Genomic DNA, 144,179 nt, shown 5'->3' with positions numbered 1-144,179 from the left:
GAAAATTAGGATGTAGTGTGTGTGTGTGTGTGTGTGTGTGTGTGTGTGTTTTGGGGTGGATGATGTTGGCCCAAAACTGAATTCTAGGTAAATGCATTTCAGAAATTTTCAGAAACACAAACTACTATCTTTTAATAGGTGGCTCTCTAAATGGATTTTTAGAGAATGTCTTACACTTTGTAGCTTTTCCCACTTGTCTCTCTTTGCTATTCTCATCAAAACTATTGAGCAGTAAAGAAAAAGAAAGAAAAAATACCGAGGGCCCTTGAGGGAACTAAGGGAGATTATTTTGCACCTTACACACAGCCTGGGCGGTGGAGAGAGTCAAGGGATGAATAGGATGATTCCTTCAGAGAGGAAGAGAATAGGATGATGCCTTCAGAGAGGCAAGGCTTTCAGAAAATGATAGTAAAACAAATGGAACGCCTGCAATCTGCAACAGAGAAGGAAGAAGAATTGGGGAAATTGGTCCCAGAAGGTGAGCAGAGGGAAGGCCTACAGCACTTCCTGACAACAACTGAAGATTCTGGGATGATTTCTGGAATGCCAGCAATCATCAAATATATGAATTTTATCTATTATAGAAACATTGTGTATGTTTGTGAATGTGTGTTGTGTCTGTCAGTGTCTCAATATATGTTTGATCTTCTTAAAAACACTTATTGTGGGTATTGTTACTCCTTGTAGGTATAAGGAGACTGAGGCACAGAAATATTAAATGCTTGTAACATATTTTGTAAATAACCGAGCCAGGCTTGAAATCTAGAGCTTATTTCTGAATACCTTCCCATGTAGATAGTTGAAGGGATTGGGCTGCCTGGGCCTAGTTTTGGTATGTGGAGTGTTTCTGAGAAGCTTCCAGAATGTCCCATATTTTTCAGTCTGCTGGGTTTTCCATCCCCCCCCCCCCCAACTGGCATACAAGTATCTTATGCTACAACGTACTTAAAATCAGATACTTCAAGTATGAACTTTTTCTGAAGTCATTCGAATTTGTGGATTTCTCCCTGAGCTAGTATTTCACATGCTTCCAAAGTCTACGTCTGTGCAGCGTGAAGTGAGAACACTGCTCCAGCTATCCATGGGTTCCTCCAAATTACCTGCTCAGCCCCACTTAGAGTTGGATGTGTGAGCTAGCAGTGCATGAAGAAGTTCATTAGAAAACGGAATTGGATTTGATTAATTTTTTTCTAAACACTGATTGACTAAGACAGTCCATTTTGCTAACATTTACCTTGCAGTGAAGTTTAATTATGGATGATTTTGCCATAAGGCAAACCAGACTGACATAAAACAGAGAGTGAAAATTTACAGCGCTGTATAAATATCTTATTTCTAATTTTCTGCTAATTGCTTTTCTATTTTATTTATGGTTGTAGGGAAACATTTTTATAAATACACACAATTGTATTCCTGAAATGAGAAATTCAGAAAATTAATAAAGAAATACAAGAAATGCAGAATCAGTATCCAATATGACAACTTTTATATGTATTCATTAATTTTACTCTATTGGCTTGGCATTAATGGTCAAGTCAGTCAAAAAATTGATAAACCAGTATCCCATCGGGTGTAGCTGTTTCAGAGTTTTGATTTTGCTCTTGCATGTCATTAGCTGTGTGGATGGTACAAAGCTTCTCCAACTGCAGGACACGAGCCTAATATATTTTGTCGTTAGAACTTGTTTTTTGTCCCCCCAAATGCTTCCATATTGGTTTGCTTCTTACAGTGATTAAGGTATTATAGATATGCTTATGCTTTGGAATTAATCAGGCTCATTAAAGATTTTTTGCTATTAGTTAGAGAATAGTTTTTTAGTGTGAAAAAGAGCTCAAAAGTATTTTTTTTAAAAAGGTGATCGGATGGGGAAAGGAGATGCCGAGGAAGATATTTATAATCAGGGGCAAAAGTCCAAATTTTAATTGTGTATCCAAGTTCATACTTGGTAATTGCTGTTCATGTTGCTTTTTGACACACACGACTTTGGATAGGTGTGCCAGTCAGACAAGCATCAAATGGGAAGTGCAAGCACATTAATCTCAGGTCCAAAAACAATTCTGTTTTACTGACCTACCTTGGGTAATGCAGGTTGTAAAATAATGAGTAAGAATATATTAAATTGTAAATCTGCAGTTCTCAAGTTTAACTCAAATCTTGTCCTTACTTGATCACCAAGACCCCCAATAAAAATGATTTCCTGGTTTGTAGCAGCACAATAAGGCATTTGAGGAGAGTCAATAGGTTCAGTTCATCATTATAATTAGCATCTGGGCTTATAGCTGCAGCAATAAAAATTCTAGTTTAACAGAAGAAGGAACTAACTTGCTCAAAGGAGTAGGTGCATGCCTTTCACTTTTCTTTGGAAGATGAGTTTTTGTGCTAGCATCTTACTAGTACTTCAAGTGGAAACTGATGTTTTCAAACTTTCTTCAACTTTGTTTTATTGTACGCAAATATCAGTTTGCTCTAGAATCAATTTAAATAAATAATTGAGATCAAAATAAAGAGGAAAAAAATTGCCTGAGAACTTTCTCCTGCCTTTGTTTCATCTGAAATAACTGTTGTACACATTTGGGTCTATATCTTCCCAGACATAGACACAGGAGTATAGAATATTTCCAGATTTAAACATATATGCCTGATACAAAAAATTCAATATGTACATTTCAGAAACAAATTCAGGAAGTTTCATCTTTTAGATTTTGATTCAATTTTCTGGTTTCCTTCTCATTCTTTCCTAATCTCTCATCATTTAAGCCTCCATCCAACAAAGATACAACTAAGCTAATGCTTATTAACTAGCTAATGGCAAACGAAACATCTTTTTCTTTTGGAGAATCAGACATGCTTCAATTTCCTCTTAACTTTCCTGAGTTCAAATCAATATATTTAAATATAGACATTGGATATTTACAATAAGTCTAGAAATACATTAGAGGCTGGGAGCGATAACAAAGTATGATAATGGATCACTCTCTTTAATAGTGATGCTACTGTGCTAAGAAATACAAAACAAACAGGTTTGAGAAGACAGAAGGAGCAAACACTGGGAGTTAAAGGTGCCTCTGAGAAGATGTCACCGCTGGAAGGAGGCTGCCAGCCTGAGAAATAGAAACTGTAGGAAGGAGAGGGAAACCATTCTAGGCAGAGAAAGCAGCACGAGCTAACCCATGGCATCGATAATAAGTCTGGCATGATGTGCCTTCCTAAGCTGGAGGATGTCTAGAGGAAAAAGGCAGTTCTGAAGTTTTGATGAGAGAGGTTATAAACACAAAGTAAATCCTTCTTAGTTTACAACATTTTGACCCAAACCTATGTTTTGCCCATCTGCATGATATCTCGATTGATTGATTAAATATTTACTTAGTTGAGAGAGAGAGAGAAGGGAGAGGGGCAGAGGAAGGGGAGGAGAGAGTCTCAAGCAGATGCCACACTGAGCGTGGAGCCCGGTGTGGGGCTCAATCTCACAACCCTGAGAACATGACCTGAGCCAAAATCAGGAGTTGGATGCTTGCCTGATTCAGCCACCCCAGTGTCCCTGACTTGATTCATTCAAAGCCTTTGAGGGGCACCTGAGTGGCTCAATGGTTGAGCATCTGCCTTTGGCTCAGTGTGTGATTCCGGGTCCTGAGATCAAGTCCCACATCAGGCTCCCTGCTTCTCCCTCTGCCTGTGTCTCTGCCTCTCTCTCTGTGTCTCTCATGAATAAATAAATAAAATCTTAACAAAAATTTAAAAAAGAAAGCCTTAGAAAATATCTTTTTCTCTATCATCTCTTTAGCTCTCTGCAATTTCTCAAGTACCTGCTGATAGCCCACAGGTCTTGCAAATCAAATATGTCCCACCGTGCACTCATGTTCCCTCTTTTGAAGGCCCCACATTATAACCAGGGCGTCTATTAATAAGCACAACTTAAGTTTAACTTGTAATAAGGGAGAGTATGGACCTGTCAGAGTCTTAGCATTTCTCAGAAGTTTAGCAGTTTCTCAGATCTTTGCAGAATTATGACATCTAGGCTTATGTGGTTTGAGGCCGGCCTTTAAAGACGGGAACTGATTGGCATTGCATGAAGTCTTGATAAGCAAACATTTGTTGGAAAGTGGGCTGTTTGCTCAGGTGTACAAGCTCTTATCTTTAATAAATTTATCTGTAGGAACTTCCTAAAACAATTGGTGGAATTAATTTTTTGCTTTACAGTCTTATCTTTTTCTGGAAAAGTTTTCCTGGAACAAAGAACAATGTCATGTTGACATCGGTGGTCTTACAGACGTGTCTAAATCATGTGGACACAGATGGTCTCAGTTCTCACCTCCCTAAACCAGGTCCCACTAAGGTGTTTCCTGCTTGCTTCGCTGGTGACGCCCACCATTCCCCTTCTCTTGCAGGGAGAAGGATGTGCTATTATTTCCACCTCCCCGTCCTCTAGATGCGGGCTCTCACCCTCAACTCCCATACTTTGAAATTGCTTCCCAAATACTCTTCCAGTATCTCTTTCATCTACACTCTTTCTTTCACACAAAGGTTAGAGTTTCATTTCTGAAATAAGTAACTTCTTACATTTCTGAAATAGGGAACTTCTCTCCTATAGATTTTAAAATAGTTTCGCCATGTCCATGTATACACATCAGGTTGGTTTAATATACGGATACAATATACAATACGTATAGATGCGATTCCAGCAGACAATTTTCATTTGTCGATTATGCTTCAGTAAACCTGGGGGAAAAAATTTCTACTTAAGAATAAGACCTGAACTTAATCACACTGACTTCCAGACCCATCCTGAGCTGATTGCAACCTCTTAATTCACTTCATACTATTTTGTGTGTGTGTGTGTGTGTGTGTGTGTGTGAGATGATTTCCTTAACACAGCATAGAGCTTTCAGGGTTTGCTCCACTTTATATGTTCTTATCCCCTTTCTCTGCCCAGAAGCCAACATTTTGGTCCCCTTTTCCCCCCATATGATATTGTTCTCTCTTTGTTCACTTCCTCTTTCTCTCAGCCTTCCTTCTTGTCTCCTCATTCATCAGTTGTGTTGATTAGTGTCCTGGGATTATGTCCTTGGCTCACCACAGTTTGTACTTTCTGTCTTCTTATCAGATGATATCAGCTGTTTTATTGCATCTGTATCATTGTATTTGATGGCTCTCCAATTCATGTCTCTCTTCCTTAACTCTGCTCTGAGTTTCTAGATGAGGATTTACGCGTGTGTTGCACATGTCCGCTGGGATTCCTGCAGGTATCTCAGAATCAGCATGCTCAAACCAAACCTTTTATCCTCCTTATCACAGTATCACTACCCAGGGAACAAATCTGGGTGGTGTTTCTCTCACCTATCATGTCCCATCACCCACCTTGCCTAGCCAATTTTACTTAGAATTTCTTAGCCCTTTCCCATCAGCTGCATCCCTCCATGTTTACCCTACGTTAAGCCTTCCATTGCTTGCTTGAGATTATGTGACAACTTCTTACTTGCCCTCTCTGACATTATACCATTTCCAAATAAAACTGCATTGAGCCACCTGTTTCTAAGATGCAAAATTGCTATTTCTCAAAACCCTTCGATGGTTCCTAAGAGCCTACAGAACAGAGCCAAAGCTTCTGAACATGCAATATTTTTTTAAAAAAGATTTTATTTATTTATTCATGAGAGGCAGAGAGAGAGAGGCAGAGAGGGAAAAGCAGGCTCCCTACAGGGAGCCCAACATGGGACTCGATCCCGGGTCTCCAGGATCACGCCCTGGGCTGAAGGTGGCGCTAAACCGCTGAGCCACTGGAGCTGCCCAATATAAAATATTCTATAAAACTTTAACCCCCAGGATCCCTGGGTGGCTCAGTGGCTTTAGTGCCTGCCTTCCACCTAGGGTGTGATCCTGGAGTCCTGGGATCAAGTCCCACATCAGGCTCCCTGCATGGAGTCTGTTTTGCTTCTCCCTCTGTGTCTCTCATGAATAAATAAAAAAAATAAAAAAAAAAAACTTTAACCCTCTGAATCTGTCCTATCTTATCTGTCTCATGTTTGCTTTTCACCAATTATGACTTTTTAAATTTTTTGCCTTTGGGGTTGTATTTATGATGTCTCCTTTGCCTGGAATGTATGTATTCCTCACTTTCGAATGATTCTGTTATTCTTCAAGACTCCACGGAGTGTCTTTCTTAGAGAGACTTCTTTTGTGATAAGGTAGCCTAGTTTCTGTATTCTCATAGCACCAGTGTCATATTATTGAACACACTGTAATGAAATTATTGTGTGTTACAGGCTGCCTCTGGGGGATTTTTTTTAGAACTTTGGCCATGTCCTGGTTTTGTCTCTTTCAGTTAATCTTCACGAACATACAACAAAATAGGTTCCTTAATTATTATTATCACTTTACATATGAGAATTTGAAGTTTACAGAAATTTAGTAATTTTCCCAAGTTATGTTGCTAGCGAGTGACGGAGCCTGGACTTGAACCCAGATTTCCTTGACTTTAAACTACTGTGCTATACTGAGATGATGTTATAGTGAGATCAGTGTTAGTGCACTGTAAATGCTCAATACATGTTATTTATTATCACTGACAAGGAACATTTTAATTATTTATTTTGTATTTATAGTACATAACCTATTATAGGGGCTCAGTAAATGTTTGTTTCCTTGAAATAATAGATGACTTTCGTCTTATCCTGAGTTGAATAAATAATTTCTTAGACTGTACTCCAAAAGCACTCTTTTTAATGTCTACTGCACTAATTTGAATTGCAGTAATGTGAATTGTTTAAATATTTGCTCCTCATTTGATCACAAACTTGATGTCAGAGTATGTCCTTCAGATTATTTGTCCATATACATTCTGTGTGCTTTTTTTTTTTTTTTTTTTTTTAATTTAGTGCAGGGCTTGAGCTCATGATGATGAAATCAGGACCTGAGCTCAGACACCCAGGCACCCTTCTATGTGCTCTTTGTACAAAAAAATCCCAGTAGAATTAGATATCAAAGTATAATTTACATACTTAAGTATGTAAGATCCTAAGTGTGTGGTAAGTGATGATAAACACAGACACTCACACCATTTAGTTACAGAACACTTTCATTAACTCACAGAGTTGCTTTATGCCCCTTTCTGGTCAATTTAATATACGCTGTTCACTGTTGAACACTATTTGATTTCTTTAATCATGAATTGATTCCTGTGAGTAGAAACTTCTTATCAGTAGAACTTCATGTAAATAGAATCAAACAGTATATATATTTTTTGATATTTTTTTGTGTTCTGCTTCTTTTGCTCACCTCAATGATTTTGAGGTTAATCCCTCTTTGTGTACGTTCTGAACCTTTTCATTGCCAAATACCATCCCATTTTATAAATATAACACAAATTGTTTATCCATTCTTCTCTTGATGGAATGTTTTGGTTATTTCCGGTGTTGGGCTATTAGAAGTTGGGCTGCTATGAACATTCCAATACAATATTTCTTATGCATATGTGTATTTATTTCTCTTGGGTAAATGTGTAGAATTGAACAGTTGTGTCACTGAGTAGGTATATGTTTGACTTTATGAGAAACTGCCAGCCCAGTTTCCAATTTGATTGTATATTTTATCCTTTCACTACCAACACTGAGAATTCCAGGACTCCTTATGTGTGCCAGCATTTTATCCTTTTTTTTTTTTTTTTTTAAGAAGTAGAGAGAGAAACTTAAGCAGGCTTCATGCTCAGTGCTGAGCTGGACGCTGGGCTTGATCTCATGACATGACCCTGAGATAATGAATGACCTGAGTCAAAATCAAGAGTTTGCTGCTTAACCGACTGAATCATCCAAGTACTCTTTTACTCTTCCTCTTTTTAATTTTATTCACTCTGTTTCAGGTATCTCATTATAGCTTTAATTTGAATTTCCTGATAATTAATGATGGTAAACATACTTTCATTAGCTTATGGTACATGTGGTATATTTAGCTTCATTTAAGTGTCTGCCAAAGTATTTTGTTCACTGTTTATTGAGTTGTTTCTATTATTATTATTATTATTATTATTAATTTAGTGTAATTGTTTTTTATATATTTTGGGTATATCTTTGGTCAATATATATATTGCAAATGTTTTCTCCCAAGATGTGCCTTTCTTTGTCTTTTTAACTTGTCTTCAGAGGAATAGCTTTTTAAAAAAATTTTGATAAAGTCCAATCTATGTACTTTTTTCTATTATGATTATTGTTTTCTGAAAGCTTTGGAAGAAATCTTTGCTTACCTCAAGTTCACAATATTTTCCTACTTTTGCTTCTAAGTGCTTTATACTTTTAGCTATTATGTTTAGATCTATGATCTATATTAAATTCCTATTTGTATATAGATTGAGATAAGTATCAAAGATTATTTTTTTCTATATGAATATCTAGTCTCAGTAGCATTGGATTAAAAGACTTCCCTTTACCCACTGAACTACTTTGGCCTCTGTATTGAAGAATTCAATTTATTATATAAGATTGGTTCTATTTTGGACACTCTATTGTCTTCCATCGACATATTTGTTTAATTTATGCTAATATTACACTGCTTTGATTTCTGTAGCTATACAGTAAATCTTGAAGCAAGTAATGATATTACCCCAATTGGTTCTTTTTCAAGTTTTTTTGACTTTTAGTTTCCTCGCATGTCTATAGAAATTTAGAATCAGCTTGGAGCTTTAGAGAGCATTCTGGAATTTTGATTAATATTGCATAAGGGACGGGATGCCTGGGTGGCTCAGTGGTTGAGCATTGGCCTTTGGCTCAGGTCGTGATCCCAGAGTCCTGGGATCGAGTCCCACATCAGGTTGTCCTTTTGGGAGCCTGCTTCTCCCTCTGCCTATGTCTCTACCTCTCTCTGTGTCTCTCATGAATAAATAAATAAAATCTTTAAAAAATTGCACTGAATCTAAGATGAATTTGGAGAAAACTGATCTATTTTTTTCTGTTTTTTTTTTTTAACTTTTATTTTTATTCCAGTTAGTTAACATATGATGTAATACTAATTTCAGGTGTACAATTTGGTGATTCACTTACATACAACATCTGGTGCTCATCACAACAAGTGCCCTCTTTAATCGCCATCACCTATTTCACCCATCACCCCCCCCCCACCTCCCCTTTGGTAATATTGGTTTGTTCTCTATAGTTAAGAGTATGTTTCTTGGTTTGCCTCCCTCTCTCTCTTTTTTTTTTAATTTTATTTATTTATTTATTTATTTATTTATTTATTTATTTATTTATTTTTTATGATAGTCACAGAGAGAGAGAGAGAGAGAATGAGAGAGAGAGGCAGAGACATAGGCAGAGGGAGAAGCAGGCTCCATGCACCGGGAGCCCGACGTGGGACTCGATCCCGGGTCTCCAGGATCGCGCCCTGGGCCAAAGGCAGGCGCCAAACCGCTGTGCCACCCAGGGATCCCTGCCTCCCTCTCTTTTATTCCCCTTTGCTCCTCTGTTTTGTTTTTTAAATTCCACATGAGTGAAATCATATGGTATTTGTCTTTCTCTGACTGACTTACTTCACTAAGTATTATACTCTTTAGGTTCCTCCATGTCATTGCAAATGGCAAAATTGCATTCTTTTTATGGCTCAGTAATATTCCATTATATGTACTTTTTCTTTATTCATCCATTTTTATCTATCCATTAATAGCCAAATTAGGGACTATTTCCATAATTTGACTATTGTAGATAATGCTGTTATAAACAGAGTGAATGTATCCCTCTGAATTAGTATTTTTGTATTCTTTGGGTAAATTCCTAGGAATGCAGTTGCTGAATTATAGGGTATTGCTGTTTTTAACTTTTTGAGGAAATTCCATACTGTCTTCCAGAGTGACCGCATCAGTTTGCATTCTCACTGACCATACAAGAGGGTTCCCCTTTCTCCACATTCTCACCAACACTTTTTTTGTTGTTGTTTTATTGATTTTAGCGATTCTGACAGATGTAAGGTATTATCTCATTGTAGTTTTGATTTCCCTGATGATGAGTGATGTTGAGCATCCTTTCATGTGCTTTTTGGCCATCTGTGTGTCTTCTTTGGAAAACATCTATCTATTCATGTCTTCTGCCCAGTTTTTAATTGGATCATTTGGTTTTAGGGTATTGAGTTTTATAAGTTTTTAAATATATTTTGGGTACTACCCCTTTATCAGATATGTCATCCAGAACCTGTCTGGCTCAGTAGGTAGAGCATGTGATTCTTGATCTTGCAGTCATGAGTTCAAGCCCCATGTTGGGCACAGAGATTAATTAAAAGAAAAAAAAAAAGACACCATGGGATCTCCAGTTAAATGATGTAATTTAAAATTTCATTTTCTAGATTCTTTTTACACACACACACACACACACACACATATGCATAGAAGTAATTTTCTGTGTTGACCATGTACCATATGGCTTTGGTAAATTCACTAATGAGTTCTAGTAAATTAATTTCTTACCAATTCCTTAGAGTTATCTGCACAACCTTGTCCTCTGCAAATATAGTTTTACTTTTTTCTTTCTAATCCATGTGACTATCCCTACTTTTCCTGCTTTTTTGCATTAGCTAACACCTCTGTTACAATAAAGGTGATGGGAGTAAACATTATTCCTAATCTTATGGGGAAAATATGTCTTTTACCATTAAGTATGATGTTTGCGGCAGGGTTTCATAGACTCCCTTTATTAAATTGACAAAGTTTCCTTTAACTCTTTGTTTATTGACAGTTTTTATATCATAAATGGGAGTTAAATTTATAAAATGCTTTTTTGTACTTGTCGAGATGATTATATGATTTTTGACCTTTATTCTGTTAATGTGGTGAATTGCATTGATTAATCTTTTAATATTACATCAACATTTTATTCCTGAGGTTCTTTCATCCCAGATATATTTGTTATATTTTGCTGGATTTAAATTATTTAATGCTGTTTTTCAGTGTCCTCATCTATTAATTGAATCATCTTTGTAATTTATAGTTTTGTTTTTGCTTACTGATTTTTTTCCTGATTATGGATTTATTCTGCTTTGTTGCATGTTACAGAATTTCTATTGGATCCAGATATTGTGAATGCTGGATTTTGTTTCCTTCCTTAAAGTGTATTGAATTTTATGTCACACCCTTAACATATTTGAGATAAGATTTATTCTATTGAGGCTTTTCCAAGCTTTGTTACTGCAAGTTTAAAGTAGCTTTTGCTGAACTAGCCCTACTCTTCCACAATTGTCTTTCTGGGGTCTCTTCTGAATGAATGTCCTGGGTGTTTAAGAAGGACTCTCCACACAGTTGGTCAGAACTCAGATGTCTCTCATCCTTATGCCATTCCTAGTGGTTTTTATGGTTACATAACTCTAGGTAGTTGTTTCCTCCCCAGCCTTTTTTTTTTTTTTTTTTTTTTTGCCTAGTGTCATGTAATCTCACTGCATAGGTTTGTGATTTAGTATTGAACCAAAGATCTGAGGGGACTCTTACATTGATTTCTGGAGACTTTTCTCTGAAACGGATCTCTCCTTGCCTCTCAAATTCTGGGTGCTTTCACCTCTCTCATCTCTGATCTCTGTCTGCTAAACTCAATGGGAACACTGCTCTACTTCATTTTGGCCTAGAACATTTTGGTTCTAAAAATGCATTCAATAAACAATCTTGGTCAAGTATGGGGTTTCTCTCATCTGTTTACCTTCTCTCATGGGCCAAAGTCCTGTGATTCCCATTGTTTAACACCTGAAAAAAATATATTTTCACACCCCCTTTATCAGTTTTCTAGCTGTTATAGCAGGAAAGATAATCCAGAATCTGTTAACTTCATTATGGCTGAGATAGGGGGTCTCATTAAAATTAGATTAAATCATAAAAAGTGGATGCCAGTGGTATGAATTTATGGACTAAATAGAAATTTGTGGTGTCAGGGAATCAAAGCATTATTTATTAAATCATGTTTTAAGTATATATTGATTACTTCTTCATTCTTATTATAGGGACTTATTCAATAGTTATTTTTTCTCTGCTGTCATTTAATAAACACTTCAACTTCGACAATGTCTTTCTTTTGCTCTATTAAGCAAGTTATTATTTAGCAACAAAGCTGCTGAAGAATACTGCTCATTGATGAGTGGGTGGCTTTCTGCAGTTTTTGTTTGTGCTAAAGCTACTCCTCATTAATCATGAAATAAAAAACATAGCTTGTGCATTAAAAATACTACCAGAGAGAGTAGATTTGGGGGGTATTGATGGACAGGATGCATCTTGCTAAACTCATCCAGCCCACTGAGCTGTGATGAGCATCTCCCTTCATCTGGATGAGTGAACACATGGTGTGTCTCATTTAAAAACCAAAACAGTTTTCAGAAATGTATGGTAGCATGAAGCCATAGTTTTAATAATGTCCTTTTGATGATAAGCATATCTATAAAAAATGGCTTGAGTTGACTAAGGGAGGACCTTTGGGGAAGATTTTAAAATGCTGATGTTGCAATGATATTGGCTCTGGTCAGTAGCAGACGACAGCCAGGAAATCAAATATGTGGCAGAGAAAATGAACAAACTGTGATACCTACTCTGGACCTTGACCATTATCAAATATTTTATGATTGAGGCCAAAAATCTTTTTGACTTCAGGGAGAAATACAGAACAATCAAAGTTTTGAAAATATAATATATTAGGGTAGGTTTCATGGCCTGAGGTTGCTCGGAAATTAGAAGCCTTAGAGTGGAAGGTGTTGGTCTTACTCTATCAGCTTTGGAGGTTAAATGGTAGACATTATGGAAAGCCAGTTATGTGCTTTCAAAGCCTTCTGCATACCAGAAAAGAGAAATGGGATATTAGAATCCCTATCACAGGTAAATCTTTGCTTTTCAGATGTGCCTGTGACCCCTTTCAGGTCTCCATTTTAACAGACTCTTGAGGAGATAGATTATTCTGAACCATTTGAACTAAAGTGAGAGTGGAATAATACTTGAAACCTTTTGCCATATTCAGTGGTTTGGTGATAAACTGGTTCTCTGAGGTGGGGTGAAGCTCTTATTTGTAGTGCTTATTGAGTTCAGTGGTGTAAATATTCCCACCATGGCCAAGTTGAAATGACCAGATTTTAACAACTGACTTGCAAGATAGCTGGATATTCACAATTGGCATAGGCCCATATGGGCAGCTCTAGCACACCAATGGCTATATGATATTCTACAGTGCAGAAGAGGAGTTGTGATGAACTTAATTTAGAATTCTGGCCCCATTTTTTTTTTTTTTTTTTTTTTTTTGTGAAGTATGACTGAGAGAATAACCTTTCTGGCTGTATCAATAATTTGTGATTTATTAATACCACAGAGTGTTGCTGTGAAAATTGAATGAGATAATGATTGAGTGCTTAACACAATTCTTGAAACATAGTAAGCCTTCAATAATTGGTAGCTATTATTGACTGGAGGTAATTTTGAGATAATCTAGTGCAGTGACATGACAATCACTGTTGTTTTAATCTGAGGATTGAGAAAACAGATTTAAAAACTACTATGAATTTTCTTGACTTTTTGAAAATATTTTTTTAAAGATTTTATTTATTCATGACAGACACAGAGACACAGGCAGAGAAAGAAGCAGGTTCCATGCAGAGAGCCTGACGTGGGACTCGATTCCAGAACTCCAGGATCACGCCCTGGGCTAAAAGCAGTGCTAAAACATTGAGCCACCCGGGCTTCCCTGAAAAATATTTTTGTTTTAATTATACCAGGTTCTGTCTACATTTGAAAACTGGTTTCTATTATCGCTTATTTATTCTAACTACAGATAGTTAGATTTTTAGATATGTTTTAATAAATTAATGACCTCACAAGGAACCACCATACTGATAATTGTGCAGTGGAAAGTTGGTAAGAAGGATCAGTTGTCAGAGAGGTGGGTAAACCCTCTGGGGTTTACTCTGGAGCCCCTTGTGCTTTCACAAATGTAGTTTTCCAGTCCAAACATCCAAGCACTTTTGTAGACTTGATAATAGAATTGCAAGTAAGGCCAAATTTTATGTAAATTTGGTGGGACTGATTTTACTTTTCTAAGATTATGTTTTCATGAAGAATAAGTGCTTTTATTTTTATTTTTTTCAGAATCCTATTCTTTTGAGGAGAATATATATTTTGACCTCTGAAGAAAATACTGATGAAAGTGGCTTATGTAGTAGTTTCTTAGGATGGAAATGTCTTTTTGTCAGAATCCTTGTGGAGTTTTGAAGTTCACTCAATTATTATCATTAAATATTTTGTTCATATCAGGTTCAACCAAAAGAATCTCTAAAATTTTAACTCTAAATAACTAATATTTTGTTCTTTTAATAATGCAAATACCATGAAGATTTTATTAAAAATATTTCAAGAGATATCATAAGAATATTTCTAATGCTCTTTTTTTTTGGTAGAAATAACAAGATCACCTTTTTTAATGTTATTGTGCCAAGCCTATCAAAATACATATACTACATTTTTATTCATACTTAACAAATGACTCTGATTGTATTTGAATTCAGATCTGTTGGTGGTAACAAGACAGCAGCTACAATAATTCAAAATAATACAGACAGCATCCATAGATTTCTTTAGCCTTCCACTTTTGTGTAATCTTAAAGCTTCCCTTCCCAATTACGCTGTTGGAAAATCACTGAAAAATGCAAATGGATAAGAGGTTGTCAAGCAGTTGTGTGAACTGGCAGGAATAATAATGTTGGCAGTTCTGTAATCACTGAGCATACAGAAGCTGACAGGACAAATACTTTCTTTCCACCAATTGACTAAATGCGTATTATTGCTGCATGCTTTAGAAAGCACAGGTGAAAACACACCGTTCTCTGAGTTGGCCTTTTAAGCATTTTCAGACTCATCATGGCTTACTGACTTAAGAAAAGAAAGAATACTCTTTGATATTGAATTAGTTATTCCATAATTAGCTGTGTGAAATGCAATATAAGGACAGAGTTCTTTTTCAGCTAAGGAACAAACAATGGCCAAAATATCTTACTGAAAATGGCCTTTTCAGAGTCAGTCTATCCTTATCTATTGATTGCACATCCTCCAAGGAACTGCCAGGACTGCTGCTCTCCCTGGAAATTCCTCCTTGCCGAGTGAGCCATGTGCAGGACCTGGAGGGCTCCATAATTGGCTCATTTATCAGATAGCCTGGGCCACTGGTGCAATGATTCTCAGGTATGATGGGAAAAAGGCAAGAAAGATCACTGAGGACCAAAAGAGATGATTCTGTTGTTTGATCACTTCTCAGGCTCTCATTTTATCTGCCTCTGATTACTTTTTAAAATATTTGTATTAGTTTCCTAGGGTTTCAATAACAAAGGACTATGAGCTGTGTAGTTTAAAAGAACAGAAATGTCTTCTTTCACAGTTCTGGAGTCCAGAAGTCAAAGTGTTTCTCCCTCTGAAGCCTCTAGGGGAGAATCCTTCCTTGCCTCTTCCAGCTTTGGTTAGCTCCAGGTGTTTTTTGGCTTGTGGCAACATAACTCCCAATTTCGGCTAATGCCTTCACATGGCATCTTCTATCTATATCTGTGTCTTCACAAGGTGTTCTTCTGTATGTATATGTCCAATTTTCCCTCTTATAAAGATACCTATCATATTGGATTAGGGCTCATTCTAATGATCATTATCTTAAATTTTATTATATCTGCAAAGACCATAGTTCCAAGTAAAGTTACTGTCACAGGTACCAGGAGTTTAGAACTTTAACATATCTTTTTAGGGGTCATAATTCAATCCATTATAGGACTCAAGGAGACAAATTACTTCTTCTGACACTACCCAAGAAGGTTAAGTCAATTTTAGCAATAGGCTATGAGTGTCGCAAGTGTTTGTGACAAAAAATAAATTAACGGGGTGTGATTCAATTATTCATTCATGTAGCCTTATATTATTGTGGACCTACTATGTGCCAAATATGCACTGGACTTACCTAGGCAGTGATAAATGAGACAATACGGTACCTGCCTTCATAGAGCTTGCAGTTTTGTGGGAAATTATATAAATACTTGAATAATCATGGTAGAGTTAAATTTAATGAAGGAAGAGCTTGGGGTGTAATGAGAGTGTATGGTGAGAGGTTTGATATAGTGTGGGGAATCAGAGAAGGCCTACCTGAAAGGCAAGATAATTATGGCACTGAAGGTAATAATAATATAATGATGCTAGCATCTACTGAGGGCTCAGTATATCCCAGGCCCCATTGTAATTGTAATTGTAAACTCTATTTTCACAGCTACTCCACTTCACAGATAAGAAAGCTGAGGCAAAGAGAGGTTAGGTAAATAATTAAAGGCTGTACGAGATGTAGGATTTTTGCTGAGGGCTGATTAGGAATGAATGAGGTAAAGAGGTAGAAACAGAGCTTTGCATGGAAATAGGAAGGATGCCTGAAGGCTCTGAGGCAGGATGATCTCCTCTATGGCTACAATGAGTTCAGCAAGGAGGGGAGAAAAGCAGTTGAGTATTATAGAACGGATGAAGATCTTTGTCTTCATTTTAAAAGCATTGTGAAGCTATTGATAGGTTTATATAGGACAATGTCTTAAAAAAAACAACAACAGTATTTTAAAAGGGAAAAAAGAGTTGAGTTGTAATGTGAAGGATTGGATGGAGACCAGAGTCTCTAGGAAGACTCTTATTGTTAAAATGTTTGTAGCCCGAAGGATTGGATGGAGACCAGAGTCTCTAGGAAGACTCTTATTGTTAAAATGTTTGTAGCCCAACGCAACCTACAGATTTAATGCAATCCCTTTCAAAATATGAATAGAATTTTTCACAGAACCAGAACAAATAATACTAAAATTTGTGTGAATAACCAAAGACCCAAAGAGCCAAAGCTGTCTTGAAAAAGATGAACAAAGCTGTAGTAATCAAAACTGTATGGTATTGGGACAAAAATAGACACACAGATCAATGGAACAAAATACAGAGCCCAGAAATAACCCCACAAATATGGTCAGTTAATCTTTGACAAAGCAGAAAGAATATCCAATGGGAAAATGATAGTCTCTTTAACAAATGGTGTTGGGAAAACTGGGCAACCAGATGCAAAAGAATGAAACTTGACCCTGTTCTTACACCAGACACAGAAATAAATTAAAAATGCATTAAGGACCTAAATGTGAGAGCTAAAACCCAAAAAGTCCTAGAAGAGAACATAGGCAGTAGTTTCTCAGACATTAGCTGTAGCCACATTTATCTAGATATGTCTCCTAAGGCAAGGCAAACAGAAGAAAAAAATAAACTATTTGGACTACATCAAAATAAAAATCTTCTGCAAAGCAAAGGAAACCACCAAAAAAAAAAAAAAAAAAAAAAAAAAACCTAAAAGGCAACCTACTGAATGGGAGAAGATATTTGTAAATGACATATCCCATAAAGAGTTAGTATCCAAAATAAATAAGGAACTTATAAAACCTAATATAAATAATATAAATTTTTTAAAAGATTTATTTATTCATTTTAAAGAGAGAAAGCACAAGCAGGAGTGGAAGGAGGAAGGGAAGAGGAAGAGAGAAAGAATCCCAAGCAGACTCCCCACTGAATGTGGAGCCCGATGCGGGGCTTGATCCCATGACCCTAAGATCATGACCTGAGCTGAAACCAAGAGTGGGATATTGAACTGGCTCTGCCACCCAGGCACCCCAGATAAAGAGTAGGTTTTATAGGAAAGATTGTGGCTTTGGTTTGGACACATTGAATTTAAGAGTCTATGTGTAGCCAAAAGGCTACACCAAATTAGCAATGGGAAATATAGTTCTGCAGTTGAGAAAGAATGTCAGGATGGATCTATAATTTCTGAGGCCATTATAAGAGTGATAACATTTGAAACTATGGGAGTGATTTTCACCAGATGGAGAGAGAAGACTTTGAGGAAGATAAAGGTTTTGTATTGGGTTCCCAAAATCTTTAGTATTTGAAGAATAAGTAGGGAAAGGGAAGCAAGTTTTGAAGAGAGGCTGAGAGGTAGGAGAAGGTAAATCAGAATAGGTGACATGATGTGACCGAAGCCCAGGGAAGAGAGAATTTCAAGGTGTAAATATATTTACAGAATATAATCCACAAACAAACAATATTCCCAAATAAGGTGGCAAATGAAAAGTGTTGAGTAGACTTAGTCGCATCAAAGTCATTGATGGCCTTATCAAAAATAATTTTTGTGGTGTGGAGAGGGCAATGAGTATATTGGAATGCACAGACTGGTGAAATAAAGAAGCTGAGAAGAAAGGATTTTGTACCATCTTAAAGAAGTTTGGTTGGGGGAGAAGATAGGCCAGTGGCTACAGGCGATGTAGACCTTGGGGTGTGTATGTTTTAAGTAGGGGATTCCAGCTTAGATCAAGCATAAATGCTCATAATAAAGGATTAGGTGGAGAGAGAGAGAGAGAGAGAGAGGAGTTATTTAGGGCACATGATAAAGAGGGGAAATTGATAGCCTAAGATTCCAGGAAGTTTGAAAGTGGTGAGATTTGTAACAGGCAGAGAGGAAAGGAGGGTCCAGAAGCTGATTTAGCTGCAGGAAGCTGAGGGAGTTTATATTTCATGGTTTCCAATTGTTTTGAGAGATAGGAGGTGAAGTGATTTCCCGCATGAGAGGAAGAGGGGCTTGGCAGTTTGAGGAGATGGAAATAGTCATTGCAGAGAGTGGGAAGACTGCTGTAGAAATCAAAGTGAGAAAGTCTACTGATTCAGAGATCTTCCTCATTTTGTTTTTTGGATGTGTTCCAAATGTCTGGGACAGAACCTAATACATAGTAAACAGTGTATTTGTTGAAAAAATGTTTTATGAATTTGAGGCTGTGAGTTGACTGTTGCCTAAAGGCTGAAGCACCAAGCCAGCATTCCCTCTTTGTCTATATTTGACTTTGAGGTCCCTTACACAAGTTTACACAAGTTGAAGATCGTTCTCGGCCTACTCGGAAGGAACTACTGGCTCTGAAATGATGTGAAGAAATGTGGCTTCTTCTGTTCTATAATTTATAGACACGAGAAAGCATTTATACATCTGCACCCTAGTTCCTTTAGAAAGTCAGTGCTTTTCTGCAAACGCTTCCTTCTTTCAGACACTTAGTTTTTCCTTTGAGAACCATTTGTCATGGACACTTCCACACTATGGAAGCTTTTGTCAAAGGATTATTATTTCTTTTGAAAAATGTGTCCACGGTAGAAAAAGATTTGTCCTGAAATGGGTAGCGATATTTCATGTTTGGAATTATCACTGCCAACAGAAGTATAGGGGTCAAGCACAGGCTGCCCCAGATGGGCCACTTTGGCATGGATGTTATTTTGATTTAAAAGTCATCACAACCTAGCAGATGCAGGGAAAGCTCTTTTCTCAACTGCCTAAATTTACACTGGAGAGAAGAGCTTTTACCAGGAAGAGAGCTTTTAACAAACTCATCTTTACCTAAGAAACTTGCCTACAGAATAGGGCAACCTGTGTTTTTCAGAACATCTCCTGTCACCTTCCTGCTAATGGCCTTCCATTGTATCCTCTGTCCTGACTCCTCTCCTTAGCTCCTAGAAGCTTTACGTTGCCTCATTGTCTTTGGAACTTTCTGTCAGTGTGGATTCCCCTTACGTATGCTATTAAATTTGATTTTTCTCTTGCTAATCTGTCTCATATCAACTTGATTCTAAATCCATATAGAAGGATCAAAGGGCAGAGGAAGATCCTCCTCCCCCACAGAAGGGATAATGGCATGTCCCTTACCTGCTTTCCCTGTGTCAGCTCAGTGTCTATGATGTGCCAATTGGCTTGAGTCGGTTTTGATAACTTTTACCACTTCTCATGGAAACTTCATAAGTAATTTGATAATATTCATTTTTATCAAGGCAGTTGACTAAGTTAAGTGGTTTCACTTCCAGTTCTGTAATAAATCTCTTGTATCACCACACAGCCTGGTGATATTATTTAGGCTTCTCTCTAAATGCTTATATTTTGTTTGGAGTTGGGGTTAGCACAATCTTTTGGTCATTTTCATTCTTGATAACTATTTGATATCTTTGGGTTCAAAGAAAATCTACTCAAATTACTCCAGGAGCATCTATGTGAATACATCTGATGTCTTGATTAATTCCTGCATTCTTCCATTCCTTTGTCCAGCCTCATTGTCTTCCTTCTTTCTAATAGTCATTGAGAGCCCTCCTTTGACAGTATGTTTGTAAACAAAGGCATTTTATTTTCTAGATTGCCTTATTAGAAAAGGCATTTTTAAATATTTCATATTTTAAAAGGTGATGCTGGTTCGTTCCACCACAGAACCAGAAAAATTTCAAAAGTGTGTGACATACCATCAAAAATAAAATACTCTGAGTATGGCTGTCAAACAGATTCAATTATGAGAATCATGTCAGTAGGCTCATAATAGCTTTTATTTGGTAGTTTAGAAAAATGCTGTTCATCATCTAGAATTACCAGCTTTTAGAAATTTCAATGCAGTTTGTTTTCCAAGAGGAGTGACTTGTACATGAAATGCATTCCAGAATAGAGCCTAATACCCCTTGAATGGCTTGCATATAAGTGACTCATTATGGGCTAAGTGACAATTACTTCATTTTCATCATTGATCAATTCATTTCATCTTTGGTTAGGCAAATGAACCACCTGAGGTGCACCTGTTTGAATGCATGTCTTAGGTCTGCATGTAAAGTAACTACAGGAAAAACACAAACCCGTTTCTACATCCTACAGGGACATGAGCAGAGTGCACTGTACATGGTAAATGCTTGATAAACAGTTACTGAATATGTGGAAATTTGCTCAAATTCTCATCATTACTCATTTTAGGGGAAGTGCATGTCTCTTTTTTTTTTCTCAGATTTACTTTCATGCTATCAAACTGTCTGTGGGCATTGCAACAACTATTGTTAAAACATTCTTCCACTGAGTGTCTATTGTATATTTAGAGTGTATGTAGCATCAGATCAGGTCTTTCCACTAACTGCAAGAGATGTGGATCTTTAACTACAGAGAAAACAATTTTAAAATTCCAATGGCCTTAGTGCTTAAGACTGTATTTGGCATCAAACAATACTGTATTTACCAATAGATACAACAGTGCAGAGGTTTTGGATTGCTTAAAGACATTACCTTTTAAAATATTTTATTTATTTATTTGTGAGAGAGATTGAGAAACAGCACAGGAGCAGGAGGAGGGGCAGAGGAACAAGCAGATTTCCCACTGAGCACGGAGCCCCGCAGGAGGCTGGATCCCAGGACCTGAGATATTGACCTAAGCCGAAGTCAGACACTTAACTTACTGAGCCACCCAGGTGCTCCTAAAGACATTACCTCTTAAAAGAGAACATCAAAAATAGTTATTGCAGCCACTCCATACAGGATGGGCCCCATCTAAAATTTGGTTCATTATCAAGATTGATGATGACACACACACACACACACACACACACACACACACACACTCACACACAGTGAAAATGTATGAAAAGATTTTTTAGTAATGTCCCATGCAGGTCCAAAATGACAAGAGAGAACAGAGAAAGGAGACTGGGCTGGGGTCTTCCTGGCAGTTAGGAGGTGGGGCTCGGCTGTGGCTTCCTGCATGGTTTGAACCTCCCTGCTGATGCCAAGGCAGGCAGCTGTGGGGCTTGCTTATCAGCTTCCCCAGATGGGGGTCAAGAGGGAAAAAAAAGAGGTGACACTAAAAAAAGATGTTTGCTGTCAGGCAACCAAAATAGAATCAGATTCTTTATTGCAGAAGCTGCATGGGGAAGATCAGAATTTTGTGGGGGCAGTGTATGTAAACTCATCTTTGTAATTTTTTTTTTTTTAATGATCTATTTCATGGCAGGTGAGGAATCTTTTTTTTTTTTTTTTTTTTTTTTTTAAGGCATCAAAGGTTGTGGTTGGTACTGGGCTATAACTTAACTTCTTTAAGCTTTCTTTCCACTATTCTCCTTCTTAACCAACCTTTTGCCACATGGAATTATGTGTCCACTCTCCAACCCTACATTTTTGCTCATGCTCTTCTCTTGTCCTGCAGTCCTCTTCCTACTTCATTTGGAGGTGTGAGTCTTACCTGTTCTTCAAGTCCAGTTTAAAGGCTTGATTGAATCCTCCCCCCCCCCCCACCCCGGTTCTGCCTCTGGGAAATAATTGCTGCTGCATCTAGTCTTGAAGAATATTTTGTTTCTTCTTATAGCACTTTTCATTGTCTAATTAGTCTCTGAAAGCACCTGGAGACCAGAATCTAAGAGACTGACTTATTTTTATATCTTCCACACTGTCTTTCTTGTAGAATGTCAGCGCCAAGAGGGTGGGAACTTTGTTTTGCATGCTGGTATTCCTTTACCCTTGGAACAGTGCCTGGCACAGGATATATACACACTATACAGTATTTAGTAAATGAAGATGACAAATATTTGTTGAATAAATGAAAGCTAAATTCATAAAAGCTATCTGATTCAAACTTGTATTAGATCCTTAAATTGTCCCTTTATGCGTTGCTTAAAAAAAGAGAAGTGTGTATTTTGTTGAGAGTGTAGGTTCAACTGGTTGACTTGGTAGTTGAATTCATTTAGAGGAAAAGTCAATATTGGACCAGGCATTTACAACTGGGCATCTCTGATGTGGTTCTGTAACATTTTCAGAAACTGAGACAGACTTTGATTGAAACAGGGAGTATTAATAAGCTGTAGATCATTGTGAAGGTACTTGGCAAGCATAGACATTTTGCTTTTGCCCTGTCCCTGGTTTTCAGAGATCTATGCTAAATCTGTCTTTTTTATCACAGCTGTAGGCAAAATTAGCAGATGCTGAGAGGCTGGCTCCAGCCGATGCACACTTCCCTTGGCTGTACTTGTGGCTTCAGCATTTACAGGAGACCAACTTAGGATAGTCTAGAAGATAAGAAGTCTTATGATTCTCGTGAACATATAACAACATCAGGCAGGTCAATGTGAGTGAGGGAAGTCTAAAAAGGAAAGGGAAATCAGGAGTGTATATACCTCCCAAACAGTTTTTGCCTCTGTGCTTAAGGCCTTACTTTTCCCCAGGGGAGGACAAACCAAACACTGTCTGCAGAAGGTGATAGCATCCGAACTCAGATGTGGACTCCCAAATTAAGGGTGTCAAAATCCAACATGAAAAATTCCTAGCTAAGTCAGATTTCAACTGACAGTTGGTTTTTTAAAAAAGCCCTTTTCCCTTTCTGCTTCTTTGTGTCTTCACATTCAAGAACTTCCTGCCCTTTATTCTTAAATTACAGATGTCATAGTGGAAAGGGCAAAGAGGAAAAGAGAATACTTGATTATAGAGGGGATGATTGATAGAAACAGGATCGGTAAGCTGGTTACTAAGGAGTCTGGGATATTTTCCCAGACTCTGCACCCGTCTGTGATTTATTCCGATGGAAGTGACATTGTATGGAATTCAGAACCCAGGCCTCACACAATCTTGCAGCTTCTGCCTTTGTCCTCATGGATGCTTCCCTGGAATTTGTATGTCAGAAGCGGATCTAGTTTACCAGAAGGTGAAAGGCTATGAGGCAAAGAACCAGCCAAGGCTCAGCATCAAGCACCAGACGTGGGAGAGAAGCCATCCTCGACTTTTTATTTTCTGCTGAGCCACCAGCTGAATGTGTGAGTGAGCCCATGTGAAACCAGCAAAGGAGCTACCCAGCCAGCTCACAGATTCATGAAAAATAATAAATTATGCTATTTTCAGCCACTGAGTTTTGGGGTGATGTGTTACATGGCTAAAGATAACTGATGCCACAGCCTGGTTTTGAATTTCACTTTTATTTAGTCTGACAAGTCTTAATTATTGCTTTCCAACCTCTTAGCTTTTTCAAAATAATGACATTTCATCATCTTTATCTGTTATGTATCACTGAAGTATTCCATTGTTCACTCATTCACTCAGTATTGTGTCACTTGAGTATCATATATATGTTAGGAACTAGTGAAATGAGACTTCAGAGGTAGGCTGATACAGGACCTGTGCTTTTCAAGTCAATATGGGCTGACAATTAAAAGTGAAATAGAATGGAATTGGTGTCACACATAGTAATGGTAAGCATGGTTTCAGGTATCTAAATATATGTGTATGAGTCATAATATAAGTGTTTCTGTTTCTGTAGGTCTTTATTTTTAAGTTTGAAAACCACTGAACCATATCATGGAGAGCATCATATGTTATCCTAAGAAATTGTTGTTGTTGTTGTTTTTCCTATGCTTTGAAGTGTCATTGCAGAATTTTAGGCATGGTTGGATTTTGTCTTTAGGCCTGCTGTGCTAATGGCTGTGTGATGGGTTTATTTGAAGGGGGAATGACATAGGTAGGGAGAGGAATTAGAAGTGTAGACTGAAGTAGAGATAAGCAGAGAGGCTCTTTTAAAAAATTTTTAAAAATAGACACATAATTTTATTTATTTTTTATTTAAATTCAATTTGCTAGCATATAGTGCATCATTAGTTTCAGATGTAGTTTCCAATAATTCATCAAGGCTTTATGAGTTAGGAGAGAAAGGAGTAGACTTAAATATTTGGGAATTTGAATCAGAAAAACTCTGGTGGAGGTGAAGGGAAGGAAAGAATCAAGGGAATGATTGATATTAGCATGTTCTGACAGATTTTATGCAGGAAGTAATGTTAAGAAAGGCATCAAGGATGACTCACAGATTTCTGTCTTGTATGCTTGGGGCATAGCACAGGTAGAGAAACAGGGATTCCTGGGTGGCTTAGTCCATTAAGTGTCTGACTCTTGGTTTTGGCTTAGGTCATAATCTCATGGGTTGTAAGATAGAGCTCTGTGTGGAGCTTTTCACTCAGTGGGGAGTCTGCTTGATAATATCTCCCTCTGCCCCTCTTCCCATGCATGTGTGCTCATGTTGTCTGTCTCTCTCAAATAAATGAATGAATGAATGAATGAATGAATGAATGAATCTTAAAAAAAAAGGAGGTAGAAACAGATGGGGCATTATTATATGTTGATTGAAACCAAGATGGTAGGGACACCTGGGTGGCTCAGTGGTTGAGCATCTGCCTTAGGCTCAGGGCATGATCCTGGGGTCCGGGGATCAATTTCTGCAGTGGGCTCCCCACGGGGACCCTGTTTCTCTCTCTACCTGTGTCTCTGCCTCTCACTGTGTGTCTCTCATAAATAAATAAATAAAATCTTAAAAAAAGAATAATAGTAATAAAAAAAGAAACCAAGATGGTAGGTATGTAAAGAGAACATAGAGAGAAATGCGCCCAAAGAAAGAACTCTTAAATGTTGGGGAAACCCTTAAGTGGTCAAAGTAATAGGATGACAGAATGATGGTAGAGGAGGAAGGCTAGAAACTACAGTGTGCCCAGTGAGCAAGGGAAAGGATATTTTCAAGGAGACTGAGTTTAATAGTCCAATGAAACAGAGAGATGTAGGAAAAAAAAAAAAGATGAAAAGTAGGCTTCAGATTTGACAATTAGGAGATCACTTATAAGCCAGTCAATGGGGTGGTGGGGCCAGTAGCCAAATGGCAGGGGGTTGAGCATTAGTAGAAAGAGGAAGGCTACTATATTAGGATATTTGAATGAGATTAAAAGGTGAGCTACTCTATGGCTGTGGGGTTCAAGGAGGTTTCTGGATTTTTGATTTGCTTGTGTGTGTGTCTGTGTGTGTGTGTGTGTGTGTGTGTGTGTGTAATAAGAGGGAGAGGGATCCCTGGGTGGCGCAGCGGTTTGGCGCCTGCCTTTGGCCCAGGGCGCGATCCTGGAGACCCGGGATCGAATCCCACGTCGGGCTCCCGGTGCATGGAGCCTGCTTCTCCCTCTGCCTGTGTCTCTGCGCCTCTCTCTCTCTCTGTGACTATCATAAATAAATAAAAATTAAAAAAAAAAAAATTAAAAAAAAATGTTGATATGAGCTAGGTCAAGAAATACAAAAAAAAAAAAAAAAAAAAAAGAGGGAGAGAGTGGGGAGAAGGAGCAGAGGGGGAGAAAGAATCTTCAGCAGGCTCTATCCCCAGCACTGAGCCTGGCATGGGGCTTGATCTCATAGCCCTGAGGTCATGACCTGAGATGAAATCAAGGGTCAGATGCTTAATTGACTGAGCTAATATGTGCTTCTGATTTGCTTGTTTAAAGCCCTGGAAGAAGGAGGTAGTAGAGGAGGAGGAGAACATGAAAATAGAGGGCAAGAGGGGATGAAGTGGAGTGATAGCTGTTACACCCTCCAAAGGCAATGGCCAAATCCTACCGCTTGTTACTTCCCCAACTTCCCTTGCACGAGTTCCTTCTATCCACTGCTTCTACTCAATCATTGTTCAGGCCTCCATGGTCTCTTGCCTAGATTAATGCCTCCTCACTGTTGACTGCACAGACCCCTAAGAATTAAAGAATTATAAGAGTTGTAGCAAATAGGGGAAAAAATAGTGTATGAATTGCCCTTATAGAACTCTGCCCACTGTCATACAGGCTGAGGGCATCATGATGGCAAAGACCATTTAATTTTCCCTGGGAGGCATGGGAAACTTTACAGTGAATGTGGCATTAGAACGGATTCTTGAAGGATGAGTGCCATGGCTATTGCTGTTGTTGCTTTCCAGGATCAGGACATTTTAAGTAGAGGGGTGGCATGTGCAAAAGGAATAGCAGAACCCATGGCTAAAAGGTGGGTGCGTGCTTTCTTGTACTTGGGCTGCCACAAGGAACATCACAGACAAAAATGACTGAGACATCAGGAATCTATTCCTCTCAGGTTCAGAGGCTGGATGTCCAAGACCAGGTTGCCAGCATTGTCAGGTTCTGGTACACTGTCTCCTCCTGGCTTCCAGATGGCTGCCCTCACACATAGGCTCATTTGGTGGTGAGAGAGAGAGAGCCTTCTTTTCCTGTTAGGGCACTGACTCCAGCATGGAGGTACCTCCTTCATGACATTATCCAAATCCAATTATCTCCCAAGAGTTCCATCTCTAAAAGCTATCACATTGAGGGATAGGGCTTCAACACATGAATCCTGGAGAGATACGATGTAGTCCACAGCACTCTGCTTCTGGGCTTCCAAAATCCATGTACTTCCATGTCATTCTTTCATGCAAAATCCATTCATTCCATCCCCAAATCCCCAGAAGTACTAACTTATTCCAGCATCAACTGTAAAGCCTGAGGTTCAAATTCTCATTTAAATACCATCTAAAGCAGGCATGAGCGGAGACCCAAGTCATGGCATGATTCACCCTGAGGCTAAATTTCCCTCCAGCTGTGAACTCATGTAAAAAGTGTTCGGAGACCTGTTTTCCAATGCAGATGTGTTTGTGTGTGCTACCACCAAGCAACTTCGTAGACATCAGCTGGATGTCCTATAGTTCAACTCAGTTCTGACACTACCTACACAGAGAGAGGTAGCATCAGATCCCACAGGTTAAGGGCTCAGTCCTGCAAGACAGCCACCCCCACCCTTGCCCTTCCGATACCCCTTGTAAGCCCAGATTGTTTTCTGTACTAATGGCCAACTAGCTGTAAATCAGAGGTTCCCATGATTCCCTCCATTGGTTTGATTAATTTGCTAGAACAGCTTATAGAATTCAGAAAAACTTTTTGCTTACTAGATTACCTGTTTATTATAAGAGAATGTGACTTCAGAACAGCCAGAGGGAAGAGATGCAGAGGGTAAAATATAGGGAGAGAGTATGGAACTTCTGTGATTTCTCAGGGCATGCTATCTTCCCAAATCTCCACACGTTCACCAACCTGGAAGCTCTCCAAATCCTGTCCTTTTGGGTTTTATGGCTTCATTACATAGGCATAATTGATTAAATCATTGGCCTTTGGTGACTGATTCAACCTCCAGCCTGTCTCCCTTTCCTGGAAATCAGGGGGTGGGATTGAGAGTTCTAACCCTCTATTCTTGGTTGGTTCCCCTGGCAACCAGCTCCTCTGCCTAGGCAAGGTCCAAAGGCTCCGTCATTAACATAATAAGAGACACCTTTATCGCTGTCATCACAGATATCTCTAAGGCTTTTAGGAGCTGGGTGCCAGAAACTGGGATGAGAGCCACATGTGCCTTTCTTATTATAAATCACAATATCATACTGTGAAACCAGATAAGTTTTGTGCTTCCAAAATACAGTGGTGGGACAGGTGTAGGATAAACATTTCCATTACAAAAGGGAGAAATCAGAGGGAAGAAGGGGATGACGGGTCCCAAAGGAGTCCAGTACCCAGCGAGGTAAATCCATCAGATCTCAAGCCTCAAGATTAATTCCGTTTGGTTCGATGCCTCACCTTCTGGATCCACTGCGGTAGCATATCTGCCCCGTGGCTCTGCTTGGGGGCGGTTGCCACTCTTAAAGCTCCAGGTAGTCTGGCCCCCATGGCTCTGGATGATCCCACTCCTGTAGCTTTGGTTAGAAGTTGTCTCTGTCTCTCTTACTTTTAGTCTAATCTGACAATATCTCTGCACATACAATCCTATCATCTCTTTATTGGGTGATAATCCAGCCTTTGGTGTTCTCTTCTGAACATACTTTCTCATTATTTGCAATAGGGGCAGGATGAGAGCTTTTCCAAATCCTCAAGTTTTAGCTCCTATTTGTTGAATAATTCCTTCTTTATTTCATCTCTTTCTTCCTGCATTTTCGTACAAGCAATCAGAAGGGACCAACCTTAAACACTTGTTTAGGACTCTCCTCAGCTAAATACCACTTTCATCACTTGCAAATTCTACCTTCCAAACAGCACTAGACCCCGAACAAAATTCAGCAAGGTCTTTGCCATTTTATGACTAGGATTGCTCTTCCTCTAGTTTCCCATAACATATTCCTCATTTTTGTCTGGCATCTCAGCAGATACGGCCCCTAATGTACGTACTTCTATAATATTTTGTTAACTATAATATGTGTCATATATTATATAAGAAAGAGAGTGTTACAGATTGAGGTTTATTATAAGGAATTGGCTCACGGTGCAATGGAAGCTAAGAAGTCCCAGGATCTGCAATCAGGAAGCTAGAAACCCAGGAGAGCCAATGGTGCAGTTTTAGTCTGGGTCCAAAGGCCTGAGAACCAGGAGAGCTGATGATGTAATTTCAAGTCTGAGTCCAAATCTGAGTACAAGAGAAGACCAATGTTCTGACTTGGGGAGATTCAGGCAGAGAGAGCAAATTCTCTCTTATTCTGCTTTATTGTTCCTTTCAGTCCTTCCGTGGATGGGATGCAGCCCACCCACATTGAGAAGATCAATCTGCTTTAGTTCGTCTATTGATTCAAATGTGAATCTAATCCAGAAAACTCTCAGAAACACACCCAAAATAATGTTGGACCAAATGTCTGGGCACTCCATAGCCCAATCAAGCTGACACATAAAATTAGCCATCACAGTATATACGGAGGTTTGTGGGGATTGAAGTCAGATGGGCAGGCCTGGAGCCATTTACTAAGAGCACACATGGTAAGCCTCCTCAGAATTGTTGTTCTCTTTTAGCTAATAAGGGAACATTTAAAGGTCTTTAGCAGCAAAGACACAAGATCACAACTGTGCTTTAGTTTGTTTTGTTTTGTTTTAATGAACATTAATGGTGGTGGTTGAAATTTCTTCAGAAATTTACCCTAAAGACCCAGAAGTCTGGTTAAGACAGAACAATAATGGGAGGTTCTCAAATCTACAGTCGCATCCCAATTTCAGCACTTATTTTTTGGTGTGAATTCGACAAGTTACCTAACCTCTTTCTAGGTCTCTGTTTTTGCATCAACAATATAGGAATTTCAGAGTCATTGTGTGGATTAAACGCTACGATGCCTAAAGTACCTAGAGAAAAAGTATTCTTTCCGCAAATGTTGTGGCCTACCCTCTGGTTGGACACAGTCAGCCTAAGATAGGCAGCCTAGATCAGGATATTTTTAGGTTTCCTCGATATAGAAACCACAGTATTAAAGAATCCTATTTCTGTATTTGAAATTTCTTACTACTATTCATAAAAAGAGTGTTGATTGATAGAAGCAAGTGGATTGATTTTATTATGAAAAATTTCAAACATGCACAAGAGAGAATAGTTAATGAACTTCTGTATACACATCATCCATTATTATCAAGATTTTGCACTTGTGCGTTATTGATGCCTTTCTCTAAAGTAGTTTAAAGACCTAGAGATTATGCACATCCTAGTGTGCATCCTGAAAAATATTAGGTAAATTGCTATATAACTAAAATGCATCATCCCACCTTATCACAGGTAGTAAATGTCCATGTGTTTCCAACCATAGTGATAGTTCTGTGTGCTTTTAGAACTATTCACATTTTAGGGGCTTCATTAATGAATGCATGAAAACTTGTGGATAAAGAATAGTTAGTTACTCCCAAATATATGTGTGATTTTGTTAGTCCAAAAAAAAAAAAAAAAAAAAAAGCACGGTCTAGTGAGTTTGGCTTAGTATTTGAAATATAAAATTTAGTGTGAGTCAATCATCTTTACACAAAGGTTCATGACGTTGATAACAGTTGAAATGTGGAAAATCAGTACTAATAGAAACATAGATGTTGTTTTCACAAGGGAAGGTTTCAGAGCATTATCAACAGGCTAGCTTTGCTTGTTTTATCTGCACAAACGTATGTTTTATCTGAATCAAAAATCCATTGACATTCAATTCAGTGATGTGTGTGCGTGTGTGTGAGAGAGAGAGAGAGAGAGAGAGACAGAGACAGAGACAGAGACGGAGAGTGGGTGGGAGGAAAGGAGAGGAAGACAGAGGGAGGATGTATATATTTTCTCTCTTTTTAAGTGAAGTTACTGGAGGGTGATGACTTTCTTCATGAATTAGATACACAATAACAAAGCCTTATTGTTGAAATTGTTTTTCTGTAAGTGTTACAAACTACTCAATTCAAAAATGTCTTTATCCTTGAAACTGACCTTATCCTAGTCATGGATTGTTGGCATTTAATATTCAAGCTTCCTAATTCTTTTCTGAAAGGCTGGTGCAAGAGAATTGCATGTGGAATATGTAATGATTTATTTCGTCTCACAGTCCCTCATAGCTGAGAACCAAAGAAAAAGGGAAGAAGACAAGCTGACTCTTTCATATTCATGGAAACAATTGCCTATGAATTAATTTAAAGCAATTAATAGGACAAAATTAAAAATAGTAGCTCAGTCCATTGAGCTTCTGACTCTTGGTTTCAGCTCAGGTCATGGTCTTGAGATTGTCAGGCTTCACGCCAGTGAGGAGTCTGCTTGGATTCCCTTTCTCCCTTTCCCTCTGCTCCTCCCCACCCCTCTCTAAGATAAATTAATAAATCTTTAAAAAAAATAGTAATAGAAGTATCTGATTTTTAAAAATGTTTTTGCTATTTGTACTATCCATCCATATTTGAAACATCTGTATTTTTTTTTTTTAAGTGCTTCAAGGTAAGATACTTTAGCCTTTCACTGTTGCTGTGAAATTAGATTCACAGAGTGCTGGAACCTCAGAGTTCACTCAGCCTCTGTGGTAAATTTCAGTGAATTCATCTCGAGAAAATAATATTCACAAACACAGAAGTTGTGAAATAAAAGGGTAATGACGAGACCGGGCTTGTGCCACATTCTTTCCCATGTGAGTCTAATAAAGGAAAGCAAAAAAAAAAAAAAAAAAAAAAATCAGCTCCATCAACACATTTAAATGTTTGAGTAATTTAGCCAGACAACTGGTTATCTTTAACAGGAAAGAAAAACAAGATTTAATTCAAATACTTTTTTATTTAGTTCAAGTAGCCAAATTCCATCTTGTTCTCCCCTCGGTGTTTGTGTTTATGGTTGAAGTACGTGGCATAAAAGTCCAGTGTGCTCTCTGGTATTGGTCATAGAAGCAAGATGACTGAGAAACTAAGGTCAGCTGTATTTTCTTATTTCCAAGTACAAATTTGGTGCCTGGGACGTACTTTTGGAACTTCTGGGGGTTATATGTAAACCAGTTAACTGCAGCAGCAATCCATGGGAAGTTACAGCTGCAGGAGCCAGGCCTGTCTTTAATATGGGTGCAACTGGGTGTTATTCTGTATGTTAGTAAATTGAACACCAATAAAAAATAAATTAAAAAAAAATAAAATAAAAAAATAAATAAAATGTAAAAAAATAATAATAATAATAATATGGGTGCAAGATTTTGGCTTCAAAAAGACAAGAAGCCACCTGACGTCACTATTAGGATGTTTAGTGGGTGCCTCAGACTTAACCAGTCCAAACAAAACCCATCTCCTTGGAATCTCCTAATGTCACAGCTTCTCCTACTTCAGTTGCTCGGGCTAACAAGCTTTGCTTTACTTAGAGTCAAGGGTGACTTTCTTGACTTTCTTCAAGATCAACAGAGAATCCTGTAGGCTCTACCTTGAGAATGTATTCAGAACCCAACCGCTTCATCGTCACCATCTGAGGCCCAGCCATGCAGTCTCTCACCTGCATTACCGTAGGAGGTACCTACCCCTCACCGGTGATCCGTTTTCACCCTGGTCTCTCCGCAGTCTTGTCTTATCACAGCAGCCTGGATGATGTGTTTCCATCTATAGATTTCCTACCTGAAACCCTCCCAAGCCTTCTCCCTCGGAGTAAAATCCCAAGTCTGTATTATGGCCTAAAAGGTTCTATTTGACCTGATTATGATCCTACCCCTCCTTAGTTATCTCCACACTGATCACCTTGCTATTCCTGCAACACACCACGCACTCATGCCCCAGGGCTTTGTGGATGTTAGTTTTGCTGCCTAGGACATTCTTCCCCCAAATATCCACAGAGCTAGCTCTTTCAGCTCCTTCAGATCTTTGCTCACATACCATCTTCTTAGCGACACCTTTCTTGGCCTCCTCATTTAAAGGCGTCATCACCACCACAGTTTCTTCTTTTGTTTCCTAGCTCCCTCCCTCTCTCTCTCTCTCTCTCTTTTTTTTTTTTTTTGCCTCTGTAGCATTTATTATCCTAAAGCATGACTTGTTTAACTTATTTACTTTTTATTGTCTGTCTCAACTAGAATATTATTAGCCCCAGTGGCAGAGGGTTTTTTTTTTTTTTTTAATTGCTATACCCTTTGTGTTTTGAAGAGTACCTGACACATGGTAAGTGATAAGTGTGTGTTGATTAAATGAACAAATGTACCCACGGAACTATTTGGTAATATTTCATGTTATGTGTTTCAAAAACATGGTGCCATACTGTGCTTACAGCTCTTACTTTTCATGTTCAGCACTACAGGTGAGGGCTCCTTCTATGTTAGTGCATTTCTCAATCTCATTTGTTGGAATTGTAGTATGTCTTAGATGGATATAGCTCAGATAGTAAGAGATCTTTAAATTATCGTAATTTTTAAAAATAAATACAATATAACCTTGATATTCTGTCCCTGATTCCTTGGCCATATTCCTTGACCATATTCCTTTAGGGCAGTGCAACAGATTCGCATTTTTTCGACTTTGCTAAGCTAGAGCTATGTTTCCTGGGTTTCTCTTTCCTACACGGATACTATATACTGCAGGTTCTCAGAGACATTTTTCTTGAGATTTGGAAAGTAGGAGTTAGCAGGAGCCACATGCTTTTTTTTTTTTTTTTTTTCTTTAATTTTTGGACAGTCAGTCCTGGCTCAGGTGATTTCGCAGCTCCCACAGCCTGCAGCCTAACTACTGGCTCCTGTGATTGCCTGTGGCATGAAGTGGGGCCACCTCTAGGCCTGCTCCAGCCTGATGTTCTACTGCAGCTTTTCTTACTCTGGGTTTAGCTCCATGATGCTAAGTACCTGTTTCTCCTGTAGGACATTCTAATCGTCCACGTGAGAGATTTGGTGGTGATGAGAGACTTGTGCAGATTCCCATTTTCCCTTGTGGCTTCAGGTTCACCCTCTGAGGTTCCGGTTCATTCTTCCTTCCCCAACATGACTTCTATCTTTCCTTCCTGAATGCCCACCCTGTGGATTTCAGGCTCCAGCACCAGACACAGAAACAGCTACACAAAGACTACACAATCAGGTCCCACAGGTGCATAAGGCCGAACCCCAAATAAATGTATTTATTTCCTACATAAATACCCATAAAATCTTCTAGAGGTTCTGCTTCTCTGATGAGTTGTTGACAGATGAGGGTGGAAATGGAAAAACAATTTTGCCAGGCAATAGGATTTGCACATTTTTTTCCACCTTAATAGATTAAAAGTTTGATCTGTCTTGTATGAAAGATTCGAAGCATTTTCCCCCAGGGGTCTGTAAATTGTGAATGGATTTCATTTGTTTTCACCTTAATGCTACTGAGCAGATAGTATAATGTGTGTGTGTGTGTGTGTGTGTGTGTGTGTGTGTGTGTGTGTTTCTGCTGGGAGGGAGCCTCTGGAGAGAACTGGGGAAGGGAAGTAAGAGTGCTCTGAGAACAAATGATGTCTAGTCCTCATCTGCACAGCTGGCCTCAGTTAACAGGACCACTGTGAATCAATTTACATTTTAAATACTCCTTTTGTAATGCCAGAAATCAAAAACATAATTTCCACAAAATAAAAGCTTAGATTGTTGGGGTTTTTTTGACTGTCACTGAAGGTTTGTTGTTCATGAACAAAAGCAATTTTCCTCAATGTGTGCATTCTTACCCTTGGCAGATGTTGGACAGATGTTTTTACTATAGACACATGGGGAATTTCAGGAGAAACACCCTCCTAATTACTCAAAGCAGCCCCAAACTGTGTTTCATAACTTAGTGATAGAATCAAAAAATGTCTCATGCCTTAAACTACTCTTATTAAGATAACAAAAGCTTTGTTTCTTTTATCACATCTGCATTCTCAGTGTAAGTTCCTTAGGCCTCTGTCTTGAGAGTGACCTGGTAAGATGTTTCAATCATCTCTTGCCTCTTTATTATTACTGATTGGAGTGGGTTCTGGAAGATACTGTCCTCATTTGATTCCCTACTTTTCCTCTAATATAAGGAGTTTCTATCAAGCAGTAGCTCCTAAAGAGATCAATAACAAGGGAACCTGGGCAGCTCAGTGGGTTAAGCATCTGCCTTCTGCTCAGGTTATGATCCCCGGGTCCCAGGATCAAGCCCCATGTGGAGTCCTGCATTGGGCTCTCTGCTCAGTGGGGAGTTGGCTTCTCCCTCTGCGCGTGCTCTCTCTCTGTCTCAAATAAATAAATAAAATCTTAAAAAGATGTCAGGACACCTGGGTAGCTCAGTGGTTGAACGTCTGCCTTTGGCCCCCAGAGTCCTGGGATCAAGACTACATTGGGCTCCCTGCATGGAGCCTGCTTCTCCCTCTTCCTGTGTCTCTACCCCCCCCCCCCCCCCGTGTCTCTCATGAATAAATAAGTAAAGTCTTAAAAAAAAAACCAAAAGATGTCAATAACAAGAACTTATTTTTACAAAGTGAAACAGTTTTCTCCTTTGGAAGAATGTGTATGTGGGGGTGAGGTGGGGGGGATTGTGCTTAACAGAAGCAGGATCTGCTTGCCTTTAGCACTGAGTGACCAAGCTTCCCAACAGAAACGTGACTATGACTGACCCATAGAGTGTCCCAGATGTAAGGTCCATCTACCCGTGTCTTTAACAGAATCAACATGGCTTTAAGTTCAGCTACTAAAAAGAGCAACTTCTTGTGTGATTTATATTTTGTTTTGCAAAAACTGGACAAGTTTAAATAACCAACAAAGCCTGGAGTTAATCATGATCTCTTTCCTGAAAGCTGAACGCTCTAGAGCACAGAATGCATCTCTGTCAGTCTCTGAGGAGCCCTGCTTCTTTTCTCACTGCTGGCAGCTGAGCAAGAGGTGAAGCTGCTCGGCAACGAGGTACTTCACTAATACAGTCCTGTTTGTGTTCCAAAGGTGTCGATGGTGACCTCTCAGGCCTCTCTCCAGGTAATCTTTGAACACACGGGAGCTTCCTCAGGTGAGGATTAGGGATGCATTCAAGCTCTGGAACGGCTTTATTGGTAATGTGTAAAATAAAAGTATGAACAGATTTGCTGAAGGCCTGCCCTGCTCTGATCCCTGATCATCAAGTTCTTAGAAAAAGTCTTTTCACATCTTAGAGGGATTGATTGATTGATTGATTGATTGATTTATGTCTTTGAAACAGCATTGAAGCTCACTAGAGTTGAGAAATACTCCTTTTCAGAGCACTTTTATTCTAGGGTTCTTCGCTTTGTCCTTCTCTTCACCTAAGTGTTCTGTGAGTAGAGGCACATTCAGCATGGTCATTCCTGGTTGGCTCTAGAACACTTTCTGCCTCTGTACCCAACCACCTTAGATTCAGGTTTTCTACTCTTGAGCTGAAAATAAGTCATGTCCCGGCTTTGATTTGATGTCATTGTTTTTCACCCTTCAAGCCTCACAGGGTCTCCATTCTGGAAGACTGAATCAGGTTTATGATGAGTTATAGTGTAAAGTATGGCATGTGCCTTTCCTATGTAGCTTTGGGGGTCCAGAATAGGCCTTGACACAGCAGGAACCTCAGATGCTAATCGGATGACAACCAGCTCATTCTCAGTGTCCTCCTCCCTCTACCAAATGGCACCTCCCACGCACACAGACATACCCACAAATGCAGAGTTCCACACCTGTCTTCCCCTGCCTAACTGCTCATCAGTGCCTGAGAGACACAGATCCAAGCAGGGGTCTCTGGATCTCCTTCCATGAGGAGTGGTCAAGAGCAGTGATCTCAGAGTCTGGCTGTGTAGGGTTCCAGACCTGGCTCTTCATTCACTAGTTGTAGAGTCTCAAACAACTATTTAATCTCTCCGTGTCTCTAGTTCCTCATCTGTAAAACAGGGCATAAGCTTGTATATTTACCTCATACTGTCAGCATTTATTGAATTTGATACATGCTCATTTTCTTGAGTAGTGCTTGGCCAATAATAAGTACTATGTAAATGTTGGCTATTATTTTCTGACATACTTGAAATACATCAGGTATTTCCAAGGTATTTCTTTTCTTTTAAAAGGACAATTCAGGTTTATTGATCTTTTTTTTTTTTTTTAAGTTGAAAGAATGTCGACTCTTAAAATCTTTCTTTCTGTTTTCCTTTCCCTGTTCCTTTTCCTTCAGTCTATTCTCTGTGCCCATGTAAGGGAGGTAAAGCACAACAGGGGTCCAGTTGCTGACTCTCAGCATGCAGGGTTCCTTGCGTAGCACTGTGGGATCTTTTACCATTCTAAAGATATGTCTCCTGATGCATCTTGATGTTTACAACATGATGTAGATGACTTGCTTCATCTAACCACAATAACGACACAGAAGGACTAACTACTTACTGTGGAGTAGAAGACCCTGTGATAGATGGTTATACCTACCACTATCTCTTTATAATCTCTTTAATCTTATCTTGTAGAAATATGGTCGTAAATACCACATGAAGCCATGAGGACTGAAAGTGGTTTCCTCTGGGAAAGAGAGATTGGAGGTGGGAATGGGTAGGGTGAGGGAATTCATTTGTCTTGTTGATGTACACTTCGTAGAAGGATTTGATTTTTAGCTATTTCTTCTGGGATTTATAATCATTATCAAAAACATGCTTATATTTTTATTTGATTATTTTGTAGTTTTCTATATTATCTCATGTTTGCTGTTTCTGGGAGGTGAGGATTGAGCACTCTTACAGCCCTCCTTCCATCATCCCAGTATATTTGGTTAGCTCACTACTGCATTCAGATATATACTAACTGTAAATATTATCCACGGCTGAGCCATACAGCTTATTTTACTTTCATTTTCTTTTGTTGTATGCTGTTGAGTATCCTGAGGTTAATAGCTATAATTTTTATGTACTTTTTTATGTATCAATCATTTATTTATTTATAGCTTCTTTCTATCATTAAACCTGACAGGCGATCTGCCAGATTTTATTTTGTTAGCAATATCTTTTCCTCCATCTTCCTACTCTAACCCAGTTGTTATCCCTGGGCTGTTCTTGCCGCCCCCAGGAGATGGGATGTGATTCCCTCTGTTTCCCTCCTTTGTTAGATTTCTTGTTTCTTAAATCTCATGCCTTCTTTTTTTGGTCAAGTGGAACACATCCTCCTGAGAAAGAGGACAGAGAAGATACATTTTTTTTGAGACTTTCTATGTGTGCATGTCTATTATCATTTAGCCTCACAACAACCTGAAGATAATTTTTATTATACTCATTTTATTGATAAGAAAGCTGAGGTTTAAAGAGGCTTATTTATCTATTTATTTATTTAAAAATATCTGCCCAAGTTTGTGAAGCTGTTATGAAATAGAACTGAAAGAGAAATTGGCATTATATATATATATGATATTATATATATATATATACACACACACACACATATATATGCATATATATAAATAATGTATGTGTGTATATAAAATACTAAATTGCTTAGAATTTAGAACAGAATAGAATTTATTAAATGATTTTGGTTTTACAGAAATGAATTTTAGGTAATTAATCTGAGACATAGTATAAATTTTTCTTTTCTGCATTTAATCTCTTTTTCTAGTTTTGCCTAGCAAATTAATTTACCACTCCTTTTTTAAAAAGTTTTTATTTTAATCACACAGTATGCCTCATGACAAGTGTATACCTTCATCCCCATCACCTATTTCAACCATCTGCCCCCCCACTTTCCCTCCAGGAACCATCAATTTGTTCTCTATAGTTAAGAGTCTGTCTCTTCGTTTGACTTCCTCCTTCCCTCCCTCTCTTTCTTTCTTTTTTCTTTTATTCACTTGTTTTGTTTCTTAATTTCCACATATGAGTGGCATTTGTCTTTCTCTGGCTTATTTTGCTTAGCTTTATACTTTCTATTTTTTTTTAAATGATTTTATTTATTTATTCATGAGAGAGAGAGAGAGAGAGAGAGGCAGAGACACACAGGCAGAGGGAGAAGCAGGCTCCATGGAGGGAGCCTGACACGGGACTTGATCCTAGGTCTCCAGGATCAGGCCCTGGGCTGAAGGCAGTGCTAAACACTGAGCCACCGGGGCTGCCCAGCTTTATACTTTCTAGATGTATCCATGTTGCTGCAAATGACAAGATTTCATTCTTTTTTTATGCCTGAATAATATTCCATTATATCTATATATCACATCTTCTTTATCCATTCATCTATTGATGGACACTTAGGCTGCTTGCATAATTTGGCTATGGTAAATAATGCTGCTATAAACATAAGGATGTACGTATCTCTTTGAATTAGTATTTTTGTATTCTTTTTACCACTCCTTTTAAATGATATCCATAGATAAAAATGTCATTTTCTGTAATTATGTCAGCCTGAATTTTATTTTATTATTATTTTTTAAATTTTTTAAATTTATTTATGATAGTCACAGAGAGAGAGAGAGAGAGAGAGAGAGAGAGGCAGAGACCGGGCCGAGGCACGCCCCGGGCCAAAGGCAGGTGCTAAACCGCTGCGCCACCCAGGGATCCCCAGCCTGAATTTTAAAAGATAATAATCAATGGAGACATTTTATGGATATAGAAAACTGAGTTTGACAATAATATACCATATAAATGTTGGTTTGGATACTTAAGATTTTCTTCATGGGCCTAATGCAGATAGTAATAGGACTATTAGTATTTATAAGAGCTGAGTAATTAGACAACATAGAGATACTGACTACAATTCTTATTGGAGAAACAGTTGTTCACTCCCAATTCTTTATAGATTTTTTTTTTTGACTATTGAACTTGAAGTTTATGCAATGACCTAAATGACCACTAGTTGACTCCTTTAATCTTAATGTGTTAAAAATCACTTCATATAAAAATAGGGGCCTACTAACAAAATGTTAGACTAGTATCTAATTTTGCATAACCACTGTAGACTAAATGTGTCCCTTCAAAATTCATATGTTGAAGCCTTAACTCCCAATATGATGATATTTGGAGTTGAGACCTTTGGGAGGTAATTAAGTTTAGATGAGGTCATGAGGGTGGAGTCTCCATGTTGGGATTAGTGTCTTTATAAGAAGAATAGAGACCAGAGTGCTCTCTTTTTGCCATTTGTGAACACTGAGAGAAGGTGGCCATATGCAAGGCAGGAAGAGAGTTCTCCTAGGAACTGAATTGGCTGGCACACAGATCTTGGACTTTCCAGTTTCCACAATGTGAGAAATATAGTTTTGTTGTTTAAACCCCACCCAGTCTAAGGTATTTTATTATAGCAGCCCAAGTATACTAATATAATACTCTTATTTATTAAAATAGGGATACTTTAAAAACTAGGGTGTAATAATATGACAAGCAATATTTTATATTTTAAAAGAATAATTTATATCCTAATTTAAGATACGTTATTTGGAGGGTTGTATAGTGTTTTCTCAAAATCAGAACTTGCTAGGTGGTGGGGTTAGTAGCTGACCATTGAGTAATGAGGAAACTGGGACCTGGGGAGGCCACCCTCTGCAGGAGTCTAGTCCACTTCTGGCTCTGGCTTGGACCAGGGGACCATAGATCACTTATGTGCATGGGATAAAGGCCAGGGAGCTGGCCTGCTAGATGACTAGCTTTGCAGGATCCCGAACATGTATATGCATGAGGCTGGGAACACAGACCTAGGCTGGGGCCTGCACTGTCTAGGGTAGACAGTAGCTAACTTAGTTGAGAGGTAGAAAGAGTGCACTATAGCCAAATATTGGAGAAAGGTACATCCTTTTGGAACTCAGCACAGGACAAACTGTCAAGTCTCCCTCTAGCACCTTCTACTGACAAGGCTTACTGTCTTGCTGGGTGACAGAGAAGAAATATTTACAGGGCCCAATTATGTTATAACAGAGCATGCAAAAAAGAGTGAATTTGCAGTTGAGCTGTAATACATTAATAACTAGTACCATGCCTTGATCAAAAACATACATACAAAGAAATCATTAAATTAGCATGACTTTTCCAATGGGTCTGGCACTATGTGCCCTAGAGAGATCAAGTACATTAATCCCTAAAAGGGTGATAAATATGACAGGCTCCATAGTTAGTGTCTCATATCAAAAAAAGAAATTTAAAATCCAGTCCTCAAAATAGCTTAAAGAATGGCTGGAGAAGCAAGAATATAACACAAGAAACAATTGGACACAAACAATATCCCATTGAGTGTTAGTGTTATATAATCCTTTTTTGCCGAGAAACTATAGAGGTGACAGATCTTTTTTCACTGTTTTCATGATCTTATGTTACCCTAATTCTCCATAGACGCACTCAGACTGCTTTCTCCTTAAGTATTATTAAATCCCATGATAAAGTATATTTTTCTACAAGCTTTAAAAACCATAAATACACATTACTTTAAAATCATAGAAAATCATTATAAAATATTCCACAGGTACACCAATTCTAAATTTCTCAAAGCCTAAAGATCATTACTTTGTAGATTAGCCAGATTTTTTTTTTGTTAAATAAATATTCTTATCTCATCACAATGATTTCTTATTTGTAGCCAACTTGCTACTTGTTTTTCTTGCTATTGCTTCTCTTAAGAAATGCATCTTGGTAATGACAAGAAGGTGTTGGAAATCCAATAGACATGGTTTGAATCTCAGTTCTGTCATTTATTAGCCTTTGTAGACTTGACCAACTTGCCTATCAGTTCCTTCACCTTTGAATGGGAAATAAATGAATAAATATGTATATGTAACCATATTGTCATAAAGACTACATCATTATGTAATTTACATATATACAAACATATTTATAGAATTTGGCATATTGGTGGCATACTTATAAACATTAGTTACCTTTTCAAGTTTTAGCAAGCGCAGGAAGAGAGAAAACAAAAGGTGATCAGTTTATTTTCTGCTTTGACAGTATCTGTGCTGATAAGAAGTGAATGGAGGAAATTTTGAAACTCATGGATAAATCTAGTTTGGCTATGATCAACAGCTTGATGCCCTGTATCTTCCACATATTGACAGAGACACAGAATTGGCCCTACCAATCTGAAAGTCTTAACAAACCAAGCTGTAAGTTTGCGGTGATGGCAAGTCCGTTTATTCATCTCTTTCCTTCTCCTAGGACTATGCCTGCTTTGGTGCCCTCAGGAAATGAGATAATGTTAGAGTTAGATATTCTGTGTAGACTGGGTTTCTGGATAGTAACATCCCAAGAGCACACAACATGCTTATATATGCTGGATTCATCTGACTTATTCATGGTGATCTGAGGCCAACTGGAATAGCTCATGCAGCTGAGATGGTATCCTGATAAATTCCCCATCACCAGATTCTCTACTTTCTGCTCTCTCCCACCTGAAGATAAATGAACCCATCAATATCTTGATTAAATGGAACTTAATATTCTGTCCAATTCACAATGCTAACTTCGTAAGTCACCTACTCTACCATTCTTTGCCCTGTACTCCCCTGACTATATCACATACGTTAAACCAGGGAATAAGTGTCAACAAATTCCTGGAAAAAAAGCAGAGCTCCTTGAAGAAAACAGAACTTAGTTGTCTAACTTTCATTTTCTTGACTAATTGGAATAATTTAGAAGCTATAGATAATAAGAAAAACATAGTTAAGAAGGAATCAAGATGCAAGATATATAAGGAGCTAGAAATGGAGCAAACATCTGTAGAGTACAACTTCAGATGTCAAGCACAGGTCAATTTTTTCATGAAAACTGGAAGAAGTTAGTGGAGGATCACAAAACCATTTTGAAAAATGATGGAAAAAAGTGACTGAAGACCCACTTTTGAAACAATGAAGAAGTTGGATTCTACAAACTATGGAACAGAATCTTCACCACAATCTTGGTAGAGATGCTGTAATGGATTACCAGATGGTGATTTGTGAGGTGTTAGAAAGGAAGCAAAGGGGATCCCTGGGTGGCTCAGTGGTTTAGTGCCTGCCTTTGGCCCAGGGCTTGATCCTGGAGTCCCGGGATCGAGTCCCGTGTCAGGCATCAGGCTCCTGGCATGGAGCCTGCTTCTCCCTCTGCCTGTGTCTCTGCCTCTCTCTCTCTCTCTCATGTATAAATAAATAAATGAATCTTTGAAAAAAAAAAAAAAGAAAGGAAGCAAAGCTCTCTGGACATCAGTATAAATTCCTGATGATCAAGTTATGTCGGATTAATCATGTTTCCCTTACTTACGAGAATTTTGAACTGGATAGGACAATAAAATGCATTAGAAATAGTATATGTTAATTTCAGAAAGACATTTATCAAAGTATCTCTTTATATGCTTTGGGCAATTCATTAATTTATTCCAGATACAGTTATCAAACCTATATTGAATTGCAGCTATTATACTAGAACTATAGAAGATAGAAGAATACAGCCTAGATGATGGTAAAGCTGATTGGATTGAAAGCTTTCTAAACTCTGTACTTCCAAAGTTTGTATTATGGGGCGAAGGAAGGCTAGCTGTAGTAGCCAGTAAGATTGTAAGAGTCCTGGCTGCCCTACATTTTTATGAAGATTGTTAACTACCCAGAGTTTCTTGAGTTTAAGTGACATGTTTGAAAACAGAATCAAGGCTGAGAGGTATCTTGAGAGGCAAAAGTAATAGGACAAAACAGACAAGGCGAAATTAATTGGAAATGACACAATCTCTTGCACTTAGTTTAAAAAATCAATCACACAGGTAAAAGAGGGCCTTCATTAAGACAGATGCTCATATGAAAATATCTTAGCCATTACATTTCCCTAGAAGGGTACTATGATTTATTAAGTGTGACCTCTCTACCAAAAAGTTAACAGAATTTGAGCTGTCAGAGGCTTGGAGTCAGAATAAGAGTCCAGAATCAGGACTCAACCTCATATTTGTCAAACTCCTTTTCATCATGTTGTACTCAGTCTTGGGTTCTGCATTTTAAAAGGGACATTATATATTTACCAGCATGCTAGGTTGAAGGCAAACAGTATACTGTATGTTTTGGCAATTTTGTCACAGACAATCAGTTGAAATAATTGAAGGATATTGGCAGAGAGAAAAGAAGTCTCCCAAAGGAGACATAATAATTATCTTCAAATGTTGAAAGGCTACGACGTGAAAGAGGTATTTAAGTGTTTGCGTGTTTTTGACCTTCAGAGCCCAAACCCAAAGGTACTAAGAAGTCTTTCTTGCTGTGTGGGGTATTGAGATTTTAAATAATGGAGAGAGGGAGTAGAAAGGGTTTACTTGAAGGAAAATCACTGTAATAAAGAGCAAAAGGGTAAAGACTGTTTTGCGAGTAAAGCCTTTAAGATCAGACACATCTGAATTCAGATCCTGGCCTTGAACTAACTGTGTGACCTTGGGAAAGTTGCCTAACCTCTCGAAGGTCAGTGTTAACTGTGAGTTTGGAACAATAACAGTATTTAATTCAGAAGGTTGGTATGAGAGTAATATGATGCGTGTGCACAGAGATGTGCTTGTAATGGGATCAACTACTATTAGCTTGTCTTCTTCTGTAATGCAATGGAAAGAAAGCTAGGATTAGTATTTGGAGGTTAAGTTAAGTCAGTTTTTGGCTTTCCAAAAGAGAAACCTGTGATCTCTTTGGAACTGATGGGCTTTCCTTCACTGTGGCGTTCAGACAGGGTTTGGAAGGAGTTTTACATTATTATGTAAAACATTATTCTAGAATGACCATTAGTTCCCAGCTTTTATAAGTATGAGGATCTATATTTATCATAAAATATTTTCCATAATTTTTCACTGGATAGTATTTTTATTTTTATTATTCATCTGTTGAAATAAGCACAACAAAAACTCATATAGAAAATATGAATGATTGCTACAACATACTAAGTTCTTACTGCATGCTAAGCATTTTATAATAATTCTATAATAAACTTTATTGCAATAAACTTTAAAATAAACTCTTTGAGGAAGATGAGCAATCTGAAGCATGTAGGACTTCAAAACATTGGACTAAGGCCACAAGATTTGTGGAGGACTGTATAATTTTAAAATATTAAAGACTACAATGCTCATACAAATAGTGAATGTGTATCAAACCATTATTTAACTTATCAGTTAGATATCAAAAAGATGGAAACTTTGGTTTAATAGAAGATATGATAAACTCATGGACATATATGGAGTCAGTGAAAAAAAGAAAGCTGGGGAAAAATTGCTAAGTTGTATTTAAAACTGGTTAGTTCCATGAAAGCAATGAAAACATAATCTCTGGATTATCTTCTCTCTTGGACAGAAGTGACTTTCATCATTATTGAATAGTCACTGTTAGTTTCTCCAGGGACTAGTCTATGATACCAAATTTGATGTGTAGGATATTTGCTAAAAATGCTTCTGGGATCAACTGCTATGGTAGAGAGGAGAAGGAAGATCGAACAGAGGAGAAGTTGGGTTGTGAGTCCATCTAAAGGAAGGCTTGGATGGTCTAGCTATTTCTTGAGCTGGGGAGCAGGAGCTGGACCCTTATATCCCTTTATATACCTGAGTTGACCAGTCATGGGAAATTGGTTATTCTTGTAAGGAGGCATGATCTTGGACAAGCTGGTTTTCTTCAGGTTGCTCCCTAAGAGAACTGACAACTAAGAGTTGTTTTCCTATAGTATTCCCAGCAGCTGAGGGTATAAGACCTTTATTTCTGAAGAGAGATCTGGACAATATATCATAGCATCCACCATAAATAGAAATTATTTGCATCTCATCAGTTTTCTACACATTGAAATCTAACTTTGAAGTGTTGTTAAACGTCTGAGCCCTAATTGGTAGTAAATAGTAAGTTCAACAAACACACTTACACTTTCCAGATCCTAGAGAGTTACAGTGAGCTTACTAGATCATCATTAGCATGAGAATCCAAGGATATACCTCCATCTTTTGCTTCATTTAAAAATTTTCTTAACAATTGCTGGGAATATATAACTTCAAAGAAAGCTCTTAGTTAAGACAACATCATGAAGTAGCTAAGAATTTAACATCTTCAAATGAACTCTCAATGAATAAAATACTAGCATAAATGAACTCAACGTGTGGTATTGCTTCAAACTATGGACATTTCTTGGAGAAATATGAATGTGTAACGCTCTTCCCAGGGATTTTCAATACACAGACTGCAAATGAAAGCATTAGCTAATTTTAAGGCAATTGCTACCTTACATATTCCGAAATGCCTTATTTCCCCAGAGGAAGAACACATCGTGGATATTTACTTTTTTAAATTCAAGTATAATTAACATACGGTGTTATATTAGTTTCCGGTATACAATGTAGTGATTCAACAGTTCTACACATTTCTCAGTGCTCATTGAGTTAAGTGTACTCTTAATCCCCTTCATCTATGTCACCTACCCCACCCCACCTTACCTCCCTTCTGGTAACCACCAGTTCTCTGTATTTAAGAGTCCATTTTGTTTGTTTGTTTATCTCTTATTTCTTTATTCATTTGTTTTGATTCTTAAATTATACATATAAAGGAAATCATGTGGTATTTGTCTTTCTCTGGCCAATTTATTTCACTTAGCATTATACTCTCTAGATCCATCCATGTTGTTGCAAACGTCAAGATTTCATTCTTTTTTATGGCCAAGTAGTATTGTATACATAAAATATAAATACCATTTCTTATTTATTTATTCATCTGGTTCATTCATACTTGGTTAAGTATCCATCCACATATCCATCCTTCCATACCTTGGCTATTATAAACAATGCTGCAATAAACATAGGGATGCATATATCGTTTTGTTTCCTTTGGGTAAATACCCTAATGGAATTACTGAATCATATGATAATTCTGCTTTGAACTTTTTGAGGAACCTCTGTAAATTTTTTTGTGCAGTGGCAGTACCAATTTGCATTCCCATGAACAGTATGTGAAGGCTTCTTTTTCTCACATCCTCACCAACAACTGTTGTTTCTTGTGTTTTATAGCTTAGCTATTCTGACAGGTGTGAAGTGATATCTCATTGTAGTTTTAGTTTGCATTTCTCTGATTTATGATGAGTGATGTCGACCACCTTTTTGTGTGTCTGTTGCTATTTGGATGTCTTTGGAAAAATGTCATTCAAGTCCTCTGCCCATTTTTTAATTGGGTAATTTGGGGGCTTTTGGTTCTTTGTTTTGTTTTGTTTTGTTGGTGTTGAGTTGTAGAAGTTCTTTATATAGTATAGATATTAACCCTTTATTGGATATATCATTTGCAAATATCTACTCCCACTCAGTAGGTTGTCTTTTTGTTTTATTGATATGGCTTTCTTTGCCATGCACAAGCTTTTTATTTTGGTGTAGTCCCACTAGTTTAATTTTGCTTTTGTTTCCCTTGCCAGAGGAGACATATCTAGAAAAATGTTTCTATGGCTGATGTCAAAGAAATTATTATCTATGTTTTCTTCTAGTAATTTTATGGTTTCAGATCTCATGTTTAGGTCTTTAATCCATTTTGTGTTTGTGTGTGTGTGTGTGTGTGTGTGTGTGTGTGTGTGTGTGTATAGTGTAAGAAAGCGGTCTGGTTTCATTCTTTTGTATGGAGCTGTCCAGTTTTCCCAACACCATTTGTTGAAGAGACTTTTCCCCATTGTATATTCTGGCAAAGCCTTATTCCTAAAAATACTTTTTTTTTTTTCCTTCCTCACTAGTGTTTGAGATTCTTTAAATGGGAACAAAACCTTGCATTTCATCGGTAATGTTAATGCTCAAATTTAAATGACCTTATAAGCAGAAACATTATGTAGAGGACATTATTATTACTGATCATGATTTTTAGAAATTCTCTCCTTGCAAACATACTTTGAAGTAAGATGTGATTTGATTGGTCAGTGAAATGTGAATGCAATTATTTCCAGGCAGAAGCATTTACTAGCTGGTGCATAGTTTCTCTGGTCTTTTCCCCCCTTACAGTAGTCATAGAAGCATGCATTGATGTAGAAGTGCTAACATTTTGAAGGGGCCTGGAATGTAGAGCCTCCACATGGAGGCTGGCCACCCTGGAGAATTGCCCAAATCCTGCAGTCATTAGTTTTATTATTGATCTTGTGAAGGTTAATGCCTTTTTGTCTCAGCCTTCTCTTTTCCTTCTTTCCTCCCTCCCTCCCTCCCTCCCTCCCTCCCTCCCTCCCTCCCTTCCTTCTTTCCTTTCTTTTTCCTTCCTTCCTTCCTTTTCGGTTTGTAAAAGTTTTATTATGATGGAGTTGTGTGGGTTTTTTTTTTTTATTTTATTTATTCATGATAGACAGAGAGAGAGAGAGAGAGAGAGAAAGAGAGGCAGAGACACAGGCAGAGGGAGAAGCAGGCTCCATGCAGGGAGCCCAACGTGGGACTCGATCCCAGGACCCCAGGATCAGGCCCTGGGCTGAAGTTGGCGCTAAACCACTGAGCCACCTGGGCTGCCCGGAGTTGTGTAGTTTTTTTTGTTTTTCCAATTTATCTGTGCTTAGGGTAATAATTTTTCATGAGTCTTCTGCTTGATTACTGTCATTACTTTTGAAACATTCTCAATTATTTGCTCTTTAAATATTACTTATGCTCTATTCACTGTTTCTCATTGTGTTATAAAAATTAGATATATAGGATCTTTTTTTATTGTGTCCATGTGATGTTTATGATTTTTTTTTGTATTTCCCTTTTTCTTTTTTTTTTTTTTTTTACTTTCTGTGCTTCAGCCTTTCTTGTCTTTCTTGACATAGATATCTTTTTTTAAATGTGTCAATCTGCTGTTAAACACATCTGTTGAGTTTTTATTTTAAATACTAAGTTTAGTTTTACAGTTTCCTTTTATAGATTTCAGATCTCTGGGTAAATTGCCCATCTCACCCTCTGTTATCCTGAACATATTAATTACCATAAATTTAAAGTCTTGGTTTTCTACTGCAATAGTCGGCATCAGCCATAGGACTAATTCTATTGTCTATCTTTTTTCTTGGACATGTTTCTTGGTATGCCAAGAAATTTTTTTTATGAACTACAGTCATTGTACATGAAAAATTCCAGTGGTTCCAGATGATATCTACCTCCAGAGACTATCTTCCTCATTTTCTGACATATAGTTAGACTGCTGGCAGACTGTCTCAATCTAGGTGACTTCAGGCTATATTTCAGTCACTGGAAGGCTTGAACTCTATTTCCTAGCATATAAAACAATCATCCCTCTCCCCAGAGTTTCCTTGCTGAGAGCCTGGGGTATTTACCAAAGCCTCTCCATTAGGGATATTCTTTACTTCAATTTTTGTCTCCCCAGCATGGAAGCCAGACTACCAAAATCTTTGCTTTATTTTTAATTTTTGGTTAATTTTGAATCTCTTATCCTAGATGAATCAACAAATGTGTTATGAATCAACAAATACCTGGAGGAAAAAATAGCCCACTTCTCTTTTTACCACTTTCAGAAAGAATGCTTCCTTATACCCTCAAATCCTGGTCACCATCACAAATCTGTATTTCTTTTTTTTAAATATTTTATTTATTTATTCATGAGAGAACAGAGAGAGAGAGAGGCAGAGACACAGGCAGAGGGAGAAGCAGGCTCCATGGAGGAAGCCCGATGTGGGACTCGATCCCGGGACTCTAGGATCATGCCCTGGACTGAAGGCGGGCACTTTAACTGCTGAGCCACCCAGGCGTCCCCAAATCTATATTTCTGTTTTCATTTCCTCAACACTATGGAATTGCTGAAGGTTCTGCTGGACTTTTAGCTCATTAGCATTTGCCTCATACTCTCATTCTACCAAGTTTAGAAGTGGCTCATGCCCCTAGATTGTCACAACATGCAGAATGGTGGGCCCATGTCAATGAACTTTCTATCTCTGAAGATTGTGGGCCAAATTCTGGCATTTCAGAAGCTCTACAGCATCTTTAAATGGGCTGTGTTTGTGGATAGATATGTGGGCATCGCATCTATTTTCTAATTCTTCTCAGTGGGGTGTTCATCGGCTATAAGTTCCTCCATCATAGCCAAAAGCCGAAGTCCCTGGTTACTTATGGGAGGTATTTTACCACAAATCAGAAACAAAAGAGAAAGTTGATGGCTACCCAAAAACTGCATAAAGGAAAGAAAGATTTATGATAGCAAACTCCAGTCAAATCTCCTATCTGTTGGTGATAGCTGTTATCTTTGATGCTACTACATTGTCCCATATTAGCTACTTAACTGATGAGTTGATCCTACCAACTAGTTAGATGTTTTTGATTTAGATACTCATCTGCCTAAATAAATGGCCCAAACACAAAAATCTCTTAAGCTCCCTTACAGCTTCATAATACATTAACTAATTTATGGTCATTTAAAAGACTTAGTAGTTTATTCATATGCCATATGCTAACAAATTAAAAGCCTTGTTAATCAACTAATGAAGCAGTAAAGTCAAAAGAAAAATCTTGTAAGATTTTTGGCTCTTGACTCTTAACACTTCATTCTTATAAGAGGAAGTTGTCTCTAAGTGACAATGCCATGAGGGTGTTTATTTTTTTTTCATGAAAGCAACTGTTTTCAAATAAGTGGGCAGAGAGGAGCTACATTTTAAAAAGACAAGATTGCTTCCTTTTTTGCAATTTTGTGATGCAATTATAATGCTTTTCCTCAAACATCTGTCACATAATCTAGATTCAGAATTGCTTCATGCATTCAACACTTTGGAAACATATTTCACTAAGTAATCTGTTACTCTTTAGTGACTTATGGCATAAAATCACCTAGCCGATGGGATGATTAATAAAGCTAAAAACATGGACATAGTATTTGTCAAAATGTGAAATCCCTTAAAAGTTTTATCACTGTTCCAGATCTAAACTCTCAGGAGTGCCTCAATTTTCCTTACCTAGCCTTTGCTGGCAGTTGTGTCTTACTGGAATACATGTATATTTTCTTGATACCATAACTTGTTGAATTTTCCTATATTTGTCATTTAATATTTATAGAAGTAGAAATATGCTACTGAAGCGACTCTTATAACAGGAGATAAAAACCAGCTGTTGGTGTCTTAAGCTTAATAAGATGTCTACCCTTCACCCTCTGTGAAAGTCAAAGTTGTACATTTGCTTTGTCAGGTAATAGAATAATACTATTTAACTGGATACCCCTTTCCCGCAGTCCCCTATCCCAAAAGATTTGCTCCTGCTTCAGCTTTTTCCAACGTAGAGAAAGTATTTCTTCTACCAATTTCTCTCACACTTACTGGGTATGTACATGACATTTCTAAAATTTTAAAATCTTTACCTTAATTTATTGACTGAACATGTAAAACTTTTAGGTAAAAAGTTCATTGTAACTGCTGCACACCTATTAAAATGGTCAATGTTCAGAACACTCAGAATACCAAATGCTGGCGAGGATGTGGAGCAGCAGAAGCTCTCATGCATTGTTGGCAGGAATGCAGAATGGTACGGCTACTTTGGAAGACATAGCTTCCTATACAACTAAATACACTGATATCAACACTTCCTTACGCTTACCCAAAAGAGTTTAAAAATTAAGTCCATATCTAAACCTGTTCACAGATGCTTATAGCAGCTTTATTCATAAGTACCAAAACTTGGAAGCAATTAATATCTTTCAGTAGGTGAATGGATTAATAAACCCTAGTACATCCAGAAAAATAGGATCCTAAAACGAAATGAGCTATCAAGCCACAGAAAGACATGGAGGAAACTTAAATGCATATTACTAAGTGAAAGAAGCCAACCTGAAAAGGCAACATAGTGTATGATTCCAACTATATGCCATTCTGGAAAAGGCAAAACCATGTAGACAGTAGAAAGATCAGTGATTGACAGAGTGCTGGGGAAATAGAAGGCAGTGAATAGGCACAGCACAGAGGATTTCAGGGTAGTGAAAATACTCTGGATGATATTATAATGATGGATATATATCATTATACACTTGTTCTATTCCATATAATGTGCAGAACCAAGAGTAAACCCTAAGGTAAACTGTAGGCTTTGGGTGATTATGTGTGTCAATGTAGGTTCCTCCTTATTTTGTCTTTTTTTTTTTTTTTTTTTTTTTAAGTACCATTCCAGTGAGAAATACTAACAATGGCAGAAACTATGCATAAGTGTGGCAGGGTGTATCTGGGAAATCTCTGTCCTTTCCTCTTGATTTTGTTGTAAACCTAAAACTGCTATTTTTTTTAAGATTTTATTTATTTATTCATGAGAGAACAGAGAGAGAGAGACAGAGACACAGGCAGAGGGAGAAGCAGGCTCCATGTGGGGAGCCTGATGTGGGACTCAATCCTGGGACTCCAGGATCACGTCCTGGGCTGAAGGCAGTGCTAAACCACTGAGCCACCTGTGTTACCCTAAAGCTGCTCTTTTATTTCTTATTTTGTATCTTTTTAAAATATTTTATTGATTTATTTGAGAGAGAGAGTGAGCAAGAGAGAGAGAGCATAAGCGGGGATGGAGGGGAGGGCAGGGGTCAAGGGAGAAATAAACTCCCCTGCTGAGCAGGGAACCCAATGTGGGACTGGATCCCAAGCCCCTGAGATCATGACCTGAGCCAAAGGCAGACGCTTTACTGACTGAGTCACCCAGGTGCCCCAAAACTGCTTTTAAAAAAAAAGTATTAAAGTGCATTGTACTAGGCTTCTATGTGGTATGCTGCTGTTTCCATCATTGTAATCTTGCCTTGAACCATTTTCAATTAATATTTTTAACACTCTAAATTTAGTTTTCATTTCTAGCAGCAGGGGAGATAAGATAGAATTTTTCAAAAATTTCTCCTATAAGACACCTAGAAATGTGAGAGAAAAAAGCGTAATGAATATCCTTATCAATACGTAGCTAAAATCATAGAAATGTAATGGGAAATCCCCAAAAACCTAAATGAAGAGGGAAGTGTAAACCAGAGTGATAAGCAGTGAAATGAAGTTGCGTGTATCTTTGCAGGTTTTATTAAGTATAGCAATGAGTAAGCTTTTTAAGCCCATGAGAGAGCTAGAAACAAGGCAAAGGGTCCACCCAAGACAGGGTTAGAAAACAGATTCCAGGCAGGGGCGCCTTGGGGGGCTCAGTGGGTTGAGCAACTGACTCTTATTTTCAGCTCAGGTCATGACCTCAAGGCTCTGATACTGAGCCCTACGTAGGCTCTGTGCTCATCAAGAGTGTCCTTCTAGATTAAATTAAATACAATTTAAATTAATAAATTTTTTTAAAAGATTTATTTATTTATTTATTTATTTATTTATTTATTTATTTATTTATGATAGACATAGAGAGAGAGAATGGCAGAGACACAGGCAGAGGGAGAAGCAGGCTCCATGTAGGGAGCCTGACGCAGGACTCGATCCCGGGACTCCAGGATTGCGCCCTGGGCCAAAGGCAAGCGCCAAACCGCTGAGCCACCCAGGGATCCCTAAATTACTAAATTAAATAAAGAGTCCCACGTCGGGCTCTGCATGGGAAGCCTGCTTCTCCCTCTCTGTGTCTCTGCCTCTCTCTTTGTGTCTCATGAACAAATAAATAAAATCTTTTTTTTTTAAATACATAAAACCATAGGTTCACAAAGTTCAACAGGTCTTGAACTGAATAAAAATAATAATAAATTAAAACCTAGTTACATACTGAACACAGCAGATCATGAACGACAGAGAAAAATTTTAACACAATAATTCAAATGGTTATTTATCTTGCTTTAAAATCAACAAATAATTGCCATCACTTCATGGTAAGAACCAAACAGGTGCGTGATTTTCTCAAACTGGATCAATCCTGTCTATCTGAACTTTTTTTTTTTTCTGCCATGCACAATAAGTACATCTTACTTAGTGTACAGACTTTTTTGTATGTCACATGCGTTCCAAACTCAGTCTTCTCATTGGTCTTCTTCCAGAGTAGCTTGTTCTCTGCCGTCATCACTTAAAGTCCTACCCGTGGTCTCGCCTCCACTTTGAGACCACCCTGATCATGCCAGCTGACATCTGTGCTATGCACTATGTCACAATCACATAGTGGCTAGCATTGTTTCTGTTTATGGGTGTGTATCTCCATCCTCAGTTCAAGTGTTATGTCTTAAAAGGATACATGTAATGGCAACGGTTTAAAGCTGTAGTTCTCTAACTCTTGGATCTAACAGATTCATAACATTTTGGGGGAAATAAAATATTCTCAGCTCTTCTTTTTGCTGAACATACATTAAAAGCCATCATCTACTATCTATGTCATTTCATAAGAGAGAGGACATTTTAAAAATCAAAATCTACTAAGTATATAATTTCATGTAAAAGTTAATGGATTTACCTTAAAATGAAGCTCACCTATATTGTTCTCATTTTTTTCTCTCTTTACTAAAAATAGCAAATAAAATCCTGATCAATGGCAGCCTCAGCTGCTTCTAGACCTGCATTTAGAAATCAGTGCTCTACTGTTAGGTTGTTTCTCCTTCATCATGCTGCCAGATTTATGGCAGAGAAAACATAAATAAATACTTGAATGATCAGATTAAGTAATAAGATCTGAATTTTCTCACATTTTCTTATTCTTATCATGGATCTCATTTCCCCTCTTCACCCTTCATCCCCTGTCAGGTCATTGAAGGTTTTTTTGAACACACAGTTTACCAATACAAACAAAATTTTGTATTTCAGAATTTTTAACTGAAAGCTTTCTGTGACTCTTTGTTGCAGAATCAGTTATTTGCAACTCTAACCCATGTAGTTAAAGGTGAATGTCAACATCTACTTCCAGCTTTCTTTTATTGTCTCTTATGTTGACCTTTATTTCTTATGTTTTTTTCTTTTTTTTGTTGCAACTCCAAATGTATTTACTATTTTTTAGCACTCTCTTTTCTCTAAGTTGGCCTGGTTTTTACTTTTGTGCTTTTCTCAGCTATATATAGATGCTTACATAACTTTAATCACTATTTCACCCATAGTTCTTATTTACAAAACATTTTTGATTGTGCACTTAGAATTCATTATTTTCATAATGTTAATTTTCTATTGTTAAAGCAATGCAATTATTTAGAGAACATTTTAATCAGATTTTTAAACAAAATAAAATCACTCACAAGACTTACTCCCAAATATAACCATTGTTAGCATTTTAATATATTCAACTATATTCTCTTACAGTTTTTTTTTTAACTAGGTCTTAATACCCTTGTCTCTCAATAGAAAAAAAGATTGTAAGTATGATAACTAACAAATGAATATCAGAAGTCCTATAGGGAAAAAAATACAAAGAGAGAATGCATTTGTCTGTATCTATCACTATTGGTCTGTTACCATGATTAGAAAATAAGATACATCAAATCATGCTATTTGAATTTTGAGGCTGAAAAAAAAAAAAAAATCTATTGCCTAAGGTCCTTGACAATCAAAAGGACCATTACCTTGATCTATTCAACTCTGCTTTTGAGCATAGCAAAAGAAATGCTTTGGGTTTAACAAGTATCCCAGCAGTGTCCCCATCGTGAATTCTGTTAATAAGTGCTATACCAGGATATCACCAATTATTGATTTCAGAGATTGCAGTACGCTTGACAAGACAATTTGCCTGCCTCTTCTTAGAACAAAATTTTTCTGCATCCCAGAGGCGTTCTATGGGGTCATGCAACCCACCTACCCAGTTCCCTTTAACACTCATGCACATCTATCTCAGCAGCCTCTACTGATGGGGCCAGTTGTCAGCACCAGAATTCTCAAAGCCAGGCCTTCCATAAAGTGGCTTTCTTGGTTTTGGTTTTGATTTTTCCCAGAAATCAGACTCAGAGAATGACTTACATCAGAATGGAAGCCAAATAGTCATGTAGACGAAGGGCAGGGGTCTTTCCTTAGTGTTACAATACTAGACTACACATAGAGACAAACAATGACAAAAGGCTATGTAGCCTAAAAAGAAATGTCTTTGTTTTTCTAGATCTGATGACTTCCTTATAGTAGGCCCACTCTGTTCTTCAAAGTACACCTCTTTTTTTTTTTTTTTGTCTTGCATTTCTATGCTTTGTATATGCTTTTTGTTGTTGTTGTTGAGCTATTTTCAGTTTGCTTTTATTCCTTGTAAGTTATGACTGAATGACAATCCCTAGATAAAGGGACAAGAGAGTTTATCTGGATAGTAGAAAGATGAATGGAGGTTTAAGAAAACATCTCAAGGAATTGACAGAGAGAGGAGTTGAGTAGGGGAGACCCAAAAAAGAAGCAGAACCCAATGGAAGGAAACCCTCTCTGCACAGAAAAGCTATCTCTGGACTGATAAATTCAATAAGGAAATACCTACAAGGGTTTTTTTTTTGTTTTTAAATTTTTTTAAGATTTTATTTTTAAAATTTTATTTATTTTATTAAAAAAGCAACTTGGCTAGCTAAATATGTGAGTCACAACTGGTACTGAGTATTGCAGAGAATATTGGAGAGAGAGTCAATGAGATAGAAGTTTGATTCTAACAAAGCCATACTATATGAAAGCAACAAATTCAAGCTATAAACATGAAAATCATAGTTGACTAACACATTTCAAAACTATGGCATATCCTTTGGTTGCTCTAGATAGATCACCTCTCCATAAAGAATGGAGAAAAGCAGTAGCGAAATATAAAATACAAAGTGAAAGCTTTATTAGGCGGGATTCACAAAACAAAACAAAAACTGAATACAAGAAAATGATTTAATAAAGGGAATGTTTTACCAAGGTGTGGGCAGAGTAGGAAAAGGTTGGATGGAGCAGGTCTCCAGGGTTAACAAGCATAGGGAACCATTTCTACCCCAAGTCTGGGCCAAGTCCAGGGAACACCTAAGGGAGTCCCGTGCAGGTGCTGTGCTAAGTCTGAACAACCCAGAAAGAATGAAGGCAGGGAAATAAATACTCCAGTGTCATTTTGCTCCTGTTGTCCAATTTCCTGCAGGTACTTCCATTGGCTGAACTGAACTGGAAGCCACAAGGTTCTCTAGACTCCATAAATATTAGCTTCACAGCACACACTATGAGGGCACACAAGGTGAAGGAGAGTGAAGGGTGGGCTTAGAGGGTAAACAAGAAAACGACCTCAGTGCAGAACTTAAGAAAAATTTACTGTAGATGAAGGGAGAAGCGACATCGTCCTAAAGCAAAAATGAAGTGCAGACATCTGAAAAACATTTACTATATGAACTAACAGAACATTTAAAAAATAGGTTTGGTATTTTCAGTAGGATATGAGAGGAAACAATCTCTATGAAACAGAAGCAGAAAGCTTATAAGAAAGAAAAAATTAAGATCCGAGTAGAGCTCAATAAAATAATGTGTTTTTAAAATTAGATATAGAAGCAGAAGAAATAACAAGAAAAATCAATATGTTAGAAAGTCAAACAAGTTTTAGTCAGTATAGAAAACCTTAAATATAGAAATTATGTATTGACATTATATTAATGAAATATAGCCAATAAAATTTAAATCCAAAGCCAAGCTTAAAAGTAAAATGAGAAATCCCTGGTGTCAGATAATAAGAGAAAATTTGAACAGTGAGTGATACTGAACATATCCTATGGAACATTTGGATTTAATATACATCTAAATGACTGGATTTTAACAACTTCACCAGCCATGGGCCTGCTGTCTCAGAGATAGAGCTGAGCTTCCTAAATAAAGAGAATACCCTACATGAGTTATCTTGTCCACTTCAAAGGGCCAGAGACACTGCCCACTGGCCTTGGGACATAGCAGAGGGCATCTAATGTCCATGGGTCACTGGAAGAATAGATGTAACCTGAAGGAAATAGAAAACATAAACTTGAGGATGTGATGTCTGAATTTGCATATTGACTCAGTGTACCAAGGGAAGCACAGAGTCAAGATATTTACCTAGAAACTGGAAGGACTCCCTCACAACTTAGGTCACTCAGTCCTCCAATAGGCAAATAAATTCCACTGACAGTGAGCTCATTTGTACAAATTTCAGCATACACAAAGGAAGTAAATTGCCAAAATCAGCTCCAAAACTAGGAAAATTCATACCTCATTAATCCTTTTAGACAAATCTAAAAGAGTTATTATAAAAGTTTTAAAATATTCAGAGATGAAAGTAATACAACCACTATTCAAGAGTGAACATAATAAGGGAAAAAGAAGAGTCAGATATGAAGAAAGAAATATAAATTATAGAATTAAACAATGTAGCTATTAACATTAAAAACTCGAATGTTTAAGCAGTTAAGTTGGCCCGTGCTAAAAAGAAGGCTGATAGACTGATACATGAATATGAAGAAATCACTGGGACTAAAGCCAAACCAGATAAAGGAATGGAAATGTGAAAGCTGAGATAGAAAGAATGGGATATTCCAATTTATTTCTACTGCAGTTCTAGGACAGATTCCATAAAATAAGGGCAAAACATTACCTGCAGAGATGATATTGGAGAATTTTCCAGAATTGAAGAAAGCATGCATATTCAGATTAAAAATACCTGCCAAACCCTAAGTAGAAGAATTTAAAAACAAATCCACATATAGAATAACATCTCATCCAACTACAGAACATCAAAAATGATGACAAAATAATGAAACCTTAAAGAATACAGATCACTGCCAAGTAATGATCATTCGACTGTCAGTAGACTTCTCAGGAACAATGATACATGCCACACCCGAATGGAGTAGTATCTCCTACTTGCTGAGGAAAAATCGTATTACCTCTCCCACTCAACCTGAACTATCATTTAAAAGTAAGGATAAAATAAACACATTTTCAGATATACGCTCAGTAAGAGACTTTATATGTACAGAAAATGCCATTTCAGAAGGACATATTTTACCAGCAAGGAAATTAAATCTACAAGGAAGGAGTACAGACATAGCATTTTGGGATCCCTGGGTGGCGCAGCGGTTTGGCGCCTGCCTTTGGCCCAGGGCGTGATCCTGGAGACCCGGGATCGAATCATTTTAAGGTCCTCATCTCCTCTTGGCAAAAATATGATGTATATTGATACAAGCTTTGTTATAACATATGTGCATGTGACAACTTATAGATACTCTTTAAAATGCTTCTCAACGGAGAGTGTGTTTTCCACCTCTGGGACATTTAGAAACCACTGGAGATATTCTTAGTCATCATAACTCAGGGAGGGGGTGTGCTACTGTCATCTAGTGGGTAGTTAGTCATGCTGCTAAGAAGTATCTTACAAGGCACAGAGCAGGACTGACTACCAAGAATTATCCAGCCCCAAAGGTCATTTGTGCCACAGTTGAAAAGTCCTAATCCGGGCAGCCTGGGTGGCTCAGTGGTTTAGCGCCGCCTTCAGCCCATGGTGTGACCCCGGGGGCCTGAGATCAAGTCCTGCATTGGGCTCCCTGCATGGAGCCTGCTTCTCCCTTTTCCTGTGTCTCTGCCTCTCTCTCTCTCTCATGAATAAGTAAATAAATAAATCTTAAAAAAAAAAAGTCCTGATCCAAATAAATAAAATAGAAAGTATAACTTTGAAGCCAGGAAAGGAAAAAGTTAAATAAGGATGTTATCAAAACCCCAAAGAACTCCAAAGAAATAAAGTACTTAACACAATGGAGGAAAAAAGATGATAGAAATGTCATCACCACCAATATAAGCGAAGTAAGCTTACTGAAAAATATTCTCAACTCGATTAAAAAGAAATAAAATCCAGCTATTTACAAACTCGCATTTAGAAGTTGATGGCAATAGGAAGTTTTAAAATAGAAGAATGGAAAATGATCCTAACAAGGAGAAAGATAAGAGCCCATAGTATTACCATTGGAGTAAATAGAATTCAGTTAAGAGCATCATTATGCATCATTACTTGATGATATAATAATTGTGATCCCATATGCACATAACAGTGTAAACCCAGTGTATAAAGGGTCTTTATCAAACAGTTTTTATAAGAACTGATAAATTCTGCAGATAAAATAAGAGGTGATTAAGAAGTACAAACTTCCAGTTATAAAATAAATAATTCATGGAAGTGAAAGTGCACCACAGGGAATACTGCTAATAATATTGTAATAACTTTGTATAGTGACAGATGGCAACTACACATATTATGGTGAGCAATTCTTTATGTGTATAATTGTCAAGTCACTATGGTGCATACCATCACTATGTCTCAACACTGTATTGAAACTAATATATTGTAAAAAAAAGAAAAGTAAAGCTGGGGGTAATTTGTATAATATGCTTAAAAAGCTTGATCATATATAACGAGAAAGCAATGAAAATTAAGCTGTCTTCTTTTGTGCTGGCACAACAGCAACATGAAACACTATACACAAAGATTCATGGCTCCGGGCTCGTAGGAAAGACCTGCTTTGCAAGTAATAAGATTTTCCATTTTTGATAGAGCATAAGAATATTGCCTAGAGCCAAAACTTAAACCTAGGATTTATTTTTAAATTCTCAGTGCAGTAGTTTTTCCACTCTATGGTAGAAATGAGAAAGATGCACAAATATATCATGACTTTAGATACCTCTGTAAAATTCTGTGTTTCTGTAGGGAAAAGGATGAAAAGTTTCAGCTCTTTTTTTCTGAGACTTAAGTAATGAATGTAAAATACAAATGCTGTACTCTGCATAATTAAACTTCCCCTCCTTTGTCTAACTTTCCTCAAAAACTGTAATCCCTCTCTGCTTAAATATAAAGTTAAATTAAAGAAACATTGGGGAAAAAGGAATACTTACAACATTACAAAAAAAGTTGATTGTGGTCAGGGAAATTTCCTATGGAATCCTAAGTAGATCATTTAATTATTTCCTGAGGGAACTAGGAAGTTCCAGAAACTATCCTTAAGTTTTTCACAATGTCATCAGTCCTCAGCTAATGGGAATAAATCAAGTCATGCCGAAGTTCTAGCAGAGTTAAGTAAGTATAAATTTTACATGATTTTTACGGATGGGTGCAAGACTGCATGTTGATATGGTCACAAACATTTTATGACTCTACGTCTGCATCACTGTGAGCTATTGAAAAGCTATGTGAAATGAAATTACTAAACTGTAAGTTTCTATGTGAAGTGATAAACGTAGAATAAGTTTGAGGTGAAAATTATGTAAAACTTTCATGAAAGAAGAAAAGCGCTTTGAAAAATGATTTTCCAAATAGCATATGTATAATGGCTAAACTCAGGGGAATTGGCAGTTACAGATGTTTGTTTCATGTATACTAAATACATGAAAAAGTTAAAGAAAATATAGTAATGTGCATCGTTCTTCCTTTATCATTTGTGTGATGGTTTAAAGCACAGTGTTTGTGTCTGGACTTGAAGGACAGAAAAACATATTGAATATTTTTGCTGATAGATACATCAATACCCCCTCCTCCAACTGAATCACAGCGTTAAAATACTGTATTTTATGAATGGGGCGGGGCTGTGGGGGAGATCTTCTGGTAGCAAAGATATGATGTTGTGATAGTTGTCTCCAACTGAAAGAAAAATTCTTTCATCTGTATTAGAAACTATAACCCTCAAACCACACAAAGGAGTGAGAACAAGGGAAAAAATATTAAGAAACTATACAGAAATAATATTTCAGATATCTTCCCAAGTGATGTAGTATTTTAAAAATATTAACTCTATGTTCACATGATTTCAATATCTGTTGGTTCATCCTTAGTTTTAAGAATCCTTATGAATTTGTATTTGTTTTCACATTACCAGAAACCCTCATTTTACATATTATGCTATTAAATTATTCTGCCTTCTACTTAAATTTCTCTAATAAAATGGCAATTCATATATGTATTTCTCTCTTTTTTTTGAGTTTTTTTTTAAGATTTTTATTTCTTTATTCTTGAGAGAGAGAGAGTCAGTCACAGACACAGGCAGAGGGAGAAGCAGGCTCCATCCTTGGAGCCTGATGTGGGACTCGATCCCAGGTCTCCAGGATCATACCCCAGGCCGAAGGCAGGCGCTAAACCGCTGAGCCACCCCGGGATCCCCATATATGTATTTCTCAATCATTGGAATTCTCAAGGGATATATGCCAATACCTGGATGATTCTCTCAACTCTTAAAAACATAAGTATAACCAACTTGCTTTTTTACTAACACTTTGTTTTTTCCCTGGCATGTCCTAACACTGAAAATTAACTACATTTATTTTAGCATCTTTCTCTTACTTGACGGCTATTTTTCAGAAATAATATAAATTTATGTCATTTAGGGTAATATAAAGGCTATGAAATGACAAGGCATAAAATTGTGTTGCGATTGCTCACTGGCTAGGTAAACAGTTTGCCAACAGAAACCAGAGTTGCAGTGTGCAAATAAAATCTATGAGTTGGCAAAACTATAAATTCCTACATGCCCTGTACTTCTTAGTCCTTGTGGAAACTGTGAATGTTGAATCTTCAAAAATCAAAAGTGTGTGTGTGTGTGTGTGTGTGTGTGTGTGTGTGTCGTGTCTGTCTCAAGGGTTGACATTTTCTTTGTAAATGTCCACATAGTAAATATTTTAGGCTTATTCATATAAACAGAAATTTATGTACAGTGCAATCTGTATAAATACATATACTGTATATACCTACACAAATGGACATTTATCTACCAATTTCCAAGTATTTCAAAATGCTATTTTCCTGTGTCATACATAGCATATTAAATTAAACTTTGTATTCTGAGATAATTGTAGATTCATGTGCAGTGTAAAAAATAATACGGAGGGAGCCCCCTGTCTTGTACCCAGTTTTACTCAACAGTAACATCTCGCAAACTAACGTGCAATAATACCACAGCTAGAATACTGATTGATGTAACCGAGCTCCTGAATATTTCTATCTCAGAAAAAGCCTTTATTTGCGCTTTTATAGCCATACACCCTTTCTTCCCACCCACAATCCCTTCTTAATCTTTGGCAACTCTCAGTCTTTTCTCTGTTTCTAGAATGTTGTTATCTCAAGAATGTTATAATAATGGAAGCCTATGCCGTGTAAGCTTTTGGGACTGTTTTCTTTTTCAGCATAATTTTCTGAAGATTTAGGTTGTTGCATGTACCAATAGTTCATTCCTTTTCATCGCTGAGATGTATTCCCTGGTATGAATATATGACAGTTTGTTTCATCACCCACTGAGGGACATACATCTGAGTTGTCTCCATTTTAGGGCTATAAATACTAATGTATAGGTTTTGGTATGAACATAAATTTTAATTTCTCTATGATAACTAACCACGAATGCAGTTACTGGGTTATATGTTAGTTGCAAGTTTAGTTTTTTAAAGAAACTATCGAAATGTTCTCAGAGTGACTATCATTTTACATTCCTACCAGCAATGTATGAGTGATCCAGTTTCTCAGTGTGTGGTTGTATCTCATTGGCTTAATGATGTTGAACGTCTTTTATGTGCTGTATATCTTCAAGTAAAATGACTCTTCATTGCTTTTCCCATTTCTGACTGGTTGGTTTCTATTTTTACACGAGTTTGGAGAGCTATTTTATATGATGAGGACACCAATTCTTTCTTATATAGATTGTAAATATTTTCTCTCAGTTGGTAGTAGCTCCTTTTCTCACTTTTATAAGAAATTTTCAGAGGGCAATTTTTAAAAAAATTTGTGAAGTCCAATTCACCAACTTTTCCTTTCATTTTATTATCTGCTAATGATTCTTTTGGCTGTCAAGTCCAAGATACTTTGCTTAACTATTGATCTGGAAGATTTTCCTTTATTATTTTTTTTCTTAGAGGTTTATAGTTTTACCTTTTGCAGTTAACTCTGTGACCCATTTTGAGTTAATTTTTATATAAAGGTGTCAGAATTACTTTGGGTTCATTTTATTTGTTTGTTATTTGGCCCTGCATATCTCATTGTTGCAGGACCTTTGTTGAAGTAGTTCTTCCTTCACCAAATTGCCTTTGCACCATTGTCAAAAATCAGTTGGGTGTATTTATTCTATTTCTGGATTCTCTGTTCTAGTCCAGTGACCTGTGTATCTATCCTCATGTCAATACACACCATTTTGGTTACTATCGCCATATAGTAAGATTCACAAAACGAATTGGAAATTATTCCCTCCTCTTCTGTCTTCTGGAAGAGTTTGTGTAGAATTGGAGTCAGTTCTTTAAACATAAACAGTCAATAGAATTATCCAGTGAAAGCATATGGCTTTTGAGATTCTGCGAGATGTGTTTAAATTGCAAATTCAATTTCCTCAATAGCTACAGGGCTTTTCAAATTATCTACTTCATATTGAGAAGTTGTGGTAGTTTGGATTTTTCAAGGAATTGGCCCATTTTATCTAAGTCATCGAATTTATGTGTGTAAAATTGTCTGTATATCCCCTTTTCATCCTTTTGATGTCTGCAGGATCTGTTACTTTTATTTCTGATCAGAAATATTGGTTTCATTCTATTTCATTCTTGATATAAGAATTTTTTAGTTTTGTAGTTCTACAGGGAAGTTAGGTATGAATCAGAGCAAAATATATAGAAAACTAAACTAATAAAAAATAAGATAATTATAACCTCCAGAGAAAAGAAGAATTATACACAAAATAAAATATCTCATAATATACTACATGGCTCAGTTGTGAGTATTTATAGTCATAGTTTTATCAGTGAATACTGATTTCACCTAAATTATATTTAAAAGGTAAAGGAGGGCAGTGTGTTTAAAGGGATGGTATTTGGGGGCAATGAGAATTCAATGGAATTAAATCCTCATTCTTATTAGTGCAAATCAATATGTAATATCTAAAATGGAGAAAGATAACTATAAGCAGTTATAAGAAATTTTGAAGGTAAATACAAAAAACAGCTAAGAGATTTAAATGTGTTTCACTCTTAAAAAAGTTGAAATTAGCAGAGGTAGTGATAGAGTGGAATATACAACTGTGGTTTGGTTGTTATTGTTATAAGCCTGTATGATTCTAATCAAAATTAAGATTAAGTGCTTCAAAACTGTATAGATTTTAAATCACATTTTAAAAGTGTGCTCTCCTGGTAACTAATAAACCTTAAGTGGCCCTCGGTGTGTGCTGTTTGTAGTTGGAAGGATTTCTGAATTGTGAACCACTTTTCAATAGTTACAAGTTGAACAATGATATTTATTTTAAAATCCCATAATATTCTGTAAACTGGTGGAAAGTCTTTATAAACTTTTTAAAGACTTTCAACTAAAATCTTCAAGATTTCTCTGCTCCAGTTGGAGAGATGGAGAGAGAGAGAGAGAATATTATAAAAATACTTTTAATAAACTACATCAATGAAAAGTTGTCACAGAACAAACTTGTAAAGATTTGAAAGTTTTCCTTGTCCTGCCTATACAGTTCTCTTTTCTCGTGACTGAATGTCCTCATAGATGCCTTCCTGGCTTTCTGTGACATTCCTTTCTGTCAAAATCTGAAAAGAAAGGAGATGATCTGACTCAATCATACCTTACCATACACTTAAGTCTTTGCTTCTGTTAGTGAGTTAAGCTCTTGTGCTTAACTTAAAGCCAAAATCTCAGTGGCTTGACACTGAGTTTCTTTCTCAGTCCCACACCTTTATCATTTATGTTCCCAGATGCTTATAGGCCTTGAATGGCAAGTTTAAAAAACAAAATAAAACAAAACAAAAAACTTCTCATATAGGAAAGAGGATGTTTTATGGGATTTTGTGACTTGAATAACCACAGGATCCCCAAACTACAGACACATACTGAAAGGAAGACTGGGTCTCAATGTCTAGTTGGTTTTTAAATACATATACCTAATATCCAGCCACGGCTGCTGTCCCAGTTCAGAAATTTGGACATGTGTAGTCAAGGATTACCCAGAGTCTGCCTGGGACATGCCATTTCATTCCACAGGCCAATGATTTGTTGCTATTTCAGATGGATATTCTTTAAATATTTGTTTAATATTTACTAATGGGGACAGGAAAGGCCTAACTTTTATTTTTATTTTTTTAAGGGCCTAACTTTTAAACTAATGAACTGTCTACCTATTTATTTGTGTTTATACTATGCAATTTATTTTAGCTACTGAACATTATATGGTGTTTTATTTGGAATTATCTTTTATAATTTTTCTGTTACTCCTAGCTTATAGAATGTTACCGATTCTCAATAACTAAGAGAAATAATGCATATAATTACAGTCTTGTTCAAAATAAATTTGAATGTTCTTTTTGGTTGCTTTAATGGTGGGGAAAAAAATGTTCCCTACTTCTCTCTAGTCATTATTCTCTGCTTTTTCTCCTTCTTCTTCTTTTTAACAATTTATTAAGTTTATGGTGTACAGCAGTGTTGATTTGATTCATTTATATATTGCAATATCATTACCATCTAGTGTTAGCTAACACCTCCATCAGGTCACATAAGTATCATTTCTTTTTTGTGGTGAGAACAGTTAAGATCTAGTCTCTTAGCAACTTCATAATACAGTATTGTTGATTATAATCACTAGGCTGTGCATGGATCTCCAGGACTGAGTCATCTACCGGTTGCAGGTTGTATCCTTAAACATCTCCTCACTTCTCTATTGAAAGTTCCTGAACTAGTTGCCTTTATAGAAGGCACATTGAATGTTTAAAACTGAGATGATAAATTCTGCTGGCTCCTGGTCATTGCTCTGTGCACGTGTGATTTTTAGCTGGAAACTTCTGCTGACAATGACTACTCACTGTTGGCTGGTCTTCAACTGGCTGGTCTCATCACAACCAGCAGTTGTGATGTGTGCACAGCAAACTTGTGTGGATTTCAGAACCGTCAAGCAAGGTAGGGCGGTCAGTGAGGAGTGTTTTGAAACCTGTGTCCACTTGAGGGCACTGTCGACTTCGGTGGGAGTATAACCAAATTACATTGTCAGTTATATAAGGAATTCTATGAGGAAAGCCCAGTAAATTGGCACCAATGCCTGACTTACTGCAATGGCACTTTAGCACTCTTTACTGGTGTGGTCTTAGGGTAGCTTCCTAGCTCAAGTGTGCTTTTCCATCTAACTTTACCGATGCTGTGACTAGTGGTATCCCTTCCCCCTCTCTCCAAATACCATCTTCTCTAAGCTTTATTTTTCATAATCTTAAATATTTTTGCCATTTAGTATATCTTTCATGAGCATATGAAGATGATGATGACAGAGTTTCAGACTATACCTTCATGTAAAAATGGGCCTAAGTGGAATTGTCTTTCCAGCATTTATTGACACTTCTATTATTTTCAATATAGTATCACCCCTTTAGAATGAGCAAAACTCAACATATCTTAGGTTAAATTACATAACCTATAAACCCAAAGCAGTTGAAAAAGGTTACACTTATATGGCATCTTGCAGTTTATAAAGAATTATCCATTGTGGAAACAATCTGACCCTGTGAACAGTGGCAGAAAGAAAGAAAAAGAATGGAGGGCTCTGACTATGGGCACTGGGTGGCTTTCTTCTCAGTGTCTAAAATAAAATATACTTGGACAAACAAAAATGAATTTATTCTCTTATTCTCTTATCCAGTTCACATTGGAAGTTTGTGCTCTTCCTAGGGTTGGATGTACTTTGATTCTGTGGTACATGTGTGTGTGTGTGTGTGAATTAATCACCTTAACTTTAAATTAAAGATCCATCTTATTCTAGGGGTGCCTGAGTGGCTCAGATGGTCAGGCCTCTGGCTTTTGATTCCAGCTCAAGTCATGATCTCACTGAGATTGAGCCCTGTCAGGCTCCATGCTTAGCAGGAAAACTGCTGGAGATTCTCTCTCCATCTCCCCTTGCCCCTCCCCCTGTTCATGCTCCCTCTTTATCTCTCTAAAATAAATAAGTCTTAAAAAAAAAAAAAGAGCCATTTTATTCTCATTCTGTTTTGTGTCACATTTTAGTATTTCCTGTCATTAACTGAACATAAGTGGTACCAGACCCATAATTATTTCTAATTCCCAAGCTGTTCCCTTGACCACATGGAATGGGGGCAGGATGATATAGGGAGATATACGTTACAGATATACAGATATAAGTTTACAGTTCACCTCCAATCCATTTGACATATTTAAAAATATTTAAGTACATGTTATCAAATTCATAACATTTTTGTGAACATGGGATTGTTTTATATCATTTTTTATTTCTTTAGTCATTATATCTTTTTGAACACTTAAAAGACTAGCTAATTAGAAATATTTAATTTTGAAAGATTAAAGATGTTTCAGGCTCATATCATGTCACATGATATTGAAATGTTTCAATATATTTATTCCCATGGAGGAACACTGGGATAATACAACACAATTCATATTTGGACTATATTAAGATTTCACATGAATTAAGTATAATTGATTATACTTTATGACTTAGTATTCTTGGCAAGAATTGATTGCTAACCTTTTTTTACCTGAAGAAAGTTTTTTTTTTTTTTTTCTGAGTGTTAATATATTTAAAAAAACGAGAAAATGTTAAATAAAACCTGCAAAGAAGCAAAATATTTTCACCTTTCCAAAGTGTTACAAATCTAATTTATTTACTAGGTATACAAAATTAAGATAAAAATACACTAAGAACTGAATAATTAAAATACTAAATATTGCCAGAATGCAAAAAGTAAGAGTAACTCTTTCAAACATGTGCAAACATATTAAAGGGAGTTTGAATTTTTGAAAAAAATTTAGGCAAAGGAGTTTTAGTAAGATAAAGAAAGGTAAAGTGGCTTTGGGAAAAATGGTCTATTTCTGTGACTGTAACCTTAAAGTTTCTAAGTCTATTATAAAATTTATTCTCATATATGTAAATACTGCACATAACTATTCAGAAACATATTTTTACCCTCCAATACATTTCTAAGTGTTTATACTCTAATGTATGCATGTTTATATATGTGCGTATATCCTCTTTACATGCATAGATATCCGTTATCTCTTGTCATGAAAACACTGCATAACAAACAACCACAAACCTTAAAGGCATTAAACAATGCACATTTACTTATCCATGTGAGTGTGCTCAAGTGTTGGTGACTGGGCTTGCTTGTTCTCCAGCAGTCAGCCAGAGTGAGGAAGTAGTTCTGCTGATTATGGCTGGCTCACTCATATTGGGGAAGAACTCAGGCTGACTGATACAGTCGGCATTGGCTGGAATGACTGGGATGATATGGTCCTTCTTCATTTGCCTTCCAACTGCCAGCAGACTATCCAGGCCAGTGCAAGAGCAACGGCAGACAATTATTTGCTTTTTTTTCAAGTCCTGAATGTACCATCATGACTAACATCCTACTGAGAAAAGCAAAATTACATAGCTGAGTTCAAAATCAAGGAGGAAGGAAATACATTCCATCTATTTTTGAGAAAAGACATGCAAAGTCATATGGCAAAGAACGTAAATGGAGAGATAAAGAATTGGGGGCATTAAATCAGTCTACTGAAACTTTTATATTTGGATTTTTAAATAAGACTCACCTTAATAGAATTAGAAGTTTTTATAACTATAGCTCATACAATGACTATCTGTAGTGAAAAAAAAAAAAAAAAAAGCCTTGAAATTTCCCTAAGGTTAAGTAAAGATAACAGTTTTGCTTTGACAGATATTTTAATATTAAAATTTTCTTTTAATTATAAATAAGTAAATGCAATTAATGAAGGTGGAATTGAATGTGTCCTATAAGGATTTGAAGGTAAATGGCAAGAAGTCGAGGGAAAATATTGAACACGATGTGTGTGATGGCTTTCTGGAATTCTGTGACATTACTGTTCCTTTTTCACTAGTAATATATCTTGAACTTCTCTTCTTCCCTCAAGTAGACATCATAGAAACACTTAATGGCACTTAAGCTGCATCAGGCCAAAGAAAACAAATGAACAAGCTAAAACAAATGGATTTCACTTCCAAATTCAAAGCATGAGACTGGGAAAAGAATTCAAGGGTTTGGAAACTAGTCCTGGCAGTGAGCCATTTAAAAGGTTTTTGCCTGGGGCTTTTAGGCCCATGTAAGATATACCAGAGTAGGAGGGGGAAGAAAGTATAGATCAAAGCTGTATGATCTAAATCATGAAATTGCAGAGATGGAATATAATGAAGTGAAGCTGGTATCCAATTAGACATACAGGCTTAGTTTCTCAGAACAAAGGAGTTTGAGTCTCACCCCTCTAATGCTTGTTATTGTTAAATATTTGTAGGCTTCACAGGCAATGCTACAATTATCCCTCCCAGTTATTAAATCCACTCTGCATTAGTAATACTTTTGGAAACCTTGTGTGCGGAAGTTGCTTCCCCTTGGAAAAGCATACTTTTCCTCCTTAATGCCAGCTTAAGAGAGAATAAAGATAAGTAGAAAAAAAGAACTGAAAGATGAAATATGCAGAATTTACCTGGAATATGACTTCATTGTAAAGGAGGGTGTTCTGGGAAACAAGAGAAAAAATGAATTACTATTAAAAAAAAAAGGAGAAAACTCATAAATCTCCTATAAATTGTAAACATGTGGAATATCTGAAAAATACTTGACTGCTGAATATTTTGTACCCAAACCATAACCAGGATGGTTATAATTAGACAGTTTCTAATTAATTGGTCTGAATCATTTATTCTTGGGATTCTTCCTAGATCCATGCAGTTATTTTTAAAAAAGAGAGAAAGTTTAAGGGACCAATGGATAACAGAGATAACATAAATCTGAATTTGTTAGCACACACTTTTAAAATCCACAGCTCCTGTGGTTTCAAAACTACCTTCAACAACTGGTTAGGCGGTTCCATTCCACTATCAGTGGTCCTTAACATTTTTGAGATAAAGATCTCTTGAGAGACTAATCTAAACTCTTTGCTTAGAACATTCAGAGACCAGCTATTTTAGATACACTTTGTAGAAAGGAACTAATGATTTTTAGTTCTATTGAAAAATAGTATAACTGTGGAGTTTAAAGACAGAAAAGCATGTACAATGTTGCCAATTATAAATGAAATGACCAAATGGAGAATGTTTACAATGATAATAATAATAATAATAATAATGATAGATTGCTATAATGCTTTATAGTTAAAGCATTTCATGCATGTTATGTGAGTTGATCTTCAAAGTAACACTGTTAGTATTATTTTTATCATCATCATTATTATTTTAGGATTGAAACTACTGAAACCTCAGTACAGTTTCTTCAAAATAGCATTACACGGCAGAGGTGGAATGTGAATTGAGGTTCTCTCTTTTTAGGGACTATTACGCTACTCCTTTCTGTGTAGTGCACTCCATATTCCTCATCTGTAAAATGTGCTTAATAATGGGCCCTACCTCACAAAAAAAGTGCTGAGAGTGCATTGGTTTTTAAAACCAAGAAAATTCCCCAGTCAGTCTAGAATCAACAAGTATTTATCCTTGTGACTTCTATATAAATATCGGTTTAAAGCTGGCCAGTAATTGTTTAAAATCAGATGGGTTTAAAAAAAATAAAATAAATAAAATAAAATAAAATCAGATGGCTTTAATAAAAGATTCAGTTGAATTTAACCACATTAAGTACATTTTATGAAACTAGTAGTCTATTTAGTTTTTGAGCCCTAGTGAATTGGAATTTCTCTTCTCTGAAGCCCTGGATACAACCAATAGGAACGTGTGCTAAATGCCTAAGCGAGTTGTGTTCTAAAAAAAACTCCTTTATATGGTGGTGACTCACCCCAGGCTCAGTGTCTTCGAAGGATTACAAGGGGCACATCAACAAATAAACAGGCTTGATTTGGGAGGAGCCTCCTACCTGAGCCCTATAAGGCTTCTTTTCTTTCCTGGTATCTAAACAGACTGTGTGACCTCTTTAGAATTCTATCTCAAGGTATCTCACTGGTTCTTCATCTTTGATGTACACCTGTGCACTCAAGGATTTTCTACGTGCTTATACCTAATATAGAAAGAGAGCAAGGAAGTGAAAGAATCCTGTCAGGGTTGATAACTTTTGCATTTTGTCCAGAACTATAATCCTAATTGTTTTGTCTTAGTACTAGTATTAAAGGGAATGAACATTCATCACTAGTTTGGTTTGTGTGTGTGTGTGTGTGTGTGTGTGTGTGTGTGTGTGTGTTTCTTTTTTCCACTATGTTTCCATTTATTCCTTCAGTAGCTAAAATCACTCTTAAATGGTTTCTTCAAGAAGAATTCATAGGCATTTATACTCTGAGGTTTTGCATGTTTAAAGTCATTTTTTAAAAATTCTTACATGAAAGTTTGGGTAGTGGTAAAATTACTGAATTACTGAGTCGTACTCTCTATCTTCATGGTAGGCATTACTCTACTGTCTTCTAGTGTTCCTATGGAGCTTTTGGAAACTAGCCTGATGATTTACCATTTATAAATATCTTAATATTTACACTTATACATGTAAAGGGCTCTTTCATTACCTTTAAGATCGAATAATTTTATTATTCTGTAATAAAATTAGCCATTTTATACCCATTTTTTTTCCCTAGGATAAGCTGTGTTCTTTCTGTCTCTGGATTTAGTATTATTCCTTTTATTTTCTGGAAAGCTTTCTTATGTTATATTGTTAGTTGTTACATTTCATTATTTTGATTCTCACCTTTAGGGAAACCATCTATGTATATATTTGATTTCAGAGTGATCTTGTTTTTTCTTTCTTTTGTCCTGTAGCCCTGTTTGACTCGTTATTTTGGATTTTTTAAAACTATTTCCATTTCATTTTGCTATCTGTTCTCAATATTATGCTCCACGTTCTTTGCCATATTTTTTCCAATGTAATTATGCCAGAGTAGCCTCCATTTCTGTAATGGTTTTACTTTTTAGTCTGCTCCTTTCCTAAGTTCTTTTGGTTCATGTTTCACTCGTTTGTTGTATGGGTTCATGTTCTATAATCTTTTATTTGAGCAGTTGCTTTATGTAACTAACCACTTCATTTAAATTTTAAGACACTATTTTTTGTCATCTGCTCTGTGGCAAGATTAGTTTGGTGAGTGTCTCTTGCATTTGCTCTTCCTATTTCTTTTCTCCTTCATATGATATTCTATTAGATGAGAACCAATGCTAATTAGCTTTTGGCCTTGTGTTATCTTTGAGTGAGATTCTCATCCTCAACCAGTTATTTATAGGAGGTTCATTTATAGGACTGGACAGTTTATAGTGTGATTGAGTTGTTCTTTTCACTACCCAGCATAAATGAAAACAGCTGTGGGTCTGCCTACATTTATGTCACTACCTTTTGCTCTACCTCACTGACTAAATGCTTCCTAAAAATGTGGCATGTCTGTGGAATTCTTGGTTAAGCCTGACCCTGATTTTTTGTTGCCATGTTTTAGTTCATGGAAGTCCACAGTTAGCTCACACAGACTGATGTTTCAGTTGAGAGATATTTGATGTGTGATACTCAACCTTGGAAATTCTTCCAAGTTACTATGAGCTCTACAGCCAGAGGTATCCAACCTTCCCTGTTTACTTTCTCCCGTTTTGCCTTCTCTGAATTTTGGAAGTCCTTACTCATATTATTGTTGTTCTGATTCACAGACGCACCTCCTGTCGTTTATTAAAAGTCAATCCTTACAATGTGTCTTATTCTCTTTATTTTCTTTGCCTTAATATTAGGTCATAAAAATGTGATTTTTTAGAAACAATTTTACAGACATTATCCAAAAGCATTAGGAAACCTTCATAAATTTGAATTAATTTTTCAGGGTAAATAACTCTTCCATTCCTGAAAACATGATTTTTGTGATAGGAAATGTCACAAGGAATATTTATAAAATACAAGCTCCCATATGATAACCCAGATTCATTCATTCACTTAATAAAGAATTGTATCTAGAAAACTTTTGAAAGATGAATGGATGAAGAAGATGTGTTATGTATATATACAATGAAATATTACTCAGCCATTAGAAACGATGAATACCTACCATTTGCTTTGACGTGGATGGAACTGGAGGGTATTATGCTGACTGAAGTAAGTGGACAGATTATTAATTTGAAACAAGTTAAAAATCTAATGTTACCTCAACTTAAATAGTTGATAGCGGGAGAGACTTCTCAGTAATTAACTATGCTGGACTTACTTCCACGGTGCACATAAAGATTCTTAGTTACAAAGGGCTTTATTCTCATGTAAAACTTCCCACAGATTTTTCATGTTGGTAGCATGATAAATACTCAATTTCTGCAACAAGGATAACAAAATGGATTTTTCCTGAGCATTGTCAGAGATGTGTCCATGAATAAAAACCTATTAAAAGAGTATTTGAAGTAGAAGTATGTAAAGAGAAAAAATGGAAAAGTTTTTAGAGATGAACATGTTTTCAGAGGAAGGATTTGTCTGCCTCACAAGTAAATACATATAAGGGTGAGCCTGCATGAGTGTTAGACTACCTTCTAGGTTCCTGTGGTTCAGAGTTCTGGTTTGGCTCAGATTTCTGCTCTTCCTTGTGAGAAGTATGGATCTAAATAAATGCTTATTATACATTCAAAGGAGGTCATGAATCTGAAATATATTGTGTGCTGTAACATTGAAAGATATGGTAATTACACTTGAAATCATTGTTTAGTTTCATCCTCCTATAGTCAGGAACAACACTTTTACCATACCAGTCTGGTAATAACCAATCTGATATTAAAAGGGCTACAAAATATATTTGCTGAAGTTAAACTAAATGATTAGGTTTGTAAAAAAAAAAAATCAAAGACATATTTTTAGAAGAATCATAGACTGATAGGATTTTCAAAATAAATCTTTCTTTTAGTTTGTACCCAGCATTCTGTCCTCTTCATGGATATATAACACTTTTTTCATGGTTTCTTTTTTTGTTCTTCATAATTTGTATGGCCTATGAAATTTGCTCGTCTATATTTTTCCAGATTCAATATCTCACTTTTGTTTTAGAATGTTTACTATATAACTTTTCTCCAATTGTCAAAAATCTCTTCATTCTAAAAATATATATATTTTTAGGCTACACAGTGGCTCCATAATGCTTTTGATCAGAGAGGGATTGAAAGGGGCTAAAAGAATGTTTGTATTTAATAACAACAAGAAAGGTCCCAACTATTTATACGTAAAGTCTATATATTCCCAGAACACTTTATCTTTCCTGTCTTTTGAAGTTCATGTTTCCTGACCTTACTGTGATAAGATTTTATTTTCTATTTTTACTCCTTCTTTGTAATCTGCCCTACTTTACCATGTCTTGTCTGTGTGCTCCTGGGGGCCCTCTAGCCAGCCACTGCTATCACCTACAAGATGAGAGGTGAGGGTACCTGTCATTTATTTATACCCTGTAGTGTTGGTATAGAGCTAATTCAAAAAAGAGTATTTTATAGACATATACGTGCTTTTGATCACTTGATCTTAGCTTTTCTAGTGATAGAAAACCCTTAATGGGTTCATGTTTTCTTCTATTCCACCCCCACTCACAGCTTTACTATACATAAGATTGCCTCTTCTCTTTTATCCTATAATTATTTTTCTGTTGTCTACTCAACTCCTTTAGGCAATTTATCTCATCATAGCCTCATATAATCTTATTCCATAAAATCATAGGCTACCAAAATTTTATTTTAGCCATTATTTTTGGATATACTGTTGCTTCTTTTTTCTGGTATTATTAACTTTCTTTTTGTCTGCACTATCGTGGTGTTAGGGTACAAATGAGTTTACAAATCCATATTCTTCTGAGAACTCTAACCCCCTTCAGGTTCCTCACATGTACTCAAATGGATTAGCTTGAATGATCTATGCATCTTTTTTCTACTTTTCTCCTTTATTTCCACTAATGTTTGTGATAGATCCTCTTTTTTCTTAACTCCAAAGGAGCAGCTTTGCTTACCGTGCCCACTAAAGATTCTGCTGCTATTCCAGGTCCATATTATTGATTATTGAAGCTCCACATCAAGGATACTGCTGTGTGTACCAAGAGCACTCTACTGCATCCCTGATGAGGCATTCGTGCAGTTTCCTGTTGCTATAACAATTGGCCCTATCTTCCATTGCTAGAGAAACTAGACCCATTATAGGAAATGACTTGTACTTGCAGTTTGGTTTTTACCCTTTTAGGCCTTACATTCTTTTTGATTGCAATCTGGTATGGCTTAAAAACAAAACTGATTAAGAAGCATTTATACTATGCTCAGCCCTACCCTGATAATTGCCCTGACCAGTCTAGTTCCATGTCAGAATGTAAATGCACTCAAGACTGACTGATGGCTTAAACATAATCTTTCTTTTAGAAAACTAGTAATGAAGCAACATGAAGTTATAAAAAAAAAAAAACCTAGAAATTTACCATGTAGTTCTAAACACAGATGATAAAACATTTTCCTCAATTATTTTCTTTATGTGCTTCCTCTTCATTTAGAATATAGGAAGAGAGTCAAAGCACTTACCTCCTTTGAGAGTTATCTGTGTTTAACATAGAGCTATGAAAGTAGGGAATATGTTATCTATGGCAATGATAAAATTAATTATTAAGTGCAGAAGCTTATTTGAAAAACATTAGCATGGACAAAGCATTTTCACAAATTCAGTAACTTTGTCTATTAGTTTGGCATAATCATGGCTAATAGATTGACATAAATGCCTTCATATACATGAGAGAAAGTTTAACTTTTCTCCACTGATTGCAACATAGAGGAAAAAGAAAGGGATCTCAAATACCAGGGAGAAAATGCTGATCAAGTGCTCATAATACTAGAAGCTGGGGATCATACATCTAAATCCAAAGAAAGGTTATGTAAGCTTCTCTTGCCTATGTTTCTTTAGGAATTTGATAGATCATTATCTGCCTTAAGTTTCAACAGTCAGGCCTGGACAAGTCAGAATAAAGAGAAAAAATAGTTTTCAGAGATTTTTTTCTTCCTAAGCCCTCTAAAGGTCATGGGCACACTCAATACCCATGGAGACTTAGGGTTTTTTTGTTTGTTTGTTTTTGTTTAAGGTTTTATTTATTTGAGAGAGAGAGTGCAAGCATGAGCAGGGGGCATGGACAAAAGGAGAGGGAGAAGCAGACTCCCCGCTGAGCAGAGAGCCCAATGTAGGGCTTCATCCTGTGACCTGAGCCAAAGGCAAACATTTTACTGACTGAGCCACACAGGCACCCCGAGGATGCTCTTTAAGTAATGGCTTATGTCAGTAACTGTCACTGTAAAAACTCTTCCTGATGGCATTGAGGGCAATTGTAGCTATGGAAATATATAGCCTTCTAGACTTTTTAATTACGTAATTACAGAATGTTAAATTCCTATGCCTTTTGAGACTTCTGGTTAAATGTTTACTAAGGTGTGGACATTAGGATGCTAGTTCATGGGAAAATTATCAGTCATCTGCTGATGAATAAGTTTGAGAAATTCCCTGTTAAAGAAAGTTAAATAGATTTCCTTATCATGGGACTTTTCAGGGTTTTTATTAACTAGTGAACATATGAATGACAGAGAGATTTTGAGTCATTGGGACAGCTGCATCTAACAGAAACCCAATTAAATTGGTTTAACTAAAGAGAGGTATTTTATTTTTTAATGAAAAGTCCAGGAGGAGGTAGCTCAAGGCTGATTCAGTGACTTCACTAAGTCTTCATGATCTGAGCTCCTTCCGTCTTTCTGCTCAGCTAATGTTATTGGGTGATTTTCCACCTAATGTTCTCAGGCACATTTACGGGCACTGAGTGACAATTACTTTACTAGGGGTCTCTCCCAATAGGTTTTTGCTTAAATTTCATGGTCAGAACTAGGTTAAATGTTCTCGGGAAGTCTGAAGTCTGTGAAAGTGAGATTTTTAAAGCAGAAACTTTGTCTTTCTGAACCAAATCAGGATTCCACTGGTGAGGAAGTTGGGAAAAGTGATATTGGGAACCCGATAACAATCTTTGTCATGTAGCATTTTCATTGACCTAATTCCAACTCATTTTTTAAAAAATAGATTATCCTCTAGGGCATATAGGATATACTGTTTCTATTCCAACTATTTAGATTTACAATTTTATTTTTAAAAATTTTTGAAGATTTTTTGTTTGTTTGAGAGAGAAAGAGAGCGAGCATGAACAGGGGGAAGGCAGAGGAAGAGAGAGAAGCAGGCTTCCCATTGAGCAAGGAGCCCAGCATGGGGCTTGATCCCTATAACTTGAGCCAAAAATAGACACTTAACCACCTGAGCCACCCAGGCACCCCTAGATACACAATTTTAAACTGAAACTCATATATATATATATGATTTATATATGTATATATATATATATATTAAAAAATAAGTTCACATGCTTCATGCATTCATGGTTCTATTAGTTTCTTTAACAGATTTAACAGTCTTTTTTTTTTTTTAAATAAAGTTATGGAGAATTTAAAGTAAATGTCCAAGAAAATAGCCAGTAGGTTAAAGATAATTTGTCTTGAAAAGTTTGGAAGCATTTTTTTTAGCTCTTACACCGTTAGTCACTTTAGGCCTCTTTTTATTCTGTTTTACAATTCAGGGTCTAAAAAATTATCTTAGCATTTATCTTCATTTGCAGATTGAAAGGTTTAGTTATTGAGATCATCATAAAAGGAGCAATTTTAAAACTTCGAGCAGACATTTTTAATGTGGACCATTTGTCTCTGATATCAATTTTATCTGATTACTTTATTACATATGCATGCTACAAGTGACAGATAGTTTTAATATCTCCATGATTAATAGAATATTTTTCTTAGGTTCTCCTACAGAGAAGAATATCATAATGAAATATTGATAAAGTTCCAAGAACAGCAAAATTGTCATGATACTTAGGGAAGTCTTTAAAACTAAGATTGTATTTTCTCTGATGAAGCAGGTTGGGTATTTTACAGCTGAAGAATCAAATACTCTATTGATTTTGTTATTGAAAAATCATCTCATGAGATTTCTGTGTTCAAAAAGAAAAAAAGTCTTTCCAGTGACCTTGGTTTTCATGTACTTCATTCATATTTGACTAAATAAGATTAAATTTATGAGTGAGACCAAATTTGAAAATTAGTAACTTAGAAATTCATATTAAGAGTCACAGTTCACACAAATTGGGGAAGAAAAGAATAATTAAAATCTGGAGAACATTCAGTAGAAACAAGTGATGTGTACTTAGGGAAGAAAAAACTTGATAAAAAATATAAGGAGTCATTTATAAATTGGTGTAATCAGTAATGGAAAAGATCTTAGATATAGAGATCTAGAAATATAATACCTATGTATTATATGGCATTACTCACTCTCTGATCTTGCCCTGGATTCCTATATGCATTGTTTTTCCCCATTGACATTGATTTGATCACGTCACTGGCTTTGGTTAATGGAATATGAATAGACATAATATTGAATGTGCTTCTGTGGATAGCCCATGTCCCTCTTTGAGCATCTGCTTTCTGTTAGGGGAACAGCGTGACCCAGGTGGTGGCCGTCCTTTAGCTTGGGACCAAGAATGTGAAGATACATAGAGCTAAGTCAAGCCCGGCAGAGCTGCAGCCAACCTGCAGCCTTCATGTCAAGTGAGCAGGAAATAAATGCTTCCTCGTGTGAGCCACTGAGATTTGGGAAATGTTGGCTATAGCACTGTAAATCAACTAGGAAACCAGTCAGCAAGATGGGGCTGGAATACCGCAATGTGTGGATGTATGCTTAATGTCAAAAAACATTAGTTAATCCTGCTGTTTGCCTCTGGTATCTTTTCTTCATTTTTTTATATAACTTTGTCTTCATCCTCACAGGGAAAATACTGAGGGATGTGTACTTAGGAACTGAAATAACAACAGTTCTGGAATTATACATTTATATGTTAGAGAAACTATTTATTGAAATACAACTATTGCCAGGCTTTGCCTCACACGTGGGAGAAGGCAGCAACAAACAAAAATGGTGAGTCCCTCCTCTCTGGGAGCTTAAATTCTAGTCATGGAGACAGACGATAAACAAATCAACTCGTCAGTGATCAGTATGAAGGAAAACAAGGCAGGGCAAGAACAAGATGTGACTGGGGGCAGGTGTTGTTCTAGGTACGACTATCAAGGACTCACTGAGGATAGAGCGTTTACACCAGGTACCGGATGCTATAGAAAAACCTGGGCTTTGCTGTTAGGCAGACCTGAGGTTGACGTGTAGCTCCTGCACTAAATAACCGAGTCACTGACCTTACCTACGTCATCCTGTTTTTTTTCTGATCTTAGTTCCTTTGACGGTAAAATAATAATTACAACATAAATGTCATAGGCATATTGGAGGGTCAAGAGTTGAACACTTAAAGGGATCAGCACTATATTTAGCATAGGAAATTCTTAATAATTGGCAGTTAGTATTACAAGCATTAAAACCGAGGGATGGCCTAGGGCCCCTGGGGTCAGGTATTATTCTTACTGTGAAGTGGGATTGGGAGTGGCTATAGTGATGCAAGGTCCACAAGAGGGATTTATACAGGTCTTCCAAAGAATTTTTATGGGATGAGGGGGGCAGGCAATCAGTAAATTAAAGCACTTTTACTGCTTAGAGTGGTGAACAGAACAAGGCAGTCAAGGCAGTGGGCAAGTGAGTCATACAGCTGCAGGTTATGTAACCCCTGAGGGAGCTCAGGAACCACCAGTAAGAGGAAGGAAGCATAACTGGAGTCTAGCTGAATAAGCAAGTGTCTGCTTCCACTGGCTTTTGCTGCCTTCATTGGCTCACTCTGTGGCTCCATTGACAAACGTCCTCCTCTAGCAGAGGGCATCATTGTTCTAATTTCTCTAACTCTTCTTTTTTATTTACTTGTTTAAATTCAATTTACCCACGGATAGCACCCAGGGCTCAGCTAATCACGTGCCTTCCTTAATGCCCATCACTCAGTTACCCCAACCTCCACCCACCTCCCCTTCTGCACTCTTCTAAAGACACAGAGTGATAGACTGAAAATGGCAACTAGTTGGAATCAAAAGACTGAAGTTGGCAAATGTTTTCTAGGGGCACCTGGGTGGCTCAAGTCGGTTAAGCATCCAACTCTTGGTTTCGGCTCAGGTCATGATCTCATAGGTCCTGGAATCCAGCCCTGTGTTGAGCTCCACACTCAGGGGGGAGTATGCTTGAAGGTTCTCTCCCTCTGCCCTTTCTCTCACTCAAGAGTTTTCTCTCTCTCTCTCTCAAATTAATAAATCTTAAAAAACAAAAAGAAAATATTTTCTAAAAAGGTACTCAGTTAATACCCATAAACATCATTGCCTCTGTGTGAATTAAACCCAAATAACAACTCTCCCTGTTAATCTGTCTTCTAGACATCTCTTATACTTCCAGCTACTTGATGGATATTCACATTTGCGAAAAACATTTCATTTGTTTTAAATTGAATTAATTTATCTTCCAAAACGTGATCCTTATTCTGAGCCTTCTCAGAAAAATCTAGAATTACTTTTAATCAGTGTCTTTCCCTTTCTTCCATGGCCAGTATCCTCATCTTACTCTACCTGCAGTATGCCATGTTATGGGAGCCCCTCCTTAGCCTCTGATATCATGGGGCTATGGCATTACTCATCTCTCTTGGGAAGAATATGGTATTAATAAATTGTGACTAATAACCAAGTTGCAAAAAGACCCCTGTGCCCTTTTCCCATTCATTTCCCACAAGATAAATTATACATACTGTAACAAGGAGAGAAGATAAATTACACATATTGCAAATTCCTGTGAGAAATCCCTCTTTGTCTAGCCAATTATGTATATTTGCTACTTGAAGTTTATTTTAGAGAATAGAAGAAAATCTTGTCTTTTGGCACCCAAGTGAGGTTAAGGATGTTGTGATTTGGTGTCAGCATTCAACATGCCTCAAATGAATTAAGAATTATAATTGGATGTCACTTGGGGTCTTGGTTTCTGCCCCAGGGAAGGTAATAAAACAAGTTGGAACGTATTACCACATTCAAGTCATTGCTAGGTAATTGCTTGCAAGCCTGTCTGTGGGCTGTAAGCAAAGCTGTTTTATGTGTTTGCCCAAAGACCAAATAAGCGAGGTGAGGTTAAGTGTCCAGGGACTTTGAAGAAATGTCACCTTTGCCAGAGGACTGTAAAGACTGCATGTACTATCTGCTTATTGCTTAGGATTTTCTTGACTTGATAATAAAGGAGTAGAAAAAAACCTTTTTAAATGATCTCTTGTCTTAATGTCCTAAAACTTTTGTCCCACTGTAATGGAACTAAAACAAGCAATGGTCAGACAAATGCCAGCCTCTAATTTTTGAAAGTCTGAGACGTTAAAAGAATCATCACCTATTAGTTAAATGCCTATGTGGCCATGGAGAAGCACTCTATGTAGAAGCAGAGTCACAAAGGCGCTATTCTCAGTCCTGAACTGCCTACCCAGACAGCTGAATCTCTCTTTTTTTTTTAATAAGATTTTTTTTATTTATTCATGGGAGACTGAGAGAGAGAGAGAGGCAGAGACACAGGTGGAGGGAGAAGCAGGCTCCATGCAGGGAGCCCGATGTGGGACTTGATCCCGGATCTCCAGGATCATGCCCTGGGCTGAAGGCGGCTCTAAACCACTGAGCCACCCCGGCTGCCCCCAGACAGCTGAATCTTAACACACAGAATTTGAAAATTTTTGATAGAGTTATGTATTACTAATTGGCATTCCTTTTTTCTATCTTCCAGATATGATAGATGCTGAAAGAGATATTAAAATCTCCCCTCCCAAAGGTATTTCATGATATTCTCTTGATAGATATTACTAATAGTATATTTTATAGGAGTGTAGTTGCCACGTTATTGGATGCATAGGCCTATGTTTGCTGTATTTCTTTCATGATTATGCTTTGTATTCTAACATATTGTCTCTCTGTCCTATTTTCTTATCCTTATATTTCACCTGGACTGGTATTTGCCATTTCTGATTTTTTTATTCGAATTTCTTAACATCTTTTTGATCATCCCTGTATTTTCTAACTCTATCACAGGGCTCAATCATATCATTAAGTATGGTTGTTGTATATAACAGATAACCTTTTTTTTCTAAAACCAAATTTGACATCTTGTCTTTCTGTAAGAGACTTGAATTAATTTGTGTTTAGTGTATAAAGTAATATACTTGATGTTACTCCTTTATTCTTTCTTAGTAACGCTCTTTATTTAGTTTGTTTTTCCTTTATACTTTTCCTTCCACTAATGTGAGGGTTTTTTTTTTTTTTAATTATGCAATACTTCACAAAGTGTGCACCACCCTTGTGAAGGGGTCATGCTAATCTTTGCATTATTCCAGTTTTGATAAATAAGCTGCAAGAGGCTGCATGGATCAAGTGTGTTAGTTCCCAAAACTAAATTCTTGACCTCTCTTTCCAGAGCTTCTGGAAAGATCACTCTTTCCTGATCTTCTCCTCAAGCCAGATCTTGGGAATCAACTGTCATTCCTGCTTTTTCCTCATATTCACTTCCACTCTTTCAATAGGTCCTGTTCTCTGTGTTTGAAATTCCCATCCATTCCTCTGCACTAACATGGCTACCACCCCAGTCCAAGCAGCTCTCACTTTTCCCCCTAGATAGCTGCAGTAATTTCTACTGATTTCCCTATTCCCAATAAAGAAGAATATGTAACATTTGCAAAGTTCTTGTGAGAAATTCCTTTTCAGATTTGTCTTATTTCCCACCAATACATTTTCCATACAACCTTTTAAAAAATATAAAACCTGATCATATTGCCTACCTTGTTCAAAGTTCTTCAATACCTTCCTTGTGGGAAGAAATGTCAAATGCTATGTGGGACAAAATTTCAAATCCTTAGAATGACTTGGTATGGATTTACATGATCTGACCCGCAGCCTTTTTCTTTAACCTCATGTCATATATACATATTCTTTTTGCTCAAAATGCTCCAGACACACTAGCCTTCCCTCTGCTTCTTCTTCTTCTTCTTCTTCTTCTTCTTCTTCTTCTTCTTCTTCTTCTTCTTCTTTTAAGATTAATTTATTTGAGAGAGAGAGAGAGAGAAAGCATGGTGGGAGGAGACAGGGAGAGGAAGAGGGAGAGAGAATCTTAAGCAGATTACACGCTGAGTGTGGAGCCAGATACAGGGCTCGATCCCATGACCCTGAAATCACTACCCTGAGATCATGATGGGAACAAAACCAAGAGTTGGACATTTCACCAATTGGGCCATCCAGATGCCCTTCCCTTTGCTTCCTAAAGGCACAGATCCCATTTATACTTCTGGAACCTCTAGTGCCCTGTTCCATCTGCCAGGAATAATCTCTCCTCCTGCCATTTGCATCACTTTATACTTCCTGTTGGTCAAATCTCTTTATAAACATTCCGACCTGAAAGGATTTTAACTTGTTATTCAGTCAACAGTAGGGTCTTGTTCTCCATCATGCTTACTTATTACAATTTATAATTCAGTCTGTCTCTGGGTGCTTACTTATACATTATCTTTTGTCTGTTGTTTTTCTCATGAATCTATATATGCCGTGGTAACAGAGACCCCTCTGTCTGGTTCAGTGATGTACCCAGAATCCAGTATCCCAGTACTCAACAGAGTTTCAAGCACATCATCAGATAGTGTCCAGTAAATATTTGTTGAATGAACAGATGATTGAATACATCTACAGTCAGTAAAATCCCAGTTATACCATAAGAATACAATTAGGCCCCACAATTAACGAGATATGCAATATAAGAATTCTGATTAATTTGTGTTTAACTCAAGCAAATGCAGTTAGGAATTCCTTTCTTAGAGCCACAAACATATTTCTTTGGCATCAGTGCTTCCTAGGCATCCAAACTCTGCAAGTTTTAGTAGGTTCTGAATTTGGGAGTCTCTCTTTTCTACTTCTACTTATCAATACTTATTATATACAATAACAGTGACTTAAACTACTGAAAGTATCTTGTAACATGTTTTAATCCTATTAAAAATGATAAATTTAATGAATACAGCTGATTCTTATCTGAATATATATATATATATATATATATAACTATACCAATAACCTAAACTTTTTTTTCTAATAGAAAATGCTCTATATGTTTAAGAATTTGTTTTTTTCTTTAATTTTTTGTTGCTTTTTAGAAAATGTATTTATAAACTGGTACATTCTGGAATGCCTTTCTTTAGAAACAGGACTATAAGAAAGAAAAAAAAAAAAAAACCAACAACATTCAATTCCGTACGATGATTAATGGATGAGGGTAAGAACCATAGTCTTGCCAGAAAAAAAGAAAAAAGAAAAAGCCTGACAACTAAAATTTAGGATTGTGTCTGAAATCCCATTCAGGAGGAAACAGTAAAATATAAAGTTTAAAAAGCAGACACCAAAGAATGAGGTCAAGGTCAAAGTAAAGCATTCAATGAGACTTTAAAAGAAGAACTTTTTTTAAATAAAAGTACAATAGCCTATGATGTAGTTTAAACTAAAGAAAAATGAAATGTCTCAACAAGACATCAAGTAGAACTTATCATTTTCCTGTTGTATGCTTCTCACTGATGGCACTTTGCAGATAGATACCCAGCTAGTTTCATTAACGACTTTTTTTTTTTTTTAACCATATTTGTTCCACCATTTAAAGAGAATAAATTGGGCAGCCTGGGTGGCTCAGTGGTTTAGCGCCGCCTTCAGCCCAGGGTGTGATCCTGGAGACCCAGGATAGAGTCCCACGTCAGGCTACCTGCATGAAGCCTGCTTCTCCCTCTGCCTGTGTCTCTGCCTCTCTCTGTGTGTCTCTCTCATGAATAAATAAATAAAATCTATTTAATAAAAAAATTAAAAAATAAAGAGAATATTTTTTCCCCTTTATTGAAAAAGCAAATTTGTGACTGCAACATTTACCATTGGGAAAGAGTATCTTAAAAGAAGAATTTTGATTCTTTTTTTTTTTTTTAACTTTTTTAGAAGAAAAAGAATATTGTCTAAATACCTTAGCTTTAGAAGCAGTTGACTTCACACCCAATAGATAGAATAGAAGAAAGAAGGTGAGAAATACATAACAAGATGAGGGATGACAGGAATTTTTGGCTAGCTAACCCGTGCCCAATGCTCCTCTATTGCCTGCCAACAAAACAGGAGATGGAAAAATTAAATACTCAATATCCCAGTAACCCACATAACTAGAAGGTGGAAGTATGTTATAATTGTCTTTAGCTAATAAAACATAAGTGGAAATCCACTGGGGGAATTCAGGGAAAAATATAATATTTTTTTTCTGACAAAAATACTCGTCTCACCATTGGCAGTACCCTGACCCCCCTTTTCTGCCAGGAATTTGAATGTATAGTCTGATGTTATGGAAGCCCTCTTGCAGTAGAAAAGCTTAGTGCTGCCCTCATGCTGTCGAACACTAAATCAATGTCAGCAACTACTGAACTCCAGACTTCTTGTTAGGTGAAAATAAATTTTATTTCTTAAACCAGTTTTTTTTTTTTTTTTTACATGGAATCAAAGGCATCTGTGCCTTTACTTGAGAAAAAAGACTGAAACAAGACCTTTAATAGATAGTGGATGTCAGCAATCTGATGCAGAATTCAACTATACAAGTACTGGTCCCTTACCATTCAGCAAATTCCTAAAGTTTTAGTGTAGTTATAAATTTTAATATTTGCACATGTATAAATACTACAAGCCTACAAATAAGAAAACTTGAAAAAAGCTCATTACTTTTCTTTTTTTTTAAGGATTTATTTATTTATTTTAGAGAGACAGAGAATGTGTGTGAGCATGGAGGAGGGACAGAGGGAGAGGGAGAGAGAGCATCCCAAGCAGACTTGCTGCTGGGCCCAACTAGGGCTCCACCCCAGGACCCTGATCCGAAATCAAGAGCTGGTTCCTTAACCAAATGAACCACCTAGGCACCCCTACTTTTATTCCTTCTACACTTTTTTGATTTTGTATTTTGAATAAGTACATTTATATATTTTATATTATAAATAACATATATTTTGAATAACATTTTAAATTTTTACCTAATTATGAACTTTAATTAATGCATACTTTTATTATTGAGCTAAATTAATAGTTTAATTAATTTCAGGCAGTATTTGGCACCTTTATTCAGAAAGACTAAATCAATAAACTGAAATTAAAAGTCTGTTGATTGGGGCACCTGGGTGGCTCAGTTGGTCAAGCGGCTGTGTGAGCAGGTCAGCTCAGGTCATGATCCCAGGGTCCTGGATGGAGCCCCAGCATCTGGCTCCCTGTTCAGTGGGGAGTCTGCTTCTCCCTCTTCTTCTGTCCCTCCCCCTACTCCTGCTCTTTCTCTTTCTCACTCACTTTCTCTCAAATAATTTTTTTTTTTAAAAAGGTCTGTTGATCAGAAGTCCTAGAAATAAATAAGTATATGTGAAGTTGAAATAGAACTTTCACATGAGGCTTGTTGTAAATTAGTATCATTTACACTTTTTTAAAAAAGATTTTATTTATTTATTCATGAGAGACAGAGAAAGAGGCAGAGACACAGGCAGAGGGAGAAGCAGGCTCCATGCAGGGAACCTGATGTAGGACTCGATCCCGGGACTCCAGGATCATGCCCTGGGTTGAAGGCAGGCACTAAACCGCTGAGCCACCCAGGGATCCCCTCATTTACACTTCTAAAGTTATTAGAGCTTAAATTGCACAATGACTTTTAAGAGGCCTCATAAAAGGACTGGTAATCAACTGGGATAAAAAGGAAACAAAGGGGGCCCTGGGTGGCTCAGTGGTTGAGCATCTGCCATGGGCTCTCCTGGGATTGAATCCCACATGAGCCTCCCTGCATGGAGCCTGCTTCTCCCTCTGCCTGTGTCTCTGCCTCGCTTTCTGTGTCTAGCATGAATAAGTAAATAAAATCTTTTAAAAAATGAAAAAAAAATAAGACATGGTTCCTAAACTTAAGAAGCTCACAATCTAATGTAAAGTTTTTCCATCCTGGCTGCAAACGACTACTCCCCACCACATAGTTTCCAGAGCCTGCATCCCTAGGATTATGGTTTCCTTGGGGTGGAGCTCTTCATCAGCACTGTGTATTCCCCTGTGATTCTAATGTCCAATCAGAGTTGAAAACCAGCTATCTAGTAGGTAATCATTCATATTAATTTCCAACTAAAGGTGAACAAAAAAGCTTTTTTTCCAAGGAGGGTTAATTTATGAAGTAGAGTAGACTAGAATGTGCTTGATGAACATAATCAACATGGGAGGTGGCGGTCATCCTTAACTCTCAGGACTTCAAAATGGCAATTAATCATCATGAGTGGAGTGTCTGTAATGCTCTTGCTCATGATTTTTTCTGGGTAAACAATGGGTAGCCTTTTAATTATATTTCATTTATTTGAGATTGTTTCCTATATTACATTGTGTACTTGAGAAAGGGATATGAGGGCACAGACTAAGAGGTTTTCTATATTTAGCCTTCCTTGTGAAGTTAGAAATTAATAATAGATGTACAGTGATGATGATAATAAGTAGGTATGTTAATATTTTGGTTATTTTATATGAAGAGTATTGTCCATGTAACAAATATTGGTTGAGCACCTGCTTCATGATCAATATCTTTCTAGACACTGGGAGCACAGAGAACAACCCAGAAGAGATCCTTTCTTAGAGGCCTATAGTCTAATGGGGTAATTCTATTTTGTCAGAATGTCTTGCTTAAAAATATATAATTTCTCTAAGAAGCATATTTTTATAAAAAGTTCGTGTGCATTTCTTTTTTTAATGAGTAGCGTTTTACAATGTTTTTTTTTCAATTTCAAAACAACGCAGATTTGTTTTTGAGGCAGAGTTGGCCATACTTACTAGTTGTTAAAAATAAATAAGTAAAATACAAAGCAAAAAGAGGAAAAATTTAGATTAAAAAATTGCATAATCCCAGAATTAATTGTGGATAATATTTTGGCATATTTTCCAGACATTTTTCTAGAATACACATAAACACACATTTTAGAAGATGAAATCATATCTTTAGGAAGTAGATTAAAACATTTATAATTTAGAGGCACCTGGGTGGCTCATGCAGTTGAGCATCTGCCTTTGGCTCAGGTTGTGATCCCAGGGTCCTGCATTGGGCTCCTTGCTCAGCAGGGAACCTGCTTCTCCTTCTCCTGCTGCTATGCCCCCTGCTTATGCTCTTTGGCATTCTGTCTTTCTCTGTCAAATAAGTAAATGAAATCTTTTAAAAAAGACATTTGCAATTTAAAATACATAGTAATCACATTCATATATTTTGGTATAAACAAAGTATATTTAGCTGTTTTAAAAAGAAGAACTTCTAAAATCATATCCCTGTCAGAAGAAATAGAAATTGACCCAGTTAGATTCAAAATGTGGATTCATCTTAAGAATTCATGTAGCAATAAGGGGACTGGAAATATTTCCAACATACAGAATGAGATGGCACTATTGTTTAGGAATTGGACAACTTTTCAGGTTCCAGACTAATTTTATATATTAGGTAACTGTGACTCTTGCTCAGCTTTGGATGCTCTTCTTTAGGGTCTCCTCTTACTGCTCCACCAATGTGACTCAGCTTCACTCACTCCGTTTCCCCACTGGGTATCTTCCTATGTCCCTTGTCACTGTCAACTCAACTATGCTTCCACCTAAACACTTTTACTTATTTTAATACCTTTCATGCAACCTGACTTGCTCTACAGTTACTAGTATCATCCTATTCCTCAGACACACACACACACACACACACACACGTGTGCATAAATCCTGACGGAAGCATTCCAACACAAGAGACTTGATTACATGTTCATTTGAGCACATTTACATGTTTTCAAGCTTCCCCTGTGATTTGACTGCATTCAAGTTTTCAGCCAGGAGAAGCTAGGACTTTCTAACTTCAATTTCAGCCGATGGAAAAGTAGTACAATACACATTTGGCTGATGAGCTTTCTCTACCATGCTACCCTCATCATCAGAGGTGGGTGGATTCTGCAACATACAGTTTCTAAGTCTTGGTCTTTATTTCTGTCATGTATTTTGACCTTTAAAGGCTGACAAGATGTATGAAAATGATAATTGTGGATCTTTTACAAAAACTAAAGCCAAAAAAAAAAAGAAGAAGAAGAAGAAGAAGAAGAAGAAGAAGAAGAAGAAGAAGAAGAAGAAGAAGAAGAAGAAGAAGAAGAAGAAGAAGAAGAAGAAGAAGAAGAAGAAGAAGAAGAAGAAGGAGGAGAAGAAAGTATGCTGGTGGATGAAATGAAAGTGTGGAGACTGTTTGAGATGCCTTGGAGGAAATGGTCAAGGCATCCGAAGGGACAGATAAGGTGGCGTGGGAGGGGGGAGTTGTGGAAGCCTTTTCATTTCGGCAACTACTGTTTTGTAGCAGCAGCTCCAAGAAATGGCTGGAGGCAAGCCATGATGTCAGGTGACTGCTAGTGTTTGATGTAAGTGACAGTCCTCACATAGGCTGTATCATTGGGCTTTGAGCTACAGAATACTTCTGTCTGGAGGGTACGTGAAGACGTGCAGGGGCACAGATAGTGTTAAGGGAATTCAGTTTCCAGAGCCTCCCGGGGATACACGTCCCTGAAACAGATATGCTTGAATCATGTCAAGATGTTAAGTCAGTTCTCCTTTCTCTCACAATTGTCCTTCTCCTCCTTTACTCCCACTCACACGGAAGCTTTTGTTTTTCCCTTTTAAAAAAGGTTTTATTCTTGCTACTTGAGACGAAGAGTGCAGGAGTGGGATGAGGGGCAGAGGGAGGAGGAGCAGACTCCCCACTGAACATGGAGCCCCACTCGGGGCCTGATCCCAGGACCCAGAGGTCATGACCTGTCCTGAAGTCCAATACTGAACTTACTGAGCCACCCAGATGCCCCCTGAAACTTTTGCTAGGATGTAAAAGCCTCCACATCCCAGTTAATAGGAAAACTTAAAAGAACGTTATCTTTAAGTCTTTTAAAACCAAGACACCATTGTATAAGGCTTAGCTTTCCTTTTTTTAAAATGCAGTTATTTTTGTAAGCAGAATTCCAGGATGGCCCCCAAGATTCCCACTCTCTGATACACAGCATTCTGTATAACCCTCCCTCCTGGAGAATGAGTAGGACCTGTGGGTATTATGGGGTAGCCACGCCTAAGATTACATTACTATGTATAAGACTATTTAACAGAGCAAAGGAAGAGATTCTTCTGGGAGGGCTTGTGAAGGCAACATGAAACGAGGAGCCAAGAGTGGTCCCTGGCTAAAGCCAGCAGCCAAGTTTTAAAGCTGCATGAACTGAATCCTGCCCCCCCCCCAAAAAAAAAACCCAAAAAACCCAAAACCAAAAACAATACCCAAACACCAGGGATCCCTGGGTGGCTCAGCAGTTTCACGCCTGCCTTTGGCCCAGGGCGTGATCCTGGAGTCCTGGGCTCAAGTCCCACATCGGGCTCCCTGCATGGAGCCTGCTTCTCCCTCTGCCTGTGTCTCTGCATCTCTCTCTCTCTCTTTCTATCTCTCTCTCTGTGTCTCTCATGAATAAATAAATGAAATATTAAAAAAAAAACACAACCAAACACCTTGGAAGAGAATCATATATTTCAGGGAATAATGTGGCCCAGCTGACATCTAATGGGATTATAGCAGCATTATGAGACCCTGAGCAGAGACGTAAGCCATGTCGGACTCCTGACCCAAGGAAAACTGTGAGATGATAAATGCACGTGGCTTTAAGCTGCTTCATTTGTGGCAATTTGTTACACAGCACATAAAACTAATGCAATCTCTCGAAAAGTATTTACTGAGCACATACCATATTTCAGATGCTGAGAGATCATCTCTTTCATGACACCTGCCAAAATCTCTACCTTCATAAGATTTACCTTGTGGTGGGTAGAGTAATTGTAAATACATTTATATATAAAACCTCTAGCACATGGGATCCCTGGGTGGCGCAGCGGTTTGGCGCCTGCCTTTGGCCCAGGGCGCGATCCTGGAGACCCGGGATCGAATCCCACATCAGGCTCCCGGTGCATGGAGCCTGCTTCTCCCTCTGCCTGTGTCTCTGCCTCTCTCTCTCTCTCTGTGACTATCATAAATAAATAAAAATTTAAAAAAAATAAAATAAAAAAATAAAACCTCTAGCACATTAGACTGTGATCGCCCTTAGAGAAAAAAAAATGAAATAGGGAAATAATTTATGGAGGGACAAGGCTGGATAGAGGGAAGTTTCGAAAGGTGAGCATCATATAGAAGGTGTAAGGTCTTGTAAGAAGGAAGGTCACTGGCAATGTTGAAGAGAGAGATTTCTCCAGGCAGAGAGAAGACCAGTGCTCTCAGAGTTGGGTGGTGGGAGGTGGGAGGTGGGAGGTGGGGGCACACGTGACATATGGTGCAGGGAGGCACAACCAAAGAGCTGGGTGATGAGGTCAGGGAGGAAAAAGGAGACCAGATCCTGCAGAACTTCAGAGGTTGTGGTAAGCTTTTTTGGTTTTATTCCAGGTGACATGGAGAGCCAAAGTATTTTTAAGCAGAGGAGTGATGATGATTTGCCTTTCCTTTTAACAGACTTTGTTGCTGTTGAAATACCATGTGGTATAGTGTGGTGTCGATGAGAATGATGTGGGATAAATCAACAGGAGGCAAGATTGGAAGCAGAGACACCAGCAGTTAAGAGATGGTTATAATAACCCAGCAAGAAGGGATAGTGCCTAGATCAGGGCAGTGGCAGTGCAACGAAGGTATTAAATTAGAATCTTTTCTTTTCGACAAAATTGAGACCAGATATTATTGATAGAGAATCGAAATCTCCTTCCATTCCTTCTACTGATTTTTGTAGAGAAGCTTTCTCAGAAGTGGTATCTCAAAAAAATGAATGTGTAGGATAGAACTGATGTTAAAACCCCCTTCCAGCAATAAGTAATATGTATCCATGGATACATGAACTAATTAAAACCTCAGCTATCTCATTAAGAGATATATTTTTGTATTTAACATTTTAGCAACACTTTAATGTGTTTTCATAATTTGTATGTTAATAATAGTAATAAAATTCAGTACAAAAAAGTGTCTTTGACATATAAAGTCTTACAGATACAGTAATAAAAATTGATTTTTAATTCAGGGGCACCTGGGTGGCTCAGTGGGTTAAGCATCTGCCCTCAGCTCAGATCATGGTCCCGGGGGTCCCGGGATCAAGCCCCATGTTGGGCTCCTTGCTCAGCGGGGAGTCTGCTGCTCCCTCTCCCTCTGTCCTTCCCCACTCTGTCTCTCATGCTCTCTCTCCAATAAATAAATAAAAGCTTTAAAATTTATTTCAGTTTACATACACTTATAGAAAGATTATTTGCAATTCTTTGGTTTGACTTCCATCTAGTTGCCCGTGGAAAACAAAAATGGTCTAGCTATCCCTATAGGCAAATAAAAAGGTAATATAAATATCGTTTATTGTTGATAAATCATCCTCAGCTACACAAGCGCAACTCTTGTGAATACTACTTTAATTAGAAATCAAAGAGAGGGAAGAAAATGGGCATTTGACCCTATAGGAAATATCACTTTGTTATTGCAAGAATATGTTGCATTCATGCCATCTGGCATAGGGATTTGATGAGTTAATTAATCTGGCCTTCTCTTACTTAAGCACTTTGTCTACACAAATCCACCCTCCTCTCCAAAGCAATGTCTGACTCAGACATCGGTAACAGCCCACCCTACAAGCCTTCATGACACTGAGAGGCAGTCTCTGTCTGGAGTGCGAGGCCACAAGATGTGCAAAAGCAGTTCTCTACGCCGTGACAGTGTTGGTACTGAGAACAGATGTTAAGAGCTCTGTGTCATTCTGTGTGAATGTTCAGTGCCAGATCCTGAGCAACAGAGGACCATAGGTGTTTTTTTTTAATGTATTTATATATTATACTTTCATGATATGCAGGGTCCTTCTTGCTCAAGTCTAAGGATTCTATTTCGTTTAAAGGACACATCATTTTTATTTTAAAACCTTAATATTTACAAATGCAAAAAAATATTTTCATCTGTTTACATTTATGATAAAAATCGTACACTTCAACTTAAAATGGAATATAGAATACAAAGTCTGGCAAAATTGTTTTAGGGTTACCAGAGCAAAAAAAAAAAAAAAAATTGAAAATATCTGGTGCTAATTCAATAGCTTTCCCACTTTTTATACTAAATGTACCTGTGTCTCTAATTCAAATGTATGAAATGAAATTTATTTGGTCCATTTAGTTTCCTTTATACCTCTTTGAGCTTTTTTCTGTCAGGATGGCTTGTGACCTGTGGTTTCACCTATTATTTGACTACCTCTGGTCTAATCAGCTGTGCCTGGGATTTGAGTCAGATGTCTGGGACCTCTCCCAACAATAATGGTCAGAGATTGAGTTCCAAGAGTGTATGTATTAATATAAGCTATGAATTTCAAGTGGGTTTTGTACTACTGTCATCTTTAATTGGGCAGGGACAAATCCTAGGAGACACATATTAGAAAACAAACAATTGCTATCCTAGAAAAGGCCAGAAAAAGATTAGTATTTGATAGATACTACTATTGGATGGCATGATATCAACTCAGAGGAATAAAGTTGAACCCCAAATGATCAACTTTTAAACACTCTCAAGAATAAGAGTGTTTCAACTAATTTTTCAGCAGAACTCTTTTTGAGAGGCGCAAAACAATCCACAGTGAAGTGTATATGGTCTCTGTGGAGTCAGAATGCCTGGGTTCTCAGCCTTGCTTCACCACCAACTACCTATCTGCCCCTGGACAAGTTACTTAGTCTGTATCTCAAATTCCACATCCATATACCAGAAATAATAATAGTAACTTCTTGATAGGACTGTGAGCATTAAGTGAGATAATCGTTGTTAGTTACTTTGAATAGTGTCTGATACATAGTAAAAACTTGAGAAATGCTAGCTAGTACTATAAGTAAAAAGCTTACTGGAGCCATTAAATATTTTGAATGTAACATATAAGATAGTGTAATTCTCAGTCTGCATTAATGGAGGGATGGAGAAGCGTTGGTAATATGCACAACCAGAAATTGAATAAAAGATGCATTAGCTCATCTTTCCATGATTTCTGGAAATTTTCATCAATTTTTAAAAAAATACTTTTCTCTTTTGTACTGTTTCCTTTTTTACGAGCATTTCTTTTATGACACAGAAAGCAATAAACATCAAAAAGCAATTCATTACTAAAACTGAAATGCTTCTCTCATTTGCCAATACTACCACTAACTCTTTCATACTCCCATGAATCCTCTGAAATTATATACATTTAAAAATGAATGGTAGATTCATTCCTATTCCATGATCACTTAATATGCATATGGACGCCCTTTTGAGGAGGAAAACAGTGAAAGATCTGTAAAATACAACCAAGCGATTCTAGAATTTAAATTCAAAGTGAAAAGACGAGCATTCTGTGGTAAAGTAATACTAAAACCAACAAGAGTTCCTTTATTAGCAATAATTTCCAAGAGCTTCTTGGTAGAATGATTATGCAGTAGTCTTGTTTTATGATCTAAAGAGGGGAATGAGGATATTTCAGTCCTGCTAAGTTGTTATTTTAATTTTAGAAAAGCAAAAATCCCTCATATTTCCAAACCACAGAGAATATCAGACATGTGTGTGCATAGACACACTTTTAAAAGCCATGCCACAAATTACTTTCAACTGTAAAATTCAAGAAACAACCACTGGATCTAAAAAAAAAAAAAAAAAAAAATCCATATGAGTAAGAAGGAAAATTAGATTTGGAAATCCCAGCTGGAATTTTAGCAACTTGAGAGTCACTATACTCCTTTTTTGGGCACTGGGCTTATAAATATAGATGCTGAATACATTCTTTCTATGGAAAAAAAGTTTTTTTCATCAAATTATTATATTTCAGATAGACATCACATTCTAGTTTTCAGTTAGAAGTCCTTTTTAAGGTAGATGAATAATTATTCTCATTTAGTAAATGTGCAGAAAGACATAAGAGAGAATTGAAATGTCCTGATGTAACATGACACATTTTATTAAAATGCTGTGTCAGAATTTAGAATAACTAGATATGGCCCTGATCTTTGAACAAAAGAGAATTTACTTCTTACTAGTGGTATAAGTTTCTTAAAATGTACATCATGCCAAAGCTCCAAGGCTGTGGTTTCACAACAGATTGGAAACAGAGGCCCACAATGTATCAGAGTAGCTGAATCCTAATAGAGAAGTGGAACGCAGGCTGCCTGGGCTCAAAATCCTGACTGTACCCCATTCTAGATAAGCGAGGTCTTGAAACTCTCCAGTATGAATGCACACAGCTAATTGGATGCTGTATGACCAAAGGTCTAGAGAAGGGGTTGGCAAACTATGGCTGTGGGTCATACCTGGCCCATTGTCTGTTTTTGTAAATGAAGTTTTATTGGAACATAGCCATTGCCACCATTTGCATGTTGTCTATGGCTGCTTTTGTGTTATAATGACAGAGCTAAGGTGTATGGCTTGTAAAGCCTAAAATGGTTACTATCTGGCGTGTGCAGAAAAAGTCTGATGACCTCCCTCCACCCCCCAACCAAAGGAGGTTTTACTTCCTGTGCCTTTGGTTTAGTCCTAACACAGGGCTGGATAGAGGCTGGAACAAGGAACCAAGCAAGCCAATGGTGTTCTCAGCTTCTTAATAACATAAATATTTCAGGAAAGGATATCGTATTATTACTTACATCTCATCTCATCTCATCTCATCTCATCTCATCTCATCTCATCTCATCTCATATTGCAATGTGTTAGCATTTAGTATAACACGGAAGAGGTGAGATGACTGGTGAAGTCATTGCATGTGTATGTGTGTGTGTGTGTGAGTGTGTGTGTGTACATGCTATTTACATGTGGAGGGGAGCAGTCTGTAGGTGGGGAACTGTATGTTGTGGAGTTGTTGAGAGGAATGCTTAGAAACAGAAGGAGCAAGGGAGATTGGGTTGTTGGAGATAGACTTTTCCTCTTCTACAGTATTGCTTCATGTTGACCCAATCCACTAAGTTTTAAACATAGTTCGGTTTTGGAGGCAACTCCCCATCCTCTTCGTATGCCAACTGAAATTTTCTGTGTAGCATAGAAGAGAAGCAAAGATTCAGAAATTAGTCCTCCTAATTAATTCAGTCAATGGACAGTTTATACTGATAAAATAGGAGTATTTCTTACCAATTTTATTTTAAAAAGAATGATAAAAACATGCTCAGAGGAAAAAAACCGCGGTTCTAAAAACAAGTGTGTTTATTAAAAAATTTAAAAATACTGTCTGCAAAATTCTAGGAACACAAATTATAAAAGCCTCCTTTTAAAAAATTCTGAATGTTTTCTCGTTTCAAATAAATAATCAAGATCTTATAAAATGAGAAGGCTTTGGCATTTTAAGCATATTAAAGGTGAACAAAAAAAAAAAATCAACATCTACAGAGATGTAAGCCTACCTCCATATCGAAAGGAAGAGCTGCCAAGCATTGTTTTCTTTTGATTTGCAGAAAAATTAAATTGAAAGTAGTTTGGGAGACTAATTTCAGTCTAACTGTTTAAATTTATTTAACCTTTTGTCTGCTAGCAAAACATACACATATGCTAAATCCATAGAGTTGCTTTTGCCACCAGAATTATCAACAGGAAGGTTTGACTTTTCAACACTGTTTTTTTTTTTTTTCACATTTTGTATGTTAATGTGCCCTTTAATTCTTTCCAATTTTCATTGACAGAGGAATACATTTGTTTTAGAAAGAGACTTAGCCTAACTTGAAATCCCTCTAAAATAATTTCCCCAAATTAGCTAATTTAGGAAGAGATGTGAAGGGTACTATTACATCAACTTCCAAGATGATTGCTTTAGTAAAAAGCAAATTAAAGGTGATCAAGTGTAAGTTTATTGCCTTTTTTAAAACTTATGTTTGTTCCATTTTGTATACAACAAAGGATGAAAATTCTGCTTTAGGATTTAAATCATCTCTAGTTGAATGTTTTTCATTATAAACTGGGAAAAGAAGTAATTGTAAGAACATTTACCTGCAGCAGTAACTTCAGACAGTCTCAACCATCAGTAATATCCCTGAAAACTAAGAATAAATAGTGATGCAAGCTATAATAGCAAAGTGCATTGTCTACAATAGCTACAATGAGGAGAGTATCCAGAAATTACAAAAGAAATCCTAAAAACTGGTAATCAATAGGAAAAGGAAATAAAATCAATAGATTTTTTTCAGCGAGCAGAGATTTAGAGAAGCCAACACACTGAACAAGAACCCAAATAACAATGGAACATTTCAGATGATATCCATCCTTACCAATAATCAAAAAAATGTGAATTTAAACCTCAAGATACTATTTCATACCCCTCAAATGGTTTGTAATGTTTTATTTATTGCAGTGAGAAAGTAACTTATGCTTGTGGTGAGGATATACAGGTAGTTACTTTGGAAAGTATCTGGGCAATTTCTAATGAAGATAAAAATGTACAAACTAGATGGCCACCCCTGAGTATAAACTAGAGGCCCCTTGGGCAAATGCGCCAGAGATAGGTCTTAGTGTGTACATGGCAGCCTTATATGAATATATGAGCAAATTATTGGAAACAAGCAGATGTCCAACAGCAGGGAATAGGAAATTACATGATGAAATATTTACACTTTTGTGTACTACATAGCAGTGTGAAATGAATGAATTAGATCTATAGAGATCAAATCAAGAGCTCTCCAAAACAATATTGAGTTTGAAAAGTAAGTTGCATAAAGATATATGCCTGTCTGAGTACAGAACAGGGAACAGAATTTTGAAGGACTAAATTTAAGTAAATACATAAAAAATAATATTTACTAGTAGTATCCATTTGATTTTTATTTTATTTTATTTTTTAGTAGTCATTTTATTTTAACAATCCTGAAGTAAATATGGCAAATTTTAACTTTTTAAATGCTGGGTGGTAGATACTCAAATATCTATTAGTGTTATTTTTTTTTGTAATTATGTATATTAGAAATAATTTCCAAAGGAAAATGCAACATACTCTGAAAGGATAATTTAAAATGTTAAAATGTTTTTTCGAGGAAAAATGCAAGTCTCCAGTTGGGTCCTATTTATTTTTACTATTAATAAATTTAAGAAGCTTGTTTATATGGTTAAGATTCCTTGTTATACAGCAAGAGCACATCATTGTGCAGTATTGTGTCTATTACTTAGGCTATTTGATAAAAATAGATATTACAAGGTTCCATCTCATAGCCAGGGAATCACAGTCATCATGGAACAACCTGGAAATCTGTATCATTAACAGGGTCTTTGACCAATTTTGAAATTAAACCAAGTTCAGGAAACCCTATTTGATTAAAAAGGGTTGAGAAGGCAAAAACTAACTAGTTGAAAGACAGTAAGTAGGCAGTAGTACAGGAGAAATGTCTGCCTGAACCTTGAATGGGAAACTAAAACTTTGGAGTCTACATGGTAAACAGACATCCAGTCTGGGCACAATTAGTGTTGTAGCAAACAAGCCTATGTCCCTGCATGGTACCTGAGGAAGTCTTTGAATTAGAGCAAAGTACTGTAAATCGTGCTCCTAATGGTGACCCTGAGTAATTCAGAGGAAATTCTCTTAAAGGAAAGAAAAAGCTAATATATTTCATAAGGAATTCCATAGAATTGTTTTAAAACATTTGTACATAGGGAGCCTGGGTGGCTTAGCGGTTGAGCATCAGTCTTTGGCTTGGGGTGTGATCCTGGAGTCCCGAGATCAAGTCCCAGGATTGAGTCCCGCATCAGGCTCCCTGCATGGAGCCTGCTCCTCCCTCTCTCTGTGTCTCTGCCTCTTTCTCTGTGTCTCTCATGAATAAACAAATAAAATCTTAAAAAAATCAAACATTTGTACATAAAAGTCCTTCTATTGCCCTCAGAGTAGTTGTATTCTGGATGTCTTCGAGAATCCACAAAAGGCCGTAAATGGCTAGAGACAGTTTTTCTGAAAACTCAGACTGTGCTTCCGTGAGGATCTGGCCCCTGAGTTGTGAAATAGACCATGGAGAACATCCACTTTGGGGTAGTGAATGGACTCAGATTTAGCATATAATAATATTAATAAAGTAAAGAACAGATATTTGAGTGATTGCAATGTGCAAAACACTATGATAGGTGTTCTCTTGTTTTTCTATTCAAAGAGCTTGTTCTTTGTTTCTGCCACCTAGAGGGCTCCTGTGATAAATATAGATGTCATACCACTCCCATCTCACACAGCCTCCTTGACAACACACTTGCACAGCTACTCAGAACAATGTAGAAAAATGAAGACATAAATAAATAAAACAAACACCCCCAAATCCAACATCCAAGCTAAATGTCTAAAATATCTCTGTCTTGCCATTATAACACAACTGGCTGGCATGCATCAGCACATGATACTAATTCCTACCTCGCCACTAATTGAGCCCAGCATAATCCAGAGTGGAGACATACACGTTGGGAAAAATTTATGTGCACAGATCTCTGTTCATTCTGAGAACTTGAGACTTTGAATTAGATTTCCATCACAAGGTAACAAGTTGCTTGTTTCCATTGCTCTTCATGTTAGAATTAATATAGAATCCATTAAGTGTGTGTATATCTTTTTTTCACTCCTGCTATGAATTAAAAATAAAAATAATTTTGAATCACAAGCATGTGGAAGTCCTGAAGTACAATTATGTACTTATTAGTTAAGAAAGCAGTGGCTCAGGCCGAGAAAATTGAGGCTGGAAGCATGGTCCAAGTTAATTTAAGGGAAACACTTCCTCTAAGTCTGAATTTTATAGGTTCTTCTTTTCAGCCAGGCCTTTTTAATTTTCTTCCAATGGGTTGCTTTATTATTCTGAATATATTTTTTATCTATATCCCTAAGCTGGCATTGATTTGATGACCATCTTGGATATTCTTCATTCATGCCCAAAAGTGCTTCAATATAGTTGATGTATAGACCAATTTGAGAAGCTTCCTCTTGACCATGTCATGGATCTGGTTTTCAGTCACTCACTCATATAACTAACTCATAGTACTAATGCCCTTTCGACTAGATAAGACATACTCATATCAACAGGGTAAGCCAAATGACAATTTTTTAAAGATGTATTTATTTATTTTTGAGAGAAAGAGAGAGGATGAGCACGAGTGGAGGGAGGGGCAGAAGGAGAAGCAGACTCCCCACTGAGCAGGGAGCCTGACAGGGGGGCTTGATCCCAGGACTCTGGGATCATGACCTGAGGTGAAGGAAGACTCTTAACCGACTGAGACATCTGGGTGCCCATCCAAATGACAAACATTTTATTAATCCTATTCATGGTATCTGAATTCTAAAATCAAGCTTAATTCAGCATCATTAACTAGACCAGGGAATAAAAACATGAGTGTGATTTCTCTTTATTAGACCTACTTTCCTAGAGCTATCTGGTTTACCGGACCATTTCTAGCTGACAGAGAAAAGCAGCCCCTCACCCTCAGGAGTTGGCCTGACACTATCAGCAAGGCCTTGGTGTTGCTATGACTTGGCCCGGTACTCACAGCTAGGTCTTGGCATTCTCTCATTGGAGACAGTTCCAGAGAGCATCAACATCAGGCAGGCCATTCTGTGACGATGCTGGGTGAAAACCAAACAAAACAAAGGACTACTCTGTGATCATGTCTAAACACAGGCAAAGTGTGAATTCTGTCCTAACTACAAAAATGAGCGAACATTCTCTTCTTCTGGCTGATAGGAATGGTTGCTGCTTTTTTATTAATCACAACGTTTAGCCTCACTCTAGTTTGCCTTCTTGGGAGGTAAATTCTTTTAGTGGTGTCCTATTATTGATATCTGATTGTAAAATTGTTTCCACTTTTTGATAAAACCCAATCAGTAGCAAATCTCCACTATCTTGGAATATCCCCCAGGTTACCCAACCAAAGATCAACTCCTATAATAAATTCTCTAAACACTGTTTTTCTGAGATGCCCACAGTTTCTCCTTTGCTGCAACAATACACTCAACTTGTCTCTTCCTGTGGTCTTTGGCTAGAGGACATTGGCACAATTCTTAGTCTCTCCAGTTTAGTGAACCAGAACATTTACTCACTATGCCTTATTTCTTTCTTGCCCTCCTGATTTTATCTACACCTGATTCTAGCACTGCCTTAGCCATAGATCATCTCTTAAATCTTTTAACTGCTTTGATTTCTCTCCAAACTTGACTCCACTTGTATCCAACCTCTACTGACTCTTTTATTATGACCCTAAACTATCAGCTTAATTTCCCTGTTCGTTTTTCTATATATGTCAGACATCTAGAAAAGTTTCAATGTGGGTTAAATAAAGATTATTTCTATGAGTAGTTAAGATAGACTAGGCAACTTCTAACCTCTTTTCCGATTCTTAGCCTGGATATGTCTCTGAGCCTCACTTAATTGTACCCACAAATATACATAATCTCATGGCCAAACTAATGAAAATAAAGGAGGCCAAATTGCATTTACTTTTTTAAGTGGTGAAGAGGGAGAAACTTCTGCTAATTTCATTTGGAGCTCATGTAGCTAGCTATGTGGAAAGAGCATGATTTTATCTAAGTAAAAACTCTCTACTCACCGTGATTAGGTTTCATCCATCCTTTTTGACTGGCTCATACTTACAGATTTTCATTAATTTGCTACTTTTACCTTAAATTTTGGTGTTCTGGAAGGCATTAGTACAAAAGAAAGGGAATATATGTGATGCATGCATATATGATAAAAGTTTTGCTCACAGTAATACATAAGCTGTCATCTGCAGATTGCTAAATTAAGAAAAAATGGTTGTAAAGATACAGGAGATGTGTCTTCTTGTCCCAGCTCTATCACTGAGTTGATTAAATGGCTCTAATTTTTAGTTTTCTCATTTTTCAAATGAGATAATCTGGCAAGATTTCTAAATTGCTCTAATTTTACTTAACAAATATTCTATAAACATAAATTCGGCTGTTCTTAGCCATGTACAACTGTCCAAAAATTGCATAACTAACTGCTAGGAAAATTAGGGTTAGTTAATGGCATATATCCCTTTCAATTTATTTGTATATGACTCAATATTTGGTAAGTGTTCTTTTGGTAATACCTCTCCCCAAGGTTGAGAGCTGCAGATAAATATGCATCCAGCAAACAGTGGACTAGGACATTTTAAGGATTTGCTTAAAGTCCAAATGATAGAATAGTGTTTATAATTAGGTATCTTGTTTCCTAATCTGTTTATTTTTTCCCATCTATATTTAGATACTTTGTTGTCCTTAAAATGTGCATTATAAGTGTGTGTGTGTGTGTGTGTGTGTGTGTGTGGTGGGGGTTCCTTCCCATTATAAATTCCTGTGGAAAATAGAAATATGCTTCTGGGAAATCAACTATAGTGAAAATACAAAATCAGATCCTGAGAAACAATCTAGTCTGCCAATTTTAGTTTACAGGAGGAGAGTGAAGGAATTGCTTAGAGGGCTGGGACAGCTTAGTTGCTTTGCAAAGCTCTTAAGAAAGGTCAGATAGGCCTCTCCAATGATTTAGGATTAAGTGGAGACACAAAGAATCCCCATAGAATTTTTCTCACTTCAATTAGGATATAAATTATAGAAGTTGAGTCACAGCAAAAATCTCGTCATGTTCCATGCCCTTTTCTCTAGGATCCCCTGAAGGTCTGACCAAGACTGAAGAAAATTAAATTAGTTAGTGAAAATTAAAACAGAGCAAAACAACAGAAAACTTGGGGCATCTTGATAAGTATCCTTGTTTTCAATAAGAAATACTACCCAGTTCCTATTGTTTAAATATTTTAAAAGTAAGAATATGAAACGAGACTCCTGGGAAATTAAGCAGATCAGCTGAATGAGATACTGTACATTCTGTAGTTCTCCTGATTTCTCTAAAACTAATTGTTAAATTTTCTATAGCAGCATCTTTTTAGTGATGTATGCAGGAAGTAGAAACAGTAAGAGAGGTGAAAGTAAAGGAGCAGAAAAAGAGAAAATATAACAACCAATTTAAAAATGAAATATGGAACATCAGGATAATAGAATTCTGCTGCATCTCAGTTTGACAACTTAGATGAAAATGGGTCAAGTCTGGGTTGGCTGGGTGGCATAGTCAGTTAAGCATCCTAGTCTTGGTTTTGACTCAGGTTATGATCTCAGAGTCATGAGATCAAGCCCCATGTTGGGCTTCACATGGGCGTAGAGCCTGCTTAATATTCTCTCTCCCTCTTCTTCTCCCTTTGCCCCTCCTACTTGTGTTCTATTTCTCTTTCTCTAAAATAAATAAATAAATCTTAGAGAAAAAAAAAAAAGAAAAAGAAAATGGATCAAGTCCTCAAAAATGCAAACTACCACAACTCATTCAATATAAAATAGATCATTTGGATAATTCTATAGCTAATAGGGAAATTGAGTTCAGAATTTTAAAACTTCTCATAAAAAAATATCCAGGCCCAAGAGGTTTTTGGAGAGAATTGTACTGAATGTTTCATGAATAATTAATATCAGTTCTACTCAATCTCTTCAACAAAACAGAATAAGATGGAGCAGTTTTCAAATCATTTTATGAAGCTAATATTATCCTGATACCAAGACCAGATGAAGACAACACAAAGATAGAAAATTATAGGCTGAATATTCTCATGAATGTAAATGCAAAAATCCTTTACAAAATGTTAGCAAATAAGATACAGCAATATGCAAAAGAGAATTATACACCATGACTGGGTGGAGTTAATTCTAGAGATGCAAGGTTGCTTCAATATTTGAAACTTAATGTAATCTATCATATGAACATGCTAAGGAAGAAAAGAAAGTGCATGATTATATCAATCAATGTAGAAAATGCATATGACAAAATTCAGCATTCATTCAGGGTAAAAACTTGGAAAGATAGGAATAGATAGGAAAGATAGGCTTGACTTGATAAAGAGCATCTATAAAAAAATCCTACAGCTAATTTATTTTTATATTTATGTATTTTTTATTTATATATTTATATTTAATGATAAAAATTCAGTCCTTTCTCCTTAAGATCAGGATCAAAATAATAATGCCCATTCTCACTGCTCTTCTTCAAAAGTACTACAGGTTCTAGCCAGGGTAATTCAGCAATAAAATGGGGAAAAAAATCATGTAGATCAGAAATGAAGAAATAAAAATTATTCCTATTTGCAGATGACATAATTTTGTCTATGTAGAAAATTCTAAGAAATCAACCAAAAAAACCTCTTAGAACTAATAATTAGTTCAATAATGGCATAGACCACATGATCCATAAATAAAAATCAATCACATTTGTGTATATACTAGCAATGATCACATGGAAACTGAAATTGAATATACAATACCATTTACAAAAAAAAATGATAATATTTAGGTATATATCTAACAAAACATGTACAAGACTTATATGATGGAAATACACAATGCTGGTGAAAGAAACCAAAGATTAAAGAAATGGAGAGGCATACCATGTTCACAGATTAGAAGACTCAGTGTAGTAAAAGGTCAATTTTTACTTGATACACAGTATCAGATTGATACAGGTTTAGCACAATTTCTATCAAAATTCAGGAACTTTTTTGTATATATAAAAAAGGTTATTATAAAACTCATATGAAAAAGTGAAGTGACAAGAATAGCTAAAACAATTTTTGAAAAAGATGAATAAAGTAAAAAGGATTAATCTAATGAATATCAATGCATACTATACAGCAACAATAATCAAGCCTGTATGGTGGTAATAGAAGTATAGAAATATAGATCAACAGAACAGTGCAGAGAATCCATAAAACCCACAAAAATATGCTCAGGTAATATTTGACAAAGGTGCAAATACAATTCAATGAAGGAGACAGCTTTTTCAACAGATAGTACTGGAACAATTGGGCATACATAGGCCAAAAAATAAACCTTGATATAAATCATGTACTTTCTCTACAAAAAATAACTCAAAATGGGTCATGGACTTAAATGTAAAATGTAAAACTATAAAACTTTTAAGAAAAGGGGAGAAAAATCTTCAGGGTCAGAGCTCGGCAAAGAGTTCTTAGACTTGACAACAGAAACATGACCCCTTAAAGGAAAAAAAAAAGATAAATTAGACTTCATCAGCACATTTATTTTTCAAATTGCTTTATGAAAGATACTATGAAGGGAATGAAAGGTAAGCTATCTACTTGGAGAACATATTTGCAAACCACATATTTGACAAAGGATTAGTATCTGGAATATATAAAGAACTCTTAAAACTCAACAGTAAAAAAAAAGCAAACAATTTAGTTAGGGCATGAGCAAAAGATACAAAGAGACATTTCATGGAAGAAAATAAACAGATGGCAAAAACCACGTGAAAAGTTGTCCAAGTTCATTAGCAATTAGAGAAATGAGAAGTAAAATCACATACCGATCAGAATGGCTGAAATAAAAAAAGTGACTCACCAAATGCTATTGAGGATACAGAGAAACCAGATCACTTATTACACTGATGATGGGAATGTAAAATGATACATCTACTCTGGAGAGCTCTCCAGCAGTTTCTTACAAATTAAACCTGCAAATGTCATAAAACTCAGCAATCACACTCCTGGGCATTTATCTCAAAGAAATTAAGACTTATGTTTAAAGTCTTATGTACAAAATTCTTTACGTACAAAATCCTGTACGTAAATGTTTATAATAGCTTTATTTGGAATAGTCCAACCTGGATACAACCCAGCTGTCCTTCGGTTAAAGAACTGTGGCCTGGGGCACCTGGATGGCTCGGTCAGTTGGCCATGGGCTCTTGGATTTGATTTAGGTTATAATCAGGGTCATCAGATCCAGCTCCGTGTCAGGCTTCATGCTCAGAGGGGAGTCTGCTGGAGATTCTCTCCCTCCTCCCCCTGCCCCAAATCGTGCACACACTCTCTCTCTCTGAAATAAATTAATTAATTGGAAAAAAAAAACAAACAAACCTGTAACCTATCCATATCATGGAATACTACTCAGAGATATAAAATGAATAAACTATTGCTATATGCAAGAATCTAGATGAACCCCAGAGAATCATGCTAAGGGAAAACAAAAATATCTAAAGGTTACAGAGTGGATGATTCCATTTATATGATTTATATGATTTTTGAAGTAAGAATTAGAAATGGAGAAGAAATTAGTGACTGTCAGGTGTTAAGAATAGCACAGTGAGAGTAGGAAGGAATTGGGCTTGGCTATGGAGAATAATATGAGGAGTCCTTGTGATGGAAATAGAGGAGGAAGGAACAGTATTTTTCTTAACTGCAAAAATGTCAGCTTCTTGTTTATAATCTTTAACAATAATTTGGTAAGATGTTATCTTTGAGAGAAAACTGGATAAAGAATATATGGGATATCTCTGTATTACTTTGTACCCGGCAAGTAAACCTTCCATTTGTCAAAATAAAATGCTTAATTAAAAATGAACAAAACAAATTTAGTAATTTTAGTAAGTTTCTCCTTGTCTTCAACAGAAACAACTAGTTTACATATTTCAAAAGTTAAGAATGTTAAACAACACTCCTAGAAAATCAAGCAAAGCATCATCTGAATCAGATATTGTATGTTCTAAGTTTTTCTGCTTTCCTCTGAAATTGTTTGTCAAATTGTTTATAACAACATCTTTTTAGAGTTGGAGGAGGGAATAGAAACAAGTTTCAGTTCTTTCCAATAGCCTTTAATTAACCTAATTTCAATAATTTTAAAAATCATTTTTCCTCCAAACATCAGACTCCCATATTAAAGAGAGTAAAAATTCCTTTTATTTTATTTTAATTTCAGAATAAACATGCTTTTCATAGTAAACTTAGAAAGTAGTAAAAAGCATAAAGAAGAATTTTTTTAAATACCCATAACCTTGTTTAGTATTTTGTCTTATTTTCTTCCTACCATGAATTTTTTATGTAGTTAAAATCATGCTGTGCATAGAATCTTCTAGCTTTGTTTTTTATTCAGAATTATATAATAAATATTTTAATGTTTGTGTAATATTATCATATGCTTTTCTTACAGTTTACTTAGCCATTTTCCTAATTTAACACAAATGATGTTTAAATTTTTTCACCATTATAAATAATTCAGTTGAAACACTTTTCTACATAAATAACTCGTTAAGGTTATTTCTTTATTTTCTTTCCAGATTTTAGCAGTGAAATTAATGGGTCAAAGTATATGACTGTTTTAAGGTTCTTGGGCTACATTACTGTTCGCCTTAGTCAAATTCCTCTTTACAATACCCAAAAGTTGTTGATAGCATTTATGGAAAGATTTTTTAAAAATATTTTCTCAGGAAACAGGAAAATTATCCGGGATGATCCCATTTCCTATTATTTGATTACCTCAGGATCTGTGTACCCTATTTTTTGTTCAGAATAAGAGATTTAAAAAAAAAGAATAAGAGATTTTTTTTCATTAAAAAGAGAAAAAAATGACCTTTGGAGATTGTACTGGGTGGAGACTATGTGAACAGATATACACCATCCACTTAAACTCTTTTGTAGTGTACTTTTCTGCACTGCAGAGGCTGGGAAACTAAAAAGTATGATTTATTTCCAAGATTCTCTTGCATCTTTGGTTGTGGATTGCTTTAGGGCCGAATTTAGAAGGTGGAAATGCAATGGAAGCCATCTTCCTATTGCTAGCCTGCATGGTCATGGAGATGTTGCATTATTTCTTCAGCAGCCTTCTAGTGCTGTGTCCCTCCCTTCCTGTTTGCTGAAAGGACTTTGTGGCAGCAAGAGCTTCTTGATGATTATCCTGCAGCCACACAGTATGTTTTGAAGTCTATGGTGTTAGCTGTAGCCTCCTGGTTACCAGAGTTGAATGTATGTTCGACCGTAAAGAAAGCCTCAAAATTACAGAGGACTGCAATCATTCAGTCTGTTCTCAGAGTAAAGCAGAATTAAGTTACAAATCAATATCAAAGAGACAACTTGAAATCTTCAATTGCATTAAACTAAGTAACATACTAGTAAATATTCCATGGCTCAAGAAGTTATAATGCATGTTAGTTATTTTATTTCTTAAAAGTACTGTATGTATCCTATACTGAAGTTCATTCTCCAGCAGTCTCTTTTTCTGAAAAATTCATTTTGAATGGGGAGACAGTTTAAGTCAGACATATTGTACCTATTAAAGTAAGGTGTGTAACAAGTTAAACATTGAATTTCTTGCTTACTGAAAAGGAGCTGAATAAAATTTTGACTCCTTGAAGTAGTTTCAGATTGGAAAAAAAAAATATTTTGAATTAAATTATTCTGAGGACATGGAATCAAAATTTATGGAATGTAACTAAAGTGATGCTCAGAGAAAACTTTAAAAGAAATAAAAGTATGAGAGAATAAGAATGACTGAATATTAACTGTCTAAGCTTCCCTCACACATCCCTAGAAAAAGAACAGAGAATCAAACCCAAAGAGAGTCAAAAGAAAGAATGAGGTGCAGAAACCAATAAAACAGAAAACAAATATACCATAAAAACAATCAACAAAGCAAAACCTTCATAAACCTTTAATAAGATTGATCAAAAAAAAGAAAAAGGGAGTGCCTTGGTGGTTTAGTCAGTTAAGCATCCAACTCTTGATTTCAGCTCAGGTCGTGATTTCAGGGTGTTGAGATCGAGCCCTGTATTGGGCTCTGTGCTGGGTAGTGGAGCCTGTTTAAGATTTTCTCTCTCCCCCTCTGTGCTTTTCCTGCCCCCTTGTGCCTGTGCATGCTCTTTCTCTAAAAAAAAAAAAAAAAAAAAAGAAAAGAAAAGAAAAGAAAAAGAGAGAGAAAGAAAGAAAAGGAAAGGAAAAAGAAACCAATAGCAATATCAGAAAAAGGGGGAACAAAACTGAACCCTCTACAGATTTTAAAAGAAAGGAAGAAGAAATTATAGATACTATTACAAGGATAAATTTGACAATTGTATAAAATGAACGAATTTTTTGAAAATCAAATCTTATCAAAACTGCCAAAAAACATTTAAACGTTAATAGTCATATTTACTAAAAAAATTGGAGCTACTATTTAAAAAACAAACCCATAATGAAAATGCCAGGCGCTAGATGTCTTAACTGGTAAATTTGTCCAGATGTTGAAGAAAGAAATACTGGAAGCCTGTCCAAATTCTTCCAGAAAATGCAAACAGAAAAAATATTTCCCAACTCATTTTGTTAGGCTGGACAAATCTTGATACTGAAATCTGACAAAAGATTTTACAAGAAAAAGAATTATAGAACAACCTCTCTCATTAGTATTAGTGCAAAAGTTCTAAATAAAGTACCTGCGTCGGGAGACAGTTCTCCATGAGTCTTTCATGTTCGTGCACACCATATAACAGAAATACTAGGAAGTTTTGTTCTGAATCACCTTCTTGGGAATTCTTGTATAACAAATAGCCTTGGAAGATAGATGTGGTGTCTTTCTTGAGCAAAGGGCATATTTCCTTACAGCTTGGAAAGATAGAAATACTCTGTCTCTCTAAGTTTTATTTAAAAAAGACCCTTGTCCCCCTTGCATTTGAGCCTTTCAGATGGAAGGAATAAAGTAGGCAAATAGAGGATAATTGGAAAAAAGTTGAAATTGTAGCTACTAGAATGGAGCAAAATCAATTTTGGCCAGTGGTGGAAGAACAATGATGGGGCAAGAATATCTTAGGTTCTGGGAAGAAGGGGATAGGAAGGGACAATAGTGGTCTTTTTACTTTTCAAAGATTCCCCTGGTGTTCTTCCCTTAAAGGAAAAATGCCCTCTCCTAAACTTTGCAAACATTCTAAATTTAACTGGCAGCAGGGCCTGCCATCTCCTGCCCTGATAGCTTGATCACCACCAGACTTGATCACAAGTCCATCAAAAACCATACGGGATAGTCAACTTCTGTACCTCTTCTGCGTTGAACTTGTCAAGACATTCAGATGTCTTCCCAATTCCCTCTCCCAGCCATTGCTCAGTCATCTTGCGGGTCAGACACGCCTACCTGATTTGTGGGTGGACAGACAGGCTAGGATGGACCGACTACCTTGGCAGTTTTCAAAAACAAGGACTAGGGATCCCTGGTGGCTCAGGGGTTTAGCGCCACCTGCAGCCCAGGGCCTGATCCTGGAGTCCCGGGATTGAGTCCCATGTCAGGCTCCCTGCATGGATCTTGCTTCTCCCTCTGCCTGTGTCTCCGCCTCTCTCTCTCTCTCTGTGTCTCTCATGAATAAATAAATAAAATCTTAAAACAAAAACAAAAACAAAAAAACACAAAAAATAAAAAACAAGGACTAAGTCGTTCAAAGTGAAGTGGGAATCCTAAGGTCTGTTATCTCACCGTGATAGTGAACAACACTTTATGTCCAGAGGTACAAGATGCACCCCCACCCCCGACACCTATACTTACATGAAAACCAGGCCTTAATTTGTCTCCTTTCCCAAAACATGATGAGTTATGCTCTAGGAATGGTCATAAGATACCTTCAGATGTGGGGAAACACACTCCTAGATCATATATCCCTCATGTGATTGTAGAGACCTCTCCGATAAGGCTAGCCTTAGCTAATTGGGGGAGCCTTCTGGAGGCATACGTGAGTCAAATTTACATGCACCCTTCAGGACAGTGACCCCATGGTGACAATCAAATATTTAAAATATGTGGTATAAAATTTGTCTCTGACCTTATCTAAAATAATTAATGTTACTCCCCCAGCCCCAGAATCTCAACTCTCTAGCCCGGGGCTTTATGGATGATTGAATTGCCCTAAGCGTTCTCTCCTTATAGGCCAAGGCAGAGTCTGCGTAATAGCTAATGCATCCTGCTGTACATGGATTAATGCCTCTGGTCAAGGGAAAGGTTAGGTCGGATATTTTAGGAGAAAGACATCTGGATTTCTAGGATAGATCCTGATGGTTTATGAAATTTGTTCACCTGGCTGGGTCTGGGAGTCTGAGGAATACGACTGAGGTGAATACTTACAGTTGGCCTCATTGTGTTTAAAGTCCTGTTTGTAGTATACTTAATTAAATGCTAAATTAGATAAATTGAGCAGATTTGCTACCAGCCTCTGTCATTCAGATTAATCAGGGTGGTGTACTCATGACCAAATTCATCATTGTATGAACATAGTTGGGCAGGAATTCTCTAAGGACCTCTTGCATTTCTGCACATCTCATGCATGAAGCACCAGCTGCCTTTTTTTGTTTGTTGTTTGACTCTGTTACAAACTGGGTTGTATCCTCCAAATTTCATGTGTTAAAGCACTAACCCCCAATGTGACTACATTTGCAAATGAGGCCTTTAAGGAGATAGTTAAGATGAAAGGAAATTAGAAGAGAGGGACTCTAATCTGATATAACTGGTGTCCTTACAAGAAGAGGAAGAGATGCCAGAGATTTCTCTCTTTTCCTGAATACATATAGTAAGGGTCACATGAGGACACAGCCATCTGCAAGCCAAATAGAGAGGTCTCACCAGACACGAATCCTGCTGGCATCTTGATCTTGGATTTCTAGCCTCCAGAACTAGGAGAAAATAAATTTCTGTTGTTTAAGCCACTCAAACTGTGGTTTTTTTTTTTTGTTATGGCAACCTTGAAGACTAACACAAACAGTGTTTTCTGGAAGACAGCAAACAGACTGTACAGCAAACAGCCTCTAAAGATAGAGATAATATCTCTTCAGAGCAAAGGGCAACTCACTTACTTCCCATTATAAAAGATTTGGGTTCTCTAAATTCAGAGCTCCCCTTTTGTGATGCAACCCACTGCTTGTGTAGGCTTTTACGTATTGTTTGACCTTCTTTGAATTGCCCTGGGAGAACTGGGACTCAGGGCGCTGACATGAAGGATGATACTCTGACTATTGCTATTGCCATGGATGAATAACTGTTTGTTTTCTGTGACCCAGTCATCTCTTATCTTTTACCAGCACCCATGAAACTATGGCAGACTCACATGTTAAGATTAGTAGGTTTAGTAAGGTAAATTCTCAGAGCCTTCACAGTTCCTGGGTAATTAGCAAGTTCAATCCAGCAATATATTAAAGAGGGAATGCATTACAACCAAGTGGGGTATACTACATGAATGTAAGGAATTTACCATTTAGTATTCAACTAATGTACTTCATCATATTAAAGGAGAAAAATTCCATATTAACATTGTGCCAGATACATAAAAACGTTTGAAGAAACTCAACATTGGTTCATCATTAAAACACACACACACACACACACACACAAACATGCATGCCCACAAATCTCTTCATAAACTATAAATAGAAGAAACCTCCTTAATTTGAGAATGAGTGTGAAACCTTAAAGGAAAAATTATACTTAATGGTGTGATGTTGAAAAGTTTTTTTCTAAGATCGTAATAAGAGGAATCTGTCAGCCATCATCAATTTTATTATGTCGCATTGTATGAAGATACTGACAGATGCAATCAAGCAAAAAAAAAAAAAAAAAAAGGAAAGAAAGGAGGAAGGAGACAAGGCACAGGATTGGAATTAATAAAGCTGTCATTATTTGCAGAAGACAAGATAATGGCAGGAAACCTGACAGAGGTCAAAGTACTAGAATTAATAAATGAATCTGGCAAGATTACTGGGAACAAAGTCAATATACAAAAATATTGTATTTCTATATATTAACAATAAACAAACAGGAAATACAAAAATGTTAAATGATGACCCTGGCAATTGCATTAGAATAATCAAATATCTGGGAGCTTCACTGAAGAAAACAAAAAATTTAATGTGCTACTAAAATCTCACCAGAATGCCTAAAATTAATAAGATATATTCTCAAGTGTTGGAAAGGCTATGGGAAAGCCAGAACCCCCAAACACTTCCAGATGGAGTATAAATGTGTACAATTCCTTTGGAAGACTATTGGCAGTGTCTCCCTAAAGCACAGCAATCCCATCCCTAAGTGCAATACATGCAATAGAAATGCACACATATGTTTACAAAGGAAACGCATAAGCATCTCATGGCAGCACTATTTGCAGTTTCCTCAAGGTGGAAATTACCCAGATGCTCCTCCATCGTCAAATAAATAAATTGCAGTACATTCACATAGACTAGGGGTTGACAAACTTTCTATAAAGAATAGGAGAGCAAATATTTCAGCTTTTGTAGGCAGTATAGCCTCTGTCCCAACACCGCAACTCCGCCATTGTAGCATGGAAATGGCATAGATAATACATAAAGGAGAGGGATATGCTATAGTCCAATAAAACTCTATTAATTGGTGCTGAAATTTTCCTTTCATAAAGTGTTCACATATCTTGAAAGAGGGTTTCTCTTTTGATTTTTTTCAGTCATTAAAAAATGTAAAAACATTTCCATCTTCTAAGTCATCCACACATAGGTGGCTCACAGATTTGACATGCACACAGATTTGGCTCATGGGCTGCGTTATGCAATGTCTTGGTGGGTAAAAATGCTATCAAGAAATGGGAATGAAGAAAACAGCAAGGAATGGCAACAATATTGAAGAATCTTATAAATAGTGCATCCTGTATGATTTTACTTACGTAGAGTTCAAAAATCAGTAAAATTAATTTACGATGTTAGAAGTTAGATTACTGGTTACATTTGTCAGAGGTGATTCAAAGTTAGCACGAGGGGGGCTTTGAGGATCCTGGTGATGGATCTTGGCATGGGTGCCAATTATATGGGTGTGATCACTTTGCAATAATTTATTGAGCTGTGCCTTATGATTTGGGTAATATGGTTCATTGTACTTTCATAAAAATTCAAAAATGCTTATAATTTTTAATTTCCCACTGTCATTAGTTTTTTTTTTTGTTTTTTTTTTTGTTTTTTTTTTTTACTCCAGGGAAATGTTTTCCTTTTTTAATGGATAAAAACCCTGACAGCCCTATGATTTTCTAGTCTCTCTTGAGTAATAGATGGTCCTGTGCAAATTATAGCTTTGACTTAGAAATTATGATATATTAATCACACATCCATCTTTGCTCAAACATACACTTTCTCTCTTCTCTGCTCCCAGCTGTAGTCTATAGAGAATCACTACTTGGTTTCAGACTCTAGAATGTCTAGTTTCATTCTTGTATTTACTCCCCCACTTGCCAGTAATTCTTAGCAGCCATTTGGGTTGGTGCACAGAGAGAACGGAAACAGAAAGTTCTGGTTTGACTGGTATTATTGGAGTATGTTTTTTGGCTTTATGGATGTGTCAGAAAAACTGGCCTTTCTATCATATGTGCCTCTCATGGGGTTTTGAAAACTTTCCTACTAAGATTCTCCAACTACAACTCAGCTGATCTTGATATATTCTATTTCTCTGGTGGTTACTTCACCTTTAATCTTTGGATTTCTATTGTTTATGCCCTGTAGACTTTCTCAGCTGGAGTCCTATAGCACACCTAGGTAGTTTTCTTGGGAAGAAGCCAAAATAGCTCCATGTTGTCTCTCTCCCTGGGCTGGCCTACATATGGTCCACAGTCAACGCTGGTGTATACTTTGTTCAAATCCATCCTGGAAGCATAGGCAAACCCAACATAGAACTTCCCCTTCCCTCTGCACTTTGCTTGGCAGTCCATCTGCTCACACTCTTGCTTGGCAAAAGTCAGATGTCAGTCCACTGTCCTTCCCAAATTCTTAAAGAATGGTCAAACTCATGGAGGGTCCTGTTATCACCCCAATCTCCAGACTTGAAGAAAGGAGAGCTCTACCCATCCCTAATCCAGTGGGTACTGACTGTATGTGTGTGTGTATATGGGTGGGGGGAGGGGGGAACAGTGAGAAACTCATACATGGTATCAGTTCTCTCCCAAAAATCTCTTTACAGATCCTCACAACTAACCACTTTTTGACCTTGTTTATATCTCCTTGAGAGTATGAAGAATTTTTAGAGTTATGCAACATGTTCCTAGATATTTCCTTTGAAAATCTACATTTTTGGGTTATCTCATGACTCGTTTGGCACCACATTTGAATTTAACTTGCAATTACATTAAACTTTATATTATAAAAGTAAAGCAAAGCCCAGAGAGGGAAGTCATTCCTATATTTAGAAAGTTCTTGAGATAATTCAGTTCTCAAATTGATTACGAGAAATATACCAAATTAAATTTCTAAGAATATTTGAGAATTCCTGACTCACCTCAAGAAAATTATTATTTTTAACTTCCTAATCTGTGCATAAAAATTAGCATACTATTTTTGCTAAAATTGCATTTATTATTATTATTATTTTTTTGCTAGTGAGCAGTTTTCATGTATCTAAGAACTCTTGGTTGAAAAACAAAATAGCTGGACCCATCTGATTCTGCTGATTTGGTGCTGTAGATAGCCACAGACCTTTACAGTGAATCTGACTAAAAATACTGAATAAAAAAAAAAATTTAAACCCACATTTTTAGATGTATTAAATTCTAAGAGCATCACTGAAATTCTCCTAGTAAATAAGTCCATCCAAATGCACAGTGGGACTTTATTAACTATGTTAGGCTTTTAAAATTCTACTTAGAAAAGCAGACTTTAGATCTAGAATTCTGGGTTAATTCATACCCACAAATCAATTCAGAAAGTAAATAAATTACTTAAACTGAGTGTTTTGGCCTCTCATAAGGATATTTCCTTATCCCAGAGGCTAAGCAAGTAACCTAAAGACTGAGGCCAGGTCATGGGAGGCCAGGGGTAGGTACCAGATTTCCCAGTGTCTCACATGTTTTCTTTTGCTTGTCACCTGTTTGCCATACTTGCGACTCCAACAATAGATTGGGAAACTTCTCCTTCCTCTCAGAACTCTGTAGATATTATTCTACTGTCTTCTGGTGTGAGTGTTGCTGTGAATAAATCTGCTGCCAGCTGGATTCCCTTTTGGACTGCCTCCTCTCCAAAACCTTTGTTGATACTGTGATATTTCTGTCTATACATCTGAATAATTATTTATCCTAGAAGTTCACTAGCTTCACCAAGATATGCTCCAGTGTTGATAATTTCATATCAGTGTTTTCTAGAGATGCTCTTTTCATCTCCAAAGTTAGCCTTTCTTTTATTTTTGGAAAATATGTTCTATTACATCATTATATACATTTTCTGTACTGCTGTCATTTGACCTTCTCATCTTCATATCCATTAAATACTCTTAAGTTCTATTGTTGTTATCCATTACATCATGTTTGTTATCTTTCTTAAATGGGACTTTATCACCGTTATTTTCTTCTGCTAGTGGTGATTACCTTGAACTTTGCATCCACACTTCTAGTTAGGCTGTAACCGTTCCTGTGCCATTTCTTGTTTCTAGTTTATATATTAGTTTTGTAGTAGAATAGTGTTTTGTCCTTATTTGACTGACTTAGCTCTGCATTATTCATCACATTCTGTTGGTGCAATGTCTCACTTTGTTTCATTGATTTCATTTTCTTTTTAAATTTTTTTCTATATAAAAAAAACAAATGTTGTGGAATATTTTCTTCTTTTTTCCATTTTGGATTGTTTCTCTCTATGTAATTGAGTTTCTTTCCTCTATTTTTCTTCACTTGAATTTTTACATAGTTATCATGCTATTTCTCTTTACCTTAGCATATTTAACAGGGTTGACTCTATCCAAACCTTCTGTTTGCTCAAGTATAGAATGGATAACTTTTCTAGACTCCCTTTACTCATCTGGGATCTATTGGTATTCCCCTGAGAGCACCTGGCGTTGTATGTTTCTACAACTTGTCTGTTACATGAGAGATGGGAGAGTAGGATTTAACTACAGATATGGGCAACTGTAGTTAGTAGACTATATATATATATATATATATATATATATATATATATATTATTTATGAGAGACACATGCAGAGAGAGAGGCAGAGACACAGGCAGAGGGAGAAGCAGGCTCCCTACCAGGGCCTGATGTGAGACTCGATCCCGGGACTCTGGGATCATGACCTGTGCCAAAGGCAGATGCTTAACCACTGAGCCACCCAGGCATCCTGCTCTGATATTTTTGATAATTATGTTAAAAATCCTGTATTGACATTTCATCTAATGTTTAAGTGCCTCTCTATTTCTGAAGGAGCATACAATCAGAGAAGCATAAACACTAGGGGATATATTTAGGATTTGGCCTTATGTAGCTGGTTAAGCAGTATTTGAGGCTGTTTTCTTCACATCTGGTGTGACAGTTTAGGGTCTTCAGAGTAAACACCTGGGAAGGGAAGATAAATATAAAGTGAGGGAGATCAACAGCAAACTAGAACTCAAAAGCATGAGTTAAAATTCCTCGGGAACGGACTGGGACCCATCTCAATTCTTGTTGCCTTTAGTGTCTGTGGTGTGGCTATTTTGCAGAAGTCAAGCCATTCCTTACAAAAGTAAACACACACAATGGCCCTGGAGTCAGAGAAACAGAAGGAGAATGGAGAGGCAAATAGAACAATTGTAGGCTCAGCTATACTTCACACCAGTGAGATGAGTCAGCAAATCAGCAACATATTTGACCCACAGAATGGCTGCTGCTTTTCCTCTTCCTTCTCAATCTCCCAAGAATCTGTCTCATGGACCATCCTAACTAGAAACACAAGAAAGCGAATTCTGGGAAATGTAGCTCAGCCTAGCTAAGTGGACAAAATGCAAAGATATCCTTGGATTTTTTATTGTTATCCTCAAAGTCTTACCTTGAGGCCTTTATTTTTGATAGACACAATCAGACCCAAGTTTTATTTTCCTATTTTATGCACTTCTTCCCCAAAGTCAATCAAGAAAGTGACAAAATCTAAGCAATCATGATGTAAATTAAAGTCAGATTTGCATTTTCATGAGCAAATAAAGAGAATAGCTCTGATGATTTATTATACTCTGTATTTTGATTGGATGATCAAATGCACACAAATGCACTCCAATGACAATTATTTTATTCAGGGCTATCTATGAAGTTGGCATTACTGTAACTGTCCTTTCCATATGCAAAGAGAAACCAAAAAAAGAGGGTTTTAGCCAAACTTACCTTCACTGAACTTTTTTTCTTTTCTCAAAAGCTTTGTATAATCCTGAACTGAAGAGTCCTCATCAAAGAGCTTCCCTGAAATTACCTTAGCTACCAAAAGCAGTTTTACTCAATGAAAAGCCTTGAAATGACTCATCTCCATTAGACAGTTATTTCAAAAGCCACAATTAACATCCAACTGTGAAAAACACAATAGTGACTTAAAACAAAATTTAACTGGTGATGTAAAAACAAGAGCAAAAAACTCATAATGGAAAAAAAAAAGAATTGCTGCCAAATGGCCAAAGTTTAAAGAAATCCACGCACCTAATTTAGCCTATGGCTGAAGAACATTGCTACTTCTGTCAAGAACCAAGAACTTGCTTGATGGCAAATCTGCAAATTAAAAATCCAAATACCGAACGTAAGCATCTTGAATCACCCAATGTTTTCTTTGTTGCCAGATTTAGCCATTATGAGTTGTTAGCTGAATATGTATGGAAAATAAAACAATTTAAGAACCTAACTTTAGCCTCAATCTTGGTTCTGTGAGTATGAGGCTTGTATGTATACTGTTTGTGTACTTTTTAACTTTGTGCTATTAAACTCTTCTCTATTAATTTAAAATGGTCTCTATTCTATTCTCTACATTTTGTGGAGAATGCCACAGCCAAGCCACTTCAGAATTGCCCAGTAGAATATATGACGTTTCCCAAGAGAAGGCCTGGACCTGTGTGTGTGTGTGTGTGTATGTGTGTGTGTGTGTGCGTGTGTATGTTTTATATGTAAAATGAGGATAATAATGCCTGTATCTGATTATCCCACACAATTTTCTTTTCTTCTTCAAAGTGTTATTTTTTAAACTGCCCTGTAATCATGAAAAGTGAATCATCATGGCCAAGCTTGGACTGACAGTGATTTTGAACCTTTGTGTAACATACCAACAAAGCTCTTTAAAATTTAAGTAGTTACCTCTTTTCTGAGAAGTGAAGATTTGAATTTACATCTTCAGAGTCTCAATTTAACTATTTACTTAGAATCCTCAGAAATATCTGGAACACATGAAATCACTGATTTCCTACCAGTCAACCCATACATTAAAAGGAAATGAGACTTACTTTGCAGTCAAGTAGGTGAATATAGGACACGTAAGTACTTATCAAATATGATAATTATAGATTATTTTGCCTATTCTTTCCTTTTGCTTGAGGTGATTTGTTACAGTTGTTACCTTTTAGATTGTCATCCTAAAATAGCCCACATTGAGGTATCTCTGTGGATTTGTTCCAGTGACTGTGAAAATCAAGTTCTTCATTTATGTAATGGAATGATGGCTAAATAATTCCTGAGAAAGGCAACTGACATATCTTAAAACATAATTCTCAAAAGGTTAGAAATCATGGCTCTTATAAAGGCACAAAATCAACATATGTCAGAAATTTTATTTAAATCATTAAATGGTATTTAATTCATCAATTGATGAGGAAACCAATAATACATTAAAACTGTCTCAACTGGCTCTCCAGGAAGCAAACAAACAAGCAAAGAAAACCCCTGATTTGTAGTGTCTGGTGTAGAAAACAAAGGCAGAAGAAAAAATATTAAATTTCCTTACTACCTATAGTCCATTGACAATTCCTTGAAACAGGCAAAGTGACATTCCTCTCAACTCAACAGCCTTGATGTTAATACTTTGCTAAGGGCAAAAGGCAATTTTAGCCCAAAGCACAGGACCTGTAAATCTACTTTAATATATAAAAATTCCTTTAGAAATTTCCTTTATCTGTAAACCCTCCAAGATATGTGTTGGCAATCATCCCCCAAGCATATGGCCCACCGATATCCATCTGAAGGGTCTCATGACTAAGGTTTTATTTAGCAGTAATAAATGACCTTTTCCCAACAATAGCTAACTCCCTCAAGGTCCAGGAAGACTTGCTCCCAAAATTCCTTAGAGACTTATGCAATCCCTAACCCCCTCCCAACTTGAAAGTATATAATGGGCCACTCTTCATGACCCTGAGTGCAGCTCTTTCTGACAATGGGTCCTGTCCCTGTGCTTTAATAAAATCACCTTTTTGAACCAAAGATGTCTCAAGAATTCTTTCTTGGCCACTGGCTTTGAACCCTAACGTCTTTTCCTACATCAGTGTGTTTCAGTTTTTGTAGTACAAGTACTCCTGTGATTGCTGATTTTAAACTACGAATGTGCAATCAATGAGCTTTCAAAATTCCCATAAACTTAACAATCGGTTCTCATGAGCCAATCTGAACTGGCTCCAGCATACCAGTGTTAAAGGTAGATGTGTAATTTAATGAAGGAATGTTAAGATAAAGTATGCAGATTATGCAACCGGTTAATGTCTCAAGGAGAGATAAACTTTTAGAGTTATTTTCCACCAGACGGAAATTATTTGCATCTCTGCTGAACAAAACCTATAACTTAACCTCTGCCCTTGTAGAGTTGTAAAATAGCCCAGTCAGTAAAGTCAGCTCAGCATTTCACTAGAACACCTAATAATTTCTTTTGTCTTTTCCAGGTTATGAATAATATTTCCTGATAGAATAGACTGTTAAATCTATAATGAATTAATGTACCTCTGACTCATTTTAGAAGTGTAAGTTCCTTTACTATGCTGTGAGGTACATGAAGATAGGAAATAGTTTTTAGTCCTTGTTTCTATAGCCCTCAGCAAGTATCTGGGGCCCTGTAAGTTTTCAATAAACGTTTGGTAAATTGATGGGTATAATTTTGTATGGGAAAAGTAGATGCTAATTTCTCAAAATGAACAATCTTTTCCTCCTTCCTTTATGAATTCTTGCCAAGAAATAGAACTGAGCCCAGTTATGGGTAATAGATGTTCTCTGGTGTCAAGGGAAGCTTTAAAGGCAATGAAAACAAACATTTTAAAGGCGAAACCCAAACATTTTAAAGGTGAAAAACAAGGACAAGTGGTGAAAATGGGAGACCATAAAATGATGTAACAATTTAAGCAGTTCTTTGAATTTTTACTTTGATTCATCATGAGAAGATGATTAAAATAGAAATTATAATTCTTAATGGGGTGAAGCAGTTGAGGATTAAATTCACAAAAGAAGATGATTTCTTGGCCCAGAGTTAAAACACAATGGACACCAAGCTTATTATACCTAAAACTAAATAATCAAAAAATAAAGCAATAGCTGATAATAACTTGTCTCATTAAGTGATTACCAATAAATCTAATCTAAAAAATAATAGGAGAGTGAAAACATTAGCACAGTAGTTGGTACTGGGTCTACCCGTTATTTACCAAAAATTTATTTAATGCATACTATATGCCAGATACCATTTTAGTGTTAGAGACATAATAGTGAATAAAAAAGATAAGGTTTCTCTTTTTGTAGAATTTACTTGCTAGTGTGAGCATTTATAAAAGTTTCAGAAGATGAGGACAATCCAGAAGATTCTGAGGAGAAGGTGAAAGAGTCCTACTAAGTAGGGGAATCAAGAGGGTGGTGTCTGACAGGCCAGGTCAAGAAGTATTTCAAGGAAGAAGATGTGATCAACCAGCTAAATCTAATGCAATCGCTCTGTTGAAAAAGAAATAACTGAAAATCGAGAAGCTGTAGTTAACAATATGGAGGTCTTCGTTGAATTGACAAGAGGACTTTTGGTGGAGTACTGATTAAGGCCTTATTAGATGGTTTAGGAAAGAATGGGAGAAATGGAGACAGTAAGTTTGGACAACTCTTTTCGGAGTTTTGCTTTGAGCAAAACAGAAAACAAAAAGTTATCAGAGTGTGATGTCAGGACAAAGGAGTTTCTTTGTATTTGTTTTTTATTTTTTTATTTTTTTAATTTTTTATTTATTTATTTTTTTAATTTTTAAATTTTTTTTATTTTTTTAATTTTTATTAATTTATGATAGTCACAGAGAGAGAGAGAGGCAGAAACATAGGCAGAGGGAGAAGCAGGCTCCATGCACCGGGAGCCCGATGTGGGATTCGATCCTGGGTCTCCAGGATCGCGCCCTGGGCCAAAGGCAGGCGCCAAACCGCTGCACCACCCAGGGATCCCCTGTATTTGTTTTTTAATTAAATAAAACAGGGCTATTGCACATTATGATTGTTGAGGAGAATGGCCCTCTGGAGAAGGAAAGGTGTTGATGCAGGAAAGAAAGAAGCAAAGCCCTAGAAAAAGAGGGAGGGAATGGCATGTAGTGCACCACTGGTTATGGATGTATTTACTGAAGCCTGCAGTCTTCAGGCTTTAAAAAATATTATAACTATAGAGTTATTAGTATACATAATGTAACACCATGCAATACATTTATATTTTTTGACAATAGTGAGCCATGTGTTATTGTGAAACCTAAAGTTTGAACTCTTTTAATATTTTTATTGTCAAATAGAATAGAGACAAGTACACAAGATAAAAATGCAGAGCCAAATGATTTATTACCATTTAGGTCGAGAGATAGAACACTGAAGGCAACCAGAAGTAACCACTGTGCCCCTTCCCAACCATATTCCCTCTTCTCCCCCAAAGTCACCACCTTCCTGACTTTAATGGTAACCATTTCCTTGCATTTCTTTATAGTTCAAGCACACAGTACGAATCACTAAACACTGTAATTTAGTTTTCAGCTGCTTTAAAGATTTTTAAATCAATGGAATCATATATATGGTTTTATATATGGTTTCTCTCACTTTGTGTTTTTGGGATTCATCCATGCTGTTTCCATAGATTGTTTATGACCCTTGCTTTCTCGTGCTTTGTTGAATTTCATAAGTATTATCTCCTTTCTATTGCTAAAGGGTATTTAATCTTTTTTTCTTTTTATGAATAGTACTGCTATGAACAGTCTTGCATTTATGTCCCGAAAAGTGTTTGACTTTGAACTGGGTATGTGCTTAGGGATAAATTGCTGGGTTATAGGGTTTATCTGTCTTTGGCTTTGGTAAAAAATGCCTGAGCATTGTCTAAAATGGTTGTACCAAGTGACATGCTCATCAGCATCCGTGTGAGAGTTCCCATTGTGCTCTATTCTCTCCAACACTGAGAGAACATGGGAGCCCTTTTAGTTTTTTTCTTTTCTGGTGGATGAGAACTAGTATTGTGATTTCAAATTGCATTTTTCTGATGATAAATGAAGTTGCTCATCTTTCCATATGTTAATTTTCCCACTTGATGAAAGGCATTTTCTCTTGATAGTGTTTTATATGAAAAGAACTTTGTAATTTTAATGTGGTCATGTTTACCAGTCTTTTTCTTTATAAGTAATTACTTTTATATCCTAAAAAGTCTTTTCCAACCCAGATACTATCAAAGATATTCTTTTATGTTACCCTTTGAAGCTTCATTATTTCATCTGTCACACTCCAATCTTCAATGCCTCTGGATTTATAAATTGTATAAATATAGTGTGCATGTAGTGTAAAGTACTAGTCAAATTTCTTTTTTTCTATGTGTATATTCAATTAATTATCATCTATTGGATACAATACATGTATCTTTCACTACTACTCTGCAGTGACATTTTTGTCATACACTAAGTCTTCATTACAGATGTACATGTATTTCTGGATGTCATAGTGGATTCTGATTACCTGTTTATCAAATCTTTCACAAAAAGTATGATTTCGGGATACCTGGGTGGCTCAGTTGGTTAAGTCTTCAACTCTTGATTTCAGCTCAAGTCATGATCTTAGAGTTGTGAGATTGAGCCCCAAGTTGGGCTCTGCATTGAGCATGGACCCTGCTTAGAGTTCTCTTTCTCTCTCAATCTGCCCCTCCCCTGGCTGTGTGCATTTCCCATCCCCCACCCCCACTCCAGAAGAATCCCAAAAACAAAACCCCATGATTTCTTATTACTATAGCTTTAAAACCAGTTTTGACATTCAGAATAGGAATACTTTTCACCAAATTTTCTGTTTTAAGAATGACTCAACTATTCTTTATAGCATATTTATGTATTTAAATATCTTGACTATTTTTTAGTCAAGATGTCTTTAATTCTTTGTTGTCATGTCTGCTCACTAACTCAAAATATCTTAGCATATATATCCATGCTAGCTTTTCTAGGTTATCAACAGAAGGATTGATCCTATTCCACCAATACAAAATGTGCAGGGATCTATGTATATATATGGGTTTTTATATATATGTGTGTATTTATATGTATATACATGAATATATATGACAGATTTATATCATATAAATATATATCATGCACATGACTTAACTTTTTATGCTCAGAATACTTCAGACATCATTAGGAAGAGTTATAGTTTTTTAATATCAACATTGTTTTTACTTAGAAAAATCTCCAGGTCTCATATTTTCTTTTTTCTTGTGTCAGCTTCCTCATATTTCCCTGTCCGTTAAAAAAAAAAAGGTTTTTTTAAAAGAGAAAAAATAGTCCGATTACTGGCTTATCTTAAGGGACAGGATCTAGTGTTGACAATATTTCTGTAGAAATGAAGAAAGGGAAGGATAAGTACAATGTCTGCATGCTCCTCTTTGAATTTAAGGTTGGGTTGTTGGGTGCTTTCTGCCTTGATTTAGAAGACCATGACGAGGGCATAAAGGGCTCTTTTGTGAACTTAGCTATGAATTGTTGAATTCTAGTAGGTTTTGTTCTCCTTCACAGAGACATATGCACATGCATACATCCTATGGGAAAAAATATGAGTTTGGTGGTTTGACTTCAGTATTTACTCTGTGATCTCTATTTCAGCACTCTCATGCTTACTTCCCTCCTTCAGTCCAATGCATCCTATAAGCCCCAGTGCCCACCTGAGTGCCTAATCCATGTTATTCAGCTTTTCCCCTTTCCCTGGCACCTCACTGGTACCAAGGCATCCAGCCATGATAATAACATCCTGGCAACACTTGTACTTTATATCAGCTACAAGTCTCAGCCTTTGGCCTTTGACTCTGACTCTGACTACAATTACATGGGTAACGATAAAATAAATAAAAAAGAAGTAGCACCTACCTGCCTCTATAAAACCCTTTCCTGTTGAAATTTCCTGCCTCCATCTTTCTGAGTTGATAAAGCAATATTGAGTACAGTAAAATTATATCTAAAATATGAACAAGGAGGCACTGAGTCTATTGAAGATGAGATCTTCCTTAAATAAATGAATATATTTTGTGTTTTATAGTTTAGCTGGTTTGGCATCTCTCTGCTTTTCTGGGTTTTGGTTATTTGAGGTTACTAGGTAGTTGGTCTCTTGACTAGTGGAATATTACATGTTACACTTTGAATCTATCTTGTAGGGCTTTGGAAACAATCTGATTTATAAACCAATTAAACAAAACAGGGATTAACAGATATTTCTAATTATGTTTTGAGAAATAATTTAAACTCAAAGTATATTTAAAATATCAATTTCTTGGCAGTGTTTTGTATCAGTGTTTTGAAGTGATTTACATGTCATTATAAAGCCTGCTCCTAACAATCATTTTCTTTTTAAAGTTTTTTTTTTTTTAATTGTATTTTATTTTGAGAGAGAAAAAGTGCACGCATGTGCAAGAATGAACAGGAGTGGGAGAGGGGCAGAGAGAGAATCCCAAGCAGGTTGAATTGAACCAGATGCAGGCTGATCTCATGAGATCATAATCTGAGCTGGAATCAAGAGTTGGGTGCTTACCCACCTGAGCTACCCATGCATCCCCTAACAATCATTTTAAAACACAATTTAGTCTTTAAAAAAATTACTGGAAGTAAATAGAATATAATAATTCAGGGAATAAGCCTGTCAAAATTAGAGTGATAGATATTTTCTTTTATTAGAGTAAAAGCTCTGAGTTTCTCTGAATTTAACACATCTCATACCTGGCTTGGCAGTGCATTTTCCTCTTGCAAATTTTAGCTAGATTATCCTGTAGATTCCCAAGGATGAGTTTAAAGCAAAATACCATCTCCTTGGTATTTCTACATGAGAGACTTTGAAAATGGTTAGACATCATCAGAGTTTTCATATATAGGTTTTGGGAAAGGAATACTACATACCAAAAGAAGCACTGGCTTATATAAAAGAAGTCTTTGTAATATCTTCTAATGACCTCATTTGATGTAAGGACCATTTACTTTACATCATCTTCTGCCTAAACTTTGGTTTATTATATCTGATGTTATTTGTTTCTAGAATCATGATAGTTGGGTATTCTCCTTTCAGGGTTTGAAAAGAAAGCAGTTATTATAATGTTATGGCTGAGAACCAGTAGCTGTTTTAATTCAGGAAAGAACTGGTGTTTGGAAAGGAAAATATCTATGCTTACTTTCTTCAAGCCTACATAGATCTTAGTATGCTGTGATATGAAGGAAGCCCATTTTAGTTGAAATAAAGTATCTCAGATTCAGAAAGGCCCATTTAAAAATCACAATTTCATCACTTACTAGCTTGGTTGCATTAGGCGTTTTCGTTGCTCTCTAGAAGTCTTGATTTTTCACATTGTAATGTGAGTTATTACAACTCATGTCATGGGAAAACCATACAGATTATGGTACCATAAAATATCTTAAATAGCATGCCATTCACAAGTGAATTTAGTTAATAAGTTTAAGAATGACCTGTGCTGCTAGCAGTGACTCTAAAGAATAAATGTCTTATTGGCTCTTAAAAGGTACTAGTCACACACAATTGAGGGTTAGGTTATTCCTGTTTGTGGTAACAGCAATAAACTTCACCCAGCATTCCACTTACTTCCATATATTTCCTGGTGCCCTTACATTTAGAGCCTTGTGATTGATTTTGGCCAAGGAAATGTTAGTTGGGTGCCTTTGAGACTTCCAGGGATGAACTAGTGAAAAAAAACTGAAAGATTCAAGACTTTCCAGCTCTTCTTGGCCATGCCATAATAACTAAGATTCCTGGGTTTTAGATGATGTGGAGTCCCCGAATCCCTGCCTGACAATGTGGAAATGAGTACCCCACCAAACTGCAATGAACATGTCATGTGAGCAGGAAATCAACCTCTGTTTTGTTAAATACATTAGGATTTAGGGCTTAATTTATTATGCTGGCATAAAGTAGCCCATTGTGAGCAATACCCTGGTTTCGAGTGGCCACATTTTCAAATATATTTTCCCTTATGAGTTGTGAAATTTAATGAATGGATATTTGTTAAGAATTAGATCACATACACTGAGATTTCCAGATTGACAAAATTATGGAAGTTATTAAATATTATCCTGTAGGCTTTCATGTAACATTCACATACTCAAAAATCAATGAAAATGAAGGGTAAGATCAGGAAAACCTGTAAAAACATCCTTGAGTGCATTAAGGAGCATCTGTGACCACATGAACACTGACAAAATAGGTTGGTTGCTAAAATTTATGGTTATGTTTTGAGTTTGCTTAGCATTTTGTAAAGTACCCAATTCACTACTTCTCTTCAGATACAATTCTGGATCCGAGTGATGCTGAACTCCGTGGAGGCAATCTAAGAATAGCATACAGGATTGTTAGTGGACTTGAACTTCAATTTTTAAGTAGTTAAAATTCTCTTCCTGAAAGCAAAAAGAACCCCCTAAATCTATTGTATTTATAAAAAGATAAAATTTCCATTAATACCTAAAGAAGGCTTCAAAGCAACCCAGAAACATTAATTAACTGAACATCAGAACATGCCTATGAAGTAGGAAAGAACTATGTGTCCCCTTTTTAGGACAAGAAAAGGCAGTGGGTAGTAACTAGTTCACCTGAAGATAATTAATTTAGTAGTAAGATGAATAGGCTTTTGATTTCTAGAAATTAGACCCCATGGGGTCTTACAGCAGAAGATGAGTGCTAACTGTACCAGAGAAACCTGATCTCATGTCCCAATCCTGCCAATGTGATCTTGAATATATTCACTTCTGTGTAATAGAATAATTATATCTTAAAAGGTAGCATAAGACTTAAATGGCAATGTTGGCAAAGCACTTCATATAGTGACTGACCCATTGCAGGCATATTGGAAATGGAATATTTCATCTTTATTTATTTACCTTTTATTCCAGTAAGAGAGCTAATGAGTTCACTTTTTGAGGGTGCAAAAAAAAATCAAAACTGCTATTATTTTAGCCAGCAGGGAACTCTCAGTTGATACTGCTCTGAATGTACATGGGAACTATTTATTTAATATACTGCACTATCTTAGGGTCCACCAGATTTTACCATTCTTCTCCTATCTGATTCAGAGTCTCAGAACCAAAAGGAATCACTTTCAATTTATGGAAGATTAAGACAGACTCCCAATTTGAAAGCAGCAATTAATCTGCAAAAATGCTTAAGAACTGTCACCACAAATGGTTTATTTTATAATTCTATCCTTGATTTAAAACTTACATTATGGACTCAGGGTCCCCATCTGAAGAATCCTCAAAAGTCCAATCCCTTATTTACTAAATTGCTATTCTAGAGGTACAACCTAAATAACTCTGGTCGTGAAGTTACATTTTCAGGACTGGTTGGTTTAGGCACAGTGCTGGGACATGGAAGGAAAAAACACTTTTTTTTTGTGACAGAAATTATCTACTTGAATTAAGAATAGATTAGGAAAAATAATCTAGTGCTATTTTGTTTCAAGCTTTAGGAAACCTTTCAGGCTATACATACTGTAATTGTATTGTAATTTTTATTTCAAGGGAGAATAATTTTTTTAATTTTGGAAATTAAAAAATAGTTGAAGTATAATTGACACACAATCTTACATTAATTTCAGGTGTACAACATAGTGATTTGACAAGATAATTTTTTTTTAAATTTCTTGTTTGTATGGGCTTTTCCTGCTCCTTTCTTTTGTCTATTTCCCCATGACTATTCTTACAAAATTTTATTTTAGTTTTGTTTCCTTTAGTCTCTATGGCAGTAGTCAGATTTAGAAGCTCTTTAACATAAAATCCCACGTTACAGAGAGAGATCACAAGGTTATGTAATCTATAAAGAAGAGTTGTAATTTATGTCTCTTTTCTCCTTTGTGGCCTCCTATCTAATCATACACCCTCTTTGGTTGACCTCAACTCTTTCTTCCAATATACACAGTAATTCTCTAATATAGCCTTTTACTTTCTCTGTAAATAGAAAGCAAAGCTCTTGCCAAATAATACAGACTACACTGTGGTTCTGAGATCTGTGGAGATCAAGAGAACCCAAGGTCATCTATTCAGACACCTATTTTGCACACAATGAAATTGAGACACAGACCATAATGATATCCAAAGACCAGAAGCCAATGTGAGGCAAAGCTGAGATTTGAACTATCTTTACTTTTGGGAAAAGAAACAAAAAAGCATCTACTCTTCATTTTTATTAGTAGGACTGTATATTGTTGGAAAGATTTGGTTGGCTGGGGTAACATAAGCAACATAGTGGCATAGAATTTCTACCCCTTTGTCTTCTCCATCCTCTACCAGAGACATCAATTTGAACAAGTATCTGTGCATAAAAATACCTTCATAAGAGCCAAGGATTCCAGGTAAAGGATTACAGCACCTAGGTGAAGCACAGAAATAGGAAAGTACGTGTTAAGAAGGGTAGAAAAAAATACATTCACACTACCCCCATTACCCAAGCCTGGACGGAGAGAAGCAGACACCTTTGCCATAGAGGACAGTAAAATGTGCCAGGTTTCATGATGGACTCCAAATCCAGCCAGCCCTAGCAACAGGCCTATTGCTACAGCCCTAGGTGACTCCTTGTGGTCTCTCATGAATGCAGGATCCTGCCTCCAATAACACCACTGGTGTCCACCAGCTCTTGTGGGGTCAGGCAACTCCAGTGGCCCTAGATGGCATCCTTGGCGCCAGTCCTTTATCTCACCTGAACCTATCAACTCCAGCCACTTCAGGTGGCTCCTAACACCCTAGCAGCTCCCATGTACCCCAGCCCCTGGTCCATTCTGGTGCCTGTCAGCTCCAGCAGTACCAGGCAGTGTTTGTGGCACCAAGTTGCTGGTAGACCCCTATGAATCTGGGCCCTAGAGTCATTCTGTTGCCTCTGGATCCTGTGGCAACAGGCTACTAGTAGGCTCCTGTGAACCCAGACCTGCATTTCAATCTGGCACCTGCCAATTCTAGCAAGCCCAGGTGTCTCCTGTGGCCCCAGGCCACATTGTTAGTACCAGGTTCCTGGGGAAGGAGGTCCTGTGTCTATGCCTTTGGCTCACCTCCCAGAACTTCTGGCTCTAGCAACCCCAGGCAGCTGCCACAAGTCCAGGTGGCTTCTTTGTTTCTGGACTCTCAGAGAACCTAGGCTCCTAGCCTATACAGTTTCACCAACCTGGAGAGCTTAATGCCCATATGTGGCTTCCATAGCTCCAAGCAGCTTCCATGATTTCAGGCTCCTAGAGGACTCCTGGGAACCCTACCTCCCAATTCACTCCAGTATCTTCTAGCTCTAACAGACCCAGGCAGATCCAGTGACCCCAGGATCCCAGGCTACCTCAATACCAGCTGGATCCTATGGCACCAGGTATCTGCATGACCCTCTGAAACCAGGTTCTTAGCTCACCCTAGCACTGGGTCTCTCCTCTGATCCTGGGTGGCTTCTATGGTCTCAGGATCCCAATCAATGCCCATGAATATAGGTTCCAGGAGGGATGTTGTGAACCTGGGATTCTGGTGGGGTCCAGCACCAGGTTGGCTACTGCCATTCCCAGGCTTTTGACCCATGCCAGCACCAGGCTATCTAAGAACTCCACTGTACATACATGTGTGGACATCATGAGATGCCCTCCCAGAATCTCTGGATAGGCTGACTGGTGAAGAGTTTTGTTTGTGAAGGCAATTGTTAAAGACTGGAAGAGGAGCATCCATCCTCAAATGAGCACACACAAATGTAAGGCCACAAAAATCATGAATAATTAAGGAAACATGACACCACAAAAGAAAACTAAGAAAATTCCAATGACTGACCCCCCAAAATGAAGATCTCTAAACTGTGTGACAAAAAGAAAGAGAATGAAAAACCCTATACGAATTATGCAATACCATTAAAATTAACAATCTACATATTATTGAAGTCCCAGAAGGAGAGGAGACAGAGAAGAAAAGAAAGCTTATTTAAAGAAATAATGGCTGAGAATTTCCCAAATCTGGGGAGAGATTTTAGATACTTCTAGATAAGTTCAAGAGGCTAATATGTCATCCTCAAATTTCAACCCCCAAAAATCTTCAAGATGCATTTTAATAAAACTGTCTAAAATCAAAGACAAAAAGAAAATTTAAAAAGCATCGAGTGAAATAAAATTTCTTATATGTAAGGGAAACTATAAAACTACCAAGAGACAGCTCAGCAGAAACCTTACAGGCCAGGAGAGAATAGGATTATTAAAAGTGCTGAAACAAAAAAACTGCCAGTCAAAAAACTTTACCCAAAAAAAGTTGTCACTCAGGAGTGGAAAGATAAGGACTTTGACAAATAAATAAAAGCTGAGGGAGGGCATCATTACAAGACTTGCTCTATAAGAAATACTGAAACTTCATCAAATAGAAGAGTAAAAAATGCTAACTAATGATCAGAAAGCATGAAAATATAAAATATGCTGGTAAGACAAATATGTCATCAAATTCAAAATATTCCAATACTGAGGGCAGTGCCCCTTGTTTCAACAGCAGAACCAAAAATGTAAATAAGATCCGGAGCATCATAACTTAACCAAAATGTCTGGGATAAGATTTTTTTTAAATGACTTATACCAAAAACAAGGAAAATCTCCACTTGAGTTAGAAAAGATAATCAGCAAAGGTAAGACCAACATGACACAGATGTTGGAATTATTCAACTAAGATTTTAAAGCAGTCATCATTAAAATACTTCAATGAGCAATTATGGACACACTTGAAACCAATGAAAGACTAAAAAATCTCAGCAAAGAAATAAAAGATGTAAAGAAGAACCAGATATAAGTTTTAGAACTGAAAAATACAATAACGAAATAAAAGGCTCAATGGATGGTCTCAAAAAAATTGTAATACTATAGTGTGGTGTGTTAATCACTGAACTCTAGTATAAAAGTTTAAAGGAACGGGATGAGCATGTTATACAATATGTTGGGAAAATCGAACTCCAATAAAATATACAAAAATAAATAAAAGTTTAAAGAAGAAAAGTATTAAAGAATAAGTATAGCTATAATAATTTGTTAATGGACACAAAGTATAAAAAGGGAAGTTATGACATAAAAAGCACAAGTGATGGGGGAAGGATAAAGGGATAAGGTTTTTGTATGCAAAGTTAAGTTTCAGTGTAAAATAGACATCTGTATAAAGTGTTTTATGTAAGCCTCATGGTAACCACAAAGCAAAAACCTACAGAAGATACATGAAGTATAAAGAGAAAGGAATCTAAGCATACAGAAAGTCATCAAATCAAAGGAAGAGAGCAAGAAGAACAAAGGAACAAAGGAATTACAGCACAGCCAGATAAAAATGAACAAAATGGCAATAGTAAATCCATAACTGTCAATAATTACCTCACATGTAAATGGGCTAAATTCTCTAATCAAAAGGCACAGAGTAGCTAAATGGATTAAAACCAAAACCCAACTCTACACTGCCTATAAAAGACTCACAGGACACTCATAGACTGAAAGTGAAAGGATGGAAAAAGATATTCTGTGCAAATGGGAAAGAAAAGAGAACAGGGGTAGCTATGTTTATATCAGATGAAATAAACTTAAAGTCAGAGTATTAATAAGAGACAAAGAAGATTATTATATAATGATAAAGAGATCAACTCATCAAAAAATTATAACAATTATGAATATATATCCGCCCAACATTGGAGTATCTAAATATATTAAGCAAGTACTAATAGGTTTGAAGGGAAATATAGACAAGAACACAATAATACTAGGGGACTTAATGGATATTATATCCACACAAAGAATCAATAAGGAAACACTGAACTTGAACTATACCTTAGAACAAATGGACCTAACAGTCCTATCATTTCATCCAACAGCTATAGAATACACACACGTATTCTCAAGTACACAGGGAACGTTCTGCAGAATAGATCATATGTTAAGTCACAAAACAAGCCTTAGCAAATGTAATGAATTTGAAATCATACCAGGTATATTTCCTGAATATGATGGTATGAAACTAAAAATCAGTAACAGGAGGAAAACTAGAAAATTCACAAGTAAATGGAAATGAAACAGCACATTCCTAAACAATCAATAGGTCAAAGAAGAAATCAAAAGAGAAATTAAAAATTATCTTGAAACCAAGAAAAATGGAAACACAATTTATCAAAATTGCTATAAGAGAAAGCTGTTATAAGAGGAAGTTTATTGTGATAAATGCCTACATTCAGAAGGAAGAAAGATCATAAATAATCAAACTTTACATCTCAGGAAGATAAAAAAGAACAAACTAAGCCTAGAGTTAGCAGAAGAAAAGAAATGGCAGAGATCAGAGCAGAGGTAATTGAAAGAGAGATCAGAAAAACAACGGAGAAGATCAATGAAGATAAGAGCGGTTTTTAGAAAAGATAAAATTGACAAACTCTTAGACTAGCAAAAAAAAAAAAAAAAGAGAGAGAGAGAGAAGATGTTAATAAATAAAATGAGAAATGAAGAGGAAACATTACACTGAGAGCACAGAAATACAAAGGATCATAAGAGACCAGTATGGACAATTAAACACAAATTTGATGACCTAGAAGAAATGGATAATTCCTAGAAACATTCAACCTACCAAGATTAAATCATAAAGAAATAGAAAATTTGAACAGACTAATAAGTGAAGATACTGAATCAGTAATCACAAACCTTTCAACCAAGAAAAGCCCAGGACTAAAATGTTTCATGGTGAATTCTGCAAAACATTTAAAAATTTTTTTTAACTTTTATTTATTTATGATAGTCACAGAGAGAGAGAGAGAGAGAGAGAGAGAGAGAGAGGCAGAGGGAGAAGCAGGCTCCATGCACCAGGAGCCCGATGTGTGATTCGATCCCGGGTCTCCAGGATCGTGCCCTGGGCCAAAGGCAGGCGCTAAACCGCTGCGCCACCCAGGGATCCCCTGCAAAACATTTAAAGGACAATTAGCAGCAATTCTTCTGAATTCTCCCCCCCCCCAAAAAAAATGAAGTAGAAGAAAGACTCCTAAACTCATTTTATGAGGCCAGCATTATCCTGATACCAAAGACAGATAAAAGCACACAAGAAAAGAAAATTACAGGCCAGTATCCTTGGTGAATGTAAATACAAAAGTTCTTAACAAAACACTAGTAAGTAAAATTCAGCAGTTCATTATAAGGATCACACTCCATGATCAAGGAGGATTTATAGATGCAAGGATGATTCAACTTATGCAAATTAATAAATGTGATATACCACACTAACAGAATGAAAGATTAAAATCCTATGATCACCTCAACAGATACAGTAAATGCAGTTGGAGAAATTCAACATCCATTCAAGATTAAAAAAAAAAAAATTCCTAACATAGTGTGTGTAAAAGAAATGTACCTCAACATAATAAAGGCCATGTATAAGAAACCCATAGCAAAAATCATACTCAACAGCGAAAGGTTGAAAGCTTTCCCACTAAGATCAGGAACAAGACAAGCGTGCCTACTCTCACCACTCCTCTTTAATATACTAGTGGAAGTCCTAGGCAGAACAGTCAGGGAAGAAAAAGAAAAAAAAAAAAAAAGGCATCCAAATAAGAAAGGAAGAACTGTCTGTATTTGCAGATGATATCATCTTATATAGAAAGAACCCTAAAGACTGCACCAAAAAAATACTGGAACTAATTAACAAATTCAGTAAAGTTGCAGGGTACAAAATGAACATGCAAGAATCAGGTGCATTTCTGTGAATGAACAAGGAACTACCTGAAAAAGAAATTAAAAACAAATTCTCATATATAGTAGCTTTAAAAAAATAACATGTTTAGGCATAAATCTACCACAAGAGGTGAAAGATCTGTACCCTGAAAGTTATAAGACATGGCAGAAGAAATTGAAGAAGACACAAATAAATGGAAAGATATTTCATTTTCATGGATCAGAAGTCAATATTTTTAAAATGTCCATACTACTATGAGGCCATCTACAGATTTGACGTAATTTCTGTTAAAATTCCAATGACATTTTTTACGGGAATAGAAAAAACAATCCTAAAATTCACATGTCATCACAAAAGACCCTTAAATAACCAAAGTAGTCCTGAGAAAGAAGTACAAAACAATTCCTAATCTCAAATTTTATTATGAAGCTCTGGTAATAAAACAGTATGGCACTGGCATAAACACAGACACATAGTCCAATAGAACTAAATGAAGAGCCTAGAAATAAACTCTTGTGTATATGATCAACCAATATTTAACAAGGGAGCCAAGAAGACTCAAAAGGAAAGTATAGTCTCTTCAATAAGTGGTGTGTGGAAAACTGGATAACCACATATTAAAGAATTAAATTGGCCCCCCATCTTATACCGCTCACAAAAAATAACTTGAAATAGATTAAAGACTTGAATGTGAGATCTGAAACTGTAAAAATCCTAGAAGAAAACTAGGGAATAATCTGCCTGACATTGGTCTTGGCAAGGACTTTTTGGATTTGACACCAATAGTGCAAGCAAGGAAAGCAAAAGTAAACAAATGATACTATATCAAATTAAAATGCTTCTGCTCTTAGTAAAAGAAACAATCTGCAAAATAAAAAGGCAATCTACAGAATGTGAGAAAATATTTGTAAACCATCTATCTGATAAGAAGTTAATATCCAAAATATATGAGGAATTCATACAACAAAATAGCAAACAAACAAACAAAAAAGTAAAAACAAAAACCCAAATAACCCAGTCTGATTAAAAAATGGGCAAAGGACCTAAACAGACATTTTTTCCAAAGATGACATAATACATGGCCAACTGATACACGAAAAGATGCTCAACATCAGGGAAATGCAAATTGAAATCTCAGTGACCCATCATCTCACACCTGATAGAATAGCTATTACCAAAAAGCTATTATTAAAAAAAAAAATAGCTATTATCAAAAAGACAAGCACCAACAAGTCTTGGCAAGGCTGTGGAGAAAAGAGAACTCGTGCATTATTGGTTGAAAGGCAAATTTGTACAGCCACTATGGAAAGCATCATGGAGTTTCCTCAAGAAATTGAAAACAGAACTACCATTTGACCCGGCAATTCCAGTCCTTGGTATATATTTGAAGGAAATCAAAACACTATTTTGAAGAGTTAACTACACCCCCATGTTCACAGTTATTATTATTCACAGTAGCCAAGACTTGGAAACAACCTAAGTGTCCATCAACAGATGACCAAATAAAGAAAATGTGGTACATATAGGTAATAGGTGGAATATTATTCAGCCATAAAAAGGAGATCCTGTCTTTTGAGACAACAACGGTGGACCTTGAGGGCAGATGCTGAGTGAAATAAGTCAGATAGAGACAGACAAACACTTACATTTTCACTTATATGTGGAATCTGAAAAAGCTGAACTCCTAGAAATAGAGTAGAATGGTGGTTGCCAGGGACCAGGGGTGAGGGAAACAAAGAGATGTTGGTCAAAGGGCATAGACTCTCAACTATAAGATAAATAACTTTTGGGAATCTAATATAAAGTATCGGAGTATAATAAATATCCCATCATATCCTTAAAACTTGTTAGGAGAGTAGATTTTAAAAGTTAATGCCACACACACACACAAAAGGTAATCATGTGATGGGATGGAAGTGTTAAATAACCCTATTGTGGTACTTATTATGTAATGTATGTGTATCAAATGATCACATTGTATACTTAAATTTACATATGTTAGGTGTCACTAATAAGTCAATAAAGCTGGGGGTGAAAAAGAGAAAGATTTAGTTGATTGGGACTGATCATGTGACTGATCATCACTCAAATGTGCTGAAGTGGCAGTAAATGTGATAGGGCGGGTCTCCTTCACATTTAATGTCCTCTGCCTTAAACGCAGATCTTGGTCAAGAATACAGAAGAATCTTGATAGTAAATCCTGCATGTTCTTACATAATCTTGTGTAACAATCAGGAAGATCTTTGATCATCTATATTTTCATTTGAACTTGGCAAGAAATCTAGCATTGGGCAAACTCAACAGCAGTGGTTCATATACGTAGCATGAGTCAAATTGATAACAGAAGATTCCTAAATAGCTTCATGTAAAATTTTGCGTGAGACTAGCTGAATAGAGAAAAACTGTCTTCTTCAACCATCTAATCCCGTATCTTTCTTATCTCCCAAGAAAAAACTGTTTGAATATTCAGAAGTTTCTCAAGACTGAATGCATCTTGCAGACAGTTTGTGTCTAACATTTGGCAAATCTTAAGCGACACTAATTTGGAGAGAAGTCCCTAATTTAGTGCTCAGATCCCAATGCTGCTTGCAGTTCTATCCTTCTGATATGCAAAGCCAAACTGTCAAAGCAGATTCTGAACATTTGGGAAGTGTTTCTGATGGGAGACAATCTTTTCACTTGAAAGTGGAACTGAATCTATATTTATAACATGAGATGTGTTCTATTTATAATAGGTTGTAAAAAAAAATAACCAACCTTTCCTTTGTATTTAAAAATATTTAAGAAGCCCCCTTCTCTCTCAAATATTTCTCCATATCAAAGAAAAAATCATTTATTTATTAGTGATAAAGCAAGCTACACAAATGATGTCAATGTTAGCAGTGTCATTGTTATTCAAATCTGATAAGGTACTGTGACTTATCAAAGAGAAATAGTACCTACAGGAAACCCGAGAATCCTTTTTTGCAATAAACTGTTTTACTTCCTCACTGTATTTTCACTCCCATTTACCACTCTATCTAACAGAACCTGGAAACAATACATTAGGTAACTGAAGATGTCAGGCAAATATATACGTGTAAAGTCAATCATCTCTACTAGATTGTCCACGTTGTTTCATCAGTTGCAAATCATGCTTCTGAGTTCCAGTAAACATGATGGTTTTCTGCTTTGTTGGCTCTGGTTCTGTTCCGCGACAAGGAATCTGGTCTATTTATTGTAGTTAAATTAAGCCCTTACTTGAGACTCAGCCCCCGGGAAGTTTGACTTTTGTTGTTTTCTCTGTGTGCTTCAAGATCCTTATTTTGGTCGCTTAGGGAGTAAAGTCTTAACAACTGTTTCCGGGAGTGGGGGAGGGGGAGGGGAGGGGGGGAGGGGAGGGGGGGGGGGGGGGAGGGGGGGGAGGGGAGGGGCGGGGAGGGAGGGGAGGGATGGAGGGAGGGGAGGAGGGGAGGGAGGGAGGGAGGGAAGGGGGGGGGGGGGAGGGGGGGATGGGAGGGAGGAGGGACGGGAAGGAAAGGTAAGGGAAGGAGGAGGAAGGAAGAGGACTTCTTCTGCATTGCCTGGATGTAGGTTGCTTTCTTATCTTTCTTTCTTTTTATTTCTTTCTTTCTTTCTTTCTTTCTTTCTTTCTTTCCTTTCTTTCTTTCTTTCTTCTTTCTTTTTCTTTCTGCTTTGAGCCTCAGTTCCAAACACTGGGTCCCCTACTAGCTTGCAAACGCTCCCCAAGGCTGTTTAAATGCTCCCCCAACCTAATTCCACCTGCCCCTGGCGGGCAGGGTGTGCGCATGCGTGGCTCCTCCAGGTGTTTCCACGCAGGTAAGCGCTTGCTTGTCAAGCTCGGGGAACCAGGTGAAGATCTTGGCAGGAGTGCTTTCCGACGTGTGAGCTGCTGATTTTCGGCAATGAGACCTGTCGTGGGAAGCTGTTGATCCCCTACTCCCTTTGTGCTGTTGCCCAGGTAGGACTTCCAGGCTCCTGCAAACCCTCACTTGCTCCCCTTCCAGGTGCTGGAGGTAGGGGCAGGTTTGACTGGAGAAAGAACCCCCCTCCTTTGCCCCTCAGCCAGTAGCCCATCTTGAGCCTTGTCTTGTGCTTTGGATCCGTGCACTCCACCCCTTGCCTCCTTGACCCTCAGTTTGCTTCCTACACCCCAGTGTCAAGCACATACCTGCTTACTACTCACACCGCTCCCGCACTCTTTGGAGGTGAGGGCTATTCTTCTCACCAGGAGGTTTTTCATGCACATAGGGTGACCTATAGGAGAGCTGTCATAAATCATGGTGAAATGGCCACCTGTGTACCCAGGTGTTAATAAGAAATATCATATATCTATTTATAAATATGTATAAATAAATTGCATATATTATTATATGTAATAATATATTAAAATAAATATTTTAATGATATTTCATTTTCTGGCAGTAAAATTCATAAACTCACACTTTTTTAAAAAAAATCAACTTAATGAAGTTCTTAATAAAAGAAAGAGAAAGCAAAACAAAATGTGTTTCAATCTGTAAACGTTTGAGCACGTCTATTATAGCTGCCATGAAGCAGTTGCATTCTTCTTGCATGCTTAAATTTGTTTTGATATAGAATACATGAGATCAAAAGTCATTTCCTACATGAACAGAGTTAAGGATAGACACGATAGATAGGTAGATAGATAGATACAATAGATGATAGATAGATAGATAGATAGATAGATAGATAAAAGTTCTTTAAGTAATTACAGACCAATGGAAAGAAGAGGAGGAAAAACAAGTACAGAAAACTGGCCAAGGCAAAACACAGACTGCCAAAGTGGAGAAAATAAGAACCATAGTCTCTCAAGTGATATTCTGAGCTGGATTTGAAGCTGTTGTGTGAAAATTACTCCATTTGTTACAGTCGAGGATACTGCCATAAGCACATTATATGCTGAAACACTTTTCAATTACATATGTAGCTGAAAATGCTCTTAGAATATATTGAGTGGGTGGAATGTGCAAGTAAAACATTAGTTTTTAAAATGTCTTTATTCCATTTAGACTTCCTTCTCTGTAAGATCTGTTACATTACTGAACTTCTAGAGTAATTTCTTATAAAAATGTTTTAGGACTATTATGCATTAAAATACCACCAGTCTGTATGTGTAAGGATTTAGTTCAGCAAAATAGTCAGAGGTCCAATAAGGCCAGTCGTGCATACCTAATCTTGAATTTCTGAAATGCTCCAGAAGAGGGTGTTACTACTCACATTAAGAACTCGGAGGTCCCCAGAGTTTCTTTTGCCCTCACAGACTCCTGCATTCTTGCCAAATGCTACCCTGGACCTTGTAATTCTACTGGGTTTTGTGGAGGTTTAATATGCATGCATGCATTCCTAAAAATCTAACTAGTTTTGGATATTTATGAAATTTAAATATATGTAATATTATAGTACATATTATTTTCTGATATCTTCATTTATTCATACATGATTGTGGTTGTGAGAATCATCCATGTTGATGCACATAGCTCTAGTTAATTCATCTTGAGTGACAGTGTTTTGGGGGATGAATATATCCTCCAATCTGTGGGTGTTTGGGTTGTTTCCAGGGTTTCTACTTTTATATCTATTTTATTTCTATCATTATTAACATTCTTTTACATGTCCCCTTATGCCTGTACTTGAGAGCTTCTCTAGGGTGCATATTTAGGAATAAAATGCATAGGTTATAGGGTAGGCTTATATCTAACTTTAGTACCTAATGCCAAGTGTTTTTTTTTTCTTTTTTTTTCTTTTTTGTGATTTTACTGACTTGTGGTCTTACCAGTGTTTATGTATGTTCCTATTATTATACATCTTAACCAACACTTGGTACTATAAGACTCTCTAACTTATTATTTTTAATTGAAGAATAATTGGCATACATTGATGTATTAGTTTCAGATGTGCAACATAGTAATTCAATATTTATATACATGACAAAATGATCACCATAAGTCTAGGTACTATCTGTAAGACTTTTGTTTTTTATAAAATATGATATGAAATGGTGTTTTATAATTTAAATATTCATTCCCTCAAGTACTAATGGTATTGTCTTTTAATATGAGGATGAACTATTTGAGTTTTGCACTTTTGTGAAATTCCTGTTTGTATCTTTTGCTCATTTTTCTATTGGATTTTTTTTTTTTTACAACTTTTTAATTCCCTATGTGTTCTGGATATGCATCCTCTGTTGCCTATGTGAACTGCACATACCTTCTCCCAGTTTTTGGCTTAACTTTCACTTACTTTATGATGTCTTTTGGTGGACAAAATTCCAATTTTATTTAGTAAAATTGACCAAACTTTTAAAAAATAATGTCAGCAACCATACCCTTCTGTAAGGTGATAGATTCTTTCTCCAATTTTTATTAAAGTATAAAAATTTTGTCTTTCCTGTTTAAACCATGAATCTATCAAGTATTGATTTTAATGCAAAGCATAAAGTAATCAATTGTCCCCTCATCATTCATTGAGTATCATTCTCTCCCCTTTGATGTGCCATTCGACACCATCATATTAGGATATGACACATGAATAGATATGTGTTTCTGCTTTCTATTTAACTGTGTTAGCCTGTTTAGCTCTGTAACAATGACACACATTTTGAGTACTAGAAATTTTTAATATGTCTTAATGTTTTCTAATCCCCGCAAATATTCTACTCGGAGAGTATCTTGGTGAATTTTGGACTTTTGCTCTTCTGAATGCATTTTATAATCTATTAATCAAGTTTAATCCTAATATATTTTTATTTATAGTTCTATTTGGCTCTTTTTCAGGCCTGTCCCATCATATTTGATGATCTCTTGTCCCTAATTCATTCTTAGAATTATTTCTTTTATCTCTTTAAGTATATGACATGTATTTTGGGGAGGATTGATTCCAATATCTGACTTCTCTGTAGATCTGATTCTTTGTTTTTACAGATTCGTGGTCATGTTCATTCTTTTTCTTTATCATGTTTTGCATAGATCTAAGATGGGCCACAGCCTCATCCAAGCACAAAGTTGGGGAAACAAGATATTGCACAAATTCTTTGCAACTTTTTAGCTACTAGTTAGGATTTCTTGATGTGATTTCTAGACTTTGTTTTGTATATTTGTTCTAATTTCTATGTGCCAATATAATTTCAAAATTATACATCATTAGATATTTTTCTTTCTCTTCTTTACTATGAGAGTGGTTAAGACTATAGACTCTATGATCATACTGTCTGAATTCATATCTAGACTTTGCCAATAACCAGCTCTGCCAAGTAAAGTTTACCTAGATGAGCCTCAGTTTCTCACATCATGCTAGCATAAATTTGATTGGTATATCGGTTTATTGGTAGTACTGGATGAGTGAATGCATGTAAAGAATGCAGAGTACCTAGTACACAATAACAACTCAATAATATACATTATCATTAGCTCTGTTTTTCCTTCTCTAAGCCCCTGGTACTGAATCTTTCACAAACTTGATGTCAAATAAGGGTGTGGATTGATTGACAGGTGTTGAATGTCTGGTACTTGAAAACCACTCCAGAAAGTGAGGATGAAGGACTGAAGAGGAAAAGATTCACTATACAATGTACAAAGGCAGGCCACCTATAGAGTCAGATGCATCTTAAGTCCGATGGCTGCCTCAGGGCAGTATGCCCATGGGATGATGCTCTTCTGCTTCTAACCTAGGTCTGAGGTTATCAGGGCAGTGGGGGAATGCAGCAGGGAGAAACAGAATCTTTAGGTCCTCTAGAAAGTACCTAGGTTGTTATGGTAATTTCTAATCTATTTTACCCTTAAATTCAGTCTTGAAAGAACAGATGAATCATCGTCACCGTCTTTTCCTCCCTTTACTTCCAAAGAGATAAAATTACAAATTTAGGTTAATCTTAGTTTATTTTGTTTAGTGTATTGAGAGAGAGAGAGAGTGTGTTTGTGTGTGTGTATGATTTTAAATGTAATGAGTAATGCCCATTTTTTTCCTTTGGGTAAATTTAAACATTTTAGATGAATTTAAACTGAAAATGTAATTTAAAAACTTTTTTGTTTTTAAGATATTTCTCCTGTTATGCCCTTTCTTGCTCCTTGCCTTTTCATTACTCATTTCTTCCAGTGTTTTGAAACTATAGGTCCTTGCTAAAGCAAAAAGGATTTTGAGGCTCCCACTTTCTTTCAGCACTAGTTCAACTGGTAATTTTCTTGAGGATCATCATATACTACTACTGTTAAAATATTCATTACACATTGAATCAGACCTCTCAGTACAAAATTATTCTGAATCTACTAATTAGTCAAGGTGAGACATTTAGCACTTATATTACTTTTACTTGGTTTTATTACTATTAATGACTCAGCTTATTATACTTGAGCAGTTTTTAGATCCTTTAAAACAAAAATCCCTGCAGTTCCTTAAGAATCTGCTTTTATTTCCTAACTTTGGGCTTTATTTGTTCTTCTTTCTCTATTCTCTTGAAGTGTAAAGTTAAGTTGTTTATTTGAGATTTTTTCTTGTTTCTTGAGGTTTCAATTTGTAATGTTTAAGCTTACTGCTGTGGTTTATACTTAACTCATCCATGTTGCACACACTGCAAAAAGTGTTGCAAAATAAGAATATTTTAAAGATGTTTTGTTTGTGAAAACAGCATTGGAGAAGACTACTTTTGTAATAAAGAATTGCCCAAATGAGTGTATGCCAGGGTCAACTCCTCACTTTCTCCCCCATAAATTTGCTGATTTATTCTTATTTTCCTAGTTATATGGAAAGATTTTTTGGTTCTCTTAAGACAAAGATTTTGAGATTTGTGACTGAATTTCCCCTGATACTTGAGTGTCTGGAACTTAACAATGTAGAGATGATATCTTGGGGCTCACTTCTCTTTTAAAAACTTATTCTTAGATTTGAAGACAGAAATTACTTTTAAATGAATAAATATCTTTTAACTGAATTCCTAAAACTATATTTATTAGCAATCCTAGGAGAACTTACCATTCATTGAAATATAATGTTTTTGATAAATGATGACTAAAT

The 144,179-nt window shown here is 36.6% G+C and overlaps 1 long non-coding RNA gene and 1 pseudogene across 2 annotated transcripts; one reads left to right on the top strand and one right to left on the bottom strand.

Moving 5' to 3' along the window:
• Positions 1 to 23,932: 23,932 nt before the first annotated feature.
• On the top strand, positions 23,933 to 118,906 carry LOC111092000. 2 transcript variants are annotated; one of them, XR_005377229.1, is made up of 3 exons: positions 23,933 to 24,025; positions 82,188 to 82,232; positions 118,424 to 118,906. It is a non-coding gene; the product is annotated as an uncharacterized LOC111092000 (long non-coding RNA). The 2 variants fall into 2 exon arrangements; XR_005377228.1 differs by lacking the exon at positions 118,424 to 118,906 and adding an exon at positions 91,998 to 92,480.
• LOC119865507 lies at positions 82,719 to 82,818 on the bottom strand (annotated as a pseudogene).
• Positions 118,907 to 144,179: the final 25,273 nt, after the last annotated feature.

Source organism: Canis lupus, chromosome 23 (assembly GCF_011100685.1).
Source record: "Canis lupus familiaris isolate Mischka breed German Shepherd chromosome 23, alternate assembly UU_Cfam_GSD_1.0, whole genome shotgun sequence".
Lineage (NCBI taxonomy): Eukaryota > Metazoa > Chordata > Mammalia > Carnivora > Canidae > Canis > Canis lupus.
The sequence above is the reverse complement of the archived record's forward strand: the minus strand, read 5'-3'. Positions and strand labels throughout refer to the sequence as shown.